The sequence below is a fragment of the Lissotriton helveticus genome, chromosome 9 (assembly GCF_964261635.1).
Source record: "Lissotriton helveticus chromosome 9, aLisHel1.1, whole genome shotgun sequence".
NCBI lineage: Eukaryota > Metazoa > Chordata > Amphibia > Caudata > Salamandridae > Lissotriton > Lissotriton helveticus.
This window is the reverse complement of record NC_136070.1, coordinates 155,811,438-155,955,616: the sequence shown is the minus strand read 5'-3', so window position 1 is coordinate 155,955,616 and position 144,179 is coordinate 155,811,438. Positions and strand designations below refer to the sequence as shown.

At 42.8% G+C, this 144,179-nt stretch overlaps 1 pseudogene; it reads left to right on the top strand.

Moving 5' to 3' along the window:
* Positions 1-109,956: 109,956 nt before the first annotated feature.
* LOC144783559 (small nucleolar RNA SNORA17) lies at positions 109,957-110,027 on the top strand (annotated as a pseudogene).
* Positions 110,028-144,179: the final 34,152 nt, after the last annotated feature.

Below are 144,179 nucleotides of genomic sequence, written 5' to 3'. Positions count from 1 at the left end.
GATGGACAGAATGCAGAACAATGTCATACATTCACCCCAGTACAGAGATCTGGGCTTAAATCCATCGTTTTTGTGCACTCCACACCACCCCAGGTCAGAAACCGGTCCTCGGAGGCTTGTTTCCGGTCCAGGGAAGGCCTGGCTTGGCAGTTCGAGCTGGACTGTTCCCATGAAGCACAGGGTCAGAATGATTTGCATATGGCCATGTCTGAACTGGGGTGGCAGAGTGGGCTAAAGAACGGTGATGGATTAAACCCAGATCAGTTGACTGGTTGTGAGTGTTTGATTGGTTCAGATGCTCCGTCGATCACCACCCCCTTTTGTAGCTCTTTCAATCTAGCCACATCCTCCACAACTCCAACTCTAGGAACACTTGTCTGCTCCACTACAACAAGGGTGCCATTTACAGTCTATTGAAACTGTACAAAAGTCATTTTTGAATCTGGAGAACAATCCTTGAATACAAGAAGATGGATGTCCAACTTCTTATACCAAATCCATGACTTATGAACAGAACTGTAAGGCTCCAACATCTGATCTACTCTATCTACACCACCCATGTACTTATTGTAGTCTAAAATGCACACAGGTTTGCGCACTAGAGCAACCGGATCCCAAGCAGTCACAGGTGAAGTACGTTCATCATGCATGGTAGTCAGCATGTACACATCTCTCCTGTCTGAAGATTTACAGCTAGTAGTTCATCACTATACAAGGCATTGTACTGTTCCCTCTGAAGTGTTTTGCAAACAAGCTATTAAGAGTAACCTTTATCTTTATGGTTAGAGTAGGTTGTGACACATGCAAGTGTCCAATATGAACAAGTCCTTGAACAATTGCACACCAGTGTAGATGTTATCTATGTATAAAATGCTACCGTAAAAAAAAACTCTTCCAAGTTCCCACACAATTGTCTCACTGACTCCATAAGTTGAAGGACAACCGGGGGAGGGGGGAGGGGTCAATGGTGGAATCCCTACCAGTGTACACCCTGAAATTATAAACATACTCATTACTACTCTCAGATAGCCATACATCCTAATTCCATACCATGCCCTCTTGGTAGGCATGTACTGCCTAAACATCAAACAGCCCTTGAACAGGACCACAGATTTTTGAAACGCAATCTAGAAAATGATCACGCCGTGGCTCGATGCATCATTGAAACCAGACTTCACATGGTAAGCCCCTTATCGATGGCATCTTCGATGGTGATGGAGGACCCCACATCTCAGCCCACTGCTTCCTCTGAACCAATACTGCATGATGCAGGATCTTGCAATGCTCCACATCCAGGATTTAAGGTACTTTGTTCAGGGGGCCTACCTTGATCCCTGTATCCAGCCCGCACTCCATCACGGTCAGCCTGAACTTGTGACTTTGTCCTTACCTGGTTCTACCAGATGACCACATTTGGCGCATTGTTCTTCTAGTCACTATTTTCACTCAAAACGTAAATATTTCATATATTGTATTTTTGTCTCAAATGTCTTAAATTTGACTATATGTTTCTAAATTGGTGTGGGATTTTTCTTGCATGTGTTTTCAGCTTATTACTGTTTGAAGTGTGCATAAATATTTTACACATTGCCTCTAAATTAATCCTGACTGCTTTGTGCCAAGCTACCAGAGGGTCAAGCGCAGGTCACATTGGGGTTTCCTTGTGTTTCACCCTGATAGAGATTGTGGGCACTGCTTGAGTAGTGTTTCAACCTCCCCAACTAGTTACCCAATTTCCTACAATCCTACTTGTTCCACCTACTGGAAAGTTTCTTGTGGTTACTCCTGTAGCCCTTATGTCCTCAATGTAAGCTTGTAGGTACCAGGTCTCTCTTCAGCTTGGGTTCCCTACATGGTAGAATCCACAGTGGTTAGCTGCACCTTCTTGGAGTAAGATGTCCTTCTGTTTCTTAAATCCCTGATCCAGGCAAAGAGGAGGTCAACCACTGGAGAGAACTTCCAATCGCTGGGTTCCAGCAGGCTCTTGGTTTCTTAAGAGATTGTTTTCCCAGGTCCAAGAGTGCTCTGCGAAGGTGATAATGAGGTGTAATCTTTTTCTTAAGCGAGTGATTGGAGGATTCCTACTACTCAATCCTATTTTCTCATCAATTTCAACCTCTTTTTAAAGCGCTTCCTCTTTGATTTAATGCTCAAATTTCCAGGAGCCTTCAAACCAGGAAGGCTATCTTATTCTTTCTGAAGTAGCTCTGACTCTCCTCTAGCAACTCATCTGTTCAAATGAGGTGCCCTCCCCTCCAACAGAGGCCTACACATGCGTTTGCCTCCTTCTGGGGCTGGAGTGAGGCAGTGGAGCAGTTCCTGCCAGCCCCATTTGCCACCGCAAAGAGGAAAGTGCTGTAGCTCTGACTCTCCTCTAGCAACTCATCTGTTCAAATGAGGTGCCCTCCCCTCCAACAGAGGCCTACACATGCGTTTGCCTCCTTCTGGGGCTGGAGTGAGGCAGCGGAGCAGTTCCTGCCAGCCCCATTTGCCACCGCAAAGAAGAAAGTGCTGCAGCTGTTCTTTTTTTCTGTCATGTATCCCTGTTCCCCTCCCAGGTGTCTTATCTCTCTTAATGGCCCAGTTGGCAACAGTTCTGCCGTCCTGAGCTCAGAGTCCAAACCATTGTCCTCTGTGAGCCTTGAATGTGTATTCAGTGGGGTTGAGTGACAAACTGGTTCTGAAATAGTTTTTTCTCACTCAGCAAAAAGTGCACTAAAATGATCGAAAATCTACTTTTCACTCTTCAATTAGAATTTGAAATTAAGTGGAAAATAACTTTGAATCGTTTTTCTCAAGCAAAGATATGAGATAAAGATTTTCGTATTTACACCTAGGTCTGTTACAGGAAAATGTTGCCTTATCTACACAGTAAAAATAGCTTTTGGGTAATTTCACGGTCAAGGCATTTTTTTTTCAATTTGTGATATGCCATATTTGTTATATATTAAGTGCTAATACAGCCTTGTCAGTTAAAATGGCCCATTTTAGGGATAGCTTATAAAATATATACAAATAGGTTTTCCTACATCGCAATGGATCATTTCCATTCCAGTGCTACTGAAATGTTTTAGACCAACCAAACCAGAGCAATGTTATTTCTTGCAGCCATATATTTTTGTTAAACCAACGGGTGGCATTACTACTATACACTGCAGTTCACATATGGCATTTGACTTGCACAGAATTTTAGCATTTTTTGTACATTACAGGAAATTTCAGTAAGATAAATGGGTTGATCCAATTTAAGAGTGCCGTTTAAGAGTGCCGTTTTAGGGTCATAACCAGCCGTGGCCCATGCAGGTAAGAGTGGTGCGACCGGATTGGGGGGAAGGGTGGGGGTTTTGATGGACGATGAAGAGGGAAAATTAAATAAATCATTCATTTCCCCTCATCGTCGTCCAACGAAACACCCAGTGCCGGCTCGCAGTGGGAGTGTTGTGGGGCGGTGATGCGGGGTGGGGGAGGGGCAAGGTGAGGGGGTAGTGGACAGTAGCGGCTCCTGATGGGAGTGCTGCAGGCGGTGAGGTGGACAGAGGAGGGGCAGGAAGGGGGGTCGTATTCCGTGGTTTACTACCCCTAAATTGACCCTCCCTCACCCCGCCTCACTGCCCCACAGCACTCCCACCAGAAGCCGCTACTAAAGTGGAGTCAGACATACGAAGTCCACGAGTAAAGTAAGTAAATAAATAAATAAATAAAACTATTTACCTTGCACTTGCAGCATCACCGAATTTGAGATGCAGCGAGCGCAAGAGTTGTATTTTTTTATTTACTTACTTTACTTGTGGACATCGTATGTACGTCTCATCTACCACCCACCTTCCTTTCACCCCCCCCCACCCCGCCTCACCACCCCGCAGCTCTCCCACTGAGAGCCGCCACTGGCCAAACACCCCCAGCCGGCCCGCCGCTCCTTCCTGCACAGGGGAAGGCTGGTCGGAGCACATGCATTGTGTCACTGGAAAGCAGTGAAACCATCCACAGATTCCTAATACCAGCAAAATGATGCAGAAAAAGGAGAACTATCCAGGCTGATCATGGTGAAAAAGCACGGAAAAAGTTTAAGATATTACTGTTGATCATTATTGAACAGCCACAGTCTGCATGCTGAGAGAACAGGTGCCCATCAGTTTTACATTAACTTTGGTCAACACTCTTAGGTGAAAACTCATATTTAAGAGCAAAAAAACAATTTACAGCCACAAACACATTGGTGAGAAGTCAGCAGAAATGTGGTATCCCATTTAGGCGCAAAATCACTCCTCTCCTGAAAAGGGGGAATGTCACTATGGATTTCATTGAGTTGGCAGCACTTTGAGGTGCAAAATCACCCTTTAAGCAACATGAGCGTCAATATTGGAAACCGTCGGGCACCTAATTAGCATCCCTGTTCAAATCACACGTGGTATAAAATAAGCAAGATCGTGGTATTACACCTAGGAACAAAATCACATTTGTGTTAAATGTCACAAATAAATTTATGAGGAAAACGCATAAGTGTGCAAAATGATATTTAGATGCAACATCATCATACGTGTGTTAAGTTAGGATTACTGTGGTATCACATTTATGAGTAAAACTGATTTATTTACAAAATCACATTTAGGAGCACACATGACACCTTAATATTTAGGGGGGGAAATACATGTAGCAAAATCATCTGTGGATGAAAAATCTCCCTTGAATGCAACGTAAACAGGAGTGTGAAAAGCTCTTTGGAAAAGATCATATTTTCGTGTGAAATCACATTTAGGTGCCAAGCGTATTTAGGTGCCAAAAGCATTTTAGTACAAAATTAAATTTTTGACCAAAAGTCACATGTGAATTCAAAATCGCATTTAACTGCAAAATCAAATTTGAAGCAAGTCTGTCAGTGTGGTATCACAATTTGGTGAGAAATCCCCACTTACGGAGAAGAAATGTGGAGGTAAGATGTTATATTAAGTGAAAAAAATTAGTTACGAACATCATGGTTCCAAAATCACAGACATGCAAAATCTGCTAGATTTGAGGAAATACCTTTAGGAGCATTTTTAAGTGCAACATTATAATCAGGTACACATTAACACGTGGTGCATCATCAACAGTGTGGATACAGTTTTTGGAGCACAAGCACTCCTAAAGGTCATGTCACGGATGTTTCGCTTCACCACGTGCACTGCAATCAGAAGCACCCTTTAAGAAGGCAAGCTAATACAGGCTGTATTAGCTTGCGAAAATATTGCTCCGGCTTGACCCAAAATGACACCTTCTTTCGGCAGTGGTGTAATGGGGCTGACCCAAACCAAGCAAAGGCTGAAGGGTTGACCCAAAGCCCCTCTCAGTGTATGTTTTTGATGTTTTAAATGAGACCTCAGGCAGACACCTAAAGTTTTGTGTATCTAGACCTAAAAAGCACATTCCTTTCTTTGTGGTCTTGTTAGAGATAGCCTAACTGTTAAATCTCATCTTTCAATAAAAGTCTTTGTATTAGCACACTGTCATTTGCCATTGGTTCTTTGGGCTTTGATTCTTTCAGCTATTTGCAATGTCATATTTTGAATAATGGAGACAAAGGAAATGAAGGAGACATAGGAGTCCATCTCCAGGATCACAACTGATGATAGAGCCACCATGGTTGTGCTCTGTAGAGAAGCAGTTAATAGAGTAACCCTACTACTAGTGCACAAATGACAAACTCCGAAGCATACAAAAAAAGTAATGGCATTTATTTATTTATTCATTTACCTATTTGAAGTATTTGTAGAGTGCAAACACTCATCCCCAGAGTGATATCATGGCACTAAAACAACGACAATCAATCAATCAATCAATCAATCAATCAATCAGAGTACTTGTAAAGCGCGCTACTTACCCGTGAGGGTCCTAAGGCACTGAGGGGAGGGGGGTGCTGCTACTGCTCGAAGAGCCAGGTCTTGAGGAGTCTTCTGAAGGCGAGTAGGTATTGGGTCTGCCGTATGTGGGTAGGAAGGGTGTTCCAGGTCTTGGCGGCGAGGTAGGAAAAGGATCTGCCGCCGGAGGTCGTTCGATGGATGCGAGGGACAGCGGCGAAGGGCAAGGCTGTCGGAGCGGAGCTGGCGGGTGGGGGTGTGGAAGCTGAGTCTGCTGTTCAGCTAGGCTGGTCCGGCGTTGTAGAGTGCTTTATGTGCGTGGGTGAGGAACTTGAAGGTGATCCTCTTGTCGACGGGGAGCCGGTGTGAGTCTCTCAGGTGGGGAGGTGATGTGGCTGCGGCGGGGGACGTTCACGATCAGTCGGGCGGAGGCTTTTTGGATGCGTTGTGGTCATCTTAGGTGTTTGGCTGAGATTCCTGCGTAGAGTGCATTGCCGTAGTCCAGTCTGCTGCTGACGAGGGCCTGTGTCACCGTTCTTCTTTTTTCGGTCGGGTTCCACTTGTAGATCCTGCGGAGCATGCAGGGGGTGTTGTAGCAGGAGGAGGAGACGGCGTTGACCTGCTTAGACTGCAGTGTAGTTCCTATATTTCCAATAGGCTCTGCGCATTGGAATAACATAAACGATAGTTTAGACGTAGGACTTAGGTCGACTAGGTCTCTATTGAACATGTTAGACTTAATTATGAATGCCAGCTAGCTCAGAGGTCACTAGAAACTTTCTTGAGTACACAAGAAGGGATTAGTTTCTGACAACTGCATAGACATGACAACTTTGCTCCCTCCAGAATAAGGAGTTGCGGAAACAATAGATAACTATTTTACTCAGTCAATCGTGCATGGTTAGTTTCACCAGAAGCGCAGAGAAATAGAGAGACGGGCGTTTTCAATAAAAGAGGTTATTTATTGAACAGTCTTCTTTCTCATGCAAGAGAAGTGTGTTGCCACAATTGCAAAACTTGTTATAAAGTAAAGTACGTACAGTAAAAGGAGTATTATGAAATAATACTGTAAAAGCATGGTATGGTTTCTAAGCCATACGGTGTTTAAAATAGATAAAATATATACATAGATAAAATCATGAGTAAACGTACTCAACTGGTGCTTCTAAGATATGCCTACCCCGGTGTACCTAACCTAAGCCTAGTACGTGGGAGGAGTAAGTGAGCTGCAGTTTAAGTTAAGATAGTTTCTGCCAAGAATCCGAATCAAGAATTCTCTAAGGGTCCAATCAGCTCCGTACCTTGGTTATAGAATGAAGGAGGTCTTGTATCTCTCTCTCAGGACTCGATCTCCCAGCAACCCGCAAGGGTGACAGGGAAACACTGGAGGTGGATTTCTTGGCAGGAGAAAAGACAGCGTCTCTCTCAGTGCGTCAATGGGAGGGTCGGCTTCCTTCGGCACACGCTACAGCAGGGCGTCGGGCAAGTAGATAGCCGATCTGCTCCAAACCACTGTGTCTTTTGCTAGGGCAGATGCTGGTATGTTTATACCTGGAAGGTGCCAAGTTTGATGTAAGGTTGGACATAAGACGTCACTAAGAACTCGCAGTTCTTTCAGGACTCCAGGAGTTCTAGGACAAATCAATACAGAAGCTGGGGTAATTCCCCGGCTGCGGGAGGCTTGGTTTTGTTTAAGAACGTGTCGTGCTTTCTAGGAGTCTATGGGAGTAGCCTTGCCGTATTTGGACTGCATTGGTTATGACTTAATATAGGTATGATTCTTATGCCTGTATAAGGATATGATTTGATATAACCACATAAGGGCATACATCGGGAATATTTAAATAGGGTCCTAGATTCGTTTACAACACCCACTCTATGTATAATGTCCATCATTACTAAATACTAAGCAATTTTAAACATATAACTATGCATGTGTTTTCCATCCCACCCCAAAATACATAAAATGCATTTGAAATGGTATATACACGAATAAATGAGTATTATACTGTACGTTTTCAAGCAGTGGTATCATTCAGATAATGCATATATTGTACATTGGAATGTGGACTGAATGAATCACGAAAATTATATTTATGAAATGGCTCTTAATACAGAAGAGAGGGTCGAGACCATTTCATCACATATTTATACAAGACTACATGTGCTAGAGGCTGAGTCAAAATATTGTCTCTAGAGTTTTCAAAAATAGAAATCTTGTTCTCTAAGAATAGTTCTACTTTAAGCAGAGTATCATGTGCCAAAAAAAAAAGGTAAATATTTTGGGAACAGGGAAAAATAATTTCACTTTCAGGGAAAAAAAATAGCTCCACGGTTTTTTAGAAGTTCTGTTTATCAAAACTGAAGGTCGAATTCAGAGTTCAGGGAACGCTGTGTGCTCGTGTTTTCAAAATTTATTCTCGTTGTTAGGAGAGAACATTAGCTCAGATAGGCTGGCAAAGAATTTGTCTACAACAGTAGGTGAAAGTTGGACCATGTCCGAAAAAGTAGAAATAGTGCATATATGAGAAGCATTGCCGTCATCGGTGTCCAGATCAGCAATGGTCACAGAAGGTTGTACCTGTGTGCCGCTTTCATCTCGTACCTCACCGCCACCTAATCGTAAAGGTGAGGTCTCAATGAATGCCGTCATCAGAATAGGTAGCCGCTGGGGACAACACGTTGCATGAGCCGTTACCGAACCAAGCAAAGTATCGATATCCATAGGTACTGCTGATCGGAGTGTGAGACAGACGTCTAACCCGCATTCTTCTCCGCAGAGCAGGCATCGTAGAACAGGTAGGATGCAATCTTGCCAGATTGGTCTGAATGAAAGAAACCAGGTAGTAATCAGGGTACACAGACAAAATATCGAAAATAAAATATCGTAAAGACAAAATATCGAAGTTAAAATATCGAGGGTAAAAAATATTGGGAAGCAAAAATATCGGATACAAAAATATCGTAATAGGTAAGTAAGTATAAATATCGAAAATAATAATATCGTATGACGAAATATCGACAATACAAAATATCGTGTAGTAATGGAAAAAATAAATAGTATAGGAAAAAATATAATAATTGTACATAAAAATTTGATAAAAAGGTCTATATTAAAAAATTACAATATATTTAATAAAATTTTTTTTTAAAAAACATATCTAGTTTTAGTAGCGGGTAATTGGGTTTATAGGGGATAAGGGTGGGGAGTGTATTAAAATGTATGTAAAAATACATAAAATAATAAAAAATATTTAAAAAAAAGATAAAATTTAAAATAATATTTAAATTAATAATATTAAAAAATAATAATAGATATCAAGTTTTAGGAGCGGGTTATTGGGTTTATAGGGGATAAGGGTGGGAAGTAATTTAAAAATAATTAATAAATTAATATATGTTTGTAATTTTTTTTATTAATAATTAATTGGTAAATAATTAATATTAATTAGTTAATTAATTAATATAATTTTGTACATTAATTTATATATTAATTAATTGGTAATTAATTATTATTAATTAGTTAATTCATTTATTAATATAATTTTGGACATAATTATAAATAATAAATAATTGGTAATTAAATAATAATAATTAATTGCTAATTAATTAATATTAATTAGTTAATTAATTAATATATTTTGTACATAATTTTAAATAATAATTAATTGGTAATTAATTATTATTAATTAGTTAATTACTTAATATAATTTTTTACAGAATGTTAAATAATAATTAATTGGTAATTAATTAATATTAATTAGTTAATTATATTAATTAGCTTCATTTAGTTTAATATATATTTTTTACTTATTGTAAATTAATTTGGAAAAAATAATATTAATAATTAAATTTATTTATTTACAGCTAATGTGCTAATATATTTAATTTATTGTTATTGTTAATTAATAATTAATTTGTAATTACATAATAATTGTTATTTTTGGGTAAAGGAGTATTGTTAGAGTTCAGGGTCAGTTTTCAGTTCTTGGTTAAAGGGGTATTTTTAGGGTTCAGGGTCAGTTTTCAGTTTTTGGGTAAAGGGGTATTTCTTGGGTTCAGGGTCAGTTTTCAGTTTTTGGGTAAAGGGGTATTTCTTGGGTTCAGGGTCAGTTTACAGTTTTCGGGTAAAGGTGTATTTCTTGGGTTCAGGGTCAGTTTTCAGTTTTTGGGTAAAGGGGTATTTTTTGGGTTCAGGGTCAGTTTTCAGTTTTTGGGTAAAGGGGTATTTCTTGGGTTCAGGGTCAGTTTTCAGTTTTTGGGTAAAGGGGTATTTCTTGGGTTCAGGGTCAGTTTTCAGTTTTTGGTTAAAGGGGTATTTTTTGGGTTCAGGTTCAGTTTTCAGTTTTTGGGTAAAGGGGTATTTTTAGGGTTCAGGGTCAGTTTTGGGTTTTTGGGTAAAGGGGTATTTTTAGGGTTCAGGGTCAGTTTTCTGTTTTTGGGTAAAGGGGTATTTTTTGGGTTCAGGGTCAGTTTTCAGTTTTTGGGTAAAGGGGTATTTTTAGGGTTCAGGGTCAGTTTTGGGTTTTGGGGTAAAGGGGTATTTTTAGGGTTCAGGGTCAGTTTTGGGTTTTTGGGTAAAGGGGTATTTTTAGGGTTCAGGGTCAGTTTTGGGATTTTGGGTAAAGGGGTATTTTTAGGGTTCAGGGCCAGTTTTCAGTTTTTGGGTAAAGGGGTATTTTTTGGGTTCAGGGTCAGTTTTCAGTTTTTGGGTAAAGGGGTATTTTTAGGGTACAGGGTCAGTTTTGGGTTTTTGGGTAAAGGGGTATTTTTAGGGTTCAGGGTCAGTTTTGGGTTTTTGGGTAAAGGGGTATTTTTAGGGTTCAGGGTCAGTTTTCAGTTTTTGGGTAAAGGGGTATTTTTTGGGTTCAGGGTCAGTTTTAATTTAATGTAAGCTGGATTTGGTATAGTAATAATTAAATTATTAGAGTCCAACATATACTCACATTTAATATACAGTGCAAATTTTCTCATAAGATTGTTACATTATAGTAAGTTAATGATACAAATAGTTCAACATGATTGTAGAAACATTATTTTTATTTATGTTTCACAAATAAAATGTTATTTCATAACAAAAATCTTTTTATTACATTTGGTTTTATAAACATATTTTATAAACACAATGATAAGCAACTATACAGAAGCATTATTATTTTCATACTTTTGTACAAAAAGTTTTAACACATTTTTCAACTATTATAATTTGTGACAATGTACTTATATTTCTAGACATTGTAAACATAAATATTATTCTTTTCATAATATGTATTTATTACATTCATTTACATATTTGTTAATCAAATCATTGTAGGATTAAAGTAAATATTTCTTTACAATAATAGAAATTTAAGGTTTATTTTTGCCTATTTAGTTAAGTATAGATATTATATTTTATACTTGGGACTATTTTATTGCATTTGGGTGCTTTATTTTGTAACCGGGTTAGGTCGTTTTGGGTTATTTGGAAGAAGGGTTGATCGCGGTTGGGAGACACTTCACGTCGCTTCAGGTAAGGTTTATTTTATATGTTTTATGTGTATTTTATTGATGTTTTGAGACTAGTGACCTTATATTTTGTGTTGTTGAATGTGAGGGAGTTATGTTTTAGATTTCGAAAACAGATAATTACTTATGGTATATACACGTAGTGTTAGTTAGTTAACTCATTATATATAGAGTTAATTTTAGTCTTTTACGGTATATCTACAAGTGAAATCATCAATTTTAATATGTTTGTACCTAATTACTAGCTAATTAATGTGGGTGGGAATGTCTGTTTTCTATGTTTTTGTCATAGGTGTACGCTACATCGGAAGTTCCGTTTTTTTTTAAAGGAAGTGTTTGTTTGTTTAATTCAACACTGCTTTACAAACACTTCTTTATATTTTTCGGTTTTGCTGGAGCGATTCTTTCTATTTTTCCAATTTTTCGGGTTTTTTATGGTTATTCGATGGCTCTGGACAACGTGGATGTCTTCATTTTGGAACTGTTGTATTTTTACATTTTTTTTTGGGTTAATTTTGCACTACCTGGATTACTTTGGGGGAGGAGGACGTTATTGGATTGACAACATGATTGGTAAGTCCTTGCTTTCCTATTTTGTGTGGGTGGGTAATGTTAATTTTATTATGGAATTGTTTTTTACTTGTTAATTAGTTTTAATGTGTGCATATATTATAATAATATCTCTATATATTGCATACATTAAATACTTTAGAAGCTCACGTTACATATTTTTGCATACTTTTAGTGTTGTTTACCTTTTTGGGAATTAATTAGAGTAGTGTTTTGGCTATGATGTTTAGGTATTCTATGCCTTTTGTACTAGGGTAAACTTTAACTTGTTCTTCCAGGTACTTGTGCATTTGTTTATTTTGCTTTGATGTTTTAGGGACAAGTTCAGTTACAGATTGGTCCATTCTAAATTCCTGGTAGCTCTGTTCTTTCTGTAGGCATTTAATGAAATGTTCTAGAGTAGGTTTGGTTCTGCCAGTTGATTGTACAAATGCATTGTGCCAACCTTCCACTGCATTGTTAGTTTTTGAATCTCCGTTAAGGGTACTTCTGTAAACGTTCCACCAGGGTATGAGGAATTTGGGATTTCGTCTGTGGCCAGATCTGTGGAGTCTGCCTACCCAGGTGTCTTCAAAGTAGTCGAGAAATGGACTTAATTTAGCTTCATTTTGTTTGTAGAAGGGGCTGTCTATAACAATGTTGTAGTGTTCAGCTACGTCTGTTTCAGGGACATAAGCAAGTGCAATGAGTTTTTTAATTTGGAAAGCAAAAGATGAGTTTGTAGCATATTCAACACTTAGGGTAGTTTTTTGAAGGTGTCTCCATAAACACTGGTTGAAATGATAATAGCAGCCTTGAATGCAGGTATGGGGGTGGATTTTTAGGATAGTTGAGAGCATTGCTTGCTCAAAATCAAGAATGATACTTTCAGGAGAAAAATCATTAGTTTTTTGTTTAATTATATTTATTAATTCCATATATGTGGAATTATTTTTGTTTGGTAATAGTGCATATAGCAAAGGTATGTTGCAGTTTTGGTAGAGGCCATATATTGTGTATAATTGGAAAAATGGTTTGGGACAGATGTTAAATGTTCCATCCATCATCCAATATTGGCTTTGCTGCAGTTTAACTAAATTCATATTGGTACCAAAAATTATAAGCCTTTTGTCATTGTTTTCGTTGTCGTAAACTATAAATGGTTGTTTATTTAAAGTTATTATTTGGTTAGCAGTTAAATTTATATCCTGATATGTTCTGGGAGATGGTGTTGTAGCAGTAGTAGCTTTTTTAGTTCGTGCTATAGTTCTTTTTAAGGAGAGGATATTTGGCATTTGAGTTGTGGCAGTTTTTGGGATTTTAGGAATGGCTTCTTTTAAAATGACATTTGTTTGCTTTTGGGAACCTGTACTAGCTTCTTTTATATTTTCCAAAGCTGTTCTAACTTCTATTTCTGTAACATTGGGTGGATGATTGTGTTCCCTAGTATACAGTACTGTAGCTTCTCTAGTTGTTGCTCTGCCATAGCACTTGTTAGAATAATATTTACAACATTTCCAATTAACTTTCCTGCCATATTGCTTTTCTTGTGTATAAGTGTAACCCATGTAGCATAGTAATAGTTTTCCTTTCTGGCTGGTCACAAATTCGGCTCCTTCGGTCATTTTGTACTTTGTATATCTATAAAATATATATATAATAGTTAATGTCAAATTAAATGTGATAAATAATCTATGTTAGTGATAAGTAGGAATGTTTATACTTACGTGTTGTAGAATTTACAGCAAAATTAGGAGTTGCTTGCTTCTTTAGTTGGGGATAATTGTTTGTGATGTTGTTGTAGCTGTTATGAAAAACATGAAAGTAGTATATTATTAATTAATGTTTCGGTACATTTGCAATGTTAGAGCTCATTTCTACTACAAAAGTGTATCTTCATGATTCACATTGTGAAGATACTTACATATTTTTTTAGGTTGGTCTTTGCCAGTATAGTAGTTTCTTCTACTTCTGGAGAGTAGTTTGTAGTGTTATCTCAAATAAAAAAGGAACATATGTGTTAGAATAATCACCATGTTGGTATGTTTTTTAATAGATTATCTGGTAATTATGTTCTTTAATATACTTACTTTGTGATTAGTATCTGTATTAGTATCTGTATTATTCAGAATGTGGAGTTCTGTATTATGTCTGTATATCTATTCGTTGTGTTTGCTCTGTAAATAAAAAATATATAATAGAAAATAATTAGAACAGTTCTAAATGTTTGTATTGTTTTTGCACATTTATTTCAGTTGCATAATACTTACTTAGTAAAATGTATTGGAGAAATAGTACTGATGTCCTTAGTTCATTAGTAGTGCAGTTTTCAGTAGTAGAATCTACAGAAAAAAAGAAATATGTGGGGCAAAAGTAATTATTTCTGTGTGTTTAGATTTATGTGCACATAATGAAACAATGTTAAATTACTTACATAGTTATTAGAATCTGTATTCCTAGGGTTTGTTCACAGTTATTTTGAGTAGAATATTCAGTAGTCGTTGTATCTACAAAAAATGGTTTCATATAATTATTTAGCATGTTAAGTAGTATGAATAGCAAAGGGGCACTGGGTATTTAGCAGGTAAGTAAGTAGTAGTAGCAAATAATGCAGTTTCTATTTTATTTACTTACTTAGAAGATGTGATAGTAGGTTGATAGTCTGGTTCTTCTAGTTGTTGTGCAGCAATTCGGATAGAGATGAATCTCCTTCAGTGACTTTTGGCAAGTAGTTTGTGCTTAGATTTTAATTGTTTATATAGGGGAGTGTCAGTAGTAATTACTTTGCTATTGGTTCATTTAAAAAATTAGGTTTGTGATTGGTTAGTTAGTATATTTGAATTTAAGTTGTGATTACTTTGTAATAGAAGTGAAAATCCCCAAAAAATTATAAAATTATACAAAGTAGTATAGAATATTTTTATATGTGTAGGTGATATAATTATACCAATAGGATATTTTTGACCGATTAATGGTGTGTCTATAGTATTAACGTAAGTATTGTGTGTTTATTTAGATGTGAAAACATATAAAACGTTAATTAATTATGCAAACAGATGCATATAAAAAGTCGATATAGCTGATAATCCAATATTTAAGTGCACGATATTTTTGATGTCGATATTATAGTTAATGTCATTATTTTTTGTAGATAGCGATATTTTTGTTTTCCGATGTTAATGTAGTCGATATAAAAGTAAACGATGTTTTTGTATATCGATATTAAAAAATCGATATTTGTGTATATATCTAGTTAAGTATAGGAAGCCGATATTTTTGATTTCGATATTTTTGCTCCGATATTTTTGTACGTCGATATTGTGAATGTCGATATTTTGTCAGACATTCAGTAATCAGATCCCTTAGCCGAGCCAAGCCGAGTACTTTAGTAATCCGGTCTTGGTATCTCATCGCTAGGAGCGTTTCTTCCATGGTAGCCTGAGTTTTGTTTGTGGCTGGATTTGCCATATCGGAGCAGAAGGAACAAAAATAATATTCCTGCTACGAGTCCCAGGATGAGAGGCAGGCCGCCGAACACAGAGTGCCTGAAATTCGGGAAGATGCTCAGGACTGCTTCAAAGGGTGCTAATAGTCCCGAAAAAACTGTCTTAAATACATGTGCAATACCACTGGTATCAGACATGTTTAATATTTGACTTAACATTTCGACGAAATGCACGGGGAAATTTTTCGATAATAATGTATGTATCTCTGCTGCTGTCCTGGCAACTTGCAGATCATACATTTCTTTGGACGAGGTTAAAGGCATAGTTGTTTGTAAAAGAATGGATTTCATTCTGCTTAAAGTATCAATTCGAATAGAAGAGATATTCAGAGATGGCCATATCGTTGCCTCCTTGTCTGGTTTGCTGTTTGGATACAATACTTGCATACAGCAAGTGACCCTGGAAGTTACACTGACGAGATAGGCCGTTCCTGGCACCATACCACAAGAGCTGCGGTCACTTATTATAACGTAACTGCCGTTGGAAAGTTGTCTGAAAAAAGGCTCTATTTGTGTAGCAGGTGTGCCGTGCAGGTGGCATGAAAGGTTATTTGATGAACCTTCGCAGGCTCCATGCAAGTTAATTCCTTGACACAGAAGTGTACCGCTCAGTGAGTTTTTACAGTTGTTACCACTAAGAAATACCTCTTTCTTCCCCTCACTGTAACATCTATGTGTGTAAGGTAGATTCCAGGTTGACTTGATGTAACCTTTACCCAACCTTTCATACAGGCCTGCTGGTATGTGCTTCTGGCAATATTGAAACTGAAACGTCGTTATCGGAATTGTAATTGTGCCATGTATTATCCATTCAATGACAGGTCTTTCGGAGACTGTCAATGGCAATCTTTCTAGTTTTTCAATGCTCAGCACCGTATAGTCTGCTCCTTTTTGTTCCACAGAGATTTGTTTATCAGTAAGGTTAAAGATAGAAAATAATGACGTTGTGTTGATTAGACGCCATGGCACGTAGCCTGAACGGAGGTTTTGTAACGTCCAGCCTAACTGTACAATAGAACGTAATTGGGACTGGCCATGTTGTAACATTAGCATATCCTGTTATATTATATCAATAGCAGATGATACAATGCTGTCCAGTGAATACATTCTGGAGGACAGAGTCATTAACCCATTGTCCACTACAGACAGTGATTTTTCCAAATGAATACGATCAATTTCCCGTATTTTTTCAGCAGTTTCAATTAGAGTGACTTTCCAAGCTTCGTTGTAGGCAGCGTATATACCGGCGTATATGAAATGTTTTTGACGCTGTTTGCGAGGTCCCAATAAGAAATCTCGCAAGTCAGCACCTTCTTTAAGTAAAGTCAAGTGTTGCTTAATTTCAGGCAGTGTGGATTTCTGTAGCCATTTAAGGCATAGTTTTCCTACACTGTATGTTGTGATTATCCCTGGATGTTGTCTCTGGGAATATCTTGGGTCTGGCCTGTTCTGTTTGAACCCCTGTGTTTTGTTCAGGAATCTATCTTGACAGTTATTAGTGTCTGTGGGCCAGATCAACCATTTTCTCCAATCAGGATTAGTTCTGTTTTGGTGTAAAATATGGGATACATATATTTACGCATCAGTAGAGCTATTACTATCAGGTATGGGCTTTGGTATAGACGGTTTGTTTAAGTCCCTTATCTTGGCTAGGCCAAGACAGGTTGTTTGTTGAATGGTGTCATTCAGGAACATTATTTGTTCTGGCATCATGCAGGCTCTGAATAATGATTCTAAACCTTGTACCTGCCAGTCTTTTGTATGCCTGATGGTTTTTGTCTCAATGTTGTTTTTCCAGAATTCAAAACCAAATGTAGCCATTTTTTCATAACATTTTGTAGAATATATCAATTTAGTGTTTGTCAACATGTTTGTCATTCCTGTCTTATTTAAAATCTTAAAATAAAATGTTTCTGGATCTGTGATATTAAACCCTGAGAAGTATGGGAATTTCTCATAAAATGTTTTTGAGCTGCCTTTTGGCGGTGTTGGACAATGTTCCCATTGATTATAAGCAAAAACATTTCTAGGATTAGCAGATTTATGCAAATAGTGATACCCATAATGATTAAAGCAATACATTTCTTCCTAATCTGATGAACCTTCTAAATAATCATGTTCTGTAAATTTTGCTGACATTTCTAAATCTGACATCATATTATTAATATTTTCAAAGTTCCAATCATCAGAGAAAGTAATAGGTGATACAAAGTCACTTAATGAAACCTTGAACTGATGTGGATATTTCAATAGTTCAACCGGGCCATAGATGTCGTAATCAGTTGTGTCCCATGCTACACCACCAGGTATAGGAATGGCTGTGATGTTTACTGATGATAGTTCTCTTTTTTCAATGTGAGAAGATCTGTGAGGCTTTAGAACCAAGTTGATGTTCTGACTTGCTGTGTCCATTGTACTCTATTTTCCATCAATCATTCTTCCCAAGCTTAAAACCAAAATGAGCCAGAGTAGGAGGAAAAGTACACCTAACACAATCCACAATTCAATCCATGGTGAAATCAGATATGTGTCTCCAAGTTGATGAAAGAGTTCAGTTATTTTTTCTTTGAAAGTTTTATTTGCTGGCTTTTCTTCATGTTCACTTGGATCTTCAGAAAAGTCATCGAAATTGATGAAGTAGCCAGATGCAGTTCTGTCAATTGTTGGAATTGCTTCCGCATTTTCATTAATCTTTGGATTTGTATAGTCAGAGGCTACATCATTGTAGATTGGTGTTTCTTGACAAACTGTTGCAATTTGGGTTTCAAGAGGCACAAGTTCCATGGCTTTGTTGCATAGTCCTTCTTTATTCACTGCAGGTTTATCAAATGTGATTAGTCTCTCAGTTTGTACCTCTTGAATTGTAGCAAGGTTTGGTCTTCTGCTACATCTTGGGAGTCCACTGGGCCTACTACTTATTATTGGCCACATGATTGTGGTTTTACCAGGTCAATTGATACAACTCTGTTCTCCTTTTTACCAGCAAGGGCGGCAGTGCTACTGATCTTGTTCCGCTGTTAGCTAAGACAGGTACTGCTTTTCTGTAAGAAGGGCCAAATTCCTTCTTCACCGCGATCTTTTCTCTGACCAGATCCCCAATCTTTGGAATCCCGACAGGTCTTGCTGGGACAGGTGGTTTTTCTACAGTGGCCGTTGGCTTTAGCTTTGTGTTACTTAGACTTCTTCTTTTTTCATTTAGGTCCTGTAAAACAGCCAAACGATCTTTGATATCAAAGGTTTTTTGTTCCACCACTGAAGTCTGACTATCGAGGTCTTCGATTATCATTCTTGTACTAAACAAAAGTTCATATGGAGTGATTCCACCCAGAGAATTTCTTGGCAGATTATTAAGACTACCTTGGGCACTTATTAGATGTTTGACCCACCCATCACCCGAACCTAATAGCCTCGCTGTTATAGATTGCTTTATGTCACGTTTTTTCTCTCCACTACCGCATTTCCCTCGGGAGGGTATAGGACTAGAGTACCGCAATGCAATGCCCAAGCTGGCCATGGCCTCCTTGTAAGCTCGAGAGCTAAACGCAGGACCCTGGTCAGAATGTAGCATGCCAATTGCGAATGTGCCGATAAAGACTCACAAATCGTTTATAACAGTTCTGGCATTAGCCGAGCGCTGGGGCCACATCCAAATGAATCTCGTCTTAATATTTATGGGATCGCATTTTTCCGCGTGGACGTCTGCGTGTAGATAGGCTAATGCTGTCTGATAGAGGTGTCTGGGCTGGTATCTGGTCTGATTCTCAACTGTGATCTCTATTGCAGTCCTGACAATCCATTGCAAAGTTATACATTTGCACGCTCATCCCCGGCCACCAGTATTGTGATTGCAATTCTATTAGAGATTTCAAGATCTCTTGGTGCCTCAGACCCATTCCCATGTGTGCTTCTTGAATCAAGTAAGCCCTCCAGTTCATGTTTGGAATTACTCTGTCCCCCACTCCAGGGATTCGAGCAAAAGGAACGGAGTTCACATCAATTATGTATGTATTGTTGAGTGGATAGTTGAGAGGTAATGCCGCATAGTCGCCTTTTAATGAGGCTTTTACTGCCAGCATGGTTTCTCCATCTGTTTGTTTTTTAGAACGCTTTTTTGCAGCTACGGAAGCCGGTTGAAATGCTGCCGTTCTAGCTCTGTTAGCCAATGAATTCCCTGCAACGTGAACGCCATCACGTGGAAGACAGTTCTTTGTTCCCATAGTTTTTTATGCTTTATTGTGACACCTGTCTCATCTTTGTAACCGTTTTCAATCCAGGCCGGCATGAAATTATTGTAAGATTGGACGCAATAATATGAATCGCACACTATTAGTGTGGGGAATTCGCGATCGGCATTCTCAAGTGCCATCTTTAAAGCTTGTAGTTCAGCTCGCTGAGATGTACAGTTTCTGAGTGATTCAGTTTTAGTGACCATTGGTCTGAATTTACCTATGCGCCAGCGACCTATATCAATCGCGCATGCTGCATTGTAAACTTGTTTATCCACAACGTAGTGTTGTGCAAATCTGTCCGTGTAGATTACACAGGTGTACTGTTCGAGAGGCAGAATTTCGATTGACAGAGGACATTCATGTTTGTATTCTAGATGTTCTAGTTTTTTCATTTTGGGATCCAATGCGTGTATCACGTCTGTTGCAGCAAGATAATTTTCCCATTGTATCCATTTTGGATCTAATGCCATACCATTTGGAATCCTCGGTCTTGTTACTGCCTCAAGGGCTGATACTGCTGTTAAAACAGATATGCTCTTCCCTTGGGCTAGGGCTCTTTCTTTTGCTACAGCAGTCAGAATTTTTTCAGTAGAACTGAATTTCATTTCAGCTTTTGTGTACAAGCGTGATTTATAAGCTATTTGTACCGTTTCTCCCTCATTAGAGGTCAGGTACGTAAATCCGCATCTTCCTGGGATTACTCGGATTACAAGGTTGCGTTCGTTTGCGCGTGTTTGCAGTTTTGTTTTAGTTAACATGTCTGTTTGTATTGATCGTAAAAATTTTGTGTGTTTCTGTGTCCAATTAATTGGTTTGAAATCTGTTTTTATTAATTCGTAGAGGGGTTTAACCCTCTCTGCATAATTTAGAATGTATGTTCTTCCGAAATTCAGGAAACCTAGAATTGATTGTAAGTTTTTCAGCGTTTTTGGAGCTTGGAGTACTGCACACTTCTCTAAGAAGTTGTCTGCTAGGCTTTTGCCTTCACTTGATAACTCATAACCCAAAAATAGGACAGTGAGGTGGGCAATTCGTGACTTTTTAAAGTTGAATTTGTACCCTTCAGATGCGAACCCAAGTATTATGGTGTTCACTCTTTTCAAGTGTGTCTCCAGGTCATCGTCTGTAAGATAGATGTCATCGACATAAGATAATGCCTCATCATCATACATTTGTAGTAATTCTGTTACCCCGGCTGAAAATAATCCTGGGCTGTTCTTGAATCCCTGGGGGAGACAACAGAATTGCCTCTGGACCCCCATACTTGAGAAAGCGGTCAAGTACCTGCTTTCTGGTGCAATGTTTTGACAGAAGAAACCATTTGAAATATATAATGTCGTTTTATATTTTTTGCGCACAATGTTATTCATTAGTGCTGCACTGTGTGAGTTTTGTACTGCAAATGTTTTGCAACAAGAGTTTAGGTGTCTGTAGTCCAAAATTAGACAATATGAATCGTTTGGTTTGGAGAAAGGAAACAAAGGATTGTTCATTTGTGAGGTGCATGTTTCTGCCAAGAATCTGAATCAAGAATTCACTACGGGTCTAATCAGCTCCGTACCTTGGTTATAGAGGAAGGAGGTCTTGTATCTCTCTCTCAGGACTCGATCTCCCAGCAACCCGCAAGGATGACAGGGAAACACTGGAGCTGGATTTCTTGGCGGGAGAAAAGACAGCGTCTCTCTCAGTGCGTCAATGGGAGGGTCGGCTTCCTTCGGCACTCGCTACAGCAGGGCGTCGGGCAAGTAGATAGCCGATCTGCTCCAAACCACCGTGTGTCTTGCTAGGGCAGATGCTGGTATATTTATACCTGGAAGATGCCGAGTTTGACGTAAGGTTGGACAAAAGACTTCACTAAGAATTTGCAGTTCTTTCAGGACTCCAGGAGTTTTAGGACAAATCAATACAGAAGCAGGGGGAATTCCCAGGCTGCTGGAGGCTTGGTTTGTTTAAGAACGCGTTGTGCTTTCTAGGAGTCTATGGGAGTAGCCTTGCCGTATTTGGACTGCATTAGCTATGACTTAATATGGGTATGATTCTTATGCCTTTATAAGGATATGATTTGATATAACCACATAAGGGCATAAATCAGGAATATTTAAATAGGGTCCTAGATTCGTTTACAACAAGACATGGAGAGGGAGGAGTTGAGGATGAATCCTAGATTGCGTGCATGGTCGGTGGGTGTTGGTGCTGTTCCCAGTGTGGTCGGCCACCAGGGGTCGTCCCAGGCTGAGGGGGTGTGTCCGAGGATGAGGACCTCCGTCTTGTCCGAGTTCAGCTTCAGACGGCTGCTCCTCATCCAATCGACACAGTCTCACAACTAAAGTACTGGGAGGAAAAGCCAATTCATTCGATTGGGTTGGTTACTCTGGGGAAAGCCATGTTTTAAGCTTTTTTCTGAACCAGACACAGTTGCTAGAGAGCCAGAGGTCCAGGAGTAATCAGTTTCCCTGGGCTGCTGCCTGGCTCGGTTTTTTATACACACTTGGTTTTGGCTAAGGCTAGATTTAATGATCTCAGGTTTCTTGTAGATTTGTAAAATTCCACCTTAGATCATAGGATTGTAGGTACGGAATCATGGAGAGCCATCTGTGTGTGGCAGAGAAGTTTCAATGTTGTTCTTTTTCGGATGGGCAGCAAGAGGGAAGGTTTTTAAGCATGCAGATGTGTATCTATCTTTGTTGCAGATGAGTTTTGCGGCGGCGTTTTGTATAACCTGCAGGCGTGTAAAAAGATAATCAGTAAATCAGCCATGCCCACATAAAGGTCATTTCTGTAGTGTAACCTATTGGTGATTAGGGTTTGGACTACGGCTCTATGGCAATCAACTGGAATTCAATGAAAATGTTTCCTGAGGAACTTACAATCCAAAGCAGGTGGTATTAACTTGATCCTGCATGAATAAAAACACATCAGTATGAAATCCTAGGTTTTTCACTATTTTTGGGGGCTGAGTTGCAGGGCCCAGTGATACTGGCCACTACGATGAATCCCAAATCTGATGGGCACCTCAGATTTACAGATTCTCCATTTTATTGACATTTAGTTTTATGCAGTGATCCATCATCCAGCTTGCAACCACGAAGAGGCAGTTGGAGAGGTTTTTCCTGGTCTCTTTGTGCTTCTCTCCTATCGAGGTGACCAGTTGGGTGTCATCTGTGTATGAGCATATCGCAAATCCCTTATTTCTGACCATCTGGCTGAGGGATACAACGTAAATATTTAAATGTGTTGGGCTCCGGTAGTAGCCCTGTGGTATCCTGTAATTGAAGTTGTGGGGGGAGGATGTAAAAGTATGCAGCTGAACAAACTGGGTTCTTTTGCTCAGGAAAGATCCATACCATCGTAGGGCTGTAGAGTGGAGCCCTGTCTTGAACCAGGGCTCCATTGAATCAGGGCAATAGCCTTTCCCTGATCTACTTCTAATCTAATGTTTTCCAGAACAGCAAAAATGGTGGATTATGTACTGGTCTTGGCTCTGAAACCCATCTGAGAAGGTTCAACAGGTTTTGTCCTACAGAAAGGATGTCAGCTGACTGTTGTCAAGTTTATTCAGGAATTTGGACATATAAGAAAGCAGGGGATGCAGGGGGCCGTAGTTAGTTGGAATGGAATGATCTAATCCTACATTTTTGGCCAAAGGAAGAATAAGTACTTGCTTCCAGGTGTCCGGGAACCCACCATTTACCAAAGTAGAGTTAAAAATTTGAGTCGGGTAATGACTCAAAATGGGAGCTAGGCTGGAAAAGATAAAATGGAGACAGGGGTCAAGCGGGGAGCCTGACTCGACCTCTTACATCAGCCTCTCGACATGTTTCCTTGACACGTTTGTGAGAATCTCCAAGTGAGATCTTGCTTGTGGGTGTGGCCCTAGCTTGACCCTGCAGATCTGGGTTGGAGGAGGAGCGCTTGCTGAAAGTGGAGTATGTTTTGTGAACCCTATCTGCGAAGTAATCCGCTATTTCTTTGCATTTGGGGACATGGGGTAATTAGCAGTAGCGGCCCGTGGTGGGAGTGCTGCCTGACAGTGATGTGGGGTGGGGGAGGGGCAGGGTGGGGGATAGTAAAATCCAGAATACAGCCGCACAGAGGTAAGTAAACAAACAAATAAATAAAACGTATTTAATTGCACGCGCTGCATCGCATTTGGAGATGCAGCGCGCGTAACGAAATAAGCTGGTGGGTTTGGAAACAGCAGTTCTTTTACAACTTTAAAAAGAACTGCTGTTTTCTTCTAATCGGATGAAGTAATTTTTCTTAGCTGTCTTGAGAATTCTATGAGAATCGTTCATTTGATGCGCATAGGGTTGACGAAAAGATGGCCTTTTTCAATGTCTCAAAGTTCGCTCAAGAGATTTGCATTTCCTCTTTTCTAGTCTCATCTCAGGGGAATACAATTTTTCAGATGTAGTACATCTGAGCAAAGTATTTGTTTTCCAGGGGGCTCAGTTGACTAGGGATTTTGGGGGTGCGGGGGGTGAAGTAATCTGAAAAGGATTTGGTGCTAATGTTGCACCAAGCTGTTTTCTGAGTGATAGGAAATTTGGAGGTAGGCTTTTGAATTAAGGGGCACGAGAATGGTACAACTAAACTAAAAGAGCAATATCAATATTTTTGAGGGGGTCTATATTAGTGAACAACAGGTCTAGTGTATGGCCAGTGGGGCCAGTATCCTTTGTTTTAGCTGCAACAATTGCATGTTGCTCTCTAATTGTTTACAGAGAGTGTCTTCCAGGTTTTCAAAATTTAAATTGAAGTCATGTTTTAAAATAAGTGGGGAGAGCCATGAAAGAACACTGACGACCCACTGGCTTACTGGGAATGCTTCAATTAATCTCAGCCACTGGTAATTACTCAGGGCCACATTCCAGGCTATCAATATTTTGCACACCATGCCACCTCACTTTTAGACCCAGCCATACGCAAATCAGTCTTAACGCTTTTATTTTTTATTTTATAGAGTTTTATATAGTGCGAACTAAACCCGAATATATCAGGTATTAGAGTGCTTTACATGAACACCAGTTTTGTTACAATGCAGACAGTCCACCCGAACTGCCAAGTCAGGTCATCCCTGAACCAGAACACAAACAACACAAGACCTGTTTCGCCCTTTTTAAGGCCCTTCAGTCAAGTATAGCTTGGTTCCAGTGGCACAGTGTGAAGAAAACCCACATCTGACGTACCTTTTCCACTTCGAGCGTCACACTGAAGCATACAAAAAGTAATTGTATTGTGACCGAGAAACATGTGAATACCCATCTGTCTAATTTCATCGAGGCAGCGGGAGGTCTTGACTATACTCAATCAGGGTTTAGACCTAACTACAGCACCGAATCAGCCCTCCTCTCCGTGATCGATAACATCAGGATGGCACAGGATAGAGGGGGCTCTATGATTCTGGTGCTGTTAGATTTGTCCGCTGCCTTTGACACGGTATCTCATGATATTCTTCTTGGTCGTCTGCGGAAGGTGGGGATAGGAGGTCTGGCTCTGTCCTGGCTTGAGAGTTTTCTCTCGGGCCGCTCACAAGGTGTCAGATTGGGCTCCCATTATTCCATCTCTAGGGAGCTCACTAAGGGGGTCCCACAAGGCTCATGTCTAAGCCCTACACTCTTTAATGTGTATGTGGCCCCCTGGCTGACATTGTGAGAGTGTATGGGTTCACCCCAGTGTCGTATGCTGACGACACTCAGCTTCTGTTTCCATTCCAGACCCTCACACCTGCAATTAAACAATCCTTTGCTGAAGGTATGAGAGCGGTGTCTGATTGGATGGCCTCTAATTGCCTCCAATGTAATGTGGGCAAAACTGATGTCATGCCTCTTGGGGAGGCCCCCCTCCTGTGGTCACCAGAATGGTGGCCTCTGGACTTAGGACCGGTCCCATGTCCTAAGAAGGCGGTGAAGAATCTAGGGGTGCGGTTAGATCAGGCACTGCTGTTGAAAGAGCACGCAAACCAGGTAACCGGGTCCTGCTTTCGGGTCATCGGACTCTTGAGGCGTGTGTTCCCATTTTTGCCTGACAGATACAGAAAGACCCTTGTCCAGACCCTAGTGGTCAGCAGGCTGGACTATTGTAATGGCCTCTTTATATCTGCTAATGAGGAACAGCTTAGCAGACTACACAAGTGGCTCAAAATACTGCGGCAAGACTGGTCCTTAATGCCCCAGCTAGGTCACCCTCACGCCCCCTCCTTGAGAAACTTCACTGGCTGCCCATTCGGCAACGGCTCAAATTCTAAATCTGTTGTAAAATACACAAAAGCCTCTTTGGCTCGGGCCCTAAATACCTGGCTGAAAAATTCAACATCTACAAGCCCGGACGTCTTCTGCATTTTAGTAACCAACTGTTGCTTCAGATCCCTCATGTTAGGAGGGCAAGACAGGGAGGCCGAGCATTGTCATATAAGGGTCCCACCCTTTGGAACACGCCCCCCTCACACTGAGGCAAAACACCAACCTTCAGGCTTTTAGGAAATCTCTTAAGACAACTTGTTCCTGACATCCTAATTTTGTGCACTGCCTGGCTATGTTTTTGGCAACCTAGATGAACACAAGCGCGGAGATACCCCTTTGGGCGTCGAGTCCTGCCCTATACAAGCATACAAATAAATAAATAAATTGATAGAAGCTTGAATTAAGCTCAAAATGCAAGTAAAAAACAATGGAAAGCTCAGCCACTGGTAGTTACTTGGAGCAGCATCCTAGTCCATCGTTATTTTGCACACCATGCACCTCAGTTTAGACCTAGTCATATGCAAATCAGTCTTGAGCCTGATCCAATTGGAACATTCCAGCCCAAACTAACAGTCTAGGTCTTCCCTGAGCTGGAACACAAGCAACCCAAAACCAGATTGACCCTTATTAAGACTCATCATTTGGGTATAGCTTGGGTACAGTGGTGCAATGTGCATACTTCATCTTGATGCCCTTAGTGAGGCAGGCATGCCCAGACATGGCTCCCATGCACACTGTGCCACTGGAACGCAGCACTGAGATTGTATTACTTTAGCATCCACAATGTGGCAGTTCTGGAAATGCCTACACCAGAGTGAGGAATCCATCCTGGCTTCCATTGGCGTATTAGCGCCTGAAGAGACTGCACATCTTATTTGCCTAGTCCCACCGGTTCTATGATGTAGAATATGTAGTACTAGTTGCTGAATGGTAGAATACCAACTGAGCTTGTGCTTTTCATTATCTTCTTTTGCCCTCTGGGACCAAAACATGTAGTTTTTTAAGGAAGCATTTCATCATGTGAGCATGGGGAGCAAGGCAGACGTTTTGGAAGGTAGAAAACTAAAATCGATAAATGATCCTTGTGAGAAATTGGGTGGTTGGTTGGTTGGTTAAGGGAGGGTGAAACCGTACTCAAGCAGCAGCCACAATCCTTCTCAGGGTGAACCACAGAAAGTCACTAAATGAACTTGTGCTTAACAATCGGGTAGCTTGGCACAAAAATAGTCAGGCACCTTAGAGGCAATGGGTAAAATATTTTTGCAGCATGCAAACAGTAATAAAGTAAAAACACAAAATCAGAAAAACCCACACCAATTAAAAAAAATAGAATAAAAGTGAATAAATTATTTGACACCAAAAAAACAAAAATCCAAATCAGTAGAACTGATGTTTAAGGTAAGTAAAGCACCTAAAAAAAACAAAGTATTACTCAGAGTTATCTGGTCGTGCAAGACTGGGTAAAATTTCAAGCAGACCGAAAGAGCACAGGCTGAATACAGGTGCCAGGTTAGTCCCTCGGAAAAAGTTGTTTGACAGTTTTTGCTGTAGACCGAATATCCTGTAGGACGTTGTGAATGTTGGGTTGCTGTAGCTTCGTGGCAGTCTCTATGGGCTGTCAATGCTGTAGCACGAAGTGCAAGTGTTGCATCACTGGTCATCTCTGGCAGTCACAGTAGCGCAAAGAATCGAGGTTACAGAAGCTTCACGTTGCCGGTCGCGGTTGGCGGTAAGATCTTATTATGAATGGGTCCATTCTCTAAGGGCCCAAAACTTTAGGATTTCTCCTTTTTGAGTCAGAGGAGTGTACTCTGATGTCAGCCAAGGGTCCGGGATCTGGGGAGGCACCGTCTGGTTATCAGGTACTCACTCTTGCAGAGACCAGCAGGGCAGATCAGCTGGGTAGACGCTGAAAGGCCTCTGGAGATTGATTTCCCTGTGGCTTGTAGCAGGAGGTCAGGCTGCTGACCCTTCGCATCACTTGGAATGGTGAATGTAATATATCCAGTCATCCCTCTCAGTAAGCAGGGTAGGCCTCAAGCAGCAGGGCATTCTTCTTCTATACTACCTATGTTTTCAGTTGATGCAAAACGCATTTCAGCGTTTGTGTATAAATGAGATTTGTATGCTATGGGTACAGTCTCACTTTGAAGGTGAGGTTAGTGTACCCGGATTGACACACAATTACATGGATCACCAAATTTGTGGTGCTCACATGTGTGTGTAAATGTTTTGAAGATATTGTGTCAGCTTGTAAGGAACAAATTATTTCTGTGCGTTCCTGTGTTCAACGTCGTACTGAAAAATCAGGTCTAATTAAATTATAGAAAGGGTTTACTTTTTCTGCGTAATATAAAATGTATGTTCTGCAAACATTTTGGAATCCTAATATGGACTGTAGATTTTTCAGAGTCTTTGGAGGTTGGAGCAGCACACATTTATCAAAAACAATTGCTGCTAGGCCTTTCCCTTCACTTAACAGCTCATGTTCCAAAAAAAGGACATAGAGGTGGGCAATTTTTTATTTTTTTAAAGTTACATTTATCACCCTCAGAGGGGAATACCAGAATTAAGTTGTTCACCCTGATCAAATGATCCAATAATTTATCGTCCGTCAGATAAATATCATATACATAGGACAATGCCGCCTCATCCAAATTTTGAAGTACTCTTTCTGAGAACAATTTATTCAGCACAATGTTATTCATCAATGCGGCACTGTGTACATTTTGTACTGTAAATGTTTTTGTGCATGTGTTCAAATGCCTGTAGTCTAGCACTAGATTGTATGAATTGTCGGATATCATTACGAGAAACCTAGGATCTCCCTTATTTGTTTGCTTGCATCATATTTTATTGGGTACTGCCGCTGTGGAGTAGGAGTAGACTTTACTAGTATTTCATAGTTAGGTGACTCAGAATTTCACCCTACATGATTGCAGTATAATGCAGGAGCTAGTGCTACCTCCCTCACCTGTGTGTATGAATATTTCAATGATTCTGGAATGAGGTCAGAGAAAGCCAGTAAAATTACGGTCTCTCCTTTTGGGCAGTCCATAATGAACTCAGGCGGACAATCCTTTTCAGCCAAAAGGATATCATATGCAAAAGTCCTGTTCTCCCAAATGAGACCTTTCATTTTCCTGGATATGTTCACCCCCATTTGGAGTGTTATTTCATGTAATTGATGTGGGACACTTACCCTAGTATGAGGTGTTTCCACCATGATATGTTAATTCAACGCTGCTGTCACCAGAAATTCCATCAGATTCTGGTTAGCTATTGTTACTTCTAGGATCATCAGAGCCCATTCCCAGTTCAGAAGTTGAGTGCTCAGCAGCCTGGGCATTTCTTATTTTAAGGCCAGCCACCTTCTTCTTTTTAAATTGAGATTTACTTTTGGGTTTATCTTCTTGTTTGATAATGTAGTCTGAAGTTGCATGCCTCTTGGCTTTGCTCGCTCTTCTGAACTGCGTTCTGACCGTCCTTCCCTCTCAGAGTTTTTGGATGAACCGAGAAAGGAACAAGAGGAATGTGTATCAGTATGCTGATACCTGTCAGGTTTTTGTTTTTAATTTTGTCTTGGTTTCTAAGGTTATATTTCCTGTCAGAGGGCTCCTGTTGAGGAGACCCACCCCATGATTGTGATGTATTCTGCTTGTGTTTTAATTGTTTATTATCCCATTGTTTTAATACTTCTGGTATGACTGCTGTTTGAGGTGGCACCATGAGTCCTGGTATAGACGGCAGTGAAGACTGTACCCCAATTGGTACAATCCTCTATTGGGGGAGCAATCCCCATTAGCAAGCAAATTGTCAGTATTCTGTGTTTTTGTTACGGGCATGCGTGTGGAAACACTGCCTCAAGCTGTTCTATTTTCTGGGCTATCCAGATTGGCATTTGCTCATGTTTAGTGGACATTCTTCCCATAATCGCGTTCAGCGTTTGTGGGGTGATTTTAGTTGCGGTCCCTCATAGTTGACCTGTTTGAGTAACCCTTGTAAGTTGAAGTGTGAGTGCTCGCTTTACGTACTGTGTAAGATTTCTGTATAGCTTTATTATTTCTTTGTGAAGTGGACGTAAGTCTGCTGCAGGCAAAGTGTCATTTTCTGGATGCAGTATGTAAGTTGCTAGAACTGACCAAGTCACTGCATCTCTGCTGAGCGGATCGAGTCTCGCTTTTTTCTGTGGTATATGGGAGGGCACCATTAAACCAATTTATATGCTCTTGGTAAGTGAGTGGAACTGCTAAATCTTTGTATGGAGAATATTGTTCACGTGGTTCATCTGGAGTATATGTATGAAATGTATGTGCGCGTGCATTTGCAGGTGGGAACTTAACCAAAAAATAGAACACCTCTGTTCTGAATGCCTTGTGTGCCTCAATCACGAAGGTGACAGTCCCAGCTAATGCTGGGACTCCAAAATCTGCTGATTTTAAAGTAAGCGCATTACAGCTATTTTCTAAAAATGTTTTAGCTCCCTTCCTGCTCTCCTTCCTCTGCTGCATTTGCATTTAATGCAGATGCAGCATCATCTTAAACAGGCATTCAGAAAGGAGTTTCACAGAAATCGAGATAAGGTTTATGCACAATTCCCCTAGCCTGGATATTGATTTCTCCAAGTAACTCATTATTATGCATGAACAACTATTTCTTAGGGGTTCATCCATGACTCTCATATGCCCGACTTTACGTCAAAGCTGGCATTCGTAAACACCTTCAAGGTATAAATATACCTTCACTTGCTATAGCAAAGCACAGCACAGTGTGGTTCGGTGCAGTTCGACAACCTACTTGCACAACGCAACTCGCTACAGCAAGTGCCGAAGGAAGCCGACTCTCCAGCTGGTGCACTGACATGAAGCTGTCCTCCTCTGCCGAGAATCCAGCTCCAGTGTTTCGGACTCCCCTTGCGGGGTGTTGGGAAATCGAGTCCGAGACAGAGATACCAACCTCCTTCATTCTAAGGTATGGAGCTGATTAGAACCTAGAGAAACCTTTGGCAATTCTTGGCAGAACTAAAACGTATCCTAAACAATACTTACTTCTTCACTTGTACTAGACCTAGGTTAGGTACATTGGGGTAGGCGTATTTTAGAAGCACCTGTTGAGTATTTTAGCCTGTGTTATTTATATGTGTATCTTCATATGGCTTAGAAACCATGCAATTCTATTACAGTATTATTTTATAATACTATTCTCGCTGAACGCATTATACTTTACATTCTGTCTAATGATTGTAGCAGTTCAGTCTCCTGCATGAGAAAGAAGACTATTCAATAAACCTTTTATTGAAAACGCCCTTCTCACTATTCCTGTGCAACTCTGTAGAAACGAAGCATGCACTATTGACTGAGAAAAATAGTTATCTATTGTTTCTACGACTCTGAAGATATTTTCCAGTCCTAGGGAAACAAAGTTGTCATGTTTATGCAGTTGTCAGAAACAAATCCCTTTTTGTGGATTCAAGAAAGTTTCTAGTGACCTCTGAGCTAGCTGGCACTCACAATTAAGTCTAACATATTCAATAGAGACCTACTGACCTAAGTCCTACGTCAAATCTGAAGGATATATTATTCCAATGCGCAAAGCCTATTGGGAATATAAGAACTACACTACATGGCGCCCAACGTTTGATAAGGCACTAATTTAACGCTAGATACTAAAGTAACTCAGTTGTGCTATTCTCACAGACCTCTTTTCCGTAATACTCCAATAGACGTCTGCTGTGGGTAAAGGGATAATATACCCCATAGCTGAGTAGGATGAAAATCCTCTCTATTAGATTTTTGGTTTGTTCAACGTTCCAAAATATTGTGGACCTTATCTTTGTTTCCTTGAAACTTGCTCTGGAATTTTCATTAAACAAAGTTGAATAATGGCAACAACACCAAGAACAGTGAAGCTGCGGCTGATCCAGCAGCTCTTAGCATAACAGGTTTCCAAGAAACCGATGAGGATGCTATAAGCATTCCACTAAGTTTAGGGAAAGCCATCACTATAAAACTTATTAAAAATGGCCTAACACCGAGAGGTGGTAGGGTAGTGTTTGTGATGAGGCACATGAATATCACCAGACAGAGATATTATATTCATGGATAGTCTTCCCTGATGCAAATCCATTAACACAGATGTTTCACTCCTACAAAGAAGATGAACCACGGGAGGAATACATTTCTTTCGAGGATATCGAAATTCCACTAACTCACCAGGAGCATGCGCTCTGGTTTAAAGGCGCCCTAAAACATATAAATCACATTGCCCGGCTCGGTCTACTAGGTAAACCAGGAGCAACATGGCCAGTCTTAGCCAGCTATACACCACATCCTGACACTGATGAAATGTCAGATGCGGAATTACTAACTCAATTTAAAGAGTTAATCAAAATCTATAGAAAATTGGTTCAATATGTCATGTGGACTCTCACAGTCCAACCTGCAGTAATGATTCCACAACATACCCCTCAGGGGGATACACTGAAAATTACACCACAGACTTTACACTCAGTAATTGGTAAGTTACCTGCAAAAAGGGAACACATTCCATTCTGGATAGCACAAAAAATTACTCAAATCGAAGCAGTATTTCCTAATACTACCCCTCATGAGAAACACAGAATTTTAACAATCTGTGTACCAATGGGGATCGCACCACACCTGGAGGCCTGCAACACTTGGGGCACAGTCTTCGCTGCTATCTACACAAATACACATGGTGTTCTGTCTATGGCGGTAATACCAGACGTCCTGAAACAGGTTCAAAATGAATATGGGGCGGAGCCTGCTTAAAATTTAAGTATGAAATTACTGAAAGATTTCAAACAGGTCTCAGCAATAATATTAGCTAATATTAAAGGTGAAGCAGCATTGGTGGCGATCCGCCAGAAATTAAGGGAATTTGATGTAACTGAGCAACCACAAGAACTGGCCAGAATAATTGAACAATCCTATGAAGAATTAGGCAGAGACAGTCTGGGTGGAAAACCAGTTAAACCCCAACTGTCTGAAAGTCCTGAAAAGGTCTTTAATAAAAAACACTCCTACTCCTTCTAAAAAGAAGTGCAAAACACTAAGCAAACTTCCAAAGAGAAGCATTCTCAATCCCGAGGTAGGTCTCCTCAAAAGAAGCCCTCTGAAATGAGATACAAACTCAGGAATAAGGATCATTTGAGAAAACCTGATAGATATCAAGATACTGATACATGCTCCTCTAGTACCTTTCATACTTCATCACAGAAATCCAAAAGAAGAGGACTGTCAGAACACAAGGACACAAAGACGATCAGCACGTTCAGAAAAATAAGAAAACTCAATTTACCAAAAAGAAAGTAGCAGGTCTTAAAATCAGACATGCTGAGGATCTTGAGGACATAACTCAAGAACGGGGAATGGGTTCAGACAATGTTGGACAGCACAGCAGAAGTCACCATAGCTCACAAGAACTTGAAGGATCATCTGGAGACAGTGGACTTAAATTCAAGTTGAAACTGCTTCAACTCATAAGTTATATGAAATAACACTCCAATGGAGGGAGACATACCAAGAAAGATAAGAGCACTCTTTTAGGAGCGACTCTCTAAGGGTTATGTACGTTCTTCTAGCTGAACAAGACTGGCCACCAGAATTTGTCAGGGAGTGCCCACATGGCGAAGGCTTCATTATGCCAGCCTTCTCTAACCAAATTCCAATTCATTTAAAAAATATACCTATGCCAGGAAATGGGCAGTAGCCCAGGCTCCTGCATTATATAAAAATCATGTCAGTTGGGATGAGGATTCTCCTCACCATGAAATCCAGTTAAAAAATCAACCAACTGCACAAAGGCAGTACCCAGTTAAGCAAGAAGCTAAAAAAACAGGTCAGGGAGATATTAGATCAACTTGAATACCAGGGGGTGATTGAGACATGCACCTCGTCCATGAACAATCCTTTGTTTCCTGTCTCCAAACCAGACAATACATATCATCTAGTTTTGGATTACAGACATTTAAACTCTTGTTGCAAAACATTTACCGTACAAAATGCACATAGTGCAGCATTAATGAATACCATTGTGTGTAAAAAATATAAAACCACATTAGATATTTCTAACGGTTTCTTCTGTCAAAACAGTGCACCAGAAAGTCGGTATTTCACAGCTTTCTCAATTATGGGGACACAGCGTCACTTCTATCGTCTCCCACAGGGATTCAAGAATAGTCCTGGGTTATTCTCAGCAAGGGTAACAGAGTTACTACAAACCCATGATGATGAAGCATTATCATATGTGGATGACATCTATCTGACAGATGATGACTTGGATAGGCACTTGAATAGGTAAGGTAAAATAGTATTCAATCATTTTTATGACCATAACAAAGTAAAAACATCACAGTTCATAGTTAAGATCAATTACATCATAAAAAGAATTAAGAAGGGGAAATAGCACCCTATACATTTAAAACCAGTTAAAACACAGTCCCTATAATGTATTCACAAGCAAAAGTGCATTATTTACTATAGTATTGCTCACAGTTCATTTGTCTTTTTACAAATGCCTTGGTTATCACAGTTCATAATCACAATTTAACAGCTAGGCAGTTTTTCATAGTCTTCGCTCTCCTCCACCATGCATATAACAAAAATCTCGAAAGTGCAAAGACCAGCCATCTAGTCGACTCTGATTTAAAAATTCTCATTGCATCTGCTGGGCTTCGACATGATAGCAGGCGACAAATTGGTGCAATCCAGTTCCTACTAAAGTCTGCATAAGCTGTACAATAAAGAATAAAGTGACTACTAGTCTCTATGGCAGAGTGAAACATAAGACATGTCGAGAGAAGTGAATAATTTCCCCATTTGGTCTTTACTGAATTTAGAGGTAGGGTATCATATCTGAATTGTAAAAACAACATTCTCGCCTGGGGTGGTTCAACCTAATCAAGAAACAGTTCTAAGGTGTAGTTGGGTTTTATTTCTAGAAAGGCAGAGGACAGAGTACCGTGGACATTCAAACAGTGGTCTTGGTAGTCCCAGAACCTCTTTTTCAGTGTGGAGACCATCTCTTTCTAAATGCCTTCTGGGAAATCCCAGACAAAACCCATATTAAGTTTATAAAACCAGTCTCTGATCCCTCCAAGCCATTTGACACGCCCATTCATTTTATGGAGGTTAATTAGCTCCGTTAAGCAGCTTCTAAGAGGGACTTGAGAGTTGTTGACCCAGATCCTGATCCAAAAAATGAGCACCCTCAGGAACGCAAAATTGGCAATGGATCTAAGGCCAAGGTCCAGTCTCAAGGGTAAAAGACGGGTGTTCATAGGTAGATTTAAAATTATCCTGATGAACCTAATTTCTGGTAAGACTAGAACTTTTAGGTTTTCTAAGCCCCAGAGTTCCACTCCACAGAGCGCTGCACCTAGCCCTTTTGGTCTATGTAGTTCTATCAATGGGGATGTTGGCCTGTATGGAGAAGCTTTGACCCTCTTGTTTATTGCATATGTTGGAGTGTTAGAGTGCTCTTTTCTATTTGGTCCGACCAAGCAAAAATTTCATTAATTCAGACCCCAAGATAGTCAAAGGATTTTACCCGCTCCAAGCTTTGGGAGTTGAGAAGCAACTTTCCCTTTTGGTGCTTATAGGGGTTGAACACTATATATTTGGTCTTGCTACAATTGATTACAAGCCCCCTAGAAATACAGGCCCCCTCAAATCTATTGAGGAGGTTCTGAATTCCCCTTGGCGTTTTTGCAAGCAATAGGGTGTCATCCGCAAATTGCAAACAGGGAACAGTTCTACCTGCCATTTTAGGAGGCTCTCCAACACACTTAAAAAGCTCATCTATAACTCCATTCACAAAGAGTGTGAATAAAGTAGGGGTCAGGACGTATCCCTGGTGGACACCTTTTTGGATATTAATGTTGCCCGTGAGTTCACCATTCGAATTCCATCTAACCTTTGCAAAGTTGTTTACATGCAAGCGGACCAAGATGTTAAGCAGGTATGGTGGTAGACCCATATCTCTCAGAACGGACCACAGTTGGGGTCTATTAATAGAATCAAAAGCTGTTTTAGTCCCACAAACACAATGTACAGGTGACCTCTATTGATGACCACTTCCTTCCAAATTATGATAAGGAATCTGAGGGCCTGATCCGTTATGCTCGTGGACTCCCTGAAGCCCGCCTGGAGATCGGAGAGTACATGATTATTCTCCATCCACTGTTGGATTCTAACTAGTACAACCTTCCCAAAGAGTTTTCGGGAGACATCAATGAGACTGATGGGTCTGTAGTTTACAGGGGAGCCCTTTTCTCCTTTCTTAAAGATGGGGATGATTTCAGCGCCCCTCCAGGATAGTGGGACCTCTCTCCCTTCCAGGATGGCGTTGAAGACTCTAGTTAATAATACCCCCCATATTTCAGGCTCTGCTCTATACATATCTCAGGGCAGTTTGTCCAAACCAGGGGCCTTCCCTTTCTGGATTGAGTTTATGGCCAAAATAGTCTCTTCCACAGTAATGGATGTATCCTCCATTTAGGGCAGAGAGAGCGGGACTTTCAATATATCTATTTTCCTCCCCCCCTTCCGGGCCTACATACAAACTCCCAAAATATTCCTCCCAGATCTGGGGCTGCAAATGGAAACGATTTTCTATTTTCAGGCTACTTGAGCCTTTGGCCATTAAGTGCCAACAGTTTTTACTATTCCTCATCTTTGAGGCTTCCACAAGGACTCTCCATTTCTCAGCCTCCCCAGCCTCCCAGTCTTTGCTGGCGTTTTTCTGCTTGCAAAGGTAATTTTTCCTACATGCTCTTATGTTATCTGGGGATTTGGTCTTTACCGCCTTCATTAGGGTTTCCTTAGCCTGTCTGCATGATTGATTATACCATGGCTTGGTGTGCTTACGTGGGAGGATATTATCATTTATTTTACAAAAAAAAGGGTTTTATGGCATCATTTAATTCCCTAAAAACATGCAGAGTATCAGCCCTGTTCTCATTATTTGTTGGGGCTAGTTCCACTAGGGCTAGCTCTACCCTTTTGTAAATTTTTGGGAAGGCTGTTTGATCTAAAAGAATCTTCGGCCATTTAACATGTTACTTGTGATCACTGGAGCATTGTTTTGTGATATAGGGCCATGGCAGTCCAGCATATTAAACATTGTTAAAAAATAGTGTGTTAAACTCACTGTGGTCCCTATCAATAACTACCATGTCTTTTATATTTCCCCAAAGTTCAATATCCACTAAAAAATAGTCAATTCTGGATTTACATGCCCCTCTCTTAAAAGTAAACCCGGCTCTCCTATCTGAGTCAGTCCTACCATTGCATGCTTGTAACCCATGATCAATGATTAGAGAATTTACTTGTTGGGCTGCCCTGGTACACTTTTTTGGGGGGGGAATTTCCAGTTTCGGGATTCCTCTTGCTTCATCCCCCTCTTCAATAAGTTCCTGGATATAATCAACAGGCTCAAAGGTAATGTTTAGATCACCGGCAATTATTAGCCAGTGCCTCCCTCTTGCTAGGTCAAGATGGTTCCCCAAGAGTGTCAGTGTTTCAGAGGGCCTATGTGGAGTGCTCAACCGGTTGTATACATTCATGATCTTCAGGGGGACTCCCCCTTGGGGAGAGATATTTCCAACCCAAGTAAGTCTTCACAACCGAGGATGAAGCTTTTGATCTTCCCTATCAGGGAGTTTTTCACCCATATCAGTATGCCCCCTGCAGGGCGACCCATTGGTCCCTTTTTTGCCTCAATACTAAAGGTGGTAAAATCTAGCTTATACACTTCCTCTACAGCCCAGGTCTCCGGAAATAGAGGATCATTAAGCTTAGAATTGATACCCGCCACATTCCAAAACAGAATTGTTAGGTCACTTAAATTTGCACTATTTATCTGGGGGTCTCTGTTGTTCAAATGTTTTCCCCCACCTTTGGGAAGCATGTTGGACTGGACAATTGTACTAGGACAGTTTAAGTTATCCTTTACCGGATCCCTTGGTCGTGCCCCTTTTATTGCAATGAGTCCCTTACCGTAACTTAATATCTGTCAGGGGACTCCATTGAGTGAATCTAGGTCATCTATATTTTTTGAGAGTGGCTGATATCTGTTTCTAATTTCTAAATCCCTGGGCCCTCTGTTGGTACCTTCATACAAGGGGCCATTCCTACTATTCATCAGTGCCCCCTCATTAGGTACTGAGTTCCTGTAAAAATGGGCCAGTGGCAGTAGTTTGTGACCTTGTCCTGGGCTTTGGTTTGCTAGTGTCAAACCCCGGTCAGCCAGCCATTTTGCTACCGATCGGGATCTGCAATTAATTACAATACAATCTCCCTTGTGGTTTTTAGGCATGGAGCCAACCCATCCAACTCTTCTTACAAGTAAAATGTCTCTAAAGTAAGCATTTGATAGGTCCACTTTCTGAGCCAACCAGTGGCACTCCTTATTCTTAAGCCCCGCATTGGATTCCTTTTGATTTTCTGTGAGAGATAGGGTATTAGTTAGCACTAGTACATACGGCGAACATTCGGGTGGGAGATGGAGTGTGATTTTGTCGTCACCTCTAGCTATACTGGATTCCAGGTTGGGTAGCGGGGGGTTTCCTGCTGGTGCATTGCTTTCCTCCCTCTCTCCTAGGGCAGCAGGTAATATATTTTTTCCCCTTTCCCCTGCTGGGCAATCTAACCTATTGCCCATCTAGGGCTTTCTTTGGTACAGGTACTATTTCTGTTCTGGCCCTAGCACCAGTGTGCAGCTCCATGTGACTGTTAGTTTGATCCCTAGTTTCCGTTCCCTGATTGCCGAGGTCATGATGTATTAGTAAAGTATCTTCTGTACCCACCTTCCTATTGAGCCCGGCCCTCCACTCCCCGTCCATTCCCGCCCTAATCCCTAATACTGCATTTAACAACAGTTCAATGTCAGCCTCTAATTTTATCGGTCTTGAGATCAGTGGGCAGAGGGTTCTTGCCAAAGATTCTTCTAAGAGGCATACTAACATCTCTGGCGAATTGGGAAGAGGAAACTCTGCATTCTTGGGTTTATCAATACACTTGCTCCGGGTTTGGGGCCCATCCCCGGTAACCACACTTAGGCCTTTACTGTTTTTCTTTGACCTGGTATAGGTAGAGGAGGACGGTTCAAGATGCTTGGCCTTTCTCCTTTTTTTCAGGGCCATAATATTCTCTGAATGAGCAGGCACCTGTTCTGGGGTCCCCTGGCTGTGTATTGACTCAGGGTCCAATATAGGAAGTGATGGGGATGTATGACGTTATAACGCATACTATTACTCCGCAGACCATTACAACGCGACTTTTACTCCGCATACCGTTACAACGCATAGCGCCTTGGGGCGCTGGATAGTGGTAAGTATAATTTACTATTCTAACTCCAGTCCCCGTGGACCCTAGGGAAGGTGTTGGATAGTAAATTATACTTATTCCCTTTCCTAGAGCGCCCCCCAGCGCAATGCGTTGTAATGGTATGCGGAGTAAAAGTCGCGTTGTAATGGTAGTGCGGAGTAAAAGATCCGTTGTAACGGGTGTATACCAGTGATGGGGATTTGTTCAGTAATTCACTACCAGTGATGGCCTCAATTATGTTAATAGTACCTCTTTCCAATGGGGTGATATCAGTTGCACGGCCACCTTCTACTGATAGTCTTCTTTCCGCTGTTTGTATATCTTTTTCTATCGCCTTCGTTGCTCGTAATAGATATCCATCCCATCTAGTGTCGATGTCCCCGGTGTCTTTGGGGCTGCGGGCTTTGTGACTCCGGGTCCCCGATTCACCGCCATTTGTTAAAGTCTCATGCAGCAGGTATGAGCCCTGAGCCCAAAGCCAAATGGTATGGCCCTGCCCCACCTCCTCCTGGCTCGGACGGGCCCGCCGTTGGCACGGGCAAGCCCGCGCACGTCCCGCACTGTGGGAGCCCTGCAGGGAATTTAAAGCGCCTCCTGGCGCAGAGAAATGACGCAGCAAGTGTGCGCCCCGGGGACTCTAGGAAGTGGAGTCCCGGGCGCGTTGATCAACGTGGCAGCCCCCCGTGGACTGTTCCGCTACAGAGCAGCAACTGGCATGCAGGGCAAAGGTAAGTTTCTGGGACCCACGCTGCGGGAGCCCTGCAGGGAATTTAAAGCACCTCCTGGTGCAGAGAAATGACGCGGCAAGTGTGCGCCCCCGGAGACTCTGGGAAGTGGATTCCCGGGTTCGTTCATCAGCATGACAGCCCTCTGTGGGCTGTTCCGTTACAGAGCAGCAACTGGCATGCAGGGCAAAGGTAAGTTTCTGAATAGGGTGAATACATTTATATTGGGATTCGCCTCTGAAGGGTGCAAATTCAATTAAAAAAAATCTAGAATTGCCAATCACGACATCCTCATTTTTAGGATATGAATTATCAAGTGAAGGCAAAAGCCTGGCAGCCAACTTTCTAGAGAACTGTGCGCTGCTCCAACCTCCAAAAACGCTGAAATACTTACAGTCGATTCTAAGTTTCCTACATTTCGGAAGAACATACATTCTTAATTACGGAGAAAGGGTTAAACCTCTCTTCGAACTAATCAAACCTGATTTCAAAACAGTTAATTGGACTCAAAAACACACAGAAATGTTGTGTTCATTACAAATAGACATGTTGGCAACTAAACATTTGCTAACACGCGTAAACATGCGCAACTTAGTGATCCCAATCATTCCAGGACAATGCGGATTCACATACTTAACTTTTAACGAAGGTGAAAAAGGACAAATAGCGTACAAATCACACTTGTACACACAAGCTGAAATGTAATTCGATTCAACAACAAAAAACCTGACAGCGGTTCAAACTGCAGTAGCAAAAGAGAGAGCCCTCGCACAGGATAAACACATTATGGTCATTACACCTGTACCTGCCTTAGAAACAGTGACAAAAGCGAGCATTCCAAATGCTAAAGTTTTACATCCGAGATGGAAACAATGGGTTTATTCTCTTGCTGCAACAGACGTTGAATACGTTTTTGACCCATATTTGAAGACACAAGCATTTCTACAATACGAACAAGAATGTCCTCTGCCTACTGAAATTCTGCCTTTAGAGCAGTATGAGTCTATATTTTATACTGACGGATCGGATCAACCCACTACTGGGGTAAACAAGCCGATAGTGCGGCGTGCGCGATCATTTAAGGCTGCTGGCGCAATGGCAAATTCGGACCAATTGTCAGTAAAACTCAATCTCTAGGAGATTGTACGGCTCAGAGAGCTGAACTACAAGCATTCAAGATGGCATTCGAAAATATGTTATGTTATGTTATGTTATGTTATGTTAATTGATTTTTTGAGCGCACAGCTGCCCCAGCAAAGGGGCGTCCCGGCGCTGTATCTGAAAAGGTAACATAACTAACAGAATAGACAAGGTAGAAAATTTTTAATAAGACAGGGGAAAAAGATACGTTTTAATAACCTTCCTGAAAGCAAAAAGATCTTCTAAAGATCGAATATGCACAGGAAGCGCGTTCCAAAGCTTGGAGGCCAACACAGTGAAAGAACGGCCACCCAGTCTGCATCTCTGGAAGCGCGGAACAAGTGCTAAATTTTGACCTGCAGAGCGGAGGCTACGTGAAGGCGTGTACAGGGTCAGGAGATGCTGGAGGATGGGAGGGGTGTCGGTTTTAAGAATTTTAAACGCGAAACACAGAGTCTTAAACTCTATGCGTCTGATTACAGGCAGCCAGTGTAGTTTAGAAATTGTGCTGCGGGCAGAACAGAACCGTGGCAGGCCTACCAAATACAGATCGCGAATTCTCCCCACTCATAGTGTGCGATTCATATTATTGTGTTCAATCTTACAATGAATACTTGCCAAACTGGATTCAAAACGGTTACAAAGATGCAAAAGGTGGCACAATCAAGCATAAACGGCTTTGGGAACAAGTAGTTCAGTTACAACAAGGACTACAAAACACTCATGTGATACATACGGTGAGTCATCAACATGATGGCGTTCACATTGCAGGGAATTCATTGGCTGATGAAGCCGCGAAAGTCAGCTGTGCAAACGGCTTCCGTAGCTGCAATCACTTGTTCAAAAACAAAAATAGGCGGCGAAATATTGCTAGCTGTCAATGCCACAAGCAAAAGCAGCGGTGCAGCATTACCTAATACGTTTCTACTCAAATACTCATAATTCCTTTTGCTCGAATGCCTGGAGTGGGAGATAGGGTAATTCCAAACAGGAAGCGTAGAGTAACTTTGATACACGAAGCACATTTGGTAGAGGGTCTGATACATCAGGGGATCTCTAAGACTATATTAGAATTAAAAGAGATGTACTGGTGGCCAGGAATGATTGCACACATTCACACATTTGTAATTAACTGCAATGACTGCAATAGAGATCACAGCACAGAATCCCATCAGATTCCTGACTATAGCATAGCCAACCCAGTACAGACACTATTGTTAGACAGCATTAGACTTTCTACACGCAGACGTCCCAGTGGACAAATGCAGACCCAAAAATATTAAGACAATGTTCATTTGGATGTGGCCTCAGCGCTCGGCTGACGCTCGAACTGTTATAAAAGGTTTGCCAGTCTTTATCTGCACATGCGCAGTCGGCACGCTACATTCTGACCAGGGTCCTGCGTTTAGCTCTCGAGCTTACAAAGAGGCCATGGCCAAATTGGGCATTGCATTGAGGTACTCTAGTCCATTCCATCCTGAGGGAAATTCGGTAGTGGAGAGAAAAAAGCGGGACATAAAGCAATCTATAACAGCTAGGGTATTAGATTCGGGTGACGGGTGGGTCAAACATCTAATAAGTGTCCAAGGTCTCTAGGGGGTATCACTCCAGATGAAATCCTTTTTGGGACCAGAATGTTAGTATCGGACCTCGATTGTCTGAATTCAGTGGTAGACCAAAAACCCTTTGATATCAAAGACCATTTGGCTGTTTTACAGGACTTAATTGAAATAAGAACGAAACAAAGTAACGTGTTCCTGAAGCCAACCACCACTGAAAAAAAACTGACCATCCCAGCAAGGCCTATCTTGATTCCTAAGGTTGGGGATCTAGTCAGAGAACAAATCACAACAAGAAGGAATTTGGGCCTTCTTACAGACAACCAGTACCTGTCCTACCAATCCACGGATCAAGAACAGTATTACTGCCGCACCTTGCTGGTAAAAAGGAGAACAGGTTTGTGTCAATCGACCTGGTCAAACCACATCATGTGGCCGATTATAAGCAGTAGGCCAAGTGGACTCCGACCAAGTAGCAGACGCCCTAATCTGGCTACTATCCAAGAGGTTCAAACTGAGAGACTCATCACCTTTGAAGAATCTGCAGTGCAAAATGAAGGACTAAGCAACAAAGCTATGGCACTTGTACCTCTTGAAACCCAAATAACAGTTCGTCAAGAAACACCTGTCTACAATGAAGTAACAAGTGATCAAGTAGTTCCAGCAATTTCAACGATTCCTGATGCAATCCCAACAAGTGACAGAACTGCCTTTGGCTATTTCATAACTTTGATACGTTTTCTGAGGATCCCAGCGAACCTGAAACAACGCCAGTAAAAAGAACTTTCAAAGAAAAAGCAACAGAACTTTTTTATCACCTGGAAAAGACTTAACTGGTTTCACCATGGATTGAGCTTTGGATTGTGTTAGGTGTGATTTTACTTCTACTTTGGTTGACTCTGGTGATAACTTTGGGAATGCTGATAAATGGAAGATATGTCAAAAAGGACACAGCAAGTAAGAACATCAACTTACTACTCAAGCCACACAAATCATCTCATCGTGACCAAAGAGACTTGTCAACAGTGAACATCACAGCCGTTCCTATACTTGGTGGTATAGCTTGGGACAGAACTGACTATGACATTTTTGGCCCGTCGGAGCTGTTGAAAATTCTACACCAGTTCAAGATTTCCTTGAATGACTTTGTTTCATGGAGTACCTGTTCTGATGATTTGGGACTTCGAGACTGTTAATAATATAATGTCAGACTTAGAAATGTCTGCAGTATTCACAAATTATGAATATTTGGAATGTTCATCAGACTATGAACAAATAAATTGCTATAATCATTATGGTCACCATTTCTTGCACAAATCTGCAAATGTATTTGTCCTACGCCACCAAAGGGTAGCTCACTAAAGGGAAGCTCAAAAACATTTTCAAGAAAATTTCCGTACTTTTCAGGGTTCAATGTATCCAATGCTGAAATGTTTTACTTTAGAAATGTAAACAAAACAGGCATGAAAAGTATGTTGACAAATACCAAACAGATTTATTCTGCAGCCTTCTATGCCTAACTGTCCGAACTAGGTTTCAACTTTTGAAAAGACAACATTGACACGAAAACTGTCTGGGGCACAAAAGATTGGCAGGCCCAGGGTGTAGAAGCTTTGTTTAGAGCTTGTTTCATCCCTGAGCAAATTATGTTTTTGAATGACATAGTCCAATAAACGTCTTGCCTTGGTTTAGCCAAGATCAAAAACCTGAACAATCCGTCCATTCCTACACCAACAACTGATAGTAAAACTTCAGAGGGGGAGGTTGACATACATACTATTTTGCATCACAACAGAACAGATCCAGATTGAAATATATGGTTGATCTGGCCCACGGACACACACAACTGTCGAGATAGATTCCTGAACAAAACACAGGGTTTCACATTCACTAGGCCAGACCCAAGATATGTTCAAAGACAGCATCCAGGAATAATACCAACATACAGTGTAGGGAAACTGTGCCTTGAATGGCTACATAGATCTATACTCAAGGATGTATTCAACACTTATCTTTACTTAAAGATGACGCTGATCTTAGGGAATTCTTGTTAGGACCAAGAAAACCGCGTCATAAACATTTTATAGATGCCTGTATCTATGCTGCTTATAATGAAGCATGGAAGATTACGCAAGCAGAGACTGCAGAACGAATGCGAGAAATTGATTGTATTAATTTAGAGAAAACTATCTTTGTAGATGACAATGGATTAACGACTCTGTCGGCCAGGATATATTCATTGGACAGCATAGTGTCTTCTGCCATAGACATCATGGAACAGGACTTAGTCATGTTGCAACATGGTCAGTCGCAATTACGTTCTGTCATGCAATTAGGCTGGACATTACAAAACCTACGTTCAGGCTATGTGCCTTGGCGTTTAATCAATATTACGTTACTGGTTTCAGAATTCAATCTAATTGATACACAAATCAAATTGGCACAAAGGGGAACAGAGTATACAGTGCTAAGACTTGAAAAACTGGAAAGATTGCCATTTACACTCGCTGAAAAGCCAGCCACAGAATAGATTATACATGGAACAATCACTCTGCCTGTTACAATTTTCTATTTTCAGTATTGCCTAAAACATATACCAGCAGGCACATATGAAAGTTTGGATAAAGAATACATCAAGACATCCTGGTAATTACTGTACACACACAGATGTTGGAGTGGGGGAAGAGAAGTGTTTCATAGTGGTACAAATTGTGAATACTCACTAAGCGGTTCTTTCCTTTGTCAGGGTATTAATTTACACGGGCCTGCGATGGTTCCTCTACCAACTTATCCTGCCACCTGCAAGGTTCACCAGCTGCGGTGATTGATACAATTTTTGGACAACTTTCTAATGGAAGTTACCTCATGTTGAACGATCGCAGCTGCTGTGGCATGTTGCCAGGTTTACCCTATCTAGTATCTGTTTCAGCCAGGGTCACTTGCTGTATGCTAGTATTGTTTGCAAAGACCAAGACAGACAGGGAGTCGCCTTTATGGCCTTCACTAAACAAACTGCCCTGTACATTTCTCAGGAATGTTAAAGCGTATCTTAAACATGTCTGATACGAGCAGTATTGTACATGTATTTAACGACCATCTTTTCTGACTGTTATCTCCTTTAGAAGCAGTCCTAGGAATAGTTCCCAACTTCGTGCACTCAGTGTTTGGCGGACTACCTCTGATTTTGAGACTCGCTGCAGGGATACTATTTGTGCTCCTCCTGCTGCGATATGGCAAGCCAATTCACCAGCGACACCCATTTCTCCATGGAGGCAACTCTACTGGTGATGAAGTGTCGTCAGCGCATCTTCCAAATGTTGGGATTAACTTGTTTACGAGAATTAAATACCACATGGTTTCTGTCATTTAGACCTATTTGGCAAGATTGCACCTTATCTGTTCTACGCTGCCTGCTATGAAGAATGCATGTTAGACTTATGTCTCACGCTCCCATCAGTCATGCCAACGGATGTTGAAACTTTGCTTGAACCATTCAGTCTATTAGACCTGGCTTGAAACAACTTCCTGGTTACCTGTGGCACAGCGAATTGCGTTTAAAACTGGGTGTATTATTTTTAAGACTTTACAGGATACAGGCCCGAAGTTTATAAAAAACCTTGTTTTCAGATATAGCCCCTCATTAAATCTTCGTTCTGCTCATAAAGCTTTACTGGTTGTCCCGTCCTTTAAAAAAAAAACGCCTTGGCGGCTGCTGCTTTGACCATCTTGCAGCCACCTTTTGGAATTCGCTCCCGTTTTCTTTAAAAATGAGCGGAGACCTTCTTAGTTACAGACACTCTCTCAAAACATGGCTGTTTAATCAGGCTTACTGCTGAGTTTTACTATGTGTTATGTTTCCCTTTATAGCGCCATGAAGCCCTTGGGCGTACGAGTGCTTAATAAATAAATATTAACATAACATAACATAACATAACGGCCCATGCACTGTATTGTCCCCAGTGGCTACCAACTCTGATGACAGCATTCATTGAGATCTCACAGACGCAAAATGTTGACGGTGAGGTACAAGAGGAAACAGGCACACAGGTATCATCCACTTCGAACATTGCTATTGCGACCAACGCTGACAGCGATGCTTCACATCTATGTGCAGTTAATCTTCTAAATGACGTAATCCAACTTTCACCTACAATGGTAGATGACTTTTTTACAGACTTAGAAGATTTGATGTTTTCTCCAAAACAATAACACAGACTATTGATTTGGCACACAGTGTTCTGAAAGTTTTTGAATTCAACCTTCATTTTTTCAAAACAACGTTTTAACTTTGGGACTCTTTTTCCAATGATTAAGTTTTTTTTTCCAAATTTGCATTTTTACCCTTTTTGGCCCAAAGTAATCTGCTTAAAGTAGAACTATTCATAGAGAACAATATTTCTTTGAAAAAACTTCCAGAGACAATATTTGACCTTGTCCACATAACAAACAGTTTTATGTATTCTAACATGAAATGGTTTCGGCCCTTTTTCTTCTATATTTACGAGCCATTTCATAAATGTATATTTTCATGATTCATTCCGACAGCATTTACAAATGTCAACATATATGCTTAGAATGAAATATTGCTTTTAATTCGTACAGCACCAATGGGCTTTTGTGTACAACCAGTACCATTGCATTTGTATGTGTTTTGAATGGGTTTTAACACATCATGTTTAGATATGTTTAACGTGTTTAGAACTTAGCAATGTCGTACATAAGAAAGTGGAGTGGGTATTGTATGGCGTTTTATATTCCGAATGAGTTTTCCCAAATTCATGCCCTTATACAGGCAGAGAAATCAAGCCCTTTTTTAGGCATTGCCCATGCTACCCAAATACAGGCATGGTTATTTCCATCCGTTCATCATCGTCACAACGATTTCTTGGAAAACCAGACGCTTAAGCAGAAGGGACTTCACGTAGCCTGGATATTGATTTCTCCAAGAAACTCATTATTATGCATGAACAACTATTCCTTAGGGGTTTATCCATGACGTTCATATGCGCGACGTTACGTCAAAGCTGGCATTCCTAAAACCTTCAAGGTATAAATATACCTTCACTTGCTATAGCAAAGCACTGTGTGGTTCGGTGCAGTTTGACTACGTACTTGCCCGACGCAGCTCACTACAGCAAGTGCTGAAGGTAGCCGACTCTCCAGCTGAGGCACTGACAAGAAACTGTCCTTCTCTGCCGAGAATCCAGCTCCAGTGTTTCTGACTCCCCTTGCGGGGTGTGGGGAAATCGAGTCCGAGACAGAGATACCAACCTCCTTCATTCTAAGGTATGGAGCTGATTCGAACATGGAGAAACATTTGGCAATTCTTGGCAGAACTAAAACTTATGCTAAACAGTACTTGCTTCTTACTTCATACTAGACCTAGGTTAGGTACATTGGGGTAGGCGTATTTTAGCAGCACCAGTTGAGTATTTTAGCCTGTGTTATTTATGTATGTATTTTTATATGACTTAGAAAACATACAATGCTATTACAGTATTATTTTATAATACTATTCTCGCTGTACGCATTATACTTTGCATTCTGTCTAACGATTGTAACAGTTCACCTCTCTTGCATGAGAAAGAAGACTGTTCAATAAACCTTTTATTGAAAACGCCTGTCTCACTATTTCTCTGCAACTCTGTGGAAACGAAGCATGCACGATTGACTGAGTAAAATAGTTATCTATTGTTTCTATGACTCTGAAGATATTTTCCAGTCCTAGGGAAACAAAGTTCTCATGTTTATGCGGTTGTCAGAAACTCTTCCCTGCTTGTGTATTCGAGAAAGTTTCTAGTGACCTCTGAGCTAGCTGGCACTCACAATTAAGTTTAGTTTATTCAATAGAGATCTACTGACCATATTACTACGTCAAATCTATAGGATATTTTATTTTAATGTGCAGAGCTTATTGGGAATATAGGAACTACACTACATTACCACCCCACTCCTGACGTCTCTGGGTAAATGTGAGTAGGGGTCTCTGAGAAAGCACAACGGGCCTACTCAGATTTGACCCTTAAATAGGAACCAAGCCAACGTTGGCAGCACCGTGTCAGGTAGTTCCTAAAAATCTGTATACTATCTGCACATTTAGACAACATAAACTAAGGGTTTGGTTTCCAGACTGATTCCAGACACGCCCAAATGATATGTTAGTCTGTAGACCAGCAAGCTCACATGCCACTAATAGCCCTCCAACCTTACCAAGGAGCGAATAGTTTCTGGCAACTATAAAACATGACAACCCTGACCCCTCAGGGATCACGGAAACAGTGCAGTACTTTTTGCTCAGTCACTCGTGCTCACTCTGTCTCAAAGAGAAATACAGAATAAATTATGGGGGCATTTTCAATAAGCATTTATTGAACCAGCGTCATTCTAGTATAAAATATATGTGCTGCAACAGCCATTAGACAGAAACAGATATACATACGGTTATAAGCATCAACATAGTAAATAAAAGGTAGAATTCTACCATGGTGCTAAAACAGTGAATATATGCAGGCATATAGATACATGGTAGTAATCACGAGTATTCCTAAGATGCAAACCCTCACTAAATATACCTAAATCTACCTAGCATGTATGTAGGTGTATAGCCAAGAAGCTCCCTAGAAAAGAGCCAACCCCATTACATGATGGGAGAGAACAAAGAGCCCTGTCTTGGTCTCGATTTGGACACCCAGCAAGGGATGTCAGACCATTGCGTGCTGGAGTGCCTTCTTGCAGGAACTTCAGCGTCTCACGTCAGCATGGAAGCTTCTCCTAAAACCTGCCCAGCGAAGAAGTGGTACTTATATACCCAAAAAGTGCCCTCAGGAGTTCTACCTATATATATCATGGTACTGTGGGCCTGACAGCCAAGGATGATGATAGTGGTAACTCTTTTACAGAGGTATTTGCAGAAGATGGTAATCCTGCTGTGATACAAAGAATCCTCATGCAGAATAAATCAGGCTCGTTTTTGAAGAAAACCACACAACATTTATTCAGCACATAACTAGGTGAAATGTCAGCGCCAGAACCGTTCTGTGGAGCGAGGTAGGACAAATGTTGGAAAAGGGTCGTGCAACTACCCAGACCTATATTGGAGCACATTGGGGTTCATAAAAGAAGTCCAAAATCTTCAGCAAGGCATCAGAATGTGGCTGAGGACTCTACAAGGTCGGATAACGGTCAGACGAGGTCTCTTTGAAGCTAATAACTTTTGATGGGAAGGTCAGAGGAGAAAAAATTCAAATTGTGTCCCCAAAGAAGGTCCCTCACCACCTGAAAACTTTTCTTGCCTTTATCCAGTCAAGATTGCTACATTCGCACGTAGCACTTTTTTTTGGAGTTCAGATTCATCAAGCAGGGCAAGGCTGCAGATGGCAACCACGCCACAAGGCTGTATATATTCTCTGTGAGATCCAGTTGAATCAGAATTGCTGCAAAAGAAAAGCTCTGAGCGGGATTAACCTGAATCTTCAACTCAGCGGCAGCCCACCTTAAATGGACGATCTTAGTAGGTTTGTCCCAGTCCTCCAGAGGTCTTTAGAGCCAAACTGTTTCGAAGTCCCAGGTTTCTCAGGATGTTAGGAGTACACTTTTACAAAGCCAGGGTTCCATGATCTCAGGAACAGCACTTGTGAGTCAAGGCACACTCCGGCAGAAGCCACCAGTATGTTTTAGTGCAGGCCAGGGTGGAACTGGTGAGCTGGGGAGATGCAGGAAAGTCCTCTTGTAGCCTGTTGTGTACCTGTTGCTTGAACAGGAGGTCAGCCTCTTTACCCTTGGAGTCCACTTCTTTGTCATGTTTACAGGAGGGAGAGTATGACCAGTCATTCAAGGCACTTCTCATGCTTCAGAAAGCATTTACATACATCAATGTAAACCGCCCAATATCCATAAGCACACTTGCAAATGGTTTGCAAATATTTTGTCGCAGAGCACAGCGAACGAGATAGAAGATGTAAGAAATTGGATAATTGGTTGAGGGTGGTGGTTGCCCCTCTCCGGGAACAACAACCACAATCCTTGTCAAGGTGAATCACAAAAGTCACTAAGCTCTTGGTAGCTTGGCACTAAAGCAGTCAGATTAATTTAAAAGTAATGTGTAAAGTACTCATGCAGCACACAAACAGTAATAACATTAACAGATTATACAAGAAGCATTCCAAACCAATATAAAAAGTAGAGTCAATTTTATTAAATAAGATGGCACTAGAAGAACAAAAATCTAATGAATAGAACTGGTGTTATGAACATTTTTAGTGAAAATAGCACCTAAAAGCACAAGGCACCACCTGTGCTCATCTAGTCCCCAGGTCAAAGTCACAAGTTGAAGCCGGCCGTGATAGAGCTAGGTTGAATACAGAGACCTGGTTAGTTCTCGCTGAAGAGTTACCTTCGAAGTCCAACTCAAAGTTGCAGGAGGCCACGGGAAAACGGTCAATCGTCTCAGACTGTCAGTGCCTAATTTGAGCTAGTGGTTTCTGGTGCTCATCACTGGCACTTAATTGTCAACACTGATACTTATGATGGTCTACACATGGCAGCGCTGTCTGTCTATTTTAAAAATGAGCACAACAGCAGTAGTTTATTAATTCAATATACATTAAAGGGGACTAATACTGACTGCCTAAGGCATTCTTATAGTATCATTGGCAGCACTGGCACAACAACGGTGGTGCGAACAGTAGTGGTCTCATGACAAGGGCCCTGGCCCTCATGTTTTTACAAATTAAGTACTGCAGGCGGTCTTTGCTGTAGCTTCCTGTTGGTGGTCGTAGCAAGCTGTCATTGCTGTAGTGCAAAGTACAGGTCTTGTATCGCTGGTTGTCACTGTTGGCTGACATGTAGAGCAGGTCTCACCAGACATTTGCATTGGAGGTCATCGTGGTCGTCAGAGTCTAAGCTCAAACAGGCCCGCTCGCTGGCATGAGGAGCCCACACTTCATGACTTTCAGATTTTCTTGAGGAGGAGTACTCTCTGATGCTAGCTAAGGGTCCAGGAGCTGGGGAGGCACCTCTAAGGGATCAGGGACTCACTCAAGCAGAGGCCAGCAGGGCTTTGGGAGGTCCAGTTGTAAGACCAGGCAGGTTCACTTGTAGTAGGTCTACAGAACAGTTACATGGGGCTCTGAAGCTTGTTGCATCCCTGTAGTTCACACGGGAGGTCAGCCAACTGACCCTTGGAGTCACTCTGGTTTGCCTAGGATGAGGGTAAGCAGGTCCAGTCTTTGTTCCCAGATGGCAAGGTAGTCCTTCAAGCAGCAGGGCAGTCCTCTGGCAGCAGGGCAGTCCTTTTTCTGTAACTTCCATGGGTCCGGGCATGTTCTACAGAGTGGTTTGTGAGGTCCATTGTTTACACCTGGGGCAAACTTTTGTGTGGGGAGACTAAATCTGGTTATGGAAAGTTCTTCTCCTTTCCCTGTCAAGGCTCCAAACCGTCTGGGGTGACTAAAGGCAGAGCAAACCTGGTATCACATTCCTTTGTGTGTGTAGGAGGGAAAGCCCTTTGAAGTGTAAGTAAGGCTGGGTGCATCCTGCCATGATGTCACTTCTTGTCCATACCTAAGCCCCCTTTGTCTTACTGTCTGGAAACAATACACAAACCTCAACAGAAGAACCATATAATGTAATATAAGGTAGATTTATAGAGTGCTGCTGGTCACCTCTGAGGGTATCCAGGCACTGAGTAGGTGAGTGTAGTCGTGTGTTGAGGCTGGGCCTGAGTACAGCCAGTCTTGGTGGTCTCGCAAGAAGACTAATTGAAAAGCCAGGTCTTCCGCTTCTGGAATTCATGAATGTGAGGTTGAGACCCTGATGTGTTGGGGGAAGTCATGTCAGGATTTGGCAGCTTGATAGGAGAATGATGAACTCTTGTGCTGCTTCTGTGGATGTGGTGTGTGTGTGAGTGAGAGTTGTCTAGTGGGTTGGTGGAAGTGAAGCTGCTAATTGAGGTATGCAGGTTCCGTGTTGTGTAGTGACTTGAATGTGTGTGTGTGTAAAGTTTGAACTGCCAGAGCTTCTGGATTGGGGCAGTAGAGCTGCCTGAGGTTTGTGTGGTATGGGTTTGGCGCGAGAGGTTGAGGACGAGTCTGGTGGTGGCATTTTGGATGTTTTGAAGTCTATGAAGAAGATGGGTTGGGATGCCGGTGTAGAGTGCATTGCAGTAGTCCAATCTGCTTTTGGCTAGGGCCTACGTGAAAGTATGTCTGGTGTCCAGTGGGAGCCACTTGAAGACTTTTTGAACTACACAGATGATGTGGAAGCATGAGGAGGCAACAGCGTTGACCTTGGACTTCACGGTCAGGTTGGTGTCTAGGATGAGGCCTAGGTTCCAAATATGGTCAGTTGTTGTTGGTGTGGCTCCGAGCTTGGTGGGCCACCAGGTGGAATTCCAAGGTGAGCTCTTATTCCCAAAGATCAGTACTTGAGTTACGTCAGGAAGTTTTCTTTCATCCAATTGGCCATGCTAATCATGCACTGTTTGAAGTTTGCTTTGTTGGTGACGGTGTCATCTGAGAGGGAAAAAATTAGCTGGGTGTCCTCAGCGTAGGAGATTTTGTTGATTCTGTGGGATCTGATGATGTTAGCCAGAGGAGTCATGTACATGTTGAAAATTGCAGGACTGAGAGATGATCCTTGTGGGACTCTGCAGATGAGGTCCTTGGATTCTGATGTAAATGGCATGAGCCTGACTCATTGGGTTTTTCTGGAGAGAAAGGAAGCTTTCTATTTGAGTGCTGGTCCCTGTGTTCCAACTGCATGTAGTCTGGTGATGAGTGTGTGGTGAGAGATGTTGTCAAAAGCGGTGGAGAGGTTGAGGAGAATAAGGGCGGCAGTCTGTCCATAGTTGAGGATGGTGCATATGTCATCTGTGGCAGCGATGAGGGCTGTTTTGGTGCTGTGGTTGTTTCTGAATCCTGATTGCGAATCGTCCAGGACTTAGTGACATTTTAGGTTGTCAGAGAGTTGGCTGTTGATGGTCTTCTCAATTTCTTTCGCTGGAAAGGGGAGCAGCGAGATGGGTCAGTAGTTGCTGAGTACTTCGTGGTAAAGTGAGGATTTCTTGAGGGAGGCCGTAACTTTGGTGTGTTTCCAGCTATCTGGGCATGTGGATCTTTTGATGGAGGTATTGGTGATTAAAGTGTGTACAGCGCTGACGGTGGCTCTTCCCAGGATGTAGATATAGTGGGTGTTGGGGGCTGTGGGTGCCCCTGAGTGGACTGTCTTCATTACTGCCTCAGAGTTCTCAATGTATAGAGGGTTCCATGCTGTCAGTTGGTTGTCTTTGGTTGATTACATTACCAGGCTTGGATGGTCGATTGGGGTGAATGGGGTTCAAAGTTGCTGTAGATGTTGATGATTTCTTTCTAAGAAGAAATTGGAGAGGTTGTTGTAGAGTTTCTGTGAGGGGGTGCTGGTGTTGGCTGCAGCTGTTGAGTTGGTAAATTCCTTGACAATGGCAAAAGGTTTCTTGCAGTTATCGGAGATAGGTTCGATTCTCAGGGTCACTGCCTTATTCTTGGTCTTATTCACTTGGTGGGGATAGTGTTTAGGTATGGTCTTGTAGATGTTTCTTGCGGTGGTTCCTCTGGTGGTTCTCTATTTCGTTTGAATTGCTTGCAAACTTTCTTGGATTCGTTGAGGTCAGTGTTGTAACAGCTAGCTTGTTTGTTGGATCTTTTTGGCTAGGTGTTTTTCAGGGGTGAGAGGGCATTGGAGCAGGTGGCGATTCAAGTCTTGAAGTTGTTTGTGTTATTGAGGAGGTCGTTGGTGGGATCTGGATGGTTTAGTTAGAAGGCGTTGAGCTATTTCTTTATGTAACTTTCTTCAAGCAGCAGCTTGGGGTGCTGCTATACTCAGTAGGGGTGGTTGGTGGCCCTCTCATGTTGAAGTGAATGATATGGTACATCCATGTGAGAGGACTAATGTGCCTGCCTTTAACCTTGTTACTGGAGGAGAAGATGGAGTACAGGAAGTGTCCATTGATGTGGAAAGGGCCTTGTACGAGCTGGATGAGGCCGATGTTTTGTAAACCTTAGAGCAAGTATGGTGGAGTTGGAATTTGTGGGGTACTTGAGATGAAAGTTGAGATTACTTAGGAGTATGACATCTTTGGTGCACTTGGTGAGGAGTGTGGTAAGGTTGGTGTGGAGGTTGCTGAAGGGAGTGTGAGGTCCTGGGGGCCGGTAGACAAGGTTTTCTGGGGGGCTAGAGACCCCCCCAGAAAGGTGTTGCATGCCAATACAGCAGCCAACAATTTTGACAGCTGGATCACCTCTTCACTTGACGTGGTCCTTCCTGTTCAAAATAATAATTTCACAAAAAACCCAAAAGCTGCCCCATGGTACACACCTGCACTTAAGACCATGAAATTAGCCTGCCGTAAATATGAGAGAGCATGGAGACAGGATTACTCTCAAATTAGGAAGGATGAATACAGAGCCAATATCAGGCTCTATAAACTAGAGATAAAGGCGGCACAAACCTCCTTCTACGGCAGTAAAATTCATGCAGCCGCTAATGCCCCCAGGGAAATTTTTAAAATTGTGAAATCCCTTATCTCCCCTCCTGCCGAATGCCCCAATATTGAGGGCGCTCAAAACCTTTGCGACGACTTGGCCAACTTTTTCTCTCAAAAAATTCTAACTATATACTCCTCATTTAGGGATGCCAATAATGATTTGGAACCCTGTACCTTACCAACTTCGGACGCCTTGGTTTCTTGTAGGCTAGACACAATTCCACTCCTGGATGTTCCGGTACTAGATAAACTGACTGCTAAAGTTATCTCTGGATCACCCAACGATCCAGCACCCCCACAAACCCTCAAACTGGCTATGGACATGATCCGCCCCATCATATTGGACGTTCTTAACACTTCCATCTCCTCTAAATCCGTCCCTCCTTCATGGAAGTGCGCGATGGTGAGGGCGCTGTTGAAAAAGCCCAATCTTGATCAAAACAACCTCGCGAACTATCGTCCTATTTCCTTGCTCCCCTGGTTGAGCAAACTGCTTGAGAGGCACGTAAATAACACCTTGACGAACTACCTGGAGTCAAATAGTCTCCTGCGCGCCTCTCAGACAGGGTTTCGTCCGCTACATGGGACAGAAACTGCTCTTCTAGCGGTCACGGAAGAAGCAAGAGCATTGTTGGATCAGGGAGGGAAAGTCGCCATTATCCTGTTGGACCTGAGTGCCGCGTTCGACACGGTCAACCATGTCACGTTGTTGCAACGATTGACGGACATGGGCGTGTCGGGCGCGGCCTTGGAATGGATGACGTCCTTCCTGGCCGACCGGTTCTTCCAGGTTTTTGAGGGTGAGGCAGTATCTCTTAAACATCCACTCAGGTGTGGGGTTCCTCAGGGCTCCTCCCTGAGCCCCACCCTGTTTAATGCCTACATGGAGCCTCTAGACAGGATAGTCCAACCCTTCGGTGTGCGTATTGTCACCTACGCGGACGATACCCAACTGGTGGTCTCCTTAGACCATGCGGAGGGATCGTCCCACACCTTAGGCCCCTGTCTGGAGGCGGTCGCCAGATGGATGCAAGCTTCTTGTTTAAAACTTAATGGGGAGAAGACTGATGTCATCTTGCTGGGTAATTCCTCCCCCGTCGCTTTTGCATCCATCAGGCCACCATGTCTAGGTGCGCCCCCCACTCCCAAACCCCAGATAAAAAGCCTGGGGATCTGGTTCGACTCAGCCTTGAACTTTTCGGTACAGGCCACTAAGATTGCAGCCACCTGTTTTGGGTTGATGAGGATGCTGCGGAAGGTGCTCCCCCTGCTTCCATTCCAGGCCAGGAGGATCCTGGTCCAGGCCCTTATATTATCGCGCCTGGACTATGGGAATGCTCTTTTTATGGGAGCACCCGCCTTTGTCATCCAAAAGCTCCAAGTCACCCAAAACAGTGCGGCCCGTTTACTCTACAATCTTCCTCGCTGGCAGTCAGCTAGGAATGCCTTAAGAGAACTCCATTGGCTCCCTATTGCAGCGAGAGTACAGTTTAAGGCTATGTGTATTCTACACAAGGCCTTTCATCATACCGGCCCCGCAATTCTACAGACCTTGGTCACTCCCTATGTCCCTTCGCGCCCCCTCCGCTCTGGTTCCCTCCAGTTGGCCACCTCCATCAGAGTCAGGAAAACCCGCTGGGGCGGCCGCTCTTTTTCATACACCGCGGCCAAGCTCTGGAACACCCTCCCTTTACCCCTCCGGGAAACTACTAATCATCTCTCCTTCAGGAAGGCCCTGAAAACACACTTGTATGTGAAATCATGCTGATCTGCCCTGAGCCCGCGCTAATAAAGTTTTAGTCATAAGCGCTACGAGGCCTCCGGGTAGATAGCGCTATATAAGTGTAATTAATAAATTTTACTGTCTGTAGGACGCTTGATGTCATCCATAAAAGTGGCTTCCAGGTTAGTGTAAGAGGTGCACTCTATGGTATTTCTATGGTGATCGTCCTCCTCCTGGTTTATGAGGTGCAGGGTATTCTACCCAGTAGGGATGGCTGCAGCAATGTATGGTGCCTCTTTGGGGTTGAGCCAGCTTTCGGTGAAGAAAAGGAGGTCCAGTGCGTTAGAGTCGACAAGGTCCCAATTCTCATTGGAGTGGTTTCCAAGTGGGCATGTCTTGGGAGCATGCATGAGGGTGAGTGTCGTTGTGCTGAGGGGGTGTATGGTGCTGCATGAGTGCCGGTCTTGGGTTTTGACTTGGTGGGTGTGCAGTGTGTGTATGGGTGATGGGAGCAGGTGTATGGATGCTAGGGAAGTGGCAATGCAAGCAGGCAAAGAGGCTAACCGTGGACTGAGGTGCTTCTTGCCCGCAGCATTTTTGGTGGCGTCCTGGATTGAACAGGTGGAGTTCATCTGCGGTGTGGCTCTGGAAGATGTTTGGACCCAGACCTGGACTGGTGCCGCTGGGCATGGTCCAGGCACAGACAAGGCAGACTGGCATGCCTTTGGTGCACTGATGGTGAAGTAGCAATGCATCCTCCATTAGGTAGGGCCTTGGAAAGTGGGATGAGCACATTGAACAAGCTCAGCAAGAGCCGAAAAGTCCAGCGGAGAAGGCAGGAAAGTACTCTGGGGAGGTAGGAAACAATGATCAGTGGAGCAAATTAGGTGCAAAAACTGACAAGAGTGACAAAGATGTAAAAAGGAGCAGTTAGAGGAGCAAGAGATGCAACAAGAGGCAGTAAAGAGGAACTAAGGATGCAAAAAGGAGCAGTTAAACCGAGACAATGGGCAGATAGAACGGATGGCACAAACAAAGGCCGTTACTGAGTCGGGGGCAGAATGAGCAAGTAACAGGAAATACTTCAAGAGACATACACCAACAAGAGTCAGAAGGGCAAGGTGAGGTCAATGTTGCACTGAAGCAAAAGAGAGATTTCTGGCCACCTACTCAAAAGGCACAAATTTGTAGGACAAGACAATGTCAACTTTAAAAAAGTGGCATTTTCAGAATTGTATAAATCAAAGGAGAGAGTAAGGGAGATTGCACAGACTATGTGTAGAGGGAACTCCTGGTCCCCAGGGATAGATTTAGACAACAATGGAGGAGTACCCCCTGGAAGCAAAAGATACAAAGAAGGAATTGTCTTCTGTATCTGGAGCTTAAGGCTCAGGTTAGCAATAAATGCCCCAACCCTTAACCGGACAGTAGTAGTCCTTTTAAGAAGACCCCTCACTCACCAACCTGGTTGGTGACATGCTTCATCATCGGGGTCCCACCCCATAGGCCGAATGCCCACAGGGTGTGCTACGACACCTGGTTACAGTGGAGCGGGTTTCTTGTTTTTTATATGTGCAAAAAGTAAAAGTGATAAGTGTATTAAAAAGGGCCAAGGCTACTCACATCAAGACTTTATTCTTGAGTGCTTGATCCCTGTTAAAAATAATGTGGCACCAGTGCCTAATTAGGAAGGCTTTGGTGTCTCAAGAAGTGTGAAAAAACTAAAAATAGCGTAGTGTGCTATGTGAATTAGTTAGCAAATAGGTCTACATGTTTCAACCATGTTAAAAATTATTAGGTTTTCGTCAGGACCGTGTATATTGAGCGGGGTGGTACGCACACGCTAAGGCGCGCCCTGCCCTCGCTCAAATATAGACCACAAATTATGGTCTAATGTAAAAATGTGTTTTAATCCTGATTCAGGAAAAAACCTGCAAGAAAAAACATAAAGGGTTGGGATTACGTACTGGGGAAGACAAGACAGGGGTACACACTTAATAGCTGAAGTACTGGGTGGGTTCACCAAGACTAAAGTGGTGGTGTAACACCTCATGATCAGGTCGTACCCGTGGTCTGTCTATAATGCAAGACAGCAGTGCTCAGGCGATAATTACCGGAGCGTGGATGTGCTTAACGAAACTGGTTTGTATACTGGTAGTTGTGCTAAACGAAACTAGTTTGTATGCTAGTTGTTGCCGGTGAAAAGGGGAGGGAGGGAGGTGTAGGACGATCGCCACTAATCGTGCGGCGTCACAAAGCACGCCCAGGCATCACTGGAAAAGATCGGTGATTGTGGGATTGTACCTCACAAAAGTGGGTTGCCATTGTGAAAGGATATATGATATAGAAATACAACATTGCTTACACTTGAAGCGGTAAATTAGCGCTTCATGGGCATCGAGTAAACCAAGACGGCAAGTGTCCGTCACCTGTGAATTGCGAAAAATGAAAAGCGCACATTCAGTTAAAATGTCGCCTGTCTTGAAAGCATATGGGTCAGAGATGCATGAACATGCATCTGGTCACAGAACACTTACTTGCGGCTTCTGCTCGTCTTGCGTACAAACCTACTTGGTTCTCACTCGTGAATGCCCCGTGGAGTGTTCCGATGCGGCAGAAAACGCTGTAAAGTAAACGCTTCGTTACTTCCTTGTTGGGCGTGGCTCCGATCAGAGGCTCCTCGCTGGCCAAACAGAACGAGGTTCAGGGGCGTTGACCGCTGACGTTACGTCTGACGTTCTGTCTTGTGTATCGTTATTGAGGGTTGTCAAAGCAACCCCTCGGAACGAGGTTCAGGGGCGGTGCCCGCTGACGTTACGTCTGACGTTCTGTCAAGTGAGTATCGTTATTACAGGTTGTTACAGCAACCACTCGGTGGACGGGGCTCAGAAAGGAGCCGAGTCCTTAACGTAAATGCTTAAAAAGGGACCAAAATTGTCTTAACATTAAAACAAACAAACGGAAGGAAATAATCAGCCTGAAAAGGAATAAACTGAAAAATGGGGCAAGCAAATGAAAAGTCAAGGGTTCGGATATGTTTAGCCCATGTCACCCGGTTCATTAACCCATGTCTCGATGTTGTTTACGGTGTTATGAACCGAACACGGGTGGTCCCTGTTCGGTTTACATCTCATTGCCGGGTGCATAAAGCCAAATGTATGTATACATATTAAAAATCAATGTATTGTCATGAGAGACAATCAGGGACATATTTATGTCTAGTCTCAGTGTTTAGATTGTAACTTAAATAGTGGCCACTATTAAGTCACATAACAGGGTACGATGGAGGAGTTTAACCCATTGCTGAATGCCATGGAATATTATCGTTAAGTCCAGCCGTATGTGTTGCCAGTCGATACACCCATCTTTGCTCTTTTTCAAAGAGGCGTTGGTTTAGGTTGGCTCCTGATCTCACTTGTTCAATTATAGTCCATTGTATTTCATCAGGGCTGTGCCCCACCGACAAAAAATGTTCGGTAAGTCTGGTGTTGGCCTTTCTGCACCTGATGGTGCTCCTGTGCTCACCAATACGTGTTTTTATTTTTCTACTGGTCATCCCCACGTAACGTAGGTTGCACGGGCAAGTTAGTAGGTACACCACATTTTCACTATTACAGTTTGTGTGCCCTCTGATTGTCCAGATTTTGTTTGGCTCCAGTTCCAGGGTCTTGGTATTGTTAGTAAAAGGACATACGCTACAGTTGCCACATTTATAGTGGCCTGTCACATTTGGTAGCCCCCATGCATTAAGAACTGTCTCATTTTCCACCGTGACCGCTCTGGGTCTAGTGTTCACCACAGCATCTCTGATGCTTCTTGCCCTTTTATAAGAGAACAGGGGCTTTTCCCATCTCAGATTGCCGGTATTCAAGATACCCCAATGTTTCCCTATTATCTTTGTTACATCGTTAGAGATGGTATTATATGTGGTGACACACGTTAGAGGGCTTTCCTCCGTTGTCCTAATTGGATCTTCCAGAAGAGCAGCTCGATTTTGGTTGCGGGCTCGTTTCTGACTTTTGTTTAAGATCTTCTCGGGGTATCCCCGGTTTTTCAGTTTAGTAGTAAGATCTTGAGCTTGTAGTTTATGAGTGTCCAGTTCGCTGCAATTTCTGCGCAGCCGTAGGTATTGACCATACGGTAGATTTTCACGCAGTGGTCTCGGATGGAAGCTCTCAAAACGGAGTAGATTATTTTTCGAAGTGGGTTTATGATGAGTGACAGTTGACAGTTTTCCATTGGCTTTTGTTATGATAAGATCCAGGAAGACCAAGGAGTTGCAGTCCTTCACATAGGTAAATTTCAAATGATCATCCAGTGTGTTGATCCAGTTGAAAAAAGATATTAGGGTATCTTCACTGCCTTTCCAAATGGTCAGCACATCGTCTATATATCTTCTCCAAAGTAAGATATTAGAACTGTATGGATTATGCTGGTTCAGGATGAATTTTTCCTCGAAGTCGTGTACGTACAGGCCTGCTACGCTAGGAGCAAATGTACTGCCCATAGATGTACCACCCGTCTGGAGAAAAATCTTGTCCTCATACTGGAAGTAGTTTCTCTTTAGGGCCAATCTTGCGCATTCCAAAATGAACTCTCTAGGGGTTCTGTGTGGCCATTCTTCTTTGTCAAGAGCACTTTTGAGCACCTCCAGAGTAGCATCCTGGGGGATGCTTGTATATAGACTCTCAATGTCAAAGCTTACCAGGATGGTATCTTCATCTATGGTGAGTTGGTCCAGAAGTCGTAGTACGCTTTTAGTATCCTGCAGATAGGTACTTGTTTTCTGGCCCATGGTTTTAAAGAAAAAGTCACAAAAACAGGATAAAGGTTCCAAAAGTGAACCTATCCCTGAAACAATAGGTCTGCCTGGCGGTGGTATTTTGTTCTTGTGCATCTTTGGGAGAGTGTAAAAGTAGGGAATCCTCCCTTCACTTTTACACAAAAAGTCGGCCTCTTGTTTAGAGAGGTATCCCTCTGCTTCTCCATGTTCCACTAACTTCATTAGTGGAACATGGAGAAGCAGAGGGATACCTCTCTAAACAAGAGGCCTACTTTTTGTGTAAAAGTGAAGGGAGGATTCCCTACTTTTACACTCTCCCAAAGACAGTGTAAAAGTAGAGAGTTCATTTTGGAATGTGCAAGATTGGCCCTAAAGAGAAACTACTTCCAGTATGAGGACAAGATTTTTCTCCAGACGGGTGGTACATCTATGGGCAGTACATTTGCTCCTAGCGTAGCAGGCCTGTATGTACACGACTTCCACTAACTTCATTAGTGGAACATGGAGAAGCAGAGGGATACCTCTCTAAACAAGAGGCCTACTTTTTGTGTAAAAGTGAAGGGAGGATTCCCTACTTTTACACTCTCCCAAAGACAGTGTAAAAGTAGAGAGTTCATTTTGGAATGCGCAAGATTGGCCCTAAAGAGAAACTACTTCCAGTATGAGGACAAGATTTTTCTCCAGACGGGTGGTACATCTATGGGCAGTACATTTGCTCCTAGCGTAGCAGGCCTGTATGTACACGACTTCCACTAACTTCATTAGTGGAACATGGAGAAGCAGAGGGATACCTCTCTAAACAAGAGGCCGACTTTTTGTGTAAAAGTGAAGGGAGGATTCCCTACTTTTACACTCTCCCAAAGATGCACAAGAACAAAATACCACCGCCAGGCAGACCTATTGTTTCAGGGATAGGTTCACTTTTGGAACCTTTATCCTGTTTTTGTGACTTTTTCTTTAAAACCATGGTACAGAAAACAAGTACCTATCTGCAGGATACTAAAAGCGTACTACGACTTCTGGACCAACTCACCATAGATGAAGATACCATCCTGGTAAGCTTTGACATTGAGAGTCTATATACAAGCATCCCCCAGGATGCTACTCTGGAGGTGCTCAAAAGTGCTCTTGACAAAGAAGAATGGCCACACAGAACCCCTAGAGAGTTCATTTTGGAATGCGCAAGATTGGCCCTAAAGAGAAACTACTTCCAGTATGAGGACAAGATTTTTCTCCAGACGGGTGGTACATCTATGGGCAGTACATTTGCTCCTAGCGTAGCAGGCCTGTACGTACACGACTTCGAGGAAAAATTCATCCTGAACCAGCATAATCCATACAGTTCTAATATCTTACTTTGGAGAAGATATATAGACGATGTGCTGACCATTTGGAAAGGCAGTGAAGATACCCTAATATCTTTTTTCAACTGGATCAACACACTGGATGATCATTTGAAATTTACCTATGTGAAGGACTGCAACTCCTTGGTCTTCCTGGATCTTACCATAACAAAAGCCAATGGAAAACTGTCAACTGTCACTCATCATAAACCCACTTCGAAAAATAATCTACTCCGTTTTGAGAGCTTCCATCCGAGACCACTGCGTGAAAATCTACCGTATGGTCAATACCTACGGCTGCGCAGAAATTGCAGCGAACTGGACACTTATAAACTACAAGCTCAAGATCTTACTACTAAACTGAAAAACCGGGGATACCCCGAGAAGATCTTAAACAAAAGTCAGAAACGAGCCCGCAACCAAAATCGAGCTGCTCTTCTGGAAGATCCAATTAGGACAACGGAGGAAACCCCTCTAACGTGTGTCACCACATATAATACCATCTCTAACGATGTAACAAAGATAATAGGGAAACATTGGGGTATCTTGAATACCGGCAATCTGAGATGGGAAAAGCCCCTGTTCTCTTATAAAAGGGCAAGAAGCATCAGAGATGCTGTGGTGAACACTAGACCCAGAGCGGTCACGGTGGAAAATGAGACAGTTCTTAATGCATGGGGGCTACCAAATGTGACAGGCCACTATAAATGTGGCAACTGTAGCGTATGTCCTTTTACTAACAATACCAAGACCCTGGAACTGGAGCCAAACAAAATCTGGACAATCAGAGGGCACACAAACTGTAATAGTGAAAATGTGGTGTACCTACTAACTTGCCCGTGCAACCTACGTTACGTGGGGATGACCAGTAGAAAAATAAAAACACATATTGGTGAGCACAGGAGCACCATCAGGTGCAGAAAGGCCAACACCAGACTTACCGAACATTTTTTGTCGGTGGGGCACAGCCCTGATGAAATACAATGGACTATAATTGAACAAGTGAGATCAGGAGCCAACCTAAACCAACGCCTCTTTGAAAAAGAGCAAAGATGGGTGTATAGACTGGCAACACATACGGCTGGATTTAACGATAATATTCCATGGCATTCAGCAATGGGTTAATCTCCTCCATCGTACCCTGTTATGTGACTTAATAGTGGCCACTATTTAAGTTACAATCTAAACACTGAGACTAGACATAAATATGTCCCTGATTGTCTCTCATGACAATACATTGATTTTTAATATGTATACATACATTTGGCTTTATGCACCCGGCAATGAGATGTAAACCGAACAGGGACCACCTGTGTTCGGTTCATAACACCGTAAACAACATCGAGACATGGGTTAATGAACCGGGTGACATGGGCTAAACATATCCGAACCCTTGACTTTTCATTTGCTTGCCCCATTTTTCAGTTTATTCCTTTTCAGGCTGATTATCTCCTTCCGTTTGTTTGTTTTAATGTTAAGACCATTTTGGTCCCTTTTTAAGCATTTACGTTAAGGACTCGGCTCCTTTCTGAGCCCCGTCCACCGAGTGGTTGCTGTGACAACCTGTAAAAATGGATACTCACTTGACAGAACGTCAGACGTAACGTCAGCGGGCACCGCCCCTGAACCTCATTCCGAGGGGTTGCTGTGACAACCCTCAATAACGATACACAAGACAGAACGTCAGACGTAACGTCAGCGGTCAACGCCCCTGAACCTCGTTCTGTTTGGCCAGCGAGGAGCCTCTGATCGGAGCCACGCCCAACAAGGAAGTAACGAAGCGTTTACTTTACAGCGTTTGCTGCCGCATCGGAACACTCCACGGGGCATTCACGAGTGAGAACCAAGTAGGTTTGTACGCAAGACGAGCAGAAGCCGCAAGTAAGTGTTCTGTGACCAGATGCATGTTCATGCATCTCTGACACATATGCTTTCAAGACAGGCGACATTTTAACTGAATGTGCGCTTTTCATTTTTCGCAATTCACAGGTGACGGACACTTGCCGTCTTGGTTTACTCGATGCCCATGAAGCGCTAATTTACCGCTTCAAGTGTAAGCAATGTTGTATTTCTATATGATATATCCTTTCACAATGGCAACCCACTTTTGTGAGGTACAATCCCACAATCACCGATCTTTTCCAGTGATGCCTGGGCGTGCTTTGTGACGCCGCACGATTAGTGGCGATCGTCCTACACCTCCCTCCCTCCCCTTTTCACCGGCAACAACTAGCATACGAACTAGTTTCGTTTAGCACAACTACCAGTATACGAACCAGTTTCGTTAAGCACATCCACGCTCCGGTATTTATCGCCTGAGCACTGCTGTCTTGCATTATAGACAGACCACGGGTACGACCTGATCATGAGGTGTTACACCACCACTTTAGTCTTGATGAACCCACCCAGTACTTCAGCTATTAAGTGTGTACCCCTGTCTTGTCTTCCCCAGTACGTAATCCCAACCCTTTATGTTTTTTCTTGCAGGTTTTTTCCTGAATCAGGATTAAAACACATTTTTACATTAGACCATAATTTGTGGTCTATATTTGAGCGAGGGCAGGGCGCGCCTTAGCGTGTGCGTACCACCCCGCTCAATATACACGGTCCTGACGAAAACCTAATAATTTTTAACATGGTTGAAACATGTAGACCTATTTGCTAACTAATTCACATAGCACACTACGCTATTTTTAGTTTTTTCACACTTCTTGAGACACCAAAGCCTTCCTAATTAGGCACTGGTGCCACATTATTTTTAACAGGGATCAAGCACTCAAGAATAAAGTCTTGATGTGAGTAGCCTTGGCCCTTTTTAATACACTTATCACTTTTACTTTTTGCACACATAAAAAACAAGAAACCCGCTCCACTGTAACCAGGTGTCGTAGCACACCCTGTGGGCATTCGGCCTATGGGGTGGGACCCCGATGATGAAGCATGTCACCAACCAGGTTGGTGAGTGAGGGGTCTTCTTAAAAGGACTACTACTATCCGGTTAAGGGTTGGGGCATTTATTGCTAACCTGAGCCTTAAGCTCCAGATACAGAAGACAATTCCTTCTTTGTATCTATTGCTTCCAGGGGGTACTCCTCCATTGTTGTCTAAAAAAAAATTCTGAATTGTGACTGAAAATTCGACTTTACCATTGAAGAGGAATTTACATTACAATTAATTGCAGTCTAAACAGAATATCTCTCACTGCTCCCAATCCAAATTTAGAACGTATTAAGTGTAATAAAGTAACCCAGTGCTAGTCATTGGGAGAGATATGCCTTACAGCATTGAGGAACAACTTTAGGAGTTTTTCACTGCCTGGACATGTAAAACATAAACCCACATGTCCTACTTTTACTTTTTAAAGATTATTCACCCTGCCCTCTGAGTAGTTAGGGCCTTCCTTTGGAATGTCTTATAAATATAAAAAAGATGTAGGCATGGCAAGAGGTTTATTTTGCCAGGTCTCAATGGCAGTTTAAAACTGAACTACAGGCTGCAGTGGCAGGCCTGAGACATGTTTGAAAAGGCTACTTGAGTGGGCGGCACAGTGAGATCTGCTGGCCCACTAGTGGCATTTCATTAGAGGTGGGGGTGTAAAGCAGCATGGTGGGCCGCGGGCATGAATCAGCACTGTGGGAGGAGAGGAAGCAGCACAGTGGGTGGGGGAGAAACATGAGGGAGAAAAGACAGGCATTGCTGAGTGTGGAGGGAGAAGCATAGGAGAGAGAGAGAGAGAGAGAGAAAGAGATAGAGAGATATAAATATACATTAAAACAAAATACTGGTGGGGTCGGAGCAGCACATGGGCAAAAGGGGGGAGGGCAGAAAAGCAGCCAAGGGAGACAGCTGAAAAACAGAGGCACTCCTATGGAATGTTAAAAAAAAATAACATAGTCTCTGAAACCTGAAACATACTCAACCAATAGGAGACATGGTAAAGAGGCCTTGTTCCATTGGAGGGGCAAACACTAGATACACAGGCTGAAACAAGGAAAGCCATTTAATATGAAGCAAGCAAATAGAAGTGTCAGCAAAGCCCACCAGTGGCAAGCAGAGGGTTGTCCCTGTATGTTCTTGTTAAGCACACAATATATATTTTGCAACCAGATAGCTTGCACTGTCCGTTATGCTCGATCGAAAGGACTTTTTTATGGAGAGAAGTTACAAATCCGAAGAGCTCAGTCTTTCTAAACTTTTATATTCAGGCTGTAAATTGTGAACCAATATTCTAAAAACTATTTCTGACAAAATTGGCACTTTCTTTTCTGAAGGTCTATGAAGTTTAAATTCCTTTTACTTATCAAAACAAATGATAGCTCAATAGAGTAGACAGTGCTTTTCTGTCCTAATACATTGACTTCAAAACACACTTATGCTGATATGGAAAAACACATAAACATAGAAACAGGTCATGTCAGATTGGAAAAGGCTGACCTTGTGAAACAAATCCTGCCTGTGTATTTACAACTGTTAACCCTGGCCATTTCAATTGTCTGGGTTTGTTTTTGTGTCCATTTTTTTGTGAATGTTTGTGTCTGCATGCATGTTTATGTGTGAGCATGTGGGTGTACTTGTGTTTGTGTGTACGTGTGTTATGTGCATGTGTGTATATTTGTGAATGTGCATTCACGTATAGGTGTGTGTCTGTGTATGTTCTCTGTGTGCATTAGTCCAGTGTGTGTGTGCGCGTGTTTGTGTGTGTAAGCATATGTTTTATTCTGGTTTGATGTAATTACATTTCTTCTTTGATTGGTAGAAATATGCTCTGCATGTTAATTAAACTGTTGTTATTACAATGTTACTATTTCTGTCATTCTCTTTTACAGCAGGTTGCTTTATAGCATCAGTATCTTATTTTGTGTTGTGGTTGTCAAACTGAAAAAGTGCATGAACGTTCTATTTCCATTCTTGGGATTTGAAAGCTCTAATTACACCATGTTCTCTTTTCCCACTTCTTAATTATTTACTATTTTCTTCAACACTAGGTTAGTGGTTTTCAATTAATTTCGTTTTACTTTCTCTAAAAGATTTATGCGCATTAACATATATATTGCATTTTCAGCATTAAAACTTTGTTTTCATTTTTATTACTTTCTACACTGACAATGTGCAGTTCATTAAAATCTCCCTGGGCTGCAATCAAGGCATAATTGAAAATCCCTATATTACAATAACTTTCATGTTGGTTGCGTTTTATTCAAATATTTCCCAGCTCTGCTTGCAAAGTGTCTAAAAACAAGACCTGGCTAGAATAAAGTAAATTGTACAAAGTGTTGTACACGTTAAGAGAGAGATATGTATCCCGATCAGATTATATATATGTCTGGGTGGGGGAGGGTCACAAAACTGGAGAATAAACAGAAATTGCGACGGATTGATGTTATGCAGTATTCAGATTTAAACAGGCGCCTTCTGGCACCAGTATATTACAAAGTGAGCCAAACTGAAGCCGTCAGCAATCTAGCAGTTCCCTCCATGTTAAATGAGGCAGGGGAATTGAAGACTTACAGAGGGGTTCTAACTCTACTAAATTCTAAAGGATGCCCACAGGATTTATCGGTTTAGAGATGTGGGTTTTCGTGAAGGTCTGCTAGTGATCTGTGACAGTCATCAGAGATACTACATCTTACATTTTTAAAGGAGGTGATCCGAGGCCATTGATAAGACATCTTAAACTTTCACAAGAGAGGCGAAGCCATAGATGAGAAGAATGGTGGTTGTTTAATTGAGTGATACAAGCATAATGAGAGACACATTTTTTATTGGTCTTTACAGATGCTATTGCTGTGGGAAAAGCAATCTTACGAGACCTTTAGTGATATGGGGTATAAAAAGATCTATATTATCATTTCAATTGGTAAAAACAAAGCTATCCATGGGATTTTAGGGTCTGACTTGACAGCACAGTGATTGCTTAACTTTATGGGATCAACCCAAAAAAAACTTTCAGAGTACTTTTTAGAGAGGGCCTTAGGCTCCACCTACATGTTATTAATACTGAGTACAGGAATTGTGCCAAAGATGTGCGCTTCCACTTAAATGAGTGCTTGTATGACTCTTATTGACTTGTAGCAAAGCTTATGCCCAATTTAGTAGGACTGAGCCGGTTACTGAGGCAAAGCAGTGATTGTGACAATAGGTCTATTTTTTTTAACTTTTAAATTTAATCTTTATTTCGGTTTAAAAAACCATAAAAGGTATACAATACAATTTACACAACATAACAATAAAACGTTCCAAAGGTATTGCTAGACCATTGCACAAGTATTGAAATTCATGTTTTCAGTACAGACCTTTCTCATCTATTAAAAGAAACTAAGGACAGTTAAAATTTCAGCGGTTTAAATAATTAAAACATATTGAGGAATTATAGCAAGATACATTGTATTAACGAAGGACATAAAAATCTATCTAACACAATTTAATTAAAACTTCCTAATTAGGAATCACTTGTTGAAAAGTGCAAGTACTTTAAGTGCAACGTGTATGCTTGGTATGGCCTTCCACATATTTTCTTATTAATTAGTAAAGTGCAAGTGCAGAACAAATATGATAACAATGCTCCAAATGTAATACATAAAATGCAAGTGCAGAACTAATATAATACCGACATTCCGAGCATAATACATTAAAATTTCAAGCCTTCCTTTACTCTTACTAAGCCTACATCAAATAAATACCTACTAACACTAAAAACGACCTTATGTGAAGTATCGGTTCTTAGTATTCTTTCTGCTTCATGGCAAGACATAGTACCCAATACCCGACAAATGGGTTTAATCCATTTTCCCTAGATTTTGCATAAGCAGGACAAAAGAATAACAAATGTAAGTCATTTTCTTTTGCTCCGGATTGACACAATACACAGCGCTCAATATTTTCTTCCCACTGTTTGCAGGCCCATTTCGATGTGTTCAAATTAATTTGCAGAACACCATATCGAATTAGCTGTGGCTGCACCTCATCCAAGAATGGCTCAAAACTCCGAATTGACTTCATTAAAAGAAATCGTGTTGTTAATGCTCCCAACCCATCACCTGGACCAGGAACAAACTTCTTACTCTTAGACAAGGCGCTTGCACACCCACGGTCTGCTGCTGCACTTTGGATTTGGAAAAATCCTCTTTTAACTGCGCTCAGTGTAACTATTCTATTCCCATGATGCGGAAACGGGATCCGCAAGCTCGGTTACCCGCTAAACCGAGGCCTTCGTCTAGTCTAAAGGCAGCTCTAGTAAATTGTCGCTCCCTACCCGCGCACTCAGCGGACATATGGCTCTTGCTAGATACACATAAATGGGACGTACTTTTTCTTACAGAAACGTGGCTTAAAGATTCCTCAAAACCAGATATATACTTGGCCATCCCCACTGGCTATCACCTATTGGGAGTTAATCGTGCCAATTCCAAACCTGGAGGAGGCCTTGCTGTTATTGCTAAATCCCACTTTACCATTAATATAAAAAAAATACCTAACCTGGGGCTCATTGAAGCTATGTATCTCACAATAATGGACTCCGCCTCCACAATCTTTGCTGGCATCCTGGTTTACAACCCTCCCTCCGCTTCTTCCGCATCCCTTAGCGCCCTGCTACATTCAATTGCAGATTTTTCCCTTAAGCACTCGTATTTTACAGTGCTGGGAGACTTCAATCTTCACGTTGACAATCCCGCCTGTACCCAAGCCTCATTTCTGCTCAAAACTTTACAGGGCTTGACCCTGTCTCAGCTTATTAAGGGTCCGACCCATAAAGCAGGTCACACGCTTGATCTTATTTTTTCCAACCACCCTGGCATCTCTTCTTTCCCCCCCTTACCCCTCACGTGGTCAGACCACTTCCTCCTCCCTTTTGAATTCAGCACCCCCTCCATGAACAGAGATATAGGACGCAAATGGTCCAAAGTTACCAGTGAGGCCATTAAGCCCTGTTTGGATTATCATTTTAATCCTTTGGAAGACCTGGACAAGGAAACAGCGAGATTTAACTCTGCCCTCTCTTCTGCACTAGATATTATTTCCCCCCTGGCCCCTATGACTTCCTTCAGATCTCACCCATCTGCTCCTTGGTTCTCCCCCACACTGAGAGAAGAAAAAAGCAGATGCAAACAGCTGGAACGAAAGTGGCGCAAGTCTTACGACCCTACCAGCAAATCAGCCTACAAAACGGCATTAAATAAATTTCAAAAACTTAAGAGGTCCATAATGAGAGCTTACTTCTCAAAACTTATCCAACAGGCGGAGAATTCCTCAAAAACTCTCTTCACAATCGTTAAGGATTTTGTGAATCCGACTGCATTGAAAGCCCATTGTATTCCCACTCAAGGTCTCTGTAACGGACTATCCAATTTTTTCCAGGAAAAAATCATCAAACTCTCGTCTTCCTTTGAGCCCGTACCTTCCAGTCTCCAGCCAGGGCCATCAGACACCCAGCTCTGTTCATTTAATTCCTTTACTGAGCTGACCTCTGATTCAGCCCAGTCACTTTTAAACCAGGTGAAGACTGGATCTCCTCTGGACCCAGTTCCGGCGAAAATGATGGTCAATCTGGCCCCTGTTTTAATCAACCCTCTCCTCGCTATATGGAACTCTTCTCTGAATCATGGCCATTTCCCTTCAGTTTGGAAACATGCCAGGCTGCTCCCTATCTTAAAAAAACCAGATGCAGACCCCTCCCAATTCAACAATTACCGTCCCATCTCCCTTCTGCCTAAACCTGCCAAAATTCTGGAGAAAGTGGTCCAGAAACAACTGGCCCTCTATCTAGAAACTAACCAGCTGCTGCATGATTCACAGTCCGGTTTTAGAACTGGATACAGTACTGAGACTGCTCTGCTAGAGGTATCGGAGACGATTAGGGAATCGGTGGACAGGGGCCAGGAGGCCATGCTGGTCCTCCTAGACCTGTCCGCTGCATTCGATACTGTGTCTCATGATATCCTGGTGACTAGGTTGCAGCAGTTGGGGATTGGAGGCACAGCCCTGGCCTGGATCAAGTCATTTCTCTCAGGGAGATCTCAAAGGGTACTCCTCCGTCCTTTTGAGTCAGAAGACAAACCCCTTCTTTGTGGGGTGCCTCAGGGCTCTGCCTTGAGCCCTCTTTTGTTTAACGCGTATGTGGGCCCTTTTGCCAGGGTAGTCGAATCGTGGGGAGTCAGGGTGGTCTCTTATGCTGATGATACCCAGCTCGTTTTTTCTTTTAGAGACCATTCTGACTCACATTTTTCCAACTTTCGTAACTGCCTTGGCAACATCTGCACCTGGATGGCTTCTAACCATCTGGCCCTAAATACAGACAAAACCGAGGTGCTTTTCTTTAGTCAGAAACCAACCCCCCCAGCCAACCTGTGGTGGCCTACTGTGCTGAACCCCCCTCCCAATCCAGTAGAGTCAGCCCGTAATCTCGGCTTCCTTTTTGATAACACCTTGTCCTGCAAAGCCCAGGTTAACAAAGTCACCGCAGCTTGCTTTGGCAAAATGCGCATGATCAGGAAGATCTTCCCTTACCTTCCCCAGACTTCCCGCAAAACAATCGTCCACGCTCTCATTACGGCACATCTGGACTACGCCAACAGCCTATATGCTGGAGCCCCCCTCTATCTCATTGACCGATTGCAAATCGTTCAAAATGCGGCTGCTAGGCTTATTGGAAACATCCCTGCCCGCAACTCAGTCAAAGCTTATCGTAAAGATTTACACTGGCTCCCTATTGCTCGCAGAGTTCAGTATAAAATCCTTACCCTTGCCTTTCGAGCCATTCATGGAATTGGCCCATCCTACCTGAGCCAAAGACTCAAACTATCTAAGTTTGAAAGAAACCTAAGGTCCAATAACCTACGCTTACTGGTTGTTCCCAGATTCAGGCTAGCCCGGAGTGGTGGCAGAACGTTCGGTGTGACGGTGGCTAAATTCTGGAACGACCTCCCTTTGAACCTTAGGTTCATCGAGTCTGAGCAGATTTTCAGACGCAAATTAAAAACCTGGCTGTTCACCCAACCTTGAGTAGGAGGGCTTCTGCTACAATGGGCTGGAAGGCAGGACTCTGGTATACTCCTCTGGTGATATTCTTGCTCTCTCAGCGCCGGGACACCCCCGACGGGGGTAGCTGCGCGCTTTATAAGCTTCTTAAATAATAATAATAATAATGTGCCAGTTGCTGCACTATGGGACACACTATCTTGGATATAGGACCAAAAGACTGATTTTAATATTTTCTTAGAGTCCAAAGACAGTTGAGCAGGTTCCTCCCAAAAATGACTCAACCCTAATTTATAGAACCAACCATTAACATGCTTGAGCCACAGCCAACCATTAACATGCTTGAGCCACAGCAAACCCATTCCGCGATTGAACCTTAAAATCTCCTCAAGTCCTTCTTTATAATGTATGAGCTCTGCTGTAGACTAGAGTCGCACCCAAAATAATAGTGGTCTTATCATTGCCTGTTATCCATACGGCACACATTTAGGTCCATCAAAATAGGTATTAGTGGTGTACCCATTGGATTTCCTAAAAAACTTATTTTCTCCTACCATAAAAGTATTATTTGTAGGCCCCCATAGCTCTGCCCCATAAAGAGATGCCGATTGTGCCCTATACTTGTATTCCTCGAGGGAAGGGGATACCGCTTTAGACATACTATTCTCATGTTTCTTTACTATCGGTAGAGAGTTTTGGAGTAAAATAATTGTACTTTTCTCCAGTTGCGGTTTCCAAGTCATTTTAGTGTCCAAGGTTATACCGCCATACCGTGCCTGCAGGCCGGAAGTTTTTTAGAGATTTGGAGGACTCGACGAGACGCCTCACTACATGCAGTAAGTCCACGGGTCTTTGAAGGCAGGTGGGGTGGTGCTAATTTTGCCATAAACGTGTTAGTGGTAGCAATTCACAACACAATACAACAACGATCAAGTATACAGATATAACTATAAGTGCCATGTCTGAGGACGCGTTACACAAAAGAGAGAAAGCGGCAGAGGAATTGTTAACCAACTTACCGAAAGTTCCTGACAGTGCTGGTCTGAGTAAAAATGAAGCTAACCATAACTTGGATGTGAAAAGCCTACTAAAAGCGTTAGAAAAAAACAGCAGGAGCAAACTAACAAAATGGTGGGAAGTGAATTCGCTAGAGAAGTACCACGAGGCAGGCAGAATTTCATGAGAACTACGTATCATGCTGGCCAAGAGTTTTGAAAGTCTGGCTGAAAGTAACTTGGAGTCTTCAATGCGATTAGTATGACTAATAATAAAGTACCCTAAAATCGATCGGGATACTAATTTTAAAGAAATAGAAAGGCTGAACAGTGAAATAAGCAAATTCGAAAATTCCACCAACAAAGGGACAATAGAAAAATGAAGAACCGTCTAAAAAAAGCAGGAAGAAGTAATCAAAAATAGAAAAGTTTACAAATTTGCGTGAGACAAAAGAGATTATGAACTGGGCCAAGTTTTTACTTTCGTGCGCAAATATGACGACTTGAGGAAACAAAAATCAGGTAGACAGGAGCAAAACAGCAAAACACTTCTCACAACCGGTGTTGACACCAATGTGTCCACATCCGACGTCAGTACCGTACTGAGTGACTTTGACTTCAATTACAGTGGTGACAATGCCGTGCACCACGGAAGCGACATGGGTCATTTATCCTACGCTGAGGAAATTGATTTTTTTAGCGGAACAACGGAAACAGTCCTTACGATCGCGGAATGCCAACGCAACAAAACAAGAAATAAATCACCAAAGGCGCCAAAGGCGCAAATGCCTCAAAAGGCAGAGGAAGGGGGCAGCAGAAAAAGAGATGGCAACAACACTAGCCTCCGTGGATCAAACTATTTTTAATATGACAGAAATTGAACTCAGCTAAGCGGAGAAACAACTGCTTGCTCTCTGACTCAGCTACTGTCCGGAGAGCAATTTCAATTATAGTGAAACCCGAATCGACGTATACAAATTGATTAGGAAGCTTAAGTTGACTGAGTATTATACCATAAAAAAACAACCGGAGAAAGACCAAGAACCTAAAGGGGCTCCAAAATGTAATAGGACAGACTTAACAGCAGGAGATGTACACCTCATGAAAACCCTACACTATCTTGTCAATGAACCTGATGACGAAAGTAGTATGAATGCTAACACCCAAAGTATAACGGTGACAGAAGAAATCAACATATCATCCCCTGGACACAGTCCTTTCAAGGCCCCTTCCACATTTGTACCCGTCATGACCCATGACGCTGTGGACATATTCCACGACCGAATAAAGGATGAACTCAAAAAACTATATAAAACAACCAAAAATAACAAGAAAAGTTCCAAACATTTAACATTTCCATACTTTCAATTGATGAAGAGACTGAAGAACAATACAGATGTGGTAATAAACAAATTGGACAAGGGAGGTAATATTGTCTTGGGGGGTAAAAACTAATACAAAATTGAAGCATATCGTCACATTAATGATCAAGAATGTTATTAGAGAATCAGTCCTGCTGAGGTCAAGAAGATCAGCTAAAACTACATGGAGGACCTCACAATGTGGAAAAGAGATTCTCTGATCAGTAAAGATGAATTTACTTTTCTTAATAACGAATTTCCTGTCCTGTCGACTATGTATTTTATACCCAATGTGCACAAAGGCATTAACCCTGTACCTGGCCAACCAATAATTTCAGCTAGGAAAAGCATTTTTGAATGTACATCGCGATATGTAGATTATTATTTACAAGAGTTTGTCACCATGCTTACCCACCTATATATGGGACAGCAATGACTTTTTATTCAAATTGAGTATGCAAGTATGGTCTAATGAATACATGTTCCTCACATTGGACATTACTGCCTTATATACCAGTATTAGGCATGTAGATGGGATGAAAGCAGTGGAATTTTATCTAAACAAAAGATCTGTTGAATTTTATTCTCATAACAAGATGTTACTCTGTATGATTAGATGGAGCTTGCATAATAATGTATTTTCTTTTGATGGAATTACTTTTAAACAACTACAGGGAGTAGCCATGGGTGCATGCTTCTCCCCCAGCAATGTGTGTCTCCACGTAGGCTGGTGGGAGGAGCATGTCACATTGTGCAATGATGAGAAAGCAAAAGACACTCAATTGATGGACGGAATGCAGAACAAATTAAAACATTCACCCCCAGTCAAGAGATCTGGGTTAAATTCATCATTCTTTTGCTCACCATGCAACCCTAGTTTCGACCTGGCCATATGCAAATAAGTGTTGACCCTGTGCCTCATGGGAAAAGTCCAGCCCGAACTGCCAAGCCAGGTCCTCCCTGGACCATAAACATGCATCCTAGGACCGGTTTTGGGGTTTCACCCCTCTTTAGCCAGGATAGCTTGATTCCAGTGGCACAGTGAGGCCAGGACCCACGTCTGGGTATACCTGGCGCACTTAGGGCGAGAAAGCAAAAGACACACAATTGATGGATGGAATGCAGAACAAATCAAATTATTCACCCCCAGTCAAGAGATCTGGGTTAAATCCATCATTCTTTTGCTCACCATGCCACCCCAGTTTAGACCTGGCCATAGGCAAATTAGTCTTAACCCTGAGCCTCATGGGAACAGTCCAGCCCGAACTGCCAAGCCAGGTCCTCCCTGGACCGGAAAAAAGCATCCTAGGACCGGTTTTGGGGTTTCACCCCTCTTCAGCCAGGATAGCTTGATTCCAGTGGCACAGTGAGCCCAGGACCCACATCTGGGCATACCTGGTGCACTTAGATTGAGAAAGCAAAAGACACACAATTAATGGATGGAATGCCGAAAAAATCAATACATTCACCTCCAGTCAAGAGATCTGGGTTAAATCCATAATTTTTTTGCTCACCATGCCATCCCAGTTTAGACCTGGCTAAATGCAAATTAATCGTGACCCTGTGCCTCATGGGAACAGTCCAGCCCGAACTGCCAAGCCAGGTCCTACCTGGACCATAAACAAGCATCCTAGGACCGGTTTCGGAGTTTCACCCCTCTTTAGCCAGGATAGCTTGATTCCAGTGGCACAGTGAGCCCAGGACCCACGTCTGGGTATACCTGGCGCACTTAGGGCGAGAAAGCAAAAGACACAAAATTGATGGATGGAATGCAGAACAAATCTAATTATTCACCCCCAGTCAAGAGATCTGGGTTAAATCCTTCATTCTTTTGCTCACAATGACACCCCAGTTTAGACCTGGATATATGCAAATCAGTCTTGACCCTGTGCCTCATGGGAACAGTCCAGCCTGAACTGCCAAGCCAGGTCCTCCCTGGACGGGAAACAAGCATCCTAGGACCGGTTTCAGGGTTTCAACCCTCTTCAGCCAGGATAGCTTGATTCCAGTGGCACAGTGAGCCCAGGCAAAAAGAACGATGGATTTAGCCCAGATCTCTGTATTGGGGTGAATATATGACATTGTTCTGCATTCTGTCCATCAACTGTTGTTTTTGCATTTGTCACTCCGAGTACAACAGGTATGCTCAGACGTGAGTCCTGTGCTCTCCATACCACTGGAATCAAGTTATGCTGGCTGATGAGGGCTGAAAGCCCAAAACTGGTCCTAGGATGCTTGTTTCCAGTCCAGGGGAGGACCTTGTTTGACATTTCGGGCTGGACTGTTCCCCTGGGGCACAGGGTCAAGACTGATTTGCATATGGTTGGGTTAAAACTGGAATGGCACGGTGAGCAAAAAAACGATGGATTTAGGCCCAAATCTCTGTACTGGGATGAATGTATGACATTGTTCTGCATTCTGTCCATCAACTGTTGTTTTTGCATTTATCACCCAAGTGGGACGGGTATGCTCAGATGTGAGTCCCGTGCTCTCCATGCCTCTTGAATCAAGTTATCCTGGCTGATGAGGGCTGAAAGCCCGAAACCGGTCCTAGGATACTTGTTTCCAGTCCAGGGGAGGACCTGGCTTGGCAGTTCGTGCTGGACTGTTCCTATGGGGCACAGGGTCAAGACTGATTTGCATATGGTTGGGTTCAAACTGGAATGGCATGGTGAGCAAAATAATTATGCATTTAGGCCCAGATCTCTGTACTGGGGGGAATGTATGGCATTGTTCTGCATTCTGTCCGTCAGCTGTTGTTTTTACATTGTGCAATAGTTGACAATATTTTTATAATATGTCATGACAAACGAGATGAGGCAGATGAATTTGTTAACAAAATCAATGTCAATAACATGAATTTACAATTCGCTGCTCATATTGATGATAATAGTGCCAATTTCCTTGATATCAAAGTGTATACAATCCAAAACAAAATATAGACCTGTTTATATTGTAAGCCCACTGCTGGCAACAGCCTTTTTCACGCCAAGAGCTTTTATCCCTCACACACCATCAGTAGCCACCCCTATGGCAAATATTTACGCATCCGTGGAGCATGTAGTTCAGAAACTGACTTAATGTTCCATCTGAATGCAGCCACACAGAGGTTCATACAGAGAGGATATAGTCCTAAAAACTAGAAACAGCAAGTAACAAAGCCAACAGTAAAGATAAACAGATACTGTTGAGAGGATTAGACCATACATCTAGTGCTGCATCCAATCAAGAGACTGAAAATAACAAACAAAGCTTGGCATCTTGCAGGCTTATCACCACTTACAGTAAGCAGGCACAAGAGATTAAATCAATCCTAACTAAATATTTACCAATAGTCTTGACAGATGCAACTTTGAAATAAGTGCTTCCTGAAAGGCCCACTTTTACCTTCCATAGAGCGTATTCCATGTATAACAACCTAGTCAAAACCAGTCCTGAGTTAGATAATAAGAACAGCTGCTTATCCTCTAAAAGAGGGTTTCACAAGTGTAGCTCTTACCGTGCCTGTAAATTTGGCATTCACACTACTACATACACTATGGCATTTTCATCAGAACTCATTGAAATTAAGGGTAATTTTACTTGCAGAATGGAGTACGCAGTCTACGTGTTACAATGCAAATGTGGGCTAAGATATATAGGCAGCACTAAATTGCAAGTGTATGCCCGCATATTACAACACTTGCCAGCTATAGTCAATTCCGACCCCACGTACCCTGTAGCTAGACATTTTAAGTTGGAGCACGCTAATAATCTGAATTGTCTCCAATGTTTTGTCGTACATTCAGTATCTATCAACAAAAGGGGGGTAATCGAGAAAAGCGATTACGTCAATTAGAATTTTATTACATCATCGAACTTGACACTAAGTACCATTAGGATTTAAACACAGGGGAGGATATGCATAACTACTTGTAGCAAATGGTCAGGACTGTACATACAGGGAGGGCACATCTTTTTAGCCACACTTTCTGTAGGCCAATTGACAATATAGTTTCTTTCTTATATTGATATGCCATTATAGTTTTGAGTAGCTATCAGGTTTTGTACATATTACAATATTTTTTAAGGGGGCTCCCTATTACTCGCACCAGTATGACAGGTCAAGATCCAATCAGTAACAGATAACACAAGTATTCTTTGAACTGCCGTTTTTAATATTCAAATTTTTTACATATATTCACACCTTTTAGACACAATTAAGTTTTGCACTTCAGCATTTATCATGCACATTGGCTTGGCACTTTAGGAGTTTATCGACAGATTTCCAACAGAGTAATCAGACCACTATTGATCTGAATATTTGCACTAGCTCTAGTTTGCACTTGCAGTATTTGCACCTTTATTATATCCTAGAAACCATATGTATTTATTTATTCTATTTATGTGGTTTTAATGCAGAAAAATCCAAGTTGGTTTCAAACAACAGGAACCAAGTTGAAGTCAAAGCAATGCAATGAGTATCTGTACCGTATACAATCAATGTTACTAACATATTGTATTTAGCTACGTACAATACAAACACGTTTGACTTATTCACACCAGTGGTATTTGCACATTCTGGGGCCGATTCTGATTCAGGAAAAACCGCTCCGAATAGCCGTTCGGAGCATTTTTCCCATACGAATCGTACCCTGCAACGTCCCCAGTACGTACGACGAAGTACGATTCGTACCAGGATCTGTACTCCGTACGAGTCGTACAAAGATTGTACAAATCAAATCCCCGTCCGAATCTCCCTCGGAACCCGCTGTACGCGACATCTGTACGGTTCGCGGCTGGTTTTTTATGACCCAGCAAGTACAATACGTGTCCGGTACACACCGTATGACCCTTTTTCTACGGGAGCTGAAAACAGCCGTAAAAGCAGAGTTCGCGCCGAAACAGGTACGGAACGGCCCCCCCGGGTATGGTGCATACCCCCCATGATCGCAGGGGTACGGTGCGTACCTCTGCGATCATGGGGTGTACACACCGTACCCCATGTATGATGGGTGTACGCACCGTACCCCATGTACTATGGGTGTACGCACCGTAAACCCATCGTACATGGGGTACGGTGCGTATACCCCATGATCGCAAGGGTACGCACCATACCCCTGCAATCATGGGGTGTACGGACCGTACAGTGTGTATGTGTTTGTGTGCTTTTCCGTATCACTTGCCCTTACCTGACGTGGACTGTACGAATCGTGTCCTCATACCCCGGTCCGCATCGTGCTCGTCGGGTCATACGGCATGTGTATGAGTCTTACGGCATGTGTACGAGTCGTACGGCATGTGTACGAGTCGTACGGCATGTGTACGAGTCGTACGGCATGTGTACGAGTCTTACGGTTCACGGTTTTAGCCTTGCAATATGTACGGATCGCGACGATTCGGACGGATTCACGGAATACGGATCTTACTAGGCGATTCGGACGGACGGTTACGAATCGTACGGAGAGGGCTCCATATACAAATCGCACGGACGTTTTTTTCCTGAATCGGAATCGACCCCTCTATGTTTTGCACCAAAAGTCAATTTCTTAATAATAAAACTATATTTATTCTATTTATGTGGATTGTTATGGTGTTCTTTATTCATGAAAAATTAGTTGTAGATAATTGGAAGAAATACGAATTTATTAGCATTTTTATACAGTTATTTGTGCCTTTTCTTCGTTTTTAACCCAAATTATATAAAATGGAATGTAATTTATATACGAATGATTCCGATCTACATGGTGTTGTTTATATCAAATGTACGCATGTTTTCAACATTACTTAACTGTTAAATAACAAGAAAACTACAAAGTGTAGTATGTTTTCTATCTCCATTGTAGTGCTGCCAATTATGTCAGGTGGTGGGTGGTGTTCACCCAATAAAATCACGATTTGAGCATAACGCGATCATGTGATCAAGGGCCAGGAGGCCCAAAATGCATCATGAGCTTTGCACTTATCTGTTCAAGCAAATAAAATTTTTATTTTGGCACCAGCTAAGAAGTTGTCCGTTCCTGTTTTGTGCGTGCAATGCACATTGGAGTGTAACTGGAAATAATTAAAATTATGCACGTACTCTAGCTTCTGATTTTTTACTGTTAGATTTTTTTTAAAGACTTATGGGGATTCACTGCCATATATTTTGTTTTGCTAGAATTTATTTCCATGCCTTTAGTTTTACAATATGCATCAAAAGTGTCCATTAAACATTGTAAAAGTTTTGGGGTTTGGGATATTAAGATAGTATCATCTGCAAATAAAAGTACAGGTTCGCAGCCCAATAGATATTCCGGTATATCATTCACATACAATGAAAATAGGGTGGGTGCCAGCACACATCCCTCCTTTATGCCCCTATTTACTTGAACTGGCTCCGTAAATTCACCCCTCGGACCCCACCTGACCTTTGCAAAATTTTCCTCATGCAATTTTACAATTTGCATGGGTATATACCCCGGTACCCCTTGATTTTGTAGGTATTTCTCGAGGAGAAGATTTCTAGGGATGGGGTCGAAGGCGTCCTTTAAGTCAACAAAGGCGATATATAGATGTCCCCGCTTAAAGACTGTATATATTTCCAACTCATGCAGAGGAATCTAAAGACCTGGTCAATTTTGCTAGTTTTGGCTCTAAAGCCAGCCTGATATTTTGATAAAATACTATTCTTCTCAAGCCAATCATTTAATTTCATAAAAATTTGTAGAGCATATGTTTTTTGTAAAACCTCTGTTAAACTAATCAGTCGATAATGCAAAGGGTCTTGGCAATTTCCTTTCTTAAAAATGGTTGTAATTTCAGCCCCTTTCCATGATCCTGGTATTGGTGCACCAGCGGCGACGGAATTACATAAAAATGTAATGTAAGGGCCCCAAACCTCTTTATCATGCCTCGATAGATCTCCTGGTATCTTATCCGGGCCTGGTGATTTTACCGGCCTTACTGCATCCATTGCTACTAAAGTATCTTCCAAGCTAAAATGTAAAGGGGCTGTAGTTGGGATTAATACATACTCTGTATATTAAATTCTGTATCACTCTTAGCTATTGAGTAAAGGCGGGAAAAGTGGCTGACCCAAGTTTTAGCATCCAGAAAAAGGTCCTTGCTACATCTTCCCGCATTATTACCCTTTGAGATCAGTCGCCAAAAACCAAAGCGGTCCTTGGCTTTCCTGTACTAATCAATTCAGTCCATATGTTATCATCCCAATTTTTCTTATTTGTAATAGTAATCTCTTATACTTATTTCGTTTCTCCCTTAAGGTCACTACATTTCTAGTTTTTGTAGCCAAAATGAGTTAATTTTTTGACTCATGGCACTCGTTATTGTACCAGGAGTTATCTAGATTCAGTTTTCACCTTTTTACATTCTTTCGGAATCCCACTAAAAATAGGAGTCAGTGCATCTACCAATGCATGATATATGTTCAAAATTGGAAACTCTGCTGCTGGCAAATCTACGTACGAAAAATAGTATCTACAAAAGTATCATAAATCTGCTTCATGGCCTCTCATTTCCCCCTATTGAAAGCCATTTTAAGTCCCTATGGTTATATCTTAATGATGGTTCAATGACACTAAAGTTAGTATCTTTATATTGGTTCGAAGAAATGAGCTGCTAGTGTCAAACATAGTGGATAATGATCACTGTCAGTTCTATTCTCTACTACCATATCAAGAAAAATTGGCCAAAGGCTAATAGATACCAATATATAATCAATACTACTCTTACAGTTACTCCTACTAAATGTGGCAGCATTCGGACTATCAGAAGGCAATTGGCCATTACAAGCTCTGAGTCTATGTCCTGAAACTGTCCTGAAACCAATCTTGTTAACTGCGGAACGGCAACTGTGCAGGGTACTACCGGACTGTTTTCCAATGGGGGAATATTATTTACCATATCTTCTTCCTCGAAGATATTTTCAAATCCTACAACCGGCTAAAATTTGCATTTAAAATCACCCCCCACAATTACCATTGACCCTGAATCAATTGAACATAGAAATTGATCTAATTGTTCTAGCACCAAAGATTATTTACTAGCTACACTTGGTCTGCTATAAATATTTACTATGAATAATTCTGTTTTGTCCTGTAATCGGATCTTCACTCCAGCTATATCCTGGGATAGAAAACCCAACTGAATTATATCAATGCAAAGGGTAATTTATACCCAAATAGCAAGACCTCCCAAGGGCCTCCCTCTAACCGAAAGGAGTAGCATGAACACTATATGTTTTGAATCCTACCTTATAAGGTGTTTCCAGAGCCCAAGTTTCCTGCAAGAGAACTATGTCACTTTCCCCAATGTACTCCTGCCACTCCCCGTCCACTAGGTTTCTTTACAACCCTGCTATATTCCATGAGGACAGTCGTATTGCTGGTTGATTTTTCTCCCTATAATGCTGATTAGACGCTACTTCCATTGCATTCCTTTGTCCCAAAGTTTCCTGACATTTAGTTATATCCATCCTCTTTCTTTGCCCCATAGGTTCTTAACAATTATTATTGAAATTGGGATTATAATTTGAGTGATCTATTCCATTATATTCTGGTATCTGGCTCACCTTAACTATAACCACATTATCACCAGGTAAAGGCACGCAGGTATATTTAATGTAGCGTAAAATGTATCTATATCTATTTCATTTACCAATTGTATCCATTCCTGGTTACCAATACTGGATTGTACTCCCCCTTTATCTTTGTTTAAGATGCTAAGATCAATGTCCGTTTTAGCTTTATCCAAACTAACCGACCATCTTGAACGTCAGTTAAGAAAGTAAATGGAGAAGCCTGAGAACCATCCAAGGAAAACAGTATTTATTGTGATACCGGTGGTTGTCAGTCTTGAGCGTCTAAGTCTGTTAGGGCATGAAATCTATTAAACAAAGAAATTGAAACACATTTATTTACAAAGGACCCAAGTGGAGGTTTGTAAAAGTATCCCAAGGGAAGGGCACAGATACTAGTACTCTGAGTATAAGTTGACTCACAAGAATTTAATAGCCAACGAACCATCTGTGGCCTACGAAACTTGATCACAATGCAAACATCATTAATACCTATAGGAGATGGGCCAACCCACCCGACTCTGCGAACTATCAAAATCTCCTTTATAGCAGACGGATGGAGTACTTTATGTTTTGTTAGCCAATCCAAGGTTTTATTGCGTAAATCAACCCACGTCTCCCTCTGGTCCTCCTTAGGAACAGGGACACCAGCCAAAACTAAAACATATAGACGCGTGGCTGGAGGTAGGCTCAAAACATCAGTATTGGCGTTCAAGTGGTTGCTAGTCAAAGTACTTGATACACTTCCTGAAATTACATTTCAGCAAAGAGCATTATGCAGACCTACCAAATTTGTGCTTAAACGTTTGGATCCTTCCTGTATTTTGTTTATCCTAGCATTACTATTCATCATCATGGAACAGTACTTGACTTTACCATCTAAATTAGATTTGTCATTTAATTTACCGTTTACAACTGCTTACTGAATGACATTTCTACTACTTAAATTATTTATGGTAATGTCCATTCGATCCAAAGTTTCCCCTAGAAGGGTCAATTAATGTGTGAATTAATTCATGTACATGAGTTAACACATTTCCTAATTTGAAGTCCTCAGCAATAGCATGAGTAGTAGTATTAGCAGCCACAATATTATCATGTGTTGGTATGGGAAATAAGGGAATCACAACAGTCTGCGTGCCAATAGAGTTTGTTTTTGATGTACCATGAGCGTTTTCATTATTAATATGATTAGCAAGATGGGGACCCTTTGTATTCTTAACTTTTTGAACACCAGCACTCCTCTTTCGTTTTCCTGGCGCTTCTATTGCCTTTCTTACTTCAAGGGGTCTAATTTGTTTATTGTGAAATGTTATGATAAAGGCAGTTGGCCTGATGTATTTATCATGAAAAGCATATGTTAATATAAATTCATTAATGGTAGGTTGTTATCACTCAGTATCAAAGCCTTCTGCAAAGAAGGAAAGAAGGATTTTGTTATCTGGAATCACCCAGATTACTGTAGTAGGCAAGAGTTATGGTGTTGGTTACCCCCGTAACAATCCGTTCATTTGCTTTGTGTGATTCTTATGTTATGTTTATTTGTAAAGCACACAATCACCCGCAAGTGTAACCTGGTACCGAGCCCTGCCTTTGTTAGGTTGGTTAATTGGAAAGCCAGGTATCCAGCGTCTTGTGGAATTCAAGAAGAGAGGAGGATGCTGTTGAAGCCAAATTATTTTTGGGACCTGTCTTTACTGTAGGGTCACTGCCAAACTTTTTACCTTCACCCTTCCATTATGTGTAAATATTTTGTTGTTAGCCTTAGGAATCTGTGCATTTCACCACAGTTAGCCAGTGCTAAAATGCTTCTGCCAACTCCCTAAAACATGGTAAAACTGGCTTACACTTGATTGGCATATTTCTTTTACTCATAAGTCTCTAGTAAAGTGGTATTCAATATACTCACAGCCTGTAAATGAAATACTACTAGAGGGCATGAAGCTCTTATTGTGTCACTGACTAAAGCAGCATTTTAAAACGTGTCCCTGGTCTGCCATTACAGCTTGAATGCAGTTTTAAATTGCCAATTTGATTTGGCAAAATAACCCCCTTGCCAAGTCTTAAACTTTGTTTTGTTATATATAAATCACTCCTAAAAAGGCAGCTACAGGTTGCATTGTAATGAAATGGCTGGGAATGTTCTTTTAAGCTCCCATGGGATACCATTTGGTTACCTCTTTACATTTAACGAGTGCTAAAACCCTCTTTAATGGTAAAATCAGATTTTAAGTTCCAGTTTTGAAAATGGTACTTTTAAGAAAGTTGACATTTTCCTGCCCTAACTATTTGGTGACTGTGCCCTGCTCCTGGGTCACACGACTGGGTGTAGTTGGCAGGTTGCCTTTGTATATTCCTCCCAGACAGACCCACCATAGAGGGCTTAAGTATACCAGGAAGGGACATCACTGACAGAATGAGGGGGACAGTGCTGGTCACAGCCCCACTTGCAAATCTATAGGATGTGCCATGCCTTCACACATGGGGCCTTATTTATGAAGGCCTTGCGCCACCGGTGCGTCACTTTTTCCCATTTTAAAAGTGACGCATCGGTGGCGCAAGGCCTTCATAAATAAGGCCCATGGAACTTTTCAGTTGTCTTTTAGTCTTGCAGCCAGAATGGAGCCAGGGCAGGGAGGCAGGAAATTCCAAGCACTGCAAATAGAATATTTAGAAACTTCTCCTTTTTCAATGAAGGTACCAGGTAAAACAATAAGACTATCAGACCCACACTCCAGTTCACTTTCTGGACCTGCTGAAGGACTCACAAAAGACTGCCTGCTTCTGTCGTCTGATGTATACTTCAGAAGACTACTTTGCTCCATCTGGCAGGACTGCTCTGCTGCCTGAAGCCTGTCTTGAACTCTCAGAAGCCTGCCCTGCTGCTTGAGCCCTATTCCACTGCGTAAACACAGGGCTACCAGAGTGATACCAAGGGTATTTGGCTGACTTGTTGAGTGGATCCTAGGGACAGCAAATTCTCTAACCACCTTGAACCCGCACCTGGACCAAGGCCTGAGTGAGTCCTAACCCTCTAAGTGGAGCTTCCCCAGTCCTGGACACTTGGAAGTGGCGTTAAAGGTTAAAGATAGCCAAAATGCAAACCATATAACTTAAAATGGTTTTGGCTGATAACTTCTCTGAGCAGCGAGAGGAGACCAGGACCTACCACCAGGACTTACCTGCTTGTCGGTTCCCCCAAGGCACATCATTGATCAGTTTGACTTTGTAGCGGCTCTCACTACGTTCTTCTCAGCATCAACAAATCCAGTGGCGTAATGAAACTTAAGGTGGCTACCCCTGCAAACATAACGGAGGGGCCCCCATGCTCCAGACCCAGTCAGGAGCTTTCAGGCCAGGAGCCCCACAGCCCGTGCTCAGTGCCGGAGGGGTCCTCCTGGAGGTCAGGGGCCCCCCTGCACTCCTGAGGGTGTGGGGGCTATTGTTACACCACTGAACAAATCCTGTACAGCAGCTCTCCGCAGAAGGGGAATCCGGCATCATGGAGCCCTTGTTGGCTACAGCTTGCAGCTTTGTGCCACTCCAGATTTTCAACTTCTAAAAATGAGACTAAGTCTGACTGTAAAAATATTCACCCCAACTTCGTCCAGGAGCTCCCAAAGAATGATACTTCCTCCTCAGACACTGTCTGCAGCCTTTACCCACTGAACTTTACGTTCTTAGACAGTTTTCCTCTAGCATGCTTCTAAACCCGAAGGCAAGCGCCGACCGTGCCCTATCAACTCCTTGTATCCAATCCACACTCCATCCTGGTCGGCCATAACTTTAGACTTTGTCCTGATCTCACACGATTAGATGTGCTTGGTTGGCGCTTTGGTGTGGGTTTTTTCTAGTGTTGTGTTTTTCCTTTATTGCTGTTTGTGTGGTGCATAAATACTTTACACATTGCCTCTTATGTTAGGCCTGATTGCTTTTGTGCCAAGTTATCAGATGGTAAAGCACAAGTTATTAAAGAGACGTTAGTGATTCACCCCGACAGGTACTGTAGTTGATGTTTGAGCAAAGTTTCCCCTTACCCAATCACCAACCTAATTTCTCACAGGATTTGACAATATTGAATAATGTTAGGGGTTTAATTTGTCCAGCCATCTCTGGATGTGGTATTGTTTGTCAGTGTTAGAGATGTGGACAAATTGTGACTGCACTGGGTTCAATTTTAGATATGATTTTGACTTCTGGGCTCGGTTTTCGCAAGACTGATCCTCAGAAGTAGGATATTATTGTATAGAGAAGTGATCCGTTAGGACAGACAGAGTATCCTGTGCATACTATTGCACACTTACATTTATGTCAGTTAGTAGGAATCCTAGATGTCCCACTTATAGGTTGAACATGATTGGAATAGAACCTTGGGAGACTCAACCCCATTGATGGTTTCAGATATTGAGGGTGACATCTAGATCAGCTGTTCGTGACATATATTTCAATCCACAATAGCAAATACCTTTGATGTCCATTCTCTGTTGTAGGATGATCATTATGGCTAGAGGTTGGTGCTGCGCAGTACTCTGGAAGAGTTGACTACAATTAATAGGTAGGGGTCACTCTTGACTCCTATCTTTAGGATGTCAACAGCCACTTGCATGGTATAAGTTTTTATGTTTCATCTAGTATTAAAACCAAATTGGTACATTTGTTATAAGCACTACACAAGATTATTATTGTGAGAAGAATAATGGAGAATATCTTGAATATTTTCAAGTGTGTGGCTGAGCAGTAGTTGGCAAGTTTTTCTGGTTCTTTGCTGAACATTTTTAAAAGAGGCTGTCTGTCTATTCTTAATGGCATCCAGGGAGATAGTGTGTAGAAGTGATGTACTGACATTATCTCCTATAGGCATGACAGCAGCTTGGTTGGACGTAATTGTGAGAGTTTTCATTTCCTTTCCTGACTAACGTAATTACTTAAAAGTTTTTTTGCTTTGACAAAGACAAAATATTTGGGCTTCAATGTACAACTTTCAGTGGTGGTTTACGGTCTGTTTTCATTTGGAAAGTATTGTTGAAACTTTGTGCTAGTGGGTGGACCTCAATATTGAGGTTTTAGGTGCTCTGGGGGCTTTTAGGTCAAAAACGAGGGTGCCAGGGAATGGTTTTGAATGAGGTGCTCAAGGACTTAATTTTGTTTTGTTGTCATTTGGTTTGTTGGGTAGAGTAAGTCAGTTTGATAGCAATGGCTACATTATTGGTACAGTCAAGCTACTGTGTGAATGGCAGGTGACATTGGTCAACAAGATGCAGATGAGGCCCATATTGTTGTCTAATTTGTCAGTTGAAAGTGAGATGTGTTGTATGATACCACTAGTTCTCAGTAGCACATAGAAGGGTGTTTTCATGTTGTTCATCAAGGGTTCTTCTGTGTGGTTGAATTCACTGACAAAGACTTTTTTTAACGAAAATATCGATGAGGCCATAATGAGGTCATATGTCTTTCTGATGGACAACGGGTTGGCATCAGATGGGCGATAAGAAATGTTTTATAAAAAGTTTAGTTGAAAGCTAGTGACAGAACCAGGCATGGAGTTTGAAGGCGCAGGGAAGTGAATTCTGCTTCAGGCGAATAATTTGCAAACCCTCATACGAAGTAACTCAGGTTTGGTGGGAGGATTGTGTCCTTAAATTGACAGTACATATTTGCGAATGTTGCTTGAATAATTCTAACTTCTAGGAGCTGCATGCCCATTGTGCTGTGTTTTGGTTTCTCTATTCACATTGATTTAGCAACCCAGTTTAATTTTTATAGCCAAGAACGCAGGTAAAATGTTTGTACTGCATTGATTTGCCATTTCATATATATTGCGTTTTGTTTATTATTTAATATTGGATTTTTGGTCGTACTGTAAATGTATATCATATATTTTCATATATATTTTGGTATACTATTTAAGTGTTGTGTTTTTCGCAATCCTGTTTGGAGATTAACATCGTTTGTTCAACTGCTGTAATTGTGTTGTAATCCAACTTTACCGAACCCTGCTACACCTCTGATACACTAGGGCTTCACTGCTCCTCCATGTCTATCTGCACAATTAATAAGGCTTGGGTGTTCAACTTTCAGTTGCAGAGCAAGTAGCTAGAAGGATAATTAGCAGACAAAAGGACAACAAGACGCATATTCTAATGTGTTATTGGTGAAATGATTTCAATGGGATGGGTTGAGAACTCCTGCTGGTTTTCATTAGCCACCTCTTCCTGCATTGGAACTAAGCGGAGGAGAAATTAGGAAACAGCCAGGCTGATCACAGGCAAATTAAATAGATCAGGGTTCTGAGGGGGGGGGATCCCGATGTGTTCCATTGGGTCATCTCTTCTGAATGATTGTGTGTCACTCTTCAGCACAAGAACAGAAATCCACATGACAATGTGGAGGAACTCTGGACAATGTTTAAATGAATGGATGAATAAGCTCATCTTGGTGGGGACAAGGTATTTTCCCCCAGTCCAATCTGGGAGAAGTGAGCTTTAAGGACAAATATCCTCTACACAACTTCCATCCTGGCCATATTTAATATTTAGGTTTCCCTAAATTTGGTTTTCGGCAGCATACTTCAAACGTGCCTTTTCACGGACATCCTGTAGTAAATCCGGAGATGGGGAGGCCCTACACTGGTCTCCGAACTCTATAGTCTTGGGGGCACACACCTCGACCTTTACTGCAAACACCATGGCTTTTTGAACATTTATAAATTTTTATGTTGAAATAACTGCTGTAAGGGTAGATGCCCACTGGCCTCTTCACGGAAACTAATTCCAGTGGCTTGGGGAAGACAGGTGGTGTTTGTGTATACTTTTAGTGTATTTGACATGTTTGGAAATATTATGTACACCGGAGATTATGAACATCCGAATGTGTGCACAGTAAATTCACTGTGATCACTATAACCTTAGTAGTGATGAGATTAACCTTTGCTGATCAAAAACGGCTATTCGTGTCATACTGGTAACACGTCCATTTTACTGCTTCTTAATTTCCCATCCCTTGTGTTTTAGGGCAATAACACATCACTCCATTTACCCTATTTGGCGTGATAGTGAACTCTTTGGAAGTCATAAACTCTGATTGGCTGAAGAATTATGCCTAACTGGAACATAGAAGAAAAATTGAGGGTTCCCCGAGCACATTTACACGTATCTGCAAGTATTACAAATAGTTTCTATTCACAATTATTTGTCCATATCAACGCATTCATAGTGTGAAAGTCCTTATTTTTTATTTTCTTAATCCATGGGTGTTCATGAAGACTTGTGGATACAGCAGTACAGTCTTGACACAATACACAACAGCCAACAGCTACACACCGTATTGGAATAGGACCGGACACACGAGGTTGCATATAGGACCTGAGACATAAATGATGTTTTCGAATCGTGAAGGTTGATATAGCCTTGAGATATACACTAAAAATCGAATTTAAATGGAAAGCAGATATTACTGGTGTAATTGAAAAAAAATGTTATGAATGCAAACAATTATGGTCCTTGATTTGGCCTCAACTGTATGATACTGAGAGAAAGGACAGCTTAGGCCCTGAAGAAGTCATCGGGTTATGTGCCTTGACGAAACACGTGTTGGCGTTTGGCTGTTGTGTATTGTGTCAAGACTGTACTGCTGTATCTACAATTCTTCATTAACACCCATGGTTTAAGAAAATAAAAAATAAGGACTTTCACACTATGAATGCGTTGATATGGACAATTAATTGTGAATAGAAACTATTTGTAATACTTGCAGATACGTGTAAATGTGCTCGGGGAACCCTCTGTTTTTCTTCTATTACAATAGCAATTACTTTGTAATTACTGTTGACTGACAGCGTTAGGTTGTAGCTGTCTTTGGTTCCCCTTGATGCAACTTCAAAATATTTCTTTCCCACTGCTTGCCACATGGGCTATGCGCTGGACATACCTCACCATCTGTTGTAAATTGTTCCAAACTGGAACATAGTTTATGGCTTCCTGCAGGATTGCTGACATGATTATCGAGTGATTGCTGAAAGCCTGCTGCCCTGTTCTGTTAAATAAGTTCCTCTGACTTGAGGGGAAGCTGCCTACCTTGTGAATGATATCGAGATGTGTGCATCGTGGCTATGGCGTTTTTTTGCACATCATCAGATTCCTGAGCAGTGTGGTCTGCTTGAAGCCTTTTATTCTATAGGCATTTGTGGGCTTATTGCCCATTCTACCTGGCAAGTCACCCCCACGTTCTACATAATGTTCATTATTATTTTGTTCATATGGCCACCTTTATGATGGTCTAGCACATGGATGGCTTGCAACATCGCTGCACAGCACATCTCCCTGGTCTGAATCAGACTGCAGCCTGTCTTTTCCATATTTAAGGTTAGACTCTTCTGAGCCAAAAGCATCTCACAGGGGTGTAGTGTCTGGGACCCCACTTGGGGAGATATCCACATGTTAAGGGACTGTCACCACCTAATTCTAAACCTGAAAAATTGTTATTTTCTCAAATATAAAAACTCTTTTCCTAAAGTCCACGACACGATGAGCACGAGTAAAAAAGGTAAATTGAGACGAAAGTCTAACTTTATGACTTTCGGTATTTACAAAGGGTATTTGAGTAGTAAACGCCCTTGGTGAATACCAAAAGTCGTAAAGTTAGACTTTCGTCTCAGTTTACCTATGTGATTCGGGCCCTCTGTTTTCTTTGTGCCAGAATTTTCAGTATTCACAAAGGATTAGTAAAAGACCCAAATAACACAGTTGCTACAATTGTGCTTCTTAATTTATTTTTCAGGATGCAATGGTGTTTGCCATCATTTCGTGATGGCAAACAGAACATAATGTACACAACTTGGGTTGTGGTTCTTTTGCTGTATTGTGTTACATGAACCTTTTACGGTAAACTGTGTTTTTATACGCTTTACCAATAAATTCCCACGGGCACTAAACTGCACTTAAACATTTTTCATGTGTTTTTAAATGTTATGTTCTTAGATTTCTCTGATTCAACAATTGCATAATTATTGAAGTTGTGACACTTGTATTGTCCAGTATATGGACTCTCCATACTCTAACTCCAATGATTCAGGCCTTAGGTGTTTACAAATGTTCATATGGAAAGTCGAGATGGCTCAGAATATTTAACTAGCAGGGAAGATCAGACTTCTCACCTTTGATAACGCGTGACTCTCTCTGCAAATATAAACATGTGAAAAAGGGTGAATGAAGCATTGTATGCAAAGAATGGGATGGGAACTGGGAGGCATGTAGGATAAGGGAAAGAGCAAAGTAGCATTCACTTACTACGTAGTTATTTCGATAACAAATATGTGCACAATCTATGACCTTATCCACACATAAAACAGAAAAATGTTACATTGTATCAGAAAAAGCAAACCTCTCTGCTGGTGAACAATGTATCTGAGTTGCCCACTTTATTTGCTCCGCAGTGGTATCTGACTCCTTGCGACTTTGATCAAGATATTTTAGGGTGCTTGTAAGCAGATAGCCAGACAAAGAGCCCTTATTACTAAGGTACAGAAACAATAAATCATTTAAGCATTCCGTGCTTGTTAATGTTGTTAGACCGAAGTATAACTTCAGCCTGAACTTGATTGTGGGAACCCAGGCACAGGAGTGTGTATAAGCATCATGGCCGCATGACATTTCATTTTCAGATATCTTTATTCGGCTAAATTCCAAGCCATAAAATAATACATTTTTAAAGACAAAGAATTTCTGATTTAGAAAAATAAACGATATTTCTTAAAAAGCAAAAGAAAAAGCAATTTACAAATGTCCAGGTGAAAAACTCATGAAATTCATATCACCGCCCTAGACACAACAATGATTATATTACATTTTAAAAAATCTACACTCATAAATATATAATGCAATGATAAGATGTAATACGAGCTCATTTCCCAACAACATCAGACAAATAAACTCATCCTTTAAAAGCTGGAGATAGTGCAAAACTGCCTGGCACCTTCTTAATTTTAAGTATTTTAAAAGTGGTATTAAAAAGGTGAGCCTCAGGTTGATGTAAAGATTGCAAAAGAACACAAAGTGCAACGTGCTCTGCTTCGAATGTGAGTCTCACTGGACATATATCCAGTCCGGCATCTGTATATACATTTCAAGGATATGAAACCAGTAGATGTGAGGTTCCAAACCAAAACCTTATAAGGTAATATGTTTTAACATGGCTAAAGTAAAAAGAAAGGTAAGGGTTGGTCCCTATTGAACAAACCAAAAGTGAGTGGTCAAAAAACCCTTCTTTTTCCCATCTCCTGTGTATCTCTTTTCAGGCACGAGTACGCCATATATTCTTTCTTTAACTTGGCCTTTGGCATTTTGCAATATTTACTGGGTTGTCAAAGCAATCTGACAAACCCAGGTTCCTCAATTGGGCTTTTACATATGAAAGCCAAGGGATTTTGCTTGCCCCCTCTAGTTTTAAACAATCTGTGAGGATGGCACGGTTCAAAACTGTTTCTTCTTTTGCCCAGATATTGTACCGCAGTAGAAGAGGCGTTAGCGATATTCGAAAGGATAGGGGAATCATGCCAAGTTCACTATGCCACATGGTGGCTGGGGTGGTTTGTGGAAGGGTCAGCAAGCGTTTCAAAAACATATTTTCCTCTCGCTGAAAGCCTAAAATATTGCATGAGCCTTAGACTCCCACGCCATATAGAGTGGCAGCTCTCATGTGAGCCTTTTAAATCTCAGTTATTACATTTAAAGGGTGTGAGCCTAGTTTTTTAGTAAATCTAAAAATGGCTTCCAGATTTTGATTAAAACCCCTAATCCTTGTCTCCAGCTGCAGCCATGTGCTTTTTGAGCAAAAAATAACTCCTAAGTAAGAAAAAGTGGGCACCTGAAGCAATTTCTCACTGCCTATCAAAAATGTCTTTACAGTGGTACGATATTTACCCAGCACCATGTTCTGAGTCTTAAGGCCAAGGTCACTCGTAAAATTATTATCCCCTTCGCTGCTAGGCTCTCCCCCCTCCCCCGTGGTTAGCCTTTTTTTGGCTATTTGGGGTAGTGTGTGCTTAGGCAACTGTAACTTTTTTACCACATAAGGTATCCACGCCAAATTTGCGTCCTTTTCTTCCAACATCATGTGGATTCTAAAGGTACCCAAGGTTTGTGCATTCCCCTGGAGGGGGTCCCAGAAATTTGGCAAAATAGAGCAAAATGTTTTTTTTTTTAAATGGGAAAAACGGGCTACAAATGAAAGCGTCTGGGTTTCTCCCTGCAACTGTTTTCAAAAAAGGGTTTGTGGGGCTGAAATCACCATTTTCTCAGCTTTCAGGGAATGACAGAGTTTGTCAGAAAACGAATATTTTTTACACAGTTTTTGCATTTTTCCCAGACATAGCCTATTTTTGCAATTTTTTGTGCTTTCAACCTCCTTCTAGTTAACGGTAAGAATGAGTGTGAAATCAATAATGGATCCTGGAAAGCTATATATTACAGAAACGTAGATACAATTCTGAATTCAGCAAGGGGTCATTTGTGTAGCTTCATCAAGGTTTCTGTAATTATGACAGATCTTTGAAAGCAATATTCCGTTACATCCGCTGGACCTTCCTGGTTGTGAGGATATATAGGATTTGTAGGTTCACCAAGAACCAGACGAACGCAGAGTCAAAAACCAATTTGCAATGGCTTTTTATTATGTACCGGGTATATAGCAATTATTGTGTGAAAATGTATACATAGAAAAATCGGTATGAAAGACATCTATGCATTTCTGAAATAGGAACAAATTATAGAGTTTAGAAACAGTACATATTTGCACATTTTCAAAATTGGGAATACTCATACTAGCATGAGAATTATTGGTCATTTTTCAAAATGACTTATTTTTTACACAATGTCTTTCATTTAGAAGGTAGAAATGCATCAAAAATCAATAGGTAATAACAGTTGCTTTACAAATCTGAATTACCTCCCAATAAAAATGGTACCTCACTTGTGTGGGTAGGCATAGTGTCCACAGCCGGAAAGGGCTCAAGACCCAACGTGAACACGCCAGATTTTCACAATGAAAATGTACCCTTTTTTGGCAAAGTGCCTAGCTGTAGTTTTTTAACCCTAGCTCCGCCGGCACCTAGGGAAACCTAGCAAACCTATATATTTATGAAAAGTACACACCCAGGGAAATCCAGGATTGGGTGACTTGACTGCTTCCCACCAGGTTCTGTTACCCAAAATCCCTTGCAAACCTAAAGAATTGACAAAAAAACACATTTTCCCCACATGTGGTGGAAAGCTCTGGAATCTGCGTGGATCTACAAATGTCCACCTGTCCGCGTTTCCCATAGTCTTATGGGAAAATGGTACCTCACTTGTGTGGGTCAGCCTAGTGCCTGCGACAGGAAATGGCACATAACGCAACGAGGTCACACCTCAATTTCGCAGTAAAAAATTACCCTTTTTTGGCAAAGTGCCTAGCTGTAGTTTTTGAACCATAGCTCTGCCGGCACCTAGGGAAACCTATACATTTTTTACAAATTTTAATTAGAGTGGGGCCTGCCCAAAACAGCATGCCCATGCCCCCACCCTAATTAAAATTTGCCCCAAAAAATCCCTGCCGTCAAGTGGGCTTTTCCCCCCCGGGAGGGGGCAGATTGGGGCTACTGCCCCATCTGCCCCCAGGGAGGGCAGGAAAGCTCAAATTTTTGCGGGGGAGGGGTGGGGCATTGGCAGGCCCGTTTTGGGCAGCCCCCACCATAATTAAAAGTTTCCCCCAAAAAATCCCTTGCGACTAGTGATCTTTTTCCCCCCGGGTGTGCAGATTGGGGGCTAATGCCCCCATCTGCCCCTCAAGGGGTGCAGAACGCTTACTAGACACCAGAGATTTGTTTGGGCAAATTTTATTTAAGGTGGGGGCTGCCCAAAACGGGCATGCCAATGCCCCCACCCTAAATACAATTTGCCCAAGAAAATCCCTGGTGTCTAGCGAGCTTTACGCCCCCCGGGGGGCAGATTGGGGGCTACTGCCTCATCTGCCACCCAGGGGGGCAGAAAGGCTGTAATTTTTGTGGGGATGGGGTGGGGGCATGGCAATGCCCATTTTGGGCAGCCCCCACCCTAATTCAAATTTGCCCCCAAAACATCACTGGTGTCAAGTGGTCTTTCTGCCCCCTGAAGGGGCAGATTAGGGGCCAATGCCGCATCTGCCCCCCAAGGCTGTAATTAAGCATGGGCGGATTTTGCGGATTCGCAATCCGCGAATTTGTGGATTTGCGTATTCGCGGATTGCGAAAATCCGCAAAATCCGCGAACTCTCGCGGATTTGCGGATTTTTTTGGGGGTGTGTGTTCGCACGGGTTTCTGCAAGTTCGCGAGGGTTTTGTACAATTTCGCAAATTGCGAACTTACTTGTCGGGTTGCCAGTTTTGCGAACTTGTTGTTTCTACGTGCCCAGCCTGTTTGCAAGGCTTTCTTCATCACTGCCACCCTCTGTCACCACTGGCACTCTCTTTGGTCACCCATGCCACCCTCTGGCTCACCCATGTCACCCTCTGTGTCATCACAGCACCCTCTGGTTCACCAGTGTACATTATTGGGGCAAAGCAAAGCATTGCCATCCTCTGTCAACACTGGCACTCTGTTTCACCCATGCCACCCTCTGGCTGGCACACCCATGCCACCCTCGGTGTCATCACAGCACCCTCTAATTGACTAGTGAGTGTACATTATTGTGGCAAAGCCAAGCACACCTGCACTAAGTTTTGCAAACAACAACACCTGCCCTGCCCCAACTGACATTAATGAAGGCTGGCACCTGCTTGTCTGCTCCCTTTCCTTTTTGTTGCAATAACAGGATGCAATGGCATACTTGTAACTATTCTGTGACTGTCAGAGCAGGGTCACACAATAGTTGCAAGTAGGCAACCGGATTCTGGAGGGCCCCTTCAGGAAGCACTACAGGTAAATGGTTACAAATGATGAGCTCGAACTTTTGCACCTGCTCGTTGGTTTTGCTTTTGCAAAACTCGTTTTTCTGTAATTTCGCCCTATTCGCGAGGCGCGGCGTCGTGCGAACTCGACCGTGAAAGCCGCGAACTCGTGCGAGTTACCCCAAGGTTGAGTATGGGCGCCGCCATTTTGTTTGCGTGACGTATTTCCGTTTCCGCCCGCTATGTGTAATCTCGCGCAATGAGCGCATTGCGAATGCAAGTTCACACGAGTTCGCGAGAGAAATCGCGTGCGAACTTACTTACGCGCACGTGATCGGGCCGCCATCTTGTTTTTCATTCATTCCTATGTGTCTGGGTATGGTGTTTCTATCCTCTGTATATCTCTGCCATCCTTTGCTTGTTTTAATATTTTTTTTATCTATTTAACTTATTTTCTATCCCTCTATTTTTCTAGGTCTATATTTTTGTGTTTTAGGCTACTTTTGTTTACTTTTCAACTACTTTTTTAAACTTTTATTTCCTTCTTCCCTACTCTTATTCTTTTTCATTTTGTCTCCTTACTACTAACACCTGCCCAGAACATGGTGAAGACAGCTGTCAAGCTGCCCAAGACGGGCACCGCAGCCCGTGCCCGGCTCCCGTGTGGCCGCTTGAGGGCGGAAATGGTGGTGCCCCGGGAGATCTTCAGCCCTGAGGAGGTGGGCGCACTCGTTTTTTATGTGCAGCGCCGTCTCCCCAGGACCATCGCGGCAGGCGGCAGGATCGCTGCTGGTTATACCAACAGCCAGGAGCGACGGAAGCGGTGGGGGCAGGTGTGCCGGGCCCTTTTTAAGATCACGGGGGTCCAGCGCACCTACAATCAAGTAACCCACCGCTGGACCGATATCCTGGACCGAGAGCGCGACCTGCTAGACGTGCTGGGAGTGGAGGTCCCCGGGCTTGGTGAGTAGTAGTAGCAATTTTTTCATCACTCACTACTCTGTTTTTTCTCCTGCTCTGTGTGACTGTGTTATATTGCAAATGTTTGCTTTAACTTTTTTACAAAGAGCAATAATGCTGCTGATTACATTGATAACAGAGGTAAATTAATATTTCAAAATCTTCTGTGCATTTCAGGTGCACTGTTCTCCTTCTCTGTGGCGGTGCCACTGCTTATTTGTTTTCTACTTTGTGTTCATTTAATTGGGCTGAGTAATGTATGAGTGTATTTTACAGAACTGCGTAATGCTAGACACAAAGGGGCAGATTTACAAGCCCCTTGTGCCACGTTTACGCTGCCTTACCTGACGCACAGCGACGTAAACGTGGCGCATCCCTGCGAGTCATGTACAACGTGATGCATCTAAGGAGATGCGCCACGTTAAGGCCTGGGCCTGCGCCACAATGGGTGCGTTCCCACGCAGGGGGGGGGGGTGGGGGTGGGGGGTGGCGGTCAGGCAGCTGTGCGCCTCGCAAAAGTGCCTGCGTGAAATCTACAAGATTTAACGCAGGCACTTCCGCGACGCTGCTACGTCAATTCTTTATGCCTGCTTGCTTGAAGCAGGCGTAAGGACTGATGCGGTATGTTGAGTATTGGGCAGCCCTGAGCATTGCTATAGTTGCATCGCGCCTGCGACGCGACTCTAGAGATGCGCCTCTCTTTCGTCACGAGATGCGTCACGCATCTGCCTAACCTTGCGCCAGGGTTTGCCGCATTGTAATTGCGGCGCATCTGCCGTGACGCAAGGTTAGTTTTGCGTTATGCATTTGTTCTGGTGCACATCTGGAGGTGTCCAGCTCAGAACTCGTAAGTATGCCCCTAAGTGTCAGATTAGCAATTACCTGCCCATCCTGCAAAGTGTGCGGCACGCCAGCACCACCCATGGTGCGCCGTATTTACAATGCGGCACACCATGGTCCCAAAACGTCACCGAAGGGTTACGCATCGGTGCCGTAAAGGCGGCTCATTGATGGAGTTGCGTTGCAACGATGGCGCAGCTCCAGCAATGCTGCGTCAAGCCGTAAGTCTGCTTCATGCAGGCGCAGGGTTTCAGTGACGCATCATTGTCCTAAATGACTGATTGAAATTTTATATATTCCCCATAGCCACTTTTAGCATGCGTTCCTGCGCAGGAACGCCCTCCCTTGCGCTGGAACGCTCCCTTATGGCGCAGGGCTTTAGAATGGGATGCATCTCCCATATGCGTCACGTTGTTAATATACGCCACACCATGGCGCCTCTCTTGTTGTGGCGCTGCATCACAAAAGTGACGCAAGAACGGAGCAAAAGAGCTGCAAGGGGCTTGTAAATCTGCCCCTAGAGTAGAGGCTCAGGTGCAGTCCTTCCTTTGTAGCCCTCTTTTTGGCTGAAATAGTTGGTTCTTGTTCTTTCTAAATGTTTGATTTGGTTGACAAGGACATCGGCAAGCAGCAATCATCAATGTTTTCTGTTCATTCTTTCATGTTGTACGTCAGGTCCGCCCAGGGGCAAGCGGACAGAAAAAACGGATGCAGTGGCTCCAAAGGAGGAGGATTCAGGCCAGGGCGGCGAGTGCTCCTTTGCTGGCCCCAGTAAGTTTTCATTTAAATATAGAGGACCTATTGTTGTCCAAGAGTTCCTAATTTAATTTTTTCGAAATAGTGTTTAGATAGGAGCAAAATCAATAATACTACTGTTGCAGGGACAATTCCCCACAAACCGAACTATGGACACCAAAGACCAGAGTAATAATATTTCAGAGTGGCGTGTTTGGCACACTGTATAAACCTGGTAGTGTCAGCGGCACGGACTCCTCCTTGCAAAAATTGCAAAACCTTTCGCTCAGTAACTCTAGTCTGGAGGACCAAAAACCACAGAGTCTATTCAAGTTTAAAAGCTTTATTAAAAGTTTAAGTAAACACATATATTAAAATAAAGTTAGTTGGAAATGGAAAAGTGCTTGGTGCTGAGTTGATGAGTAATGGAACACATTTCTTGTGGTCGAGCCGAGCTTTCACCTGGTTTGAAGTTGATGTTGCTCTTGTCCTTAGAAGTCCAGTTTCTGTCTGTTCAGAGAAAAATGGTGTGTGTTAAAACTAATCAAGCATTCATCAATTATGACAAAAAATGCAGCAAGACAACAGCCTTCCCTGGAAGGAGGGACATTTTTACTTTAGACTAGAGTAGACAGTCAATTAATTTTTCTGTTTTCACATTTCTTCATTCATAGACCAAATACTAGTGAGTGGTGTAATCTAACATTCTTAAATCTACTTTGTATTTGGAACATCTGGTGGCGGGGCCAGCTCGGATGTGGTGGTAATCATTGACTATGAGTCCGAGGATCACTCTGGGGAGGAGGCGGCGCAAGAGGAGTCGGACCAAGAAGTACAGACTGTGAGGAAGGAGACAGTGGCGGTGGCGAGTACAGGTAAGCTGGATCATGGTACTATCTGACTCTTAGATAGGATATGATGTGTATCCAGTGGTGGCCCAGTGACAAATTACAATATGGTAATTACAGCAGGCTGGGACCGACAGACAGATAGAGGCAGAGACAGAGAGAGAGGAAGACAGAAGGAGAGAGAGAGAGAGAGGGAGCCAGAGGGAGGGTGAGGGAGGGAGACAGAGAGAGAGAGACAGCGAGGTAGAGGGAGACATAAAGAGGGAGACAGAGAGAGAGAGAGGGAAACAGACATATCGCCTGGGCTTCTGCCAGATCTCTTTCATATGAAAGAGCATCAAACCAAGGATACAAGTGAGTTGTGGGAAGGGAAATGGTGATTCAAGCGCCCCCCCTTGCCCCTCCCTGCGGACGCCCATGATACTGGCCTGAATAGTTTTGTACTGCGCTGGCTAGTTGCTAGTTGTACTGTGACACAACTTCCTGCTGAATTATTTTGTGTTAATCATATTCTTAAAGAGCATTGGTTACATATTATGTCTTTCTTTCTTCATATAGTTGGTAATACTAAAACCTCAAAACCGACGAGGAGTATGCTGGCTGTACTGGCCCGGCAACGGAGGCTGGAAGCAACTGTTGCCCAATATCGGCGGCTGGTGGAATTGGAGGGGGACGACACGCAGTCCAGTGCATCAACATCTGCATCCTCCTCCGTGACCCCACGTTCTGCCAGTAAGCGCAGTGCTCCAGCCAAACGGAGCCGTGCTGGCAGACGCCACCGCCAAGCAGCAAAGGCTGCACCTCACAGCAGTGTAAAGGCTCGCTTGCGCCGAGCACTCCGCAGAGTGTCCGACCTAGAGGCGGAGGTCCAGAAATGGAAAGACTATCAGAATGTGGTGGAGGGCCTCCGCTTAGATCACGCCACCCTCCAGGAGAAGTACGATGCCCTGGCCCTAAGGCATGCTGCCCTGGAGGCCAAACTCAACACTGTGCATCCCTAGAGTGTCCCTTGCCCCTTTTTTAGAGACTTTTGGGGGGTGGGAATTGGGAGTTGGGTTTTTTGGGGACTTTTGAATGACTATTTATTTGTTGGGGTTAGGGAGGGTCTTGCGGGAGATTATTTTGTTAGGGATATAAAAATATGCTTTTTCAAACTTTATCTGAGCATATCTGTTTTTTTACTACTTTTGAGCTTGGTGGGTGGTGGTTTTGCAGTAAGTTCATTTAACTGAACACTGTCATCGTGTTGGTTGATGTGTAATAGGCCAAATGTTTTCTAAAGTAAATGCCTGTCACAGAGTTTGTTAATTCAAGAGCCCTAGGACTTTACTACTAGTACCACTGTCACTCTCTCGCCTCTCCGAATACTCCATTATACTACCTCCCATCCAAACGCTTATCTTACCTGTAATTTGTGTTTGAGGGCTGGCTCCACCTGGAATTCACAGTGTCCTAAGGTGTTCTGCAGCAGGGCCCCAACTGGAGTTTCCCGGCGTGGATTTTCTGCAAAACAAAAGCAATCAACATTAGAAATATGGCAGCGGTGCTCACAGACCCCAAAATCCTAGAAGCCCCACAGACAGCACCCCTAAGACAGGCAAGCGAGCAATAATAACGCCTAAATGTTCACGTGTAATAGGCCAAATGTTTTCTATAGTAAATGCCTGTCACAGAGTTTGTTAATTCAAGAGCCCTAGGACTTTACTACTAGTACCACTGTCACTCTCTCGCCTCTCCGAATACTCCATTATACTACCTCCCATCCAAACGCTTATCTTACCTGTAATTTGTGTTTGAGGGCTGGCTCCACCTGGAATTCACAGTGTCCTAAGGTGTTCTGCAGCAGGGCCCCAACTGGAGTTTCCCGGCGTGGATTTTCTGCAAAACAAAAGCAATCAACATTAGAAATATGGCAGCGGTGCTCACAGACCCCAAAATCCTAGAAGCCCCACAGACAGCACCCCTAAGACAGGCAAGCGAGCAATAATAACGCCTAAACGTTCACGTGTAATTGGCCAAATGTTTTCCAAAGTAAATGCCTAACCAATTTCATCCCTTAATAGACCTTGCCAGCAATGGCCCAGCCAAGACCCGTAAACCCAAGTGCAAACAAGTTTGACACCCCCCAAACAGCCAAAAAGCAAATCGGGGAAAAAAAGTCACACTTAGCAAAATGTATTTAAATGAGGACTCACTACTTCCAGTCCCTCTTTAGGGGACTCGTCAACGTAAGTTTCTTCATTGTGCAGATTCCAGGCATCAGCATTACGGGAAATGGATAGGGTGAGTCTGGAGGAGGAGGATAGACGACCAGGACTGAGTTCTTGTCAACTAACTGTTGTGAACCTGAGGAATGCTGCGGCATCAAAATCAAGACAGTTCTGCTGATGGGCTTGTTGTTGCTTGTGATGGGGTGATTACAGTTTTGTTGTGAATGTGATCAAGCACTTGCTAAATAAAGAAAGACAGACACACAGGAATAAAAGTGAATAAGGACTAATGTTAAAGTTAATTATTTATTGACTCATTTTCAGAACTCGCTGTCAGGGAAGCAGAACTCGTCCTCATACTCTGCAAATTCAGTCAGAGGTACTTCTGGTAACTGAGGAGAACTTTCCTCAGGTAGGTCAGTGTCCTCTTCTTCCTGCGTGCATTCTCGTACTTTGTAATCTGGTGGTATGAAGTGCTGGTTCATCTTTATCATGGTGAGCCGCTCCACATTTGCGGGCAAGAGGCGGGACCTTTTGCAAGTCACAATGCCACCAGCAGAACTAAAAACACGTTCTGAAGACACGCTTGCGAGTGGGCAAGACAAGTAATTGATAGCCAGGTTGGTGAGCTCTCGCCATATGTTTCTTTTGCCATGCCAATACGCCAATGGGTCCTCAGTAATATTGACCGCTGTGGAGTCATCCAGATAGGCCTGCACCATAGAAACAATGTTCTCCCGGATTCCTGTACTTTGCACTTCTGTGTCCTTTCTGGGACAAGGAAACCCTAGCTCACTTAGCCAATCCGCTTCAGACATATCGCCTGGGCCTGGTGCAGATGATACGGTTGCTGGTGTGGTTAACGGCTCAGAGGAAAAGTCTCTCACTTCAGCCACAGGCACAGATGCAGAAGTGTTTTTTTGGGACGCCTGATGGCCTGCTGATTCACTAGTAGTACTGTCTTCAAGTTCTCCTACAGTTTCCTTCCGCTCTCTTTCAAAACGAATGCCTGACTGAGCTAGCCAACCTTTGTACTCTGTAACATTTGATGTTTCAAAAGGAATTATTACTTTGCCAAACAATGGCTTTTTGTAACGTGGATCCAGAATAGTAGCACAAATGTAGTGCTGTTGTTTCTTGATATTTACAAGCCGTTTATTGCTAACTAGGCGATGTAATAATCTCTGCGCCAACTCATATGCTTCATTCTTTCCAGCATCTTTTAATTCTGAAGACACCACCTTGACTTGGTGCTCGAGCTTCAGCAACAATGGGATAGCTTTGCTCAAAGAACAGTCCTCCCTGCTGACGTCACGCGTGAAGACCTCAAAAGGACGAAGCATGTCTGTCAGGCTTTTAACTAGCTGCCAATGCTCCACCGCTAGCATCATTTCTGTCGTATCACCACCCAGGTTGTAGAAATACTCATTGACTACTGGAAACAGCTCATGCAGACGCTCAAGCATGTAGAAGGTTGAGTTCCAACGTGTTGCCACCTCCTGGATAAGTGCTTTCACTGGCATTCTACGTACATTTTGCTGGCGCCTCAGCTCCTTCCGGGCCTTAAAAGAATGGTTGAAGTGTGTGCATATTCTTCTGCAGATGGTCAGTATTTGGTCGACTGCAAGTTCTTTTTTCAAGAACTTTTGCACGACAAGGTTCATACAGTGCGCCAAACACGGCACTCTGAAATAGTAACCGTCCTCCATGGCCCTAACTACATTGCTGCCATTATCAGTTGAAACATAACCAACCTTGCAATTTCTTGGGGGCAGCCATTGCGAGACCTTTTTGTTAAAGTCATCCAAAATGTTGACTGCAGTATGACTTTTCTCCATGCCAAACATGGCTAATGTTGCATGTTTACGAGCACCCTTAAAAATCTCGACCAAGTCACCACCTGCATTTATCTGTTGTGCAACCCCTGAAAAAGAGACCCAGTGTGCAGTGATGCACATGTAATCAAGGGCTTGGCAACTGGTCCACATGTCTGTTGTCAGGTGTATAGTGTGAACAGCACTCTTCTGCAAAGCTGCCCCAACCAACTCAAGCACCTCTTTATGTAGTGCTGGAACAGCAACCCTGGCAAAATAGAACCGGCTAGGAACCTTCCATTTAGGGGCCAGTGTTGCCACGAGTTCAAGAAAACCCACATTTTCGACAAACAAAAAAGGGAGAAGGTCCACCGCTAGCATTTTAGCCAGCTTAGTGTTATACAGGCGTACAATTGGGTGGTTGCGTTGAAATTGCACATCTGAGGAGAACATGGCTGAAATGGTGCGCTGGACAAATTTACTGGATGATGCTGATGCCTTCTTCGACCCACTTCTGCTCAGTGTTGACATTTTCCGCATTGGTGTGTCTCCCAGACTCTCAGTGTGCCTCCTATGTGTTCCGGAGGGTGTGGTGCTGCCAGGGGTACTGGGTGCAACCGGACAAATGTCTGACGCTTCTTCTACCTCCCCGTCATCTTCAGATGAAACACCTAATATGGGTATATTTTGGCCACTTGCCCTTTGGGATTGCTTTCCCTTGATGTTTGCTAGGTGCCCAAACCATTCGATAGCGTGCCTTCTTTCAAGATGACCTATCTGGCCTCCGGTTCCATAGTTGGTACCAGTCTTACCACGGCTAACTCCAGTCTTACAAATGCAACAAACGGCTATGTTATCATACTTTGCATGGACACTAAAAAAGTTCCAAACTGGGGACTGGAAACTTCTGGTTTTGCCGCACGAGATGATACTGCCAATGCCAGATGAAGCAGTGGTGGATGAGCCTTGCAGACATCTACTGGGTTGTGCAATTATTGCAGCAACCCTACTTGAGGGAGTCGAGCTGGATGGAGTCCCCCTCTGGGGAGAAAATATGGGAGCTGTAGGTTTTGTTGAACTTGTTGTACTACTTCACTGCGTTGGTGGTGCTACCAGTGCCACGTCGCCAGGGTCACGCTCAGCATGACGTCGGGATAGGGTATAAATGTCTGTCTGCTGCATGGCCGGTGTGGCTGGAATGACGTGTGTGATGACTAGGTCATTGCTGTCATCCTATTCAACAACATCAGAATGCACCACTTCATCAAGTCCGACGTTCGGATCCATAAGTATGTGCTTTCCGGGGCCCTTCCTTTTAACATTTGATATCTTTCGCTGCTCATGGTGTGTCTCCCTCTCAGACGTCAGAGATGGTTGCCAATCTAGATCCAGATCATCATCTGATGGAGCGGGGCTTGAAGAGGAACTTCTACACACACTCCTTGATCTTTTCCTTGGTGGGGAGCTGGGAGAAAATGAATCATCAGGAGGAATGCCTTCGTCTTCCTGACATGATACCCCGGCTCCAAAGTCAATTTCCTCCTGTGCCCCTACTTCTGGAAGAACAACCATTGTGGGCACTTGCACCGCTCCATGCGCCGCTACATGGGCCTCTTCACTGACCTCTACTTGCAACTCTCCATGGACCTCTCCTTCTCGGCCTTCTCCTTCTCGGCCTTCTCCTTCTCGGCCTTCTCCTTCTCGGCCTTCTCCTTCTCGACCTCCTCCTTCTCGGCCTTCTCCTTCTCGGACAGCTCCTTCTCGGACAGCTCCTTCTCGGACAGCTCCTTCTCGGACAGCTCCTTGCGCATGTACTTGTGCTTGTACTAGTAGCCCATGCAGTTGTTGTTGCGGCTTTGGTTGTTGAATAGTACTTGTGAGATGAGTTACAACCTGTGTTGATGGTGTGCTGCTACTTTCTTGCGATGAGCCAACATCACTGGTCGTTGGTGATTAAACTACTAAACTGGCTACCTGTGCAGCACTCATGGTGAGTCTTTTTTTTTCCCCCCAAAATGTAGTGGTCGAGCCACCAGTCTCCTTGGTAAGTGGTGCCACTTGCTTCTTCTTCTCCTTAGTAGAGACATTTTTCTTGCAAGAGGAGCTACGGGCACCTCTTTTTGGAGCCATCTTCTTCAGATGTCGGAACAACAGGCCGCAGCAGGACTTCTTCCTGGCACTGATGCTCAACGATGATGCGGAGTTATTGACTTTGTGCACCTAAAAGCAAACGAAGACAGAGGAACATCATTAAAGATATGTTGCATATGTAGCGCTTCAATAAATAGTTTGCAAGTAGGCATTTATGAATACACACATGCACACCACACAATATGGAAATTTCAAAATTAGGATTTGCTAAATTTTTGGGAAACAGGAATTTAACATTGCTCCAAGAGAGCACACACAGAGAGGGTTATAGTTTCATGTACCACTGACTCCCCCTGGGCTAAATGGGTGAAAGCAAGGCAAAATGGGTGCAGGCCTATGGCACAAAGCTCACTGCCTGCCTTCAAAATGGCCACTTAACCCCCATCCACATGGCCAGGACCATGCCTCAAAATGGCCCCCACCAACATAGCCAGCCCCCAACCCCTACTCCAAAAAGTCAAAAAACACAACACCAATCAAATCACCACAATCCAATGCCATCCATCAAGTTTCAGAAGGTTTATGCTGCCTGCTGGTGGTTTTCTGGTGCGAAATTGCAATTTCTGCAATTTCACGAGTGCGAGATTGTTGCTTCACGACGCGAACGTGGCGAATAACCAGCAAAATCCGCGAACAGACGGATTCTGGGCCCCCTGGGCATGATAAAATCACAGCACACTGGGTGCAGGCCTATGGCACAAAGCACACAAACTGGCTTAAAAATGGCCCCTAAACCCCCACCCACACGGGACCAGGCAATAAACTGGCCCCCACCCACATAGCAAGCCCCCAACACCACCCCAAAAAGTCATAAAACACACAAAAATCACAACAATCCAATGCCATCCATGCCCTGGCCAGAATAATGTTAAAATTAAAGAAAACAGTTGTATCATGCATGCACCCATAACTAAGCCTGGTAGTTTTCAATTCATGTGCAGAATTGTAATTTTTACAATTTTGCGAGTGCAAGATTGTTGCTGCGCGGGACGCGAGCAGTGCGAACACAGGCAAACATTTTTTTTAAAATCCGATTTTCGGGTAAGTTAGAGGCCCCCTAGGCATAATGAAATGAATCAGAGCAGACTGGGTGGGCATAGGGCACAAAACACACTGCCTGACATCAAAATGGCCGATTGACCCCATCCACATGGCCAGGACCTGCAGGACCATGCCTCAAAATGGCCTCCCACACATAGCCAGCCCCCAAACCCACCCCAAAAAGTCAAAAAACACACACAAAAATCACCACAAACAAACAACATCAACTTATCAACTTACTTGTAAATCAAATTTCTAATCAAAAAGTAATCCAAAAGGCCTCAAAGCCAAATCTCCAGCAGCATCCACAAAAAGTAATCCTTCCCAGTCAAGATCGAATTCAAAGTGGCCAGGAAATGGACTAAGCAATGGGAGGAGCTTGCTGGACAGGAAGAGGAAGTTGGAGACTGGGTCACTTCCTTCACCCCTCCCCAATTGTAATTTTTGTAATTTCGCGAGTGCGAGATTGTTGCTGCCCGCGCCGCGGCCCGCGAGCAGTGCGAACACAAGCAAAAAATCCGCCGAGCGCGGATTTGCGGATTTTCGCCACATCCGCGATGTTCGCGGATTGCGGATTTACCGAAAATCCGAAAAATCCGCGAGCGGAACGGATTTTGCGCCCATGCTTAGCTGTAATGGTGGTGGGGGTGGGGGCATTGGCTTGCCCATTTTCGGGCAGTCCCCACCCTAACAAAAACTTCAAAAAACAAATTCCTGGTGTTTAGTGGGGTTTCTGCCCCCAAGAGGCGGCAGATTAGGGGCCAATGCCCCAGAAGACTGTAATGATTGCGGGGGAAGTGGGGGCATGGGCATGCCTGTTTTAGGCAGCCTCCACCCTTATTTTAAATTTCTTTAAAAATCCCTGGTGTCTAGTGGACTTTTTGCCCCCCCGGGGGGCAGATTGGGTGTTACTGCCCCATCTTCCCCCCCAAGGGGGGGCAGGAAGGTTGTAATTTTAGCAGGGGAAGGGGTGGGGGCATCGCCATGCCCATTTTGGGCAACCCCCACCCTAATTAAAATTTGCCCCGAAAAACCCATGGCGAGTAGTGAGCTTTCTCACCCCCCCGGGGGTGCAGACTGGGGGCTAATGCCCTCATCTGCCCCTCAGTGGGTGCATATGGCCCACTAGATGCCAGGTATTTTTTGGGGCAAATTTTAATTAGGGTGGGGGCATTGTCATGCCCGTTTTGGACAGCCCCCACCCAAATTAAAATTTGCCCAAAAAAATCCCTGTTGTCTAGATGCCAGGGATTTTTTGGGGGGCTGCTGAACCGATCTTAAATTGTGTGATCATTGGCACATATTTTATTTTACAGTCACTTTGTTCTTCATTCTCACATAAGTGCACCTACAAATATGTGAGTACAGCATTTCTGCTGTACAAAACCTTTTTGTTTGATTAAATAGACCACCCAAATTAAAATTAAAATTAAAATTTGCCCCAAAAAATCCCTGGCGTCTAGACGCCAAGGAGTTTTTGGGGGGCTGCCCAAAATGGGCATGACAATGACCCCACCCTAATTCAAATTTGCGCCGAAAAAATCACAGGTGTCAAGTGCGCTTTCTGCCCCCCGAAGGGGCAGATTAGGGGCCAATGTCCCATCTGCCCCACGGGGGGGCAGAAAGGCTGTAATGGTGGTGGGGGTGGGGGCATTGGCGTGCCCATTTCGGGCATCCCCCCTACTGCTTTGCATTCAACACTGGTATCTGTTCTTTAGAGTAAGCTTATTTTCCCGTTTACTTGCCCAGTGTTTCTTTTCTGCCTTCGTGCTGTTAAACCAGTTTACCCAATTTTTTTTTACGGGGTATTCGTGCCCTTCAAGTGTGCCAGCTGTATGGGCAGTGTTGATGAAGGATTTCTTATGCTGTAACGTGTTCCTGAGAAATTCTGGTGTTATGGGTGCTTTGTCCAGGCCATTGATGTGTAGTTGTCTGGTTAAGTGGATCGATGTTTCCGCTACTGTGTGTTGTTTAACCCAATGGTGCCAGGTTTGAATGCTAAACCTGGATTAGGGTGGAAGAGGCAGTGAGCGTGAACTTTATTTTGTGGATGGAAGCCGGAGGACATCTAGCAAACTAACCTGTCATTTACATGACTTTTGAAGCGATCTTAAATTGTGTGCTCATTGGCACATATTTTATTTTACAGTCACTTTGTTCTTCATTCTCACATAAGTGCACCTTCAAATATGTGATTACAGCATTTCTGCTGTACAAAACCCAAACGTTTGATTAAATAGACTAAACGTTTGCTCCATGTGTAATTAGAATTGAGCCCACATATAGGGTACACATGATCGCTGATTTGCATGTTTAGTTTACTGATAGCATTGCCATCAGGGCAGGTGTGTTTCTCAGTTCATGTTTAAGCAATCACTGTTTGTCTAAGTAGGGACCTTGCTTCTAGTTAGGGTAAGGGGATACACACTTTAGATAACCCCTGCTCACCCCCTTGGTAGCTTGGCACGAGCGGACAGGCTTATCCCCAAAGTACAAATAGACAATAATATTTTTTTCAAATCTTGTATTTTCAGTGATATGACCACAGAAGGCCCTGCTTTTATATTAAAAACAGAGGTTTGGACTATACCATTCTCCACTGAAGAGCAATATTTCTCTACATGTGTTCCCATACCTGGTGTGTCACGCAGTTTGGTGCTTACTTTCCCTCCATATTAAAGAATAGTAGATGTTTCAGCACCCAGGCTAAAATGCTGCATTGCTAAAGACATACAAGGTCCCAAAGGCGAAACCGAGGCTTGTTTTTAAAATAGTCATAATTCCTTGTGTTAATAAAAAACCGTCATTTTTACTCATTATTCAAGGAACTCCTATGTTTAAATGACAGCAATTCTCACTATGATTGTATCTTGTGTAATCTATACAAGTGAGTCTCTGTCAGCAATCCTTACTATTCACACGTTGCATATTCCCCTTCGGTTAAAACCTAACATAATTAGAAATTATTTTACTGTTCGTATTTTGCGGGTTTACCCAGCCTCAGCTATTGCAATGTACTTAAAACACTTCCCAGTAAAAGACACATCTTCCCCCTGCAAATCACCTATAATTGCTTGACGACATGTGCGTGTGGTGTGCTGCTTAAAATACACGACGGGGAAGGGAGGATAGGAGAAGGAGAAATGCCTTTTCCTCTTTCCTTTTTGGAGGGTTGAGAGAGGTGACGTGAGAGAGCAGTATATTTTCATGTTTTTAACAGGAGAAAGAATGAATGCACTTACAGCCTGTGATGGATTGGTCCATCCTCCAAGCCTTTCCTCTGTAGCTTGACCTACATTTGGCACATGTGCATATATTTGTTGCTTTTTCTCTTCTTAAAAACCAAGTAAGCCAATGTTAAAAAGCAGCAAGAGCAGTGGAGCCGGAAGTAAGTTAATTGCATCCTACCTCAAAATTAAAAACAGTGATGATTACCAGACTCAAATGTATTCATTTTTAATGTGGACTATGCAGACCAAGGTATCGAGCCTTCTCTGTGTCTGTGAGCATGTCACAGAGCTTCCCTATCTCTTATATTGTAAATGCTTGTAATGTAAAAAACAAGGTTCATGTAAAAACTAATTACACATAGTGATTTCCTAATGGCATGTTTACAATATTTTCCCCCCTGATCATGTTGTGGTGTTATTATTTGGTTTCACCCCAAAGCCATGCACACATTACCGTTCATTGTTCAGAACCTCAGGTTTGAGGTGCCTATTTGGATATAAAAGGGGTTCTCTGTAAAGACCAATGTTGTTTCATGTAGTTAGAGTCATACTATATCAAATACCTAGCATAACTTAATAATATTAACTGTATACACGAGCTTGCACACACAGGTACTTACACTCACAATCTCAATGGCTTTCTCTTGCCTCTTGCACTGACTCTCTCGCACCTTCGTTTTCTTTTCTTGTGCAGCCGGGCGGCTAACCTATCAAGCTATCCCACAGTCATTGGAACCCTCCTTTTGGTTTATTCACCAATCAAATTATTACAGACTTTTTTCATGCAAATTCTTCGATAGGTTGGGAGGGCTTCAGGAATGTTAGATGGGGGAGCGCTTACAAACGTGGCCTGGATTTCAAAGGAATTTTTATAAAAGCATATAGAAGCCTGACCCAGAGCTGGGTAATGGTGCAGTGAATGAATGTGTGTCCTCCCTATCTGAAACCAGTGCTTGCTGAGCATGAAACCCTTGAGTTTACCTCAGTGACTACAGCTGAAGAAGTTGCAGATGTAATCAACTAGGCGCAATCAGGGAAATCCTCAGGCCCAAAGCCCAAGCCAAATGGGCTTCTAATTGAACTCTAAAAGGCTAGAACATCCCTACTTATCCCATATTAATTGTCACCATAGTCAGCAACGGAGGAGACAGGTACACTACCCTTTTACAAAGGAGAGAGAATCAAAATAGTTCCATCTATATCGACCGATCTCATTACTTTATATTGAGCTATAGATACACGTCTTGGTACTCACAGTCTTGACTAATGGTAATAATTGAAACACTTTTACATGAAGATCAGATTGGCTTTATGCCCATCAGAGTTACAGTATAAAAAAACTTTCTATCGCCCTTATACTAGCTAAACACCTCTGTTCATATTCAGAAACATGTGATATTGATTTTAAAAAGCTTTTGATAAATTGAACCTGTTTGCCCATTAAGAAAAACAAGGACTGCGCCCACCTACACACAACTGCTTTCTCAATGCCTGAGGCTAGGGTATATATAAACAACACAAGGTTAGATAGAACCTATTCCAAGCCAGTGGGGCACCTGACAGGGTTTCCCTCTTCCGCGCCTGCTATTTGCCGTTACAGTAGAACCCTAACCAAAACTCATTAAAACAAACTGTGGAGTAGCAGGGGGTTGGAAAGTGAGTTATCAATAGTGGCAAATATATATACCACTGGCATTTAGACCACTAACACAAAATAGGGCTCAGTATAGGTCTTAGAAAATTATTCCCATGCTCAACACGAATTCAGTAAATAATTAAAACACAACACACAATGAAAATCCAATACCAATTCAAAAGAATAGGAAATATGTTATCTTTAAAATTACACCAAAATGAAAATCATCCAATGTAGGGAACCAGAGATATCATTTTTTAAAGATTTAGCACTATAAAGCACATAGAAATCTATAGTGACTATTCGGACATCTGGTCGTGCCAACCATGATAGAGCCATGCGCAGCTACCCCTCGTGGTAGGTCTTGATCAAGGTTTTTAACTTTTGACTTAGAAACTTTTCTGGAGCATTTCTTGCCAGGGTGCCTCGAAGCTCTCAGCCAGTCCGGATTCGGTGAGGGTTCACCGGTTTGCCTTGCGACGAGCTCCAGGGTAAACTTGTGGAAGTCTGACCTCTAGAGCTTTCAAATGGGACAAACCAGAGACCCAGGCCAGCTCTCAGTTGAAGGTGGGTGGTTTGACTCTTGCGGGTGGTCCTGTTCACCTTTTCTAAGTTGGACATGGAAACTTTTACCAAGCTTTTTTTAAGGGTCCCTTGATGCTCTTCATCAGGACAGATTTGGTGAAGGTTTGCCTGTAAAGAACCGGGTTTTAGAATCCAGCGGCGCCAGGGACACACCCAAAGTCTTCGGGTTCTCCTGTCTTGGCAAACAGAGACACGGAATACTTCTAGGTGGCATCAGAGATTAAATTTATTAGCTGCAGCTAGTAACAGTAATCTCAGCAATACAACACGGTGTACAACTCAAGAAACTGTTCAAATTTCATAGAGCAAGACATCACCTTTTATACACAATATTCTCATTATAAATGTACACCCACTGCGCAAAATTCTGACCAATAGGACACATTTTCTAACTGAGTATCACATTAACAAAAACCCAATTTACAGTAACCCAACCCAAAAGTTAATTATTAGAACTGTCCCAAATTCAATCTTTGCAAGCCGGACAAATTTATAATTGAAAAGCACAACCCATGTAATATCAGAACATAAAGGAAACAGTAATAGATGCTGGACAAGATAAAACATGTGCAAGGAAACTAAAGGTTAACGAGGTCCTGAACATTGATTGGCAATCTCAGACAACGATCAGCCAGAGAAATTGGCTTTGTGAACGGTCAGTTTCAGTTTAAGAGGTCAGCGTCCTGCAGTTCACTCACATGTCAGAAAAGGGCCTGTTTAATGCATACATGAACAATGAGGCCCATGCAACTTTATTTGTTCGGTTACCTCCACGGCCTACGTGAGGGCAACACAAAATGGTGTTATGAACAACGCAAACAAAATAGAGTCCGGTCCCGAAAACCACGGACCTCAGCCCCTCCTTTTGCCATTACGTAGGCAATGACCTAAACTCACGTCATTCTGAATCCAGGTCTATATCTATTCTCATCAGGTCATCAAGGTGTTGCTGTAACATCATCTTATTATCCTTCGCTTCTCTCGGGACTGGTCTTCTCACACAGATTGTAGCACCAAGACTACAAATGGCGGGACCACACTGGATGCATAAGCAACACGAGAAAAGGATTGCTAAAGCCATACCAAGGAACATCAGAATTTTCCATCCCCATTTGGACAGCAGTTCCCAGAACCATCCAATCAATGACCAGTTCCCTTCGTCTACATGTATAGACTCAGCAGACTTATGTAACCTCAAGATGGCTTGGTACACTGTCGGGGCGTTATCTGGTATGAAAACGCAGCAACTAGACCCGATCAATTTACATAATATCTAAAGCAAAGCGGTTCTGTAATGTCATAAGGCGATCCGCTTGAAGCTCGGCTGTAATATTGCTAAGGGCACCTGCAGTCTCATTTATAGTGGCCTTGACCACTCTCCTCTCGTAAGCTGACAAATAGTCCTACCATTAGCCATAGGACCCCAAAAGGGCAGGAAACCCTTAAAGAAGTCTCCAACTTCTTGTGTGGCAGTGTCTTTCGCATCGATAATACCTCTACCATATCTTGTCTTATGGTAGTTGAAACCAGCTGTGTATGTAGGGGGAAGCAAAAATGGCACATAACATGTGCCTGAAAAGTCAGAAGGCAACCATGTATATGCTCTATCATAACAAACAAAATACGTGCCTTTAGCTGGCACGAACGGTGGAGATTTCTGGGACGTATAGACATAGGTGTGACCACACACACTCTTACCAAGCTGAGCTCTCGGATTCTGACCATTACCTTGCAGACAAAAATGACCTTGGTGGGGTACGATCCAAATAGGAGGAGACCTTTTCTGTCTCTCCTTTTCTGTCAGACTAATACTATATCTCGTCTTGTTCCAACCAACATATGCTCGTACCTCATCTTTAGGGATAGCATTATATGCATCAATATCTCTGACCATATTTACTATTCCCTGTATCAAGGCATTATTATTCGCATTATCTTTGACAGAACGTACAGGAGATGCTTCATTCGCATAGATAAACATTGACTGGAGTGCCCATACTGACCCATTAGGCGAAAAAGGCAAAACCAAATATGGCATTCCCTTATCAGTCGTATGTGGCATAAGACCACACACCCAACAATTCGTGGTATTTACAACTAGCTGATGCTGATGTAACATCTGTATAAACGAATTGTTCACAAATTCTAAACTTCGTGTCTGTTCATTTTCAGGCAACGTATGAAATACATGTGGGGAAACAGTAGGAAAAGAAAGAGTAGGTTGGGAGGTAGATGCAAGTGTCTGTTGTGATGCATAGAAAATCCAACCCACACAAACCAACGTAATGTTCAAAAGCATAAGAAAACACATTATTAAAAAACATTTGCTATGAACCAATATACACATTTGCACTCTGAAATCAACTCTTTTAACACCCTTGTCGGACTCAAAAGACTCCATCCTCTAACGTGTTGCTCACGGCAATTTTCCTTCTTCACTTAAGTGTACATCAAGATCGTACTAACGACCCTAAACCACAGACCTTGTGTCAATACGCGGCTCACCCCTTAAGAACTTATACCGGGACCCTGCAGCTGAGTCCGGATGGTGACTCGAAAAAAAAAAAGTAAAAAAGTCTCTTGATCTGACAAGGTGTAATTCACTACATAAAAAAAATTCAGATTTATTTGTCCATTTCAAACGTCCTTTTTCGATCTCAGATTGTAGCGCTCTTTGCCAGGCACAGTCTGATCCTTAAAGGAGTTCCGGATTCGTCATGTCGAGTCTCAGAGACGGAGGCACAGCAGCTTGCAGAACATCATCATCCTCGCGCTCCGACTGAGTCCATGTCAAATGTGCATCACTAAAAGGTACGAATCTAGGAACCCTTTCACACTCTGAGTCAGCTATTCCATCCCTCACCCACTTATCATACGGTAAGGGCAACGGAACGTTTTTTCGTATGGGTGGCATGCACCCAGTTCTTTTTACCAGCTACTCTAACAGCAGTTCTAGTGACCAGCAATACCAAATAGGGACCAGTCCATCTCGGCTCCAAATTCTTGGATCGCTGAAAATTCTTTGTCAAGATAAAATCACCAGGTTGGATCGTGTGCCCTGGATCTGCAGTAGCTGTCGGCAAACTGTCATAGACCTGTTGGTAGAGAACATGTAATTTAGCAGTCAAGTCATGTAAGTAACCCACCAACATAGGGTACTCAAGGTCACTGTATTTTTTAGGACGAGGCACACCCCAAACATTCGCTGGACGACCAAAAACTATTTCGTATGGGCTAAGTCCCATACAAGAATGCACTGTCATCCTTGTTGACAAAAGAGCCAACGGCAAGGCATCCGGCCATGTAAGACCAGTGCTCGCTTGAATCTTAGCGAGTTTCAGTTTTAATGTGCCGTAATAGCATTCGACAAGACCTGCTGACTGGGGGGTGGAACTTCTGATTTATCCCTAATCCAATACACACTTTCTTCATGACTCGACCCACAAATTCACTCCCTTTGTCCGACCATACAATTCTCGGCAATCCAAATCTAGGGAAATACTCTTTGAGCAAAACCTTAGCTGTAGACAAGGCAGTATTATTCTTTAGGGGGTAGGCCTCTATCCATCTGGAAAAGGCGCAAACAACCACAAGGACATACTTCAGATTGTTGCATCTCTCCATGTGAATGTAATCTAGCTGTATCACTTCAAATGGATACGTCGGAGGAGCAAACTGACCAGCTGGAGTTGGAGTTCCCTTGCCAGGATTATACTTCAGACAAATCATGCAATGCTTCACAACATTCTCAGCACATTTCGGAATTCCAGCATTTTGCCATACTGGAGCCAACAACTTACATATCCCTTTCGAACTGATGTGAGCCATTCCATGCGCCATAGTAACCACTGGGAGCACGTACGCATCTGGCAACAACCATCGCTGGTGTTCTGACAACTCAACCCAACAACCCGTCGAATCCAACATACCCGTACTCTCTCTCCACGTACTCACTTCTTTTTCCGTAGCTTCAGCCTGAATCATCTTCACACTTTCTATTGTGTCTTCACACATTCCACTTTCCACAACCCATCTTGCAGGACCTGCCACATACATACGGCTCATCATGTCTCTCGCCGTTTCCTTCGCAACTTCATCCGCAAATGCATTCCCTCGACCTACATCGTCCACAACTTTCTTATGCGCACTACACTTCACAATTGCAATCTGCTTTGGGAGAGCAAGGGATTCCAAAAGTTCATTCACTAACTGCCCATGCTGAATTTTTGTGCCATGGGAAGTAAGGAATCCTCTTTCTCTCCACAAACGTCCAAAACTATGGGCAACACCAAACGCATACTGGCTATCAGTATAAACATTCACTTGCTTTCCTTCTGACAATACACACGCTTGTGTCAATGCAATCAACTCTGCTGCTTGCGCAGAATTCTGTGCTATGCGTGCTGTCTAAACAACTGTAAGTAAAGTTGTGACGGCATATGCTGCAGTCGTTTCACCATTCGGAAGCTTAAAACACGAACCATCTACCCATAAAGTACCATCAACATTCTCAAGAGGAGTATCTTTTAGGTCAACTCTAGCTTTCGTTTCTTCCTCTGTACGAAGAAAACAATCACGCTGTTCTTGAGCATCTGACTCTACAGAAATCGGCAACAACGTAGCTGGATTCAATACATTACATCTTTTAATGTGAACATGGCTAGCCAAAAGAGTCAACTCATAACCTGACAGACGTGCACTAGTAAGGTGCTGAGTCTTGGTCCTGTTTAATAAAGTATCCGCTGCATGTGGGACCATCACAATCAACGTATTATCCAATACCAAACCAGCAGTCTGTCGGATAGAAACAGCCGCTGCCGCTGTAGCTCTCAAACAGCTCGGCAACGCTTTAGCTACCGGATATAACGTCGCTGAAAAATACGCACATGGGCGTTGCTTGTCTCCAAACTGTTGAGTCAACACTGACGATGCGCAACCTTCTCTCTCATGAACGTACAACGTGAAAGGTTTACTGTAGTCAGGAGTACCCAATACCGGAGCGGAACACAATGCATCACGTAATTCAGAAAAACTTTTCTGACACTCATCAGACCAAGGGAGAGGATCTTTAAGAGTCAGCGCCAACAGAGGTTTCGCTAGCAGGGAAAAATTAGGGATCCATTGTCTACAATACGAGGTGATACCTAAGAAAGCACGCACTTCTCTCTGTGTGGATGGTACACTCATTTGCGCAATCGTTTGAATTCATTCTGGGGTCAACCTTCTTCCCTCCTTCGACAAGAGATGACCTAAGTAGGTTACTTCTTGGCGGCAATACTGTAACTTGGAAGGTGACACTTTATGATGAAGGTCAGACAAATGGCGTAACAAAGAGAGAGTAGCCTCTTTACAAATCTCTTCGTCATCAGCGGCAACCAACAAATCATCAACGTACTGAATAAGAGTAGCACCAGTAGGCAACACAAAGCTATCAAGCTGAGCTTTCAACGCCTGACTATAGATGGAGGGACTTTCACAATAACCTTGGGGAGCTCTCTTAAACCGGAAGCTTCGTCCTCCTAAAGAGAAGCCAAAAATATCCCTACTCTCCTCAGTAATCGGAATGCTAAAGAAAGCATTCTTCAGGTCAATAACAGAACACCAGGCTGCCGAAGCAGGAATCAGAGTCAACAAAGCAGTGATATCTGGAACAACAGGAAACTGTGGCACCACAATCTTGTTGACCTCTTGAAGGTCGATCACAAACCGGTACACAGGTGGCTGAGAAGCATCAGTACGCTTAAGGACAGGCAAAACCGGACTATTACAAACATTACCTCTCGTTTCCTCAACTACACCCTTATCAACCAGATCATAGACAATCGCTAATAGAGCTCTCTCGCCATCACTAGATATTTTATACTGTGGGATACGAGGTAGCCTAGCATTCGATTTGAGGGTGACAACATAAGGTGGAATCTGCAAAAGACCAACATCATTAGGACCTGTAGCCCAAAGTGTATCAGAAAGAGAACGCAATTCCAGTGGAAGACAATCTTTAGACACATACATCGGAGAAATCACTTTCTTACCTAGGGTAAGTTGTACTCCCGAAGGAGAACAATGTAATGTCGCATACAATCTTTTCAGCAAGTCCAAACCCAACAGATTCTCATTACAACCAGTCGTCAAAATAAGAGGAGCTTCCAATTCACAAAGGCCAATAGAAAGGGGCAAAGGATTAGAAATCGGGTTACAAACTGGGGCACCTGAAAATCCTACGGAAACATTGGTCTAGCCAGACAAAGGTGCGCCAGGAAGTTTAGAGTGCACCAGTATCCAAAAGAAAAGGTTGTACCACACCTGATGTAGTCACTTCAACATAAGGTCCACTCTGGTCTACTGGAACTGACACTACTCCCTCTCTTTGCCCATGGCTGTCCTAACTATCATTATAACCAGCACTCTCACTCTCGACATAATAATCATCAACATAGTACTGTGCAGACTGACCACTCGGAACATTCTGTCAGTCAAAATAATTTGCAGAATTCTGAAGGGAAGAGGAACGCTCATTCTGGGGTAACACACCATGTCCCCTACCCCTAGGAGCTTGTTGGAAACCACCACGACCTCTCTGACTAGATACGCCATTCGCACGCTGTAACAAAGCCGGGCAACTATTCTTAAAATGATCTTCCTCTCTGCAATAAGCACACTGATTAGGACCAGGAAAGAATCGCGGAGCATAAGGCTCAGGTTTCTGTAACAATCTCTGAAACTGTGGAGGTTGCTGAAACTGAGGCTGATTCTGACGAGGCGGATAAGCTTGCTGCAAAAGAACCTTCGTCTTTAAATCTTTAGTTTTCTCTGCTTTATCCTTCTCATCTTTATCCCTATTCTCATAATATTGTGCAGTAGCCAATATCTGGGCCAACGAAGAAACAGCCCATGAACTCTCAGAGTCCTTTAACTTATTAGAAAGTTCGGGAAGCAAATTAAAGACAAATTTGGCCACGAACAACCTTTGAACACCTTCCATACTCCTGTCCTGACCACTATGATCGATAAACGTTTCTTCAAACCTCGTGAAGAAATCAGACACACTCTCGTCTTTCTTTTCTTTGCATGCTGCTAACTTGTCCCAATTCACTCGTAAAGCACGCATCATAGGTTTCATTAGATTAATAATCCTACCAGGTAATTCTGCAACTAAAGGCTCAGGTTTGGCACCTCCAACCTGTCGAACATCTGCAGCAACAATATTAGCCCACGTATCTCCTAATTCTGCCGCATGATTCTCATGACGAATCTTCGCCCACAAAGGTTGAGGAACTACATTACCCATTAACATGTCTATGTCAGCTAAATTCATAATACACGCTTCAACTGTCTGAGACAACTCCTTGTAATAACCAGCAGGATTCTTACGAGGGTCAGGTAAGGTCTGCTTAAGAGCCAAGACCTCTGCTCTCTTCCATGGAACATGTACCCACACTCGCTGAAAATGGGCCTCTACAGCCTGAATACCCTGATTAACATTAGCAGCAACTGCCTCTCTCCAAACAGGGGGAACTTCTCTCATAGGATACTGCTTCACTTTCCTCCTAACAGAAGGATCAGGTTCGTACAATGGCTGACGGTAACCTAGACCTGAAAGCAAATATCGTCTCTACGGCATCTGTAACATCGGACTCCACTATCATCCCTTTAGCAAACTCTGACTGAACATCAAGCACTTCCTGCGGAATCGGACCCAACTCATTATCTTCCCATTCCTGCCACAGAAAAGCACACATTACATCAAAAACGTACCTTTGCTTAGGCGGCTCCCACTGAAAGAAAACATCTATAACTGCTGGCAAATTATACCTGGAAGCATTTAAAATCCATCTACGAGCCAACAGATTCAACACTGCTCGCTCTTCAGATCTAGGAAGCTGACTACGACTCTGCTTACGTTCCGAAACAGGGGTCATACTCAGTGGCCCAAACAATGGAGACAACAGATTAACAACAGTTTCTGTCATCCGTTTACGAGCAGAAAGAGAAGAAGTTGGCATAAAAACAGGAAAGTTAAAATCTTGAGACAAAGAAGGAACAAGAGCAGTAGGAGTCTGAGATGCAGAAGCAGAAGGCAAAGGAGTTTGAGGCAAAGCTGGAAGCAAAGCTTGCGACCCTAGAGTGGGTTGCGCAGTAGGAGGCACAGCCATCTGTGGAGCACCGGGTGGCTGAACAACAGCAGGAGGTTGAACAACAAAGGGTAGAACAACCAGGGGTAATGGAGGCGCAGTAGCACCCTGCACATAAGGGGGTGGCAATCTCAGTAAATGAGACATCAACGGATCTTTTTCAGGGTCTTCCGTCACTTTCGGAGGAGAAGACGGCAAGGCTGCATAACATTTATCTATGGCCATGCAACGCTGTCTATCTAGAACTTCACACACTCAATCTTTCTCAACTGACTTAAACTGCCCAGCAGCTTGTAGTACTGACATATTCTTATCTTTCCTATCTCTCTTTGCTTGCTTAATTTCCCGCTGTTTGGCTTCCTTTCGCCAAAGGCGGAAAGAGTCAAACATTGCCAGCCGGGCTTTCTTCTTAAATAGCGCAACTTCCAGATTATCTAAAATATTTAATTCAAAACTACCATGTTGGGGCCATTGTAAAACACCATCTTTCCTTGTATAGCGGACCCACACTTCATTCTAAGTGATAGGACCCACTCCGTGTTTTGAATAGAGCTCATAAGTCGGAGTTCCAACCGAAGGTATCGGACACGAATCCTCCAATCAGGAATCCCTGTTGCAACCACAACTAAACCATTTCCTAATTTTGCTAAGACCAGGGATCTTATAGCTCACTAATCTAGCGTCAAACTTCAAGGGGTTATCAACTATCGATACACTCATAAATATACGAGCCCCTCGGCTTCGATTTTTCAAAAATCAAATCAAAACCAAGAACCAAAACAAAGTCGTGGGAGCGACCCACTTATACTTAACCGAATATCTGTCAAGCCACCAGAAGACCGTCTATCGTCTCGCTCTACAAAGGATAAATCAAGGGTCCAAGACAGGGCGACAGTCAGGGCAGCAGTCCTTCGTAGCCGTTGCAAAGCGGGAAGCCTCGCAGAAAAGACCTTCGGTCCTCGTCGACATGCAGGGGTCAATGAAGTGGCGGCCTTCCTCCAGAATTTCCTCATGTGGCTCCTCACGATCCTCAGGCTTGGACCGGTACCGCTGAAGTCGCCCCACCGTTGGGCGACAACCGAAGAACCGGGTTTTAGAAACCAACGGCGCCAGGGACACGCCCAAAGTCTTCGGGTTCTCCTGTCTTGGCAAACAGAGACACGGAATACTTCTAGTGGCGTCAGAGATCAAATTTATTAGCTGCAGCTAGTAACAGTCATCTCAGCAATACAACACGGTGTACAACTCAAGAAACTGTTCAAATTTCATAGAGCAAGACATCACCTTTTATACACAATATTCTCACTATAAATGTACACCCACTGCGCAAAATTCTGACCAATAGGACACATTTTCTAACTGAGTATCACATTAACAAAAACCCAATTTACAGTAACCCAACCCAAAAGTTAATTATTAGGACTGTCCCAAATTCAATCTTTGCAAGCCGGACAAATTTAGAATTGAAAAGCACAACCCATGTAATGTCAAAACATAAAGGAAACAGTAATAGATGCTGGACAAGATAAAACATGTGCAAGGAAACTAAAGGTTAACGAGGTCCTGAGCATTGATTGGCAATCTCAGACAATGATCAGCCAGAGAAATTGGCTTTGTGAAGGGTCAGTTTCAGGTGAAGAGGTCAGCGTCCTGCAGTTCACTCACAAGTCAGAAAAGCGCCTGTTTAATGCATACATGAACAATGAGGCCCATGCAACTTTATTCGTTCGGTTACCTCCACGGCCTACGTAAGGGCAACACAAAATGGCATTATGAACAACGCAAACAAAATAGAGTCCGGTCCCGAAAACCACGGAACCTCACCTGCTTGGGTTTCAGCCAACTCCTGGTCAAATTCTGGAAGTCGGACCTCTGGAGCTTTTCAGTGGGACGAACCTGGATGGCAGTCTGGCTAGAGTTTGAGGGTCGCCGGCTTGACTGGCCAGGTTGAGTTGGTCTGCTTATAGAGCTTTTTTTCCAAAGTTGCTCAAAACTTCTTCAAACTTCTAGAACGTCTTCCCGAAGTTCCTTTGAGGGTCCCAAAGTGTCCAAAACTTAATTCAAGGGTCTGGAAGCTCAAATATTGTCCTTGAAAGTTTTGGACTTCAATTCACACAATCCACTTGGCCAAATCCGTTACAAATCCACTGATAGTACTCCAGCTGGGGATTCTTAGTGGGGATGGTCCAGATGAGCTCTGTTAACCTGTAGATTTCAGGGAGTCCACTCTTTAGTCCTGTTGAAGCAGGTTTGATGCAAAGGGCTGGAGTTCCAGATTGCGCTGCAGGCGTGGTCAGTCAGAGCACAGTGACTGGTTGATTGCAAATCAAACTTCCAGCACGGACTCTTCTTCTTACTTAAGTTTCGAGCAGCAGTTCAGAGAGGCGCTGCCGCTCTCAGATACTTATTCCAAGTTCTCTTGGTCAGGTAGGAGGGCACTTCTGTCAATCAGGTGCACGGCGAAACCCCAGAGTATGACCATATCCTCCAAAGTGTGGCACTACAGTCTCTGAAAGAGCACCATTTCTCCAAAAAGCAATATTGTGATTTTCCAGCAGAGGGAGAAGAGCTAACTAAACCAGCCTACAGGATGGTTCATCTACATAAATTCCCTCCCTTTTGCAGCTGCCAATTCCTTTTCTAATCCTGCAATCTGACTGGGGGCAGAGGAAAGAGGTGTAAATGAAACTGGTTTCTCCAGCCTGTTCCCTCCTTCCTTTAAGAACATTATTTACTACCCCTTCCCCCAGCTCTGGCATTTCTATGCCCAGCACCTTCTCCCCCCCAGAAGGGCTCCATAACCCCAGGGGTCATTTATCACCTCTTCAAAGCAGCCTGGCTAATCCACTTAACTGGCCAATCAGGTCAGATCAACAGAAGACTACATTTTGGCTTACAGACAAGAACGTCTTATAACATCTTGTCAACACATTTTAGAATAAATTCAACAATAAAATGTTGTTGAATTTATCAATACCATTCTACTGAGTCCTTGAATTATATTTTTAAGACACCCCTTTGATTATTTATTTAATAAATAACTTCTTGCCATGTTAACCTATGTGGCTGGGGATCTGCAATAGAGAAATTAAACTTGGCAATTTCTCCATCACCAGGGCCTATAAAACATCTGTTATAAGGACCCTGTCCATATTTACAGGACCCCCCACCCCTAGAAAACCTTGGGGAGACTTTAGGGGTGCTGAATATGTACAAAAATAGCATATCGTCACTCCACAGTGCTCCTACCAAAAAGTCAATTTTGGGAAGCCCTTTCCCACAATTTGGGTAGTGAAATGTGCAATTTCACTAAACCCAGGACATTTAAAACTCATTTTATAGAATCCTCCTTATAAATATATGCCCCTCTACCCCGGGACACCTTGAGGAGACCCTGGGGGTACCTAATATGCCCAAACAAGTTTGGGCACAGTTTGCATTTTAAAAGCAGTCCAGCAACAGAGGGCTGCTTTCAAACTGAACCCAGGCCTCAGTAGCGCACACATGCAAGTGCAGAAATGGCTGCTGGCCTCGAAACGGCCATGCCCCATTATATACTAGGGACTTAATGGTATTTTTGATCCCCTTCTGTATTTTGCACTTGGGCCTCATAGGGGAGGTCATAACTATCATAGGGGTACCCTAACGCATATTGTACCCTAGTGTATGTAGGTGTTTTCACTGTATTCTAAGTGTCTTTTGAGCATAGCACTAGCCCTGGCATGGTTATGCAGAGCTCAGGGACAGTCAGAGTCGGTTACCACCAGTACCTGTCAGCAAGAATTGAGGGGTGCCCAGGGCACAAGGATGACTTTGCAACACAGGGTTTAAAGGTCAATGTGTGATGAAGATAAGGTATACGTGTGTACAGATGATCTCCTTATATACCAGTGCAAACGGGAGACCTCAGGCTAAAAAAGAATGAATATTCTGAATTAATTTAAGAATTTATTACGGCTCAGAGTTCATTAGATAACGTCTGTGAGTCCCTACTGGCAGGGGCTAAGAATGCGGCTGATTGGGCAGCAAGAACACTCATTCCCATGACAACCCAAGGGATTCGTTATTTAAGTATTCGTGTTTCTGGAGGCAATAACCAAACATGTTAAAGAAACATGGGGTCGTTGTCTGAGAAACTTAAAAAAAAGATCTCCACTGGAACACCCTGATAATATTTCTTATGGACAGAGTTGCACTGTTTGAAATGATTGCCTTCCCTGGAACATACTGTACATAAAGACTATTCCACGTTAAGTCCCCACTAAATTCATTAAAGACCTAGCTTCTATTGTTAGATCTTTTCAATGCCAGGCTTAGTGGGATACTGCAGAACATCTCACTTGGTTGTAGCAAATGAATGGAAACAAGTTTAGACCGTGCCTATGACAGTGAAAGATGGCCTATGGTTCGAGAAGCTGTCCTACACTTTATATGTAGAGTCCCCTGTGAAATATAGTGTGCCCTGTAACTAGAACAGTGATTACTATTTGTAGAGATTCAGTATGAACCATGGGACGGAACTGAAATACTTATTGAGCAGCAGGATCTGCCTGGGACAGTATATAAAAAACAATGGATTTAGGCCCAGATCTCTGTACTGGAGTGAATGTATGACATTGTTCTGCATTCTGTCCATCAATTGTTCTTTTTACTTTGGTCCCCCAAGTGGGAAGGGTATGCCTAGATGTGGGTCCCATGCTCACTACACCGCCGGATTCAAGCTATCCCGGCTGCTGAGACCCCGAAACTGGTCCTAGATTGCTTGTTTCCAGTTCAGAGAGGACCTGGCCTGGCAGTTTGGGCTTGACTGTTCCCATTGGGTGCAGGGTCAAGACTGCTTTGCATATGGCTGGGTTCAAACTGGAATGGCATGAGGGCAAAAAACGATGGATTTAGGTCCAGATCTCTGTACTGGGGTGAAGGTATGACATTTTTCTGTATTCTGTCCATCAATTGTTCTTTTTGCATTGGGGACAGCATATAGGCCTGGACACCAAAATATAAGTGCCACCAGTGAGGAAACAGCTAAAATAAGTGGCCCCCAATTGAAATTAGGGCAGGTTGAACTTGTAAAGACTCGTTGTGTAGGTGTTTGTAAAATATATGGGAGACTGCATTTGTGCTTGCTACAGGAAACATTTGAGTTAATATAAATGAAATCAACAGTGAAAAACAGCCCACCAGACCATCAAACAGGCCTAGATATCTAAAAGAAATGGCCCACACACTTGCCCTTCAGACCAGCTCTCTGGCACTGCCCTATTGCCCAATAGGCCAATTCGACCCTGCCACGCAGCCTGTCTGCCCTTCTGGCTAAATGACTGTTGCCTAAGGAAATGGACCTAGAGGATATTACCGATGGGACATATGCTGGCCCAGATTTACTTATCTTTCCTTCAATGCAATGCAGCAGAGGAACTTGCTATGGTGCATTGTGTGAAATGAAGAGAGTAGAAATGCATCATATTTATTAAGATAAGACACACTCCTGCTTTCTCCTTGTGCTGGCAATCTAGGGCTGTGTTCATTGAAATCTTAAATCTATTAAAAGCCTTTAACGTGTGTAAAAAAAATCGAGTGAATGCTGTGTGCCTTTCAGAAGGCTTGAATAATTTTGTTTATATTTCATACTTTTGTCTGCCATTTCACTGGCGCCACTAAGACTCCTGTTCCATCCCACTAATATTCCCCTTCTTTTACCATCCCACCCACCTCGAAACACAATGGGCTTGTTCACCAAGGTAACTTACAGTTTTGAATAGGTTTACTCCTTTTCAGTGTACACAAACTGCACTTTTATGGTAACTTACACTTTTCCAATAAGGTACACTTTTATAGTAACTCCAGCACTACACATGGCCAGCAAAACCCTCCCAAAGAAAATAAGGGAAGTAGAGACTCACTACAAAAGTGTAAGTTACTACAAAAGCATAAGTTACAACAAAAGTTCAGTTTGTGAATAGTTGTTATGTTATATTGATTTGATCCCCTTTCGGCAGAACTCAAGAAGTGAAGAGAAGACTTTGATGTGCTGAGAGAGGTGTTCTTGGGTACGAATAAGCGACCTCCAGTTTTGCTTTTGCAGATGCGGGGAAATTGTGTGAGTGAGGCAGAGCGAAGGTGTCTGGTGGGTTGGTTGAAGTGTATGCAGCACTTCAGATATTTTGGTCCTGTGTTGTGTTGGACTCTGTATGTGTGCGTGAAAGTTCTAATTGGCTGCGCTTGTGAATGGACAGCCATTAAAGCTTCCTGAGCTGCGATGTGATGAGGGTACACCATGGGAGGTCGAGTATGAGTCTTGCAGCACTGATCTGGATGGTCTGGAGTCTGTGTAGGAGTTATTTGGAGATTCTGGCGTAGCACTTTGTAGTAAGTTTTGTAGTACCACTGTATTACTACAGAATGTACTACTATGGGGATTTTGTGAATCAGGCCATACATTTTGAAATTCAGTAAACCACAATGATTGTCAGACTTAAAACCCCAAATCTTACTGCCTTCAATTTGCCTCAGCTGAGGAAAATTGAAACAGCTGTGCTATAGTTTACTGCATCAGCAAAGGTGCAAAATCTCCTAAAAGAGAATGCAACATTTTAATATGCACTTTTGATACCACATTGCTAAGAGGTTTCTTACAGCTTCAGGCATTGCACCTGGTTCACAAAATGGAAGACTACTAAATAATTGAGCATTTACAAAACCAGTAGGTTCAGCTTATAACTGAAAGTGTCTCCTCATAATTTAGTGAGTTTAGGTGCTCATTATTATTCCTGCATGCTTTTTGTGATGTATCCTTGCATGTGTGTCGATTCATCAGCCTACTGACTAATAATTGCATTGATGTAGTCACCCATCCACAATACCATAAAAACAAATTCAAAAATCAGTGAAGACACAATTCAGTTATAACTTGGAGCAGGCACAATTCATACAATTTGCCTTTGCATAATTATAAGACGATTTGGGAAAATGAGGCAAAATTATAGATAATTACATTAAATTCACATCTGTCATTTAGCTCTATGTTTTTTAGTATAAAGTGCATCCTTGTGTCAATTTTTTATTCAAGGAAGTATTTCACTGTAAAAAAAATAGCAAGTGGAGTGAGCAATAATTGTTCGCTCTCTGGCCATTCCCATTATCCCTTAGCACTCACAGCAATATTTTGCCCCTAATGGTTCGTTATTATGCAATGTGGCATAATGGTGTAATTTCAGACATTTTTCATAACAGACATAAAGCAAATTTCCCGAGATTACGCAAATCATCAGCGTTATTGAAATGTTGCCCAGACTCATTTATATCCTAGACCTAAAAACAACCAACCAATTGTGCATACTTTTCTTCTTTTTTTTTAGTTCAGAAAGCTTTATTGAGAGAATCATACCATGTAAAACATCGGTACAGAATCATTAGCAATAGGAATAAAAACAAGATGAAATAAACATTTGTACTGTCAAAAGACAACATATTTTTCATGAAAACGTGAAATATGCAACAACATCCTTGTCTTTTAAAAGTCCCAATGCATTTCGGGTTCGTGATCAGAACCCTTCCTCAGGGGAAATCAATTCTATTGATGGTGTTGTCTTCCAAGTGTCAAAGTGCTCCACAGTAATCTGAAAGTATTTCCACAAACACGGAGAATCAAAGTTCTGGCAACAAGGGTAAAGAAGTGGCGATCCTGTTATATCAGGCTCAAGAGTGTTCTGCTGAATCAGTGACGTGCTGCCGCCCGTCGACGCTCCAAACGTGAGCTATGTGAAGTCACCAATTTAGTCTGTTAGTTTCTCCGTAATGATACCGCCGAAGGGAATGAAACATTCGTCTTCCATCACGTATGGACACTCCACGGTCTACTCTTGCATTCTAATTCTTTGAGAAATAATTGGGTCTTTTCTCATACAGATAGCTGCACGCAATTTTTTCTTAAAAACCATTTATCTTTGTAAATGAATTGATTGAAATAGTTTACTCTGGTGTGCAGACATACTACCAAACCAGTATATTTCAACTGAGTGGTAGACTGCCATGCCTTAACTGGGTGTAAAGCTTCCTCGCAAGGGATGGATAGATTGCATCTAGGAATTCCTCCGCTCGCAATTCAGTTTTCACCAGGAGGAACTCTGCTGACAGTCTTCCTAGGGAACCTGATCTCTGTAAGGCTAATGAGTTCTGCTATCTCAGCTGGCTTTTGAGTTCCAAATTGGATATCCCCGGGCAACACACCACCGGGGTCTCCCAGAGCTCAGACAAACCAATCCGGATGCTAAGAGTCTTGATGTGGTGCATCCACGGAATGTTCTTGCCTTTTAGAAGAGCCCAGACCTCTAAAAATTCCTCTCTATATGGAGCCAGTTCAGGCACTGACCAAAGTCTCTTCCAGCAGAGCATGGGCCGTGCTGCTACTAGTTCTTCTATTGATTCCAGCCCTAGGTTAAGTCTTAGAGGAATGAGTGGTGTGCTTGGTGGCAAGCCCAAAAGGCTCCTCATAAAGCCCTGCTCGACCCTCAGGAGATTAGATATATTTTTATGGCCCCAAAGTTCTGCACCATACGTCGAGGCCATTCTAGCCTGGAGTCGATATATTTCAATAACCGGGGCTGCCGGCTTGAAATCCGAAATTCTGTGGACTTTGCTAATGCCCCCCATTACTTGGGATAACTTAAGAGTTGATTTTGAAATTTTGGAACCCCAGTCAAAATTTTCCGTCAAGGTAATGCCCAGATAGACAAAAGTCCTAACTCTTTCTAAGGCAGAACCATTGAGAATGGGGTTTGGGCGGGTCTGCTTTGGGGGATTGAAAATCATAAACTTGGTCTTGTCCAAGTTTATCTCCAATCCTCGTGATGCACAGAATGCTGCAAAGCCGTCCAGGGTGCACTGGATGCCCGATGATGTTTTAGATAACAACAAAGTGTCATCCGCAAACATCAGAGCGGGCACCCGCCCGGTGGCCAGCCTAGGGGCATCATTGTCAATTACACCAACTAAATGGTCCACAAGGCCATTGATGTAAAGATAAAATAACGTTGGCGCCAAGACGCACCCCTGGCGTACACCCTTCGAAACGGGAAATGTGCCAAGAGATCCCCGTGCCTCCCACACCTAACCTGGGCATAGTTGCTAGTGTGTATCCTAATTAGGATGTTCAATTATAGGGTGGGAGACCCAGTTCTGCTAAGACTTTCCACAATTTTTCCCTTGGAACTAGGTCAAAAGCGGCCCGCAGGTCAACAAAGATGAGATAGAGGCTGCCACCCTCCACTCTCACCGTTTTCCAAAATAAGACCTGGAGCCAAAATATTTGATCCAAAGTTGAAATACCTGTCCTAAACCCAGCCTGGAGTGTGGTCAGTATCTCATTTTCTTCCATTCACCCCCTGGATCCTATCTAAGATAATCTTGCCCATTAGTTTCTGTGCGGTGTCTATGAGACTAATAGGCCTATGGGGTTAATGGGCAGCCTTTCTTAAAGATGGGGACGATCTCGGCTCCAAGCCAAGTATCTGGCAGGTCAATCCCCGTAAGAATTGCATTAAACAAAACCTCCAGATACGGTGCCCATATTTTGGGTTGGGATCGGAATAAATCCCCGGGGATTTTATCTAGGCTGGGGTCCTTGTTAGGTAATAGTCTTGCTATTGCAGACTCGACCTCTTTCACAGTAATTTCTTCAGGCCGTTCTAGATGATACACATCCCCAACAAGCCGGGAATCCTGCCTCCGATCACCATCCAAGGACCCAACCAGTCGATACTCGTGGCTGGGCCCCAGGACGGCCAACAGGGGACATACCACAGTTTCCCTTAAGACCAAATCTACCGTCCCGACCGATGTATGCTCCTGGAGAGGATAGGGATTGGGAGGGAGTATGATCTCTTAGCCCGAATTGGCATATAGCGCACTGTGCGCTTCCCACACTGCGGGTGCTATATTCGGGGTTGTAGCCATTCATCCCCCACTCACACCAGAACTCACAATAGTCCAAAACAACTTGGAGTCCTTTCGTGAGAGTGCAGATCTAAGCTCCTCCCATCTGTTCTCCTCCCATTGCTTCTTTCACCTGATAATGGCCTTTTTATAGTCCAGGCAGAATTTGTTAATGTTAATTCTATCTTTATTTTTTATTGCAGAAAGCAAATCTTTTTTTACTTTCCTACAGACGGCGTCATACCAGGGATGTGTCCTGGCCTGGTGGGATTTTTCCCTTCCCACAGGACTGAACATATCCACAAACCTGACAGCCAGCAGTTTGTGAATTTCCACAGCTCTGCGCTGGGAGTCTAGATCCAAATTGTCAAAGCCTATACCCCCCATATCTGTTAGAAGCGGTTTTGCTATCTGGTATATTTCAGCAAGTTTAATGGGGGAGTCCTGGAGGTAGGGCCATTTAACCCTCTGTCTGTTGTTAGAAATCAAGAGTGGCAACAGCGGACCGTTATAATCAGGAGCAGGGTTTGTTAGCCCAAAACTCCCAGGTTTGAGTGTTAAGACAAGGGCATTGTGGTCACTATCTTGTCGTGGGTAGACCCTAAATTCCAACAATTTATCCCAATGTTTGGCTTCCATCATTATATAGTCGATGATCGAAGTTTGCCCCAGTATGTTAAACGTTACTGATCCCGGTCTGTCGGGCTCCAATCTCCCATTACACGCCCGGAAAGACGTTGAGAGGGAGAAAGACTAAGGGGCCGATTAGGATCGCGGTGAATCTGCATCCTCCGTGCCGGCGGAAGACACCGCCGGCCCGGAGGATGCGTATTCACCGCTGCGGAGGCTCCAAAGACCCACCGCCAGAATAGGATGGCTGGTGAGTCAGGAAGACCGTCCGCTGCTTTTCCGCCGCGGTCGCATTCCAACCGCGGCAGAAAAGCTCTGATATGGTGGCGTTGTCTATCAGACACCGCCAGCCATATTAGGATGGGGCAGAGGACATGCTTTTCCGCGGCGGCTTTTCCGCCGTGGAAAAGCATGTGGTCTTTCGTTTTTGGGGGCTCGTTGCGAGCCCCCAATGTGTTGGGGGTGGGGGGCGCACATGGGGGGTACCTACAAGCATGCACATTTAACCTGGCGGCGGACGCTGCTTCAAGCAGCACCCGCCGCAATGTTAAACATAGGGTATGTGACCGCCATGGTGGCGGTCACATCCTAATATGCATGGAGGGAATGCCGCAGCCCCTGCAGATGTTCCCTCCACCTCGGGGGTGGCGGACGGACGCAGGTCTGTCCGCCATCCTAATAGGCCCCTTAATTTGAAGGACCAATGGGGTCCATGCTCTGACAGTAGGGATCTGCGGATCGGGAACATGCCAGAACCGGTCCTCATCGTCCAGCTCTCCCATATCTGAAATCACGAGGGGCTCAAACTGGCAGTTGAAGGCGCCTCCAACTATTAGGGTGACTAAAGGGTCGAGTGACTCTATAACCTGCTTTAATATTTCAATAGTATCGGATTCTTGACCACTCTTAAGAGGTCCTGAATAGATGTTTAATATGGCCACCTGGTGTTAAAAGTACGCATTGGACATCACGAGAGTTAGTTGGTATTTGTACTGCCTTGACACCCAAATGCGTACCCACCCATATTGACAGGCCACCCGAGGGTCTCCCCCTACCCTTAGTTGTCGCCAGGGTATCAAAAGTGGCAAAGCTGGCCCTTACACTCTCCTCCAGTGCCCATGTTTCCTGCATCAGGCAAATGTTGTGCATTGCCTTAAAAAAGCCCCATTCAGGTAAAGGCAGTTTATTTTTCATCCCAGCCACATTCCAGGACAATATTTTTATACCTCTATCAACTGGCCAGATGTTAATTGATGGTTCACCCTTACTTTGGTCCGGCCCAGTACTACACAATAAGATCTTGGGCTCTGGTGTCTTTTCCCTTACCTCACCTCTTAGCATTTCCTCGGAGGAAGCACAGACCCCCACATGCATGGTACCTGCCCCCGATTCCATCCCACCCTCTGTGATGTTGTTATAAGTTGTTAGGTTCTCAGGGATACTACTGTCACCATTACCCACCAGTATCTCTGTTTGGATCCCCAAACTGCTACATATTTGGGGTAAGGGACTCTGCCTCATAGGGCGTCAGTCGACCTGTTCCAACATGCTCAACCTATTTCTTTGAGGGAATAATGAAAGTAAGGGGATATAAGGCTGACAGCCCTCCCAGGATGTTGTTCCCTGTTGGATTCTGGGTGGTAAGATGTTCTGGCCCCCCTCCTGTCGCATACCTCTATTCTGTCCAGTTATCCGCTGGGGGATGGGATAGAAATATGACAAATGTAGGGGGAAAATGTGGGTGTTACCCCAGGATGGCGCCCTGCTGCAGATGTATTCTACAGAGCGTGTGTTCCTAAAGTTAATCGCAACACAATTTCTCGCAATAGTTTTAGTTCCAGTCCCAAGCCAGTCTACTCTTTTAACACACAATATTTCGCCAGAGACATTAGGGGGGAGAGGCCTGTTGGAGTTAAGCCATTGTATATTTTTGTTTTTTAATTCAAAATGATCCTCACTTTTTCCCTGGCTTAAAGGAGGAACCCCAGCAAGGACCACAACATATGGTAGAGACTCAGGAGGGAGATCAAGGGAGTGCAGGACACCTACAGACCCCTCCTCTGAAGTATTTATGCTAGCTTGGGTTTGTTGGTCAAATGAGTTTGCTCTGACTTTAGTGGCCCCCCTCAGCAGTGTGGTATTTCCAGAGTCTACTTTTCCAACCCTAGGCAGAGATAGAATAGTGTCAGGGGTAAAATTGCCAGTTACCCGAGCCGGTCCAGCTGGTATATTTTTACTGGCTGGTAGAATTTTAGGGTTGGAAGTGGAAGTGGGCTTAATAGTTCTAGGATTCCCCGATGGACTAATCGGCTGGGTTCTCCCTAGACCTATATTGTTGATGATGGAAACTAATCTATCAAGCCTAGATGTCAGCGATTTAAAAATGTGAACCAATAATCTGTTCCATATGGGCTTCAAAATCAGATAATAGATGAGTGACCCAAACAGGAGTTCCCACAGAGGACAGAGAAGGACCAGCAGCAACCTGTGCACAGTCAGGTAGGCTCGTGGATCTTTTAGCTAATTTTTTTTTTACAAGTTTAATTTTCTTACTTTTCGGGTGGGGTTTGGGGGCCTTTCTGGCTACAGGGTGTGGAGGGGAATTGGCAACCTCTGGGGTATCATTTACATCAAGAGCAATCTGTGCACAGGGGAGTTTTGCAAAAGAGCACATAAGGGAAGAACTAAAATCAGGGGGATTAACAGTAACAGCTGAAAAATCCCCTACAGACTGGAAAGGGGGAAGGCTGGAGTAATTGATAATCGCCTCTCAGTATTCTCTATGACAAATGCCACTACCCCGATCATCTTCTGTAGCAGCTTATCAATGGCAGTGAGGCTTGGGAGCGGTTGTGCCGTGGCAGCCTGGTGCATAGTCATGGGGCGAGAGGTGGTAGGCTTAGTATTTTTACCCTTGTCGCTCATTCTTAAAACCGGGTGGACAAATTCCACAATGCACAATACTTAATACTTCCACCCCACAATGTTCAAAAAAGGACTGATAACGAGAAAAAATATTTGCATTAACAGTCCTACGGTGAAAAGTTTTAGAGTAATTAAATGAAATGTCCAAGATGGAGTGATTTTTAAAAGTACCTTTGGGTATGAATCAGTTCCAGGGGAAGTAGTAGAGGTGTTAAGGGAGTGGCCCAGCCCAGCCTCCTCTGGCCTCTGACGGCCGCAGATGGCCCCGCCCTTGTCCCGGGCTTGTCCCGCACGCGTCTCGCATGGCGATGATCCAAATTCTCCTTTATCCGCCTCCTGGCGCTTGGTACTGGCATTTTGCGGGATTGCTGGGAGGTGTAGTCAGAGTGTTTGGCGGAGCCAGGCCCGGCCAGTTGGAGAGCGGAGCAAAGCCTGGCCCGGAATACAGCCCCCAACCAGGATGCAGTCACTCGGGGGAGCCAAGCCCGGCCATGGAAGCAGCGGAGCGAGACCCAGCCCAGAGCACAATCCCCAAGGAGAACACAATGCACAAGGGGACTCGGCGGAGCCAGACCCAGCCCGAAGCAGCAGCAAAGCAGTGTCCAGCCCGCGGCTCAGCCCCAAAGAAAATAGCAGGCACACAGGGAACTCGGCCCCAGATTCTCCTTTATACGCCTCCTGGCGCTTGGTACTGGCGGTTTGCGGGATTGCTGGGAGGTGTAGTCAGAGTGTTTGGCGGAGCCAGGCCCGGACAGTTGGAGAGCAGAGCAAAGCCCGGCCCGGAATACAGCCCCCAACCAGGATGCAGTCACTCGGCGGAGCCAAGCCAGGCCAGGGAAGCAGCGGAGCGAGACCCAGCCCAGAGCACAAACCCAAAAGAGAACACAATGCACAGGGGACCCGGCGGAACCAGGCCTGGCCAGAAGCAGCAGCAAAGCAGTGTCGAGCCCGCGGCTCAGCCCCAAAGAAAATAGCAAATCAGTTAAAGGCAACCATAACAAATCCCTTTTTATCAAAAGGGGAGTAGTAGTAGCAAAGGCACAATCAAGTCTATGGTGATGACAAATCAAATTCCACCAAGCATTGTAGGAGATTTGTGAAGTATCCTTCCAGTTTGTAGTAATCACCTGCAAGGAAATAGCTATAAACATATCTATAAAATTACGAACATTGCTTGAAACATTCCAAATGGGGGAAGAACCACAAAGGAAAATATGAATAATATCAAAGGTGTAGGTATAACCTAAAATATCATTTAATTTGACCAAATTTGTTGCCAAAGGATTTTGACTAGCGGACAATGAAAAAACATGTGAAAAAGGTCGCTATTAACGTGAGGACAGGACCAACACTGACTGGAATCCAAGGATTTAAATTTAAACAAATCAGATGGAGTCAGGAATAGACGATTATAAAAAAAATATAAAGTCTTTGTGGTACTGGCAGAGCGAGAGGCGGTATGGATTTTGGACCAAATGAAATCCCGAGTAAGGATGGAAAGTTCTTGTGATAGATCTGTTTCCCATGCAAGCTCAGGTTTGGATTTAGGACGATCTAAGGTGGAACGGGAAATAATCTTATAAATAGCAGCAGCTTTGAGAGGGGTAGTGAAATCTGGTGAAGAGGAATCTGACGGAACGGAATAGGGTAAGGAATTGTAGTGTGACATGAGGGTGGCGAGGGCTGATTTGAGGGCTGGGTAATGGGAAGGGTACTTATTTGATAGATTAAAGTTGGTATGAATAACGGAGAAATCTAACAAGGAACCACCAGCAGAGAGCGAATCCACATAGATTATGCCTTTATCGATCCACTCCTTCCAAAAGAGGGCTTTGTTGTTTATCTTAAGGAATGGATTGTACCATAACAGAGTGAGAGAGTGGAGGCGTGATTGTGAGAGGAAGGAGCGAAACAAAGAGAGTGCGAGCGCCCTAGAATGTTTCAAAATGGGCGAGAGAAGTTTCTTGGGAGGTTGGGACAGACGATTAGCGGTTAGCAGTGAAAAAGGCGAGAGCTGAGCCGTTTCGATAGCACTCCAGGCAGTGACAGGGAGAGGGGAGGAATCTGATAAAAAGGGCCATATTTGCTTTGAGGTAAAGGAGGAGTGGAAACGAGTAAGATTGGGAAAGTTAACCCCTCCCAGATTCTTTGGTTGTTCGAGGTGAGACAAAGAGATCCTGGACTTGCGATTATTCCATAAAAACCGAATAAGAAGGCGATTAATAAGCTTAAAAAAGTATGCGGGAAGAGAGATGGGAAGCATAGAAAGATAGAAATTAATAATGGGAAGAAGCATCATTTTGATGGTTGCCAGTCTCCCCCACCATGAAAGGAATAATGGAGACCAACGGTCAATAAGAGCGGAGAGCTTGGCGAGAATATCACTATGATTACTTTTAATGATGTCTTTAATATTATTCGCATAAAGGATACCCAAACATTTATTATGCTGTGAATTCCATTCAAAGCCAGAGCCCTGGAATATACGAGGAAGGCAACATTTGTTAAGGGGCAAGACTTTGGATTTGTCAATATTCAACTTATAGCCAGAGACCGAAGAGTGTTCACGCAGTAGGGAGAAGAGAGCAGGTAGAGAAGTGGTGGGTTTAGAGATATAAAGTAAAATATCATCAGCATAAGCAGTGAATTTAATATGAATGTTCTTATGTACAAAACCAGAGTATGAAGTGGAACGACGTATTTTTTCAAGAAAAGGTTCTAAGGCTAAAATAAAAAGAGAGGGGATAGGGGACAGCCTGTGTAGTGCCTCTATGGAGTGGAAAATAAGAAGATTGAACACCATTGACCCAAATAGAAGGAGAGGGAGCAGAGTAAAGTAAACAGATGAGTTTAATAAAGTGGGGACTAAAACCATGCCAGCAGAGGGCCCAAACATAAAACCCCAGCTAACCCTGTCAAAAGCTTTTTCGGCATCGAGGGTAATAGCCGCGAGAGGAGAGGACATTTTAGAGGTAAGGTGAATAATGTTTAGAAGAGCCCGAGAATTGTCAGTGATGGATTAACCCTTGACAAAACCAGATTGATAAATATTGACTAAGTCAGGGATAAGAACATTAATCCAAGAGGCTAAGATTTTTGCATAGATTTTGCAATCGGTATTGATCAGGGAAATGGGCCGGTAATTCTTACACAGTGATCGATCTTTAGCTTTCTTAGGGAGTAAACATAACATAGCTTGTGAAAAAGAGCCTATGGATTCTCCCATGGACAGGAAATTAGTAACCAAGGAGGAGAGATGTGGAATTAAAACATTCTTAAAATGAAAATAGAAACGGACAGTGAAACCATCCGGGCCGGGGGATTTGTCTTTAGGTAAAAGAGTAATGGCCTGAAGAATCTCTTTGTCAAAGATTGGGGCATCCAAAGAGGAGAAATCAAGATCTGAGTTCAAAGGTTTGGGAATAGACTGAAAAGATGAATCAATTTGGGAAGAAGGCGGGGTAGATTCAGGTGTATACAAGGAAGAATAATACTGAACAAAACAGTCAAGGATCTTATCATCAGAAGAATGATGATTCCCATTAACATCAGTAATGACTACGATTTTGGATTTCTGTTTCTTAATCTTAAGATAGTTGGCAAGAGATTTACCAGCTTTATTACGCCCACCATACATTTTGGAATTGAATTCAAGAAGGTTGTTACAAGCTGCATCCCAGGAATGTTTGTTGAATTGAATTTTGGCTTTAACGAGAGAGGAAAGAGCATCAGCAGAATTGGAGGTGTAAAAAAGTGTTCTAATTCCTTAATTTGCTTGAGAATGAGGGAGGATTTAGAGAGGGCTTGTTTCTTCTTGTGGGAAACAAAATCAATAATATAACCCCTGGCTTTAAAGGCATCCCATACAAAGTGAAATTGAGAACACAAATTAAGATTATTGTGAACGAATTCCTCCATGAAAAGATTAAATTGTTCAGTTAAATGAGGGTCTAAGAGAAGGGAATTATTAAAGCGCCAACGACGGGAACTAGGAGTGGGAGAGGGTAGATCAATATCAAGGATAATGGGAGCATGGTCTGAAATGAGGATAGAGCCTATTTCTACATTAGTCATAAATTGTAGGGTGTGTTGAGTGAGGAAAATATAGTCTATGCGGGAGTGCGATGAGTGTACGGTAGAGAAAAAGGAAAATTCCAGAGTATCAGGATGGGATAATCTCCAAGAGTCTATGAAGCCTCTAGAAGATATCGCTTTGAAGAAGGATTTTTGCATCTTATTAGGGATAAATCTAGATTGGGACTTGCGATCCAAAAAAGGATCCATCAATTGGTTACAATCCCCACCCACAATTAAATCAGCAGATGCATGCGAGGAGAGAAGCGTGGGGAAATCATTTCAAAAGGTTAAATCCACACCTGTAGGACCATAAACATTGCAAAAGGATAAATCAGTATTATTAACTTGTACATCTAAGAACAACCATCTTCCATTAGTATCTGAGTACTCATTCTTTAACTGAATAGATAGCGTCTTGTGAAACAACTGAGGGGGAACAAAAAATATCACCCACCCATTGTGTGCCTAGAGAAGACAACTCTTTCAAAGAAAGGTGAGTTTCTTGCAACAATGCAACTTGACATTTCAATCTAGCTAAATGGGAAAGCACTCTTTGTTTCTTAACAGAATTAAGAAGTCCTTTAACATTCCAGGAAATGACATGAAGACCAATCATCTCTGGAAGTAGAGGGAGAGTAGGCCAGAAGATAAGAAAAAAGGAGTATAGCCTGATAGGAATACACAGGAGAAAGAATCTAGAGAAGGAGGAAGAAGGAAAATTTGAAAATTAACAGCAAGTGAAACTGTGGGAGCAATGACCACCAAGAAAAAACAAGAGAAAAGAGCGAATTGCGAAAAAGTTGAAAAATGCAAAGAGGAAACAGAATATGAATAGCAAAAGAAGCAAGATGTACTAAAGAGTGCCGTGGAAAAAAAGAGGATCATGATAAAAAGAGAGAAAACTAGAGGAAAGAGCGAGAAGGAAGAGAGAAGAGAAAGAGGGGAGATAGTGAACAGTTGGGGAGAAATAAAGACAGGAGGGGAAAAATGGGAGAAAAAAGCTCCCAAGAAATAAAAAAGAGAAAAAAAAGATGGCAGAAAGCCGAGAGGCTTTAGCCATGGAGACCATGAAAAGGAAAAACAGTGAAGTGGGGGAGGGAGCTACGAGGGACAAGACAGCCGCACTGACCAACGAGGGAAGAGAGGAAAAAGTAATATGCTCACAACAAAATCAAGTACAAATGAAAGAGAAAAAAAGGAAATACCAAATGTGACCAAGGAAGACAAATGAAGGGCACTTACCAAACAAGTAGGAAGGAAGGGCAGCTTGACGAGTGTAGGAAACAAACATCAGGGCAGCACAGAAAATGGGTTGGGCAACGAGAACTGCAAGGTAAGGATCTGTTCAACAAAAGAAAATACAGAAAACAGAATTACCACAAGGAACAAAATACCGAATAAGATAAGACTACAAAACATGAAAACATAAAAGTTAGGGTTTGCTGAATTCCATGGACTCCTCCTTGTGAGTATGGATGAAATTCCGAAGATCCGCCGGGTCATCAAACTGTAAGTTCTTTCCTTGTATGTCACCTTGAAGAAGCAAGGATGGATAAGGCCATATTGAGCGTTCATAGATCTGAGGGTGGGCCTTAAGTCCAAAATACCTTATGACCAGACCAAAGCACTTGTTTATGCTGTTTAGCAGATTGAAGAACAGTCACGAGGTCGGAATAGAGGAGGAAGTAAGCGATAATGCTTCTGGGCTTTGAAGTGGAAGAAGAGTTCTTTGGTCCAAGACGATGAGCCCTTTGAATATTGACATCTAGGTGCTTAGGGATGCCAGTTATAGGAAGGACCTGAGATTTCAAAAACGTGATGATATCAGACACTTCTAAATTCTCAGGAATACCATTAATGCGCAGGGTTTTGCGGCGGTTTCGTTTTTCCAAATCCTCAGAGGTTTTCTTAAGCTTTTTAACCTACTTGGTAAGACAGGCCACCCTATCTACAACATCTTGAGCATCACTGACTTTCTGCTCCACATCAGTTAATCTCTTGTCCAGACTAGACCATTTATCGTCGAGTCTCTGGAGAGTGGTAGTAGTGTCAGTCATAAAAGGGCGTATGAGGCGTAGTTCCTCCATAATGTCCTCCAATGTGACAGGGAGTGGAGACTTTGATGGCAAAGGGGGGTCTTTTTTAAGGCGTTTACCAGCAGCGACAGAGTCCTTACGTGTAGCAGAAGTAGCACCATGAACCTTAGAGTTGTGTGCTGGCTCCATTTTGACTGCGACACAAATGGGATCAATAATAGCAAGAGAAAGAGTCAAAAGAGATCCACAAGCAAGTGAGGCAGCAACAGAACAGCACTGAAGGCAGCAGCCATCAAAGTGAGGGGCCACTGAAGTAGTTAAAAAATGAAGCAGAAAGTCAAATAAATATACGTCCAAGCAGCAAAAAAAAAAAAAAAGTAGTATAAAAGTACCTCTACTAATCTAGAAGAGATTGAGGAGCGCTTGGTAAAATATTCGTGAGAAGATGAGGCCCATGATGCAGGTATGCAGCTGAAGTGGTTGAAAAGAGCACAATCAATAAGACCAACTGAAGGAAGAAGGCTCAGCATAAAAAACAGCAAAATTATCAGCAGAAATGTCAATAGAAAGGAAGCCATGAGGCAAAGCAGCGACAAGGAACAGAAAAAACGCTGCATGAGGAGAGAAGAAAAACAAAATGGCGGCCGTCATCCTGTAGAAAGCCAACCATCAAAAATTTTAAATGAAAAACGGCATACTGTGCCCTGCAAGCATACCCAGTTGAGGAGGGATGCTTCCGCTAGGGTAATCCGCCGTTTGCGTGTAGATAAGCTGCCGAAAATGCAGCCCCTCTTTAACGAGCACTCCTAGACATCCCGGAGCTCGCCAGGGAGCGGCCATTTTGCATCGCCGCGTCGCGCGTCCTCATACTTTTCTTCTTTTGTAAAAAACTATAACTAGTTTGAAGCAACTGGAAAAAGTGTGGCAGTATAGGGAATGACCATCGTTTATGTGTTGTGTACTCCCAGATTTATGCCCATTCTGTTTTTGCTGGCTGTAGAACTCTGTGCATTTTACCCTGCTATCAGGTTACAAGGTGCATGTGTTCCACCTTGTAACATGGTTGAGTTGGTATAAAACCCTAACTGACAAATTCGACTTGCATATCCCCTATTTGATTAAAAGGCTGTTCCAAAATTCAAATAGTCCAATCAGTCAACTTTTCATAATCAACGAGCAGAAGACTAACCACTCCCTTATGACCAGAGAAGAAACCACAGACATCTAGGATCCAATTAGATAAAACACAGTCCAATGGTTATGTTATTTGTGAATTTCATTAAGGAGGAGGATATGTAATAGCAATGTTTTTAATGTGATAAGAAATAGCATTATTTTTTGTAATAATATAATACCTCTAGGTCTCATCGATTCTGTAACAGATACCTGGTTTATAATATCATCAATGAATGTGGAAGCACTCTATGCTTTATAAGCTCAAGGTATGAACTTGACATATATTGCCCATTATGAGCAACAATTAACTAGTACAAAAATAATATCACTGAGAATCTATGATCTGTGTGAAATTAACATGTCAAGTGAAATGAATTGGAGAATGCTATGTGTTTTTGTATTTGTACTTGTTAGATGCAGGGGACCATGATCTGTTTTATTGCAATTTTGTGATGTTAATGTGATAAATTATATGTTGTTTTATTAATTTGTTTATTCTCTTCAGTTATTTATGCATATATGTACATTTCATTGTACCTTCAGCACTGATGAAGTTCCATTCTGGGGACTAAGGGGCATATCATCAAGGCCCGCGATAAAATTATCACTGCTTTAGCATCCGTTTTCAGACGAAAAGCGGCGATAAGTTATCGCACTATTATCAAGCAAGCGCTAAACTGCTTTAGCGCTTGTTTCTTAGCGTTAGCGGGTGTTTTCCATTACGCCTTCCATGTCAGCGATAGATATTGCTAATGACATGCAAGGTAGGCGTTCCTCACCTAAACGTAATGAAAACGGTCACTAACACAACATCGCCCTATTAGCAATGCGGCCCAGGACCAGCGAAGCAATGAAAATACGAGCGCTAACCGTGCTTATCGCAATTGCTTTACTCTTGGAAAAAAGTTTACTGAGGTATACTTTCAATGGGAGGTAGATTGTTGGGATAAGAACACACTTGCATATTAGCAAGCCTTTTCTTTTCGCTATTTTTTTTTCTCGCAGGATTTCTCCCGATACCACCCGTATCGCTGGATTTTACATCGCCTGTTAGCAGCATGTTGATAATACGCCGATAACAGAGCGATGTACTCCAGCAATAGAAGGTGATAACAAAAAAACGTGCTATGGGCATTTTGCGATAATTATCGCATTTGCTTGCTAATATGCCCCCAAATGCGTTGGCTGGGCTGATTTTGGATGATTACCGAATGATTCAATAAAAGAAAACTTTGGATTGAAACACAATTTCATGGCTCCTACTTTATTGGATATCTGAAGGACCATATTTTACATGGGATAAGGTTCTCAAAAAAACACTTCAATATCAACTTTTTGGAACAGTCTACAGAATTTATTTTGACTCTTTAAGCAAACCCTGGGACCTAAAGTAGAGGTCACTGCTGCTGGTTTAGTAATCAAGTAT